The 118,935-nt window shown below is 39.5% G+C and overlaps 1 protein-coding gene and 2 pseudogenes across 5 annotated transcripts; all 3 read left to right on the forward strand.

Annotated features, from left to right (window-relative positions):
- The first annotated feature begins 24,923 nt into the window (after positions 1-24,923).
- Positions 24,924-110,136, forward strand: LHFPL2 (LHFPL tetraspan subfamily member 2). Of its 5 annotated transcripts, XM_026067788.1 has the most exons (7): positions 27,718-27,732; positions 28,545-28,663; positions 29,667-29,861; positions 30,109-30,200; positions 45,619-45,678; positions 93,373-94,154; positions 109,496-110,136. In XM_026067788.1, the coding sequence occupies exons 6-7, from the start codon at positions 93,725-93,727 to the stop codon at positions 109,750-109,752; spliced, it is 687 nt and encodes a 228-aa protein (XP_025923573.1). In that variant the 5' UTR covers positions 27,718-27,732; positions 28,545-28,663; positions 29,667-29,861; positions 30,109-30,200; positions 45,619-45,678; positions 93,373-93,724; the 3' UTR covers positions 109,753-110,136. The 5 variants fall into 5 exon arrangements, with proteins under 5 accessions (XP_025923572.1, XP_025923571.1, XP_025923573.1 ...); XM_026067787.1 differs by lacking the exons at positions 27,718-27,732; positions 28,545-28,663; positions 29,667-29,861; positions 30,109-30,200 and adding exons at positions 24,924-25,098; positions 76,936-77,080; XM_026067786.1 differs by lacking the exons at positions 27,718-27,732; positions 28,545-28,663; positions 29,667-29,861; positions 30,109-30,200 and adding an exon at positions 24,924-25,098.
- Positions 109,803-110,469, forward strand: LOC112967041 (annotated as a pseudogene).
- Positions 110,470-110,488: 19 nt separating this feature from the next.
- Positions 110,489-111,104, forward strand: LOC112967042 (annotated as a pseudogene).
- Positions 111,105-118,935: the final 7,831 nt, after the last annotated feature.

Genomic DNA, 118,935 nt, shown 5'->3' on the forward strand with positions numbered 1-118,935 from the left:
GCCCCAAACATTTAATGGCTGCTTCCCTACCACACTGGGTAGTCATGTTGCATATGTTGAATTTGCTTTTAAACTCAGAATGGCCAAGGGAAAAGATAACTCTCATCTTTTGGATGTTGCTTTAAGCCTCTTCCTTTTTTTTTTTCTGAGCTGCCCTGCCTTTCAACTCATTATGGAGAGTAGTGAAGGAAACCACCAGACACAGCTTGGGAAATGTTTGCTTTTGCTCAAAAGAGGCTGAAACTGAACCTAGTTGAGGTTAGGCTCTCTGAGTATTTGGGGAACAGGAATTTTCATCTGTAAAACTGAGTTGAAAAATAACATTTCAGTTACTTACAGAAGTCTGATTTTATATATAATATATTATATATGTGTGTGTATATATATATATGTAAATCTAGAACTAAAGACACATTCTGATTTTTAAAGCAGGGGAAGTGTAGATAATAGTTACACTGTGCATTGCCTGTGATAGCTAACAGTGCTTTCAGGTGAACTATAGTTGCTGGAGTAAGAGGAAACTTTATAGGAAAATATCAACATCAATTATGACATGAACTGATGCTGGGAACTTTAATCAATTTATGAATAGTTGTAGAAAGGCTTTATCTAGGAGATAGTTGTAAGTTTGTATGAATCTTTTCATCTCTAAAATGAAAGAAAATAACTTTTCTTAATAGTATTGAAAGACAACATATCCCTTTGGCAGTGATAGTTTTACCAGTGCCTGTGGAGATCTGACTTTTGTTTGCAGAGGTATTATGCAGAGTAATAGGAAATGAAATGAAATGTATGGTTTCCACCCATCAAGATTATAACTGATATATATACTTAGGATTTGTGTATATATGTATATGAGAAGAAATCAGTTCTGCCTGTGCAGAAATTCAAAATGTAAACTATAATGTTAATTAAAAAACCCAAACCAGCAAACCAGTCACTGGTCCTTTTCAGCAATAACCACACCATCCTTATTTTCAGTTGTCATAAAATTCTAAAGACAATTCCAGCCAATTTCTTTCTGAATTACTTAAGAACACAGAATTGCCAGCGGGTCTCTGGGTCACTGAGTCTGGTACCCAGCTGTTGAATGCAGCTGTATAGTAGATTTCTAGTTTTAAAAGAATCATAGAATAGCTCTTCACACAGCACCACCCACAATTCAGAATGCTTCCCAATGCCATCTATTAAACTCTAGATGTGTGTTCATTTGCTATATCTATGTATCTTCACAGTATATCTGTATTAGGTTCTAAACATATAAAAATCACTTTTATTTTTTACATTAATCCTTTTTGTTTTAGTTTATTAGGATTGGATAATAATTAGCATTCTCAGAACTTCAGTCTCTTTCTATTTCACCTCACAAGTGCCTTGGATCTTTAGAAACTTGGATCTTTAGACACTGATGGCAATGGCTGTTGGTATTTTATTGTTGTATTATGGAAATATGTATCCCATACAGCAGTGCACTGAAACTTTTGAAAAAAAGTAATTGGAACAGTAATTGGAAAAGTAATTGGAGCAAACTGGAACATTTTAGATCATTGTGATAGATCACTGTCTGTACAAAGAGGAACCAGCTATAGTTCTTGTTTAAAAGAAACAAGATTCTCCCCATGGGTGTGATTGTCATGATCACTGTGTTAAGGACTGTAGAAGTTGAGATTTTTGTATCAGAAACAGATAGAACTGCAGCACTGCAGTTGGTCCATTACTAGATAGGAATAGTATAACTGTAAATGAGATTGTAAAACCAGCAAGTATTTTAATTAGATAGCCTTGCCCAGTAGCTGGAAGAGACAATGTAGCTCTTTTCACAGGTTTAGAATGAAACAGATCCCCATCCAGTAACTCAGGACATTGATCAGCAACCATTAAAGTCACCAGGGCCAAATAAAGTGCATCCAGAACGCTTGAAAAAGCTGACCAGAGAGTTCTGTGTTCTGCTAATGCTGCTTATGCCTCCCCCCCGTGATTTTACTTCTGGGGAACTCTCAGAGACTAGAAAATGACGCCAGTGTTATGCCTCTATTTTATTAGATTATATGTGATGACTTAATATTGTACAGCACAGGCTTATGGGCTGGATCCAGCTTTTGTTTCGGACTGCTCCGGGTGAGATGTTAGGCAGCCAGCTGGATCTGCAGCTGGAGGGAGGGTGGACTAGGCTGCCAGTCCTAAAGCATTGGATTGCTGCTGCTGCCGGAGGAGGTAAGAGCAAACTGATGTTGCTGGGCAGTGGTACACCAGAAACAGTCTTTGGCTCCTCTCCCATCTACATCTTCAGCAGCAGCAGTCTGACCCTCTGTAGCAGGTTGCAATATGCAGAAATATTCAGCTCCTTGAGCAGCAGGTGCTACCTGAAAACTACACTCTGCCTCCTCCAGGGAAAAGACGGTGGGCTGACTGGAAATACTGGGAAAGCCAGGCATTAGCATAGGAGTTGCATCATGCTGTCCAAGGTAGGAATATATTAATATACACAGAAAGGGGTGTAAAATTAATACTAACTAGTATGAGTTTGTGGAAAATTTATCTGATCAAATGAACTTGCTAAGTTTTTTTAGATGAAGCTACAAGTTCAGCTGATAGATAACAATGTAATAGACTTAGGTTAAGTATTTAACTTTTCAACACCCATTTTTGTTCTAGAACAAAGCAAAATCAGCAATGAATGGATTAAGAACTGGTTAAATGACAGGAGTCTAATGTAACTCTATATATGGAATTGTCATTATTTAACTGGGTTTCTAGATAAGGTCCTGGTTCTTCATTAACCTTTTGTTGGTGACATAAAAGAAAACATCAAATTACGTCTGTCAAATTTTAAACAGTCAAAGAACCAAAGATTGCAAAGCCTGAAAGGACCATTTGGTCAGGCAGCCTGACTGCCTGGGTGATGGAGCCATTAGGACATTTCTGAATTAATTCCTCTTTGAGCTACAACATAAAAAGAACATTCCATATAGTTTAAAAATCACTAGTGATGAAAAATCATCCCTTTCTGTGCAAATGACATAAAATAATTAGTGGAATGATAGATAATAAACAGGGATGTCAATGTGGTTGATAAGCTGAGTTCTGGCTAATGGCAATTCTAAAGTCAAAGTCATCCAGCTAGGAACTAAGAATAAAGGTAATGGCTACAGGCACGTTCTGCGTAAAATGTGGCAACTCTGAATAGAGGGTCACAGTGGATAATCTGCTAAACATGAGCTCTTAATGTAGCAGCTTGGCCAGAAAGGGCTAACGTGATTCTGCATGTAAAAAAATGAGGCACTCCGAGTAGGAGTAGACAATACAGAGGTTGTATCATTTATTTGGCACTGGTACAACTGCTACTGGAATTCCATACTACTGCCCATGAATTGACGAAGATGTTAACTGTGACCAGAGAAGAGCCAGCAAAATCTATAAAAGACTGAGAATTATGCCCTAGTATACTTACTCAGTTTGGTGTGTCAGTGAGAAAGTTATAGGCAATATGAGAATCAAGATTTCCCCTAGAAAAAAACCCTGTAATTCAACACAGAATTATTTGAGGGAAGTCATATGGCTTGAGTTACATAGCAGACCTTTCTAGCTCCATAAGGTATGAATCTATTTCATTTGCTGATCAGAAGATAGCTTATATTTATTAGCTGTATCTTTAGCTGTGTGCATTTGCATAGAGGCCATCTGGCAAAACTCTGGCTTTCATCTGACAGATTCTGGACTAATCTGTGCAATATACAATACTCATTAATACTGAAGTCCTTTAGGGTGTTGCGCTTGGAGAGTTCTAGAATAAAGTCCATACCAAAACAAAAAAAAAGTCCATTAGCAGTGATTGAAATTGGCTGAGCTTCAGAACTACTTTCATGTCAGTCAGGATAACCAGTGTGCCTCTGGGTGTGCTTTCTGCCCTGCTGAGCTTGTTTTGGGGTAGTCCCTCCTGCAGCTTAGTCACCTGCACACAGGTGCAGTATAACCATTTTTAACTGGTCTGAACAACCACTAGTGGTTATCTTGGAAGCAATCTGTGGCCTAAAATTTTTTCCCCTCACAAGCCTAAATAAATGCGTTTTTGGAGACTGCTCTTGAATGAAATAATACATTCTTGAAGACCTGAATGTAATTGAGAAAGTCTATAAATCCAAATAATTCCTCCAGATATATTGCTCAACAATAATAAACTGTGGCAGCTGGGGACTGCTTTATACATGACCTGCCATGTCTTATTTCCAGTCTCAATTGCCAACACGTGTATTTGATTTCTTAAAAAAAAAAAAGAAAGGAAGAAAAAAAAAGGAGTTACCTTCACAGCTGCAATACATGACCTTTTAGTCCAGAAGGAAAGATGTCTTTTGGGGAGATTTTGTCATTGTTGTTCCATTGTATGTCCATAATGGGTGCTGGTTTTGTCATGGTCTCTTCTGCAGCGTGCTTGCCCTGACACAAAGACTGTTTGATGTTGAATCTTTTCTTTCCAGCATGACTTCTGCTGTTTCACCAAAAAAAAAGGCAATTAAAATTGCTATCTTTTCTGGCCCTCCCTGCCAAATTAGCTTTGTTTGACATCCCCTACGGTATAGTAAAATAAAAACAAACCCTGATCTGATGGAGTGTTTTGAAGAAAATCCTGTGTACTGAGTTATGCTGTGTAATAAAGCCTCTATAATATTTTGATCTAAATTTAAACTTCTAGAGACCCATCTAGATAATTTGCTTAAAAAAACAGATAGTACAGTGCTTTATTTCCTGACATAACAGATTTCAGATGTTAAAAAAAAATGGAATACATGCCTGAGTAATGCAGAATTACCATTATTTTGCAAATATAATAGTTTCAAAATAGCAAGGCAAAATAAAAATGCTAGAAATATCAAACAAGGCCTGTTTTTAGTTTGTGTTAAGATTTTTGATCTGAATGTGTAAAGATTTTTACCTAGTAAGAAAAGGAGTGAATAATCACTTGTTTTTAGCAATAAACTGATCTCTYTGCAAGATGATAATTATAACGAGTTATACATGTAAAAGGAAACTGAATCTTTTCCCCCTCAACTCATTTTTCTTCCATAAATTGGTTTTTAAAATGACGTACTTAAAAATTATGCCATAGATTGATATACCAGTAAATTAAGTCATAAAAACACTGGGTACAATTTCAAAGCAACTCCTCGTACAAATCCCGTTAAAATCACAAAAGACATAGAGCCTAAAACTTAGGCACCTGATTCAAGTTACCTGAGCTTAGTGCCTGCTGTGTTTGTACAGCCGGCGAGAACCAGTGCTCTCCGAAGGAGGCTTGGCAAGCTAGCCCACAGAGTGGCTGTCGGAAGCCCTAGCTCCCTTGGGACCGCAGGCGTCGAGCTCGGGGCATTGGCCATCTCTGCCAGCATGGGACCCCCTCCTGCAGGCAGAGACGTTGAGGTCGGGACTCATGCTGTCCCCCCGCTCTCCTACAGCACATCACTCGAAAAGGTGGTGCCATCACCTACCTTTGCCAGCATGTCAGGGTACTTGCAGGGCAAATGGGAGCCTGGCTTTCCTGTCCCACCACGGGCTGAGGGGTTTGGGACCGTGCTCACCACCTCTTGGTGGGGGTCTCCTCACCACGAGGGCACAGAAGTGTCTGAGGGAGAGGAGAAGGAGGATCTGCTCCTCTTACTGAAGCTGAACTGCTATAACTGAGAATAACAGAGCTGGGAGGCTAAGGAGAAAGAAGAAACTGCTTGAGGGAGCCTGCTTCTGTACCTTTTTAGCTAGTGACTGCAGTTGGGAGTGGGGAGTTGCAGTTTCTGGTCCCCATGCTTAGGATCATGGCTGTTTTTAGGTGACTTTTTAATATATGACCAATATAAAATGCCCAAAGAGTTTGGGGAATGCAAAGTATTAGACCGCCCTCATGATTTAAGCAGTATTTCAATGCCTCTCCACTGGATTATTGTATGGGATTTGTGACGAAGGCAGGAGTTGGGCTTCTTGTGCAGATCTGCATGTGAAGAGCATCCATGTTTTAGCACTGGTGGAAGAGACTTTCAAGCAAAAGGGCCTGGTGCTGAGTTTTCAGCACCCGTGGGGCTGGCTGGATGCTGGGGTGTTGTCCTCCTGAGACTTGTATTTCAGAAGCTCRCTTCCTCCTAATTGTAATTTTAAGTGCCACCATAGGCAATCTGATGTTCACTTTACATACCTAATTACCAGCAGAGTTTGGAAATTTTGCTTGTCATCAGAAAAAAAGAATTACGCAGTATTTGCTAGTACGTCTTGAAAGTGTGTGATGGGAAGTATCCTTTGTTCATCGCTATGATACATTCCAGAGTGCTCAGGGTTTGATTGTTTTTGAGGAGCTGAAAACCAATGGCTACAGTAAAAATCAGTGAAAGATGTACTGCTTGCTATCCCTGACTGCTTTTTTCATAAATCAGCGGAAAGTAATCTTGGTTTACTTGAATATGCTAGTATTAAAGGTAAAATTGATCTGTTATCTGGTATATCTTTTGCTGATTGCTTAAGACTTTACTTGGAGCTATGCTAATATACATCAGCTTTTGCAAAGAGATTGTCCTAAATGGGTAAAAAAAGGTGGGTTTTTTTGTTTTTTAAAATTGGTAATCATATCCTGAGGAAATGTAAGAAGAACCTGAGCTATTTGAGAAGCTGAGATTTATCCATTGATTGAGTTTGAATGTTTCACTGGGTAAATATTTCAGGAATTTTTTGTTAGGTAAGATCATAAAGATTTTAACCAAAAAAATTGGTTTAAATTAGTTACTGGGATCATAAAGAGTCAAAAATAGCATTCAGACCACCAGGTTCCTACTTGATAATTAAAATAAACCTTAAAAATTACTTCATGTGTAAACATTGCTATTTGCTAGTGCCTATTTTAGTTATTTCTACATCAAAGGAAATGGGCTGCAAATAGGTTTGGGGGGGGTTGTCTTCTGTGTGTGTGTGTGTGTGTGTCTTTTTTGTTTTTTAAGGCTATCTGGCTTATACTTTTTGCAGACTGAAAATGTTAATGTTTAAACATATGGAATCAAGGATTTAAGTTCTCTTTAAGTGATTATTCAGACTGCTTAAATATTTTGCCAATTAAGAAGCAATAGAGAGATTTTATCTTGCCCCATAGAGCAGAGGGAGTTGTTAGAGCTTGATCATTTATAGGTTAACATTTGTGGTATGGGGCTAACATTTATTGACTGAATTCTTTGTTTTAAGAGAACTTTTTGTGAAACACAGTGGAATCTAATTTTATTTCACATCGTTGATGAAGAAGATTTTTTAACAAAATGTTGAAAGTACTTTAAATTATTGATACAATTTATTAAAGGTCCATGAAGCTTTGCTTGTTAGAGATACGGATACAGAGACCCAGAAATATGTATGTGTTGGAAGTGAATTAATTTGATTTAAGACCTGCACTTTTTGTGGATGGGTTTAAAATCTAGAGTAACTTGGAGGCTCTTTGGATTTCTTCTGTATTAACTGAGGGCTGAGTTTCACTGCTTTTAATGTGTAAGCAATATACTGGCCACATGAGGCTTAATTAAAACTATGAGCCCCATCAGACGTTCTCTGCAACACCTGTAATAGGAATTTGACGTGGCAAGAAGAGCTAGAAAGAAAAGGAGTAGGTTAATTTGACATCTGATCAGCAAAAGGAGGAGGTTTTTCTTCTTTTGTGAGACGAAGGCTGGTTATATCCAGAAAACAGGGAGAGATGTTTTTCTGGGAAGGTAAGTCCTGCTGTGGGTGGGCAGGAACAAAATAGTGGGGCTCTGCTAAAGGCACACAAGATGGCCTTTCCTTGAGTATTTTTTTCCCTTTTATTTTGGGATGCTGATCATCTCAAAAGAGCCTAACTGAAGAATATCTTGTGACCCTGTGAACTGAAACATTCTTCATTTCTGGTGGGAATCCAATGCAGGGAAGGTATGGGAAGCCGGAAGTAATCAATAGAGTGCCGTTGGGCTACACCTTGATGAGTTGTGGCCGGTAGTTCTATCATGGCATGTGTACTGCTAGACTGAATGCCATTATCCTGCTTAAAAGAAAATATTTTTGTTATACACCTGTTGTTCTGTTTTTGTGCAGTATGGCTTCATGCATTTCTTTTGCTCCCAGAATTACAGGAATCTGTGTTATTATCTCATCTGATACAAAAACTATTGTATTCATATTACCATCTCTTGGTAAATTTCTGATAAATAAGCGTTTTGCTTGAAATTCTAGAAATACTTTATATAAAAAAAAGGTGGCATTTTTTTTGGTAAAATTTCTGCCCTCCTAGAAAAAGAGATCGCCAATTCTCTCACTTGTGGAGAAGGATGCAAATGAAGTCTGAAGAAAAATTTCTCTGTCTAGATTGAAATAGGAGATTCCTCCAGTGTCAAAATTTACTTTGTTATTACTTACAGAGATAAAGGTCTGTTTTCCATGATGGTGAGGTCTTGCTGTTTCTTATCTGGAGAGAATTTAACTTCAGAGGGTAGCCACCCATGCAGTACTGAATCATGGGTATCAAGTTTAGCCTGACATCATCTTGGCTTTCTCCTTAAGTAGGAATATTCAGATGGCAAATAATGTAATTTTTCTTTTCCCATTTGACTGTTGAAGAGTTTCCACTGATGTTCACAACAGTGGTAAATGGGCAGATTTTTTTAAGTGTGGCCCTTCTTGATGTAAAAATCACATAACAGAAGTGCTTTATCCCTTGAAATATATTTCAAGTGATCAGATAAATTACTTTGCTAACTGGTTGATAAGTTTAGGCAGTTTAAATTCCTGTTCTTTAATTAAACTTGTCATTCTGAACAGCTATATAAAATGCATATGGTATTCTAGGAGATCCTGTATGCTTGCACAGTAGAAATGAAAGATGCAGGTTTAACTTTTTTGGTAATGTTAAATGTTTTTAAAAAAAGGCAAGTCAGTAAGTCAATACCAGCTATTATTGTACTCTTAAAACCTCTCTTAGACACTAGGTATAATATTCCATGGGAACATCTTATTTTCCAGCTAAGCTGTGAAACGTGTTTGTCCCTAAATTGAGATAATTTTAGGCACACATTTGTAAGCATCCATTTGTTGGATGCTTCACAATATACTGTGAATACATCTATGTTAAAATATTTAGAAGGACACATAATGCTAGCATGTCTCATTGCCTAGTTTACAGATGTTTTAGTTTAATGAAATAATGTGCTACAAACTTAATTGTGTTTGTGTTACTCAATAAGAAAGAGTGTGTGGTTTTGCTTAAGTCATTTTAGAAAGCCCACAAACAAGCCAATAACATTTTTAGGTAGGTCTCTTCATAATCTGAAGGAGTTTCTGTTTATGTTCTGCCATAACCATTTTTGCAGAAAGCCTCAGCTTGGGCAATTACCAAGACTATGCATTTGTTCACTTCTGCAATCTTAACGGTAAGCAGAGATGTCTGGAGTTGTCAGAAAAAAATCAGTGTTTGGGCCTGAGACTTGTCAAATGATACAAGAAAAAAATTACAAATGGGGCAAATTAGAGATGTTCTTGTAATCCCCTAGTTGAAGGAATTTTTTGCAAGGATACTTGAAGAAGTGCAGTCTTGAGAGCTGTGTAGGTCCCTGAGACCCAGGGTACGCTTCCCACTGCTCAGACAGGGAAGGTCCTGTTTCCCTTTCTCCGCTTATATCACTTAATTCAGTCACTGGAGCTTATCAGACCCTAGTGTTGATTGCTTATTATTAACCCTGTCCTTCTCCCCTTCCTCTCTCCCTAACTCTGAAGAAAAACATCCAGCCTTTTAAATGTAGTGTATTATTAGGAGGGTCTGTCAAGTGCTGGCATGAAGGGAAGAGACAGAATGGGACGGGATGGGACTAAGCAGCCAGGTGCACGGGAGTGGAAAGGGCAGGAGGGGGAGGAAAAAGCAGCCAAGGGGGGAGAAAGCCTCTTATTTCCTTTCGGATGGCAAGAAACCTTCAAAGTAGTTCAGCTGCTCCTGAAACCGCAGCCTTGGGCTTATTTGCAGGCCTTCAAGCCAGCCCCCTTTCTTCTACCAGATCCTTTCATTTTGGGTGCAAAATGGCTACTCATCATTTTGATCAAAGGAGGTCAGTGGGCACAGGAGACTACAAGATGCATGAGAGTTTTAGGAACAGATCTGTCTTGGCTGCTTGTAAAGGCCGTGACATGACTGAAATCATGAAACCATCCATTCTTTGCTTCAGATCAAAGCGTTGCAATCTGCTCCCCATCTTATTTCTACTTCCAGATAATTGGGGACAAGCACAGCAGAGCACTGTCTGTCTGAAACATCTAAATAAATTCTTAATGTGCAGATTCCTCTTCAAAGCATTCCCCCTTTACCATCCTGCAGCAGCTATGGTTTGCACATGGAAGGCAGCCATTTTGTTTTCACAACTTTTGTTGTTAACATTTGATTCTACTTGGGATCCCCCAGGGTACTTCTTTTTCCAGAATTACAGAAGCAAAAATATTAGTTTTGGAAAGAAGAAAATACACGAGTCTGTTCCTGGAAATCTAAGTAGTGCTTTATGCAAAAAGGAGTAGTAGTATTCTGTAGTAGCCTGTAGTATTCTGGTTTGAGAAATAACACAAATGTGGCACTGAACGTGCTAAGACAGGCATTTCCAGGTACAAGGCTATACCCTAGAAAAGCATTAAGAGAAGTTGTAGCTGYCTGCCATGAAGAGTGAGTGATATCACAGAATCAAAGCCCAGTTCCTCCCGAGACCGAAATATTTGCTGCCTTGCAGAGACATATTCAGTGATCAAGAGATGCATATCCAACGACTGTGGATGTCTCTCTTCTGTGTTCCCATCTATTGTGGAAATCTTTCACTTCTGCATCTGCTGACTGCAGAGAGTAGCTTTTGTTTGAGGGGTTCTTTGTGATTCGGTTCAGGTGAAGGGCAGTAGTGGGTCCCCTCCACTTACGAGCTGGAACGCAAGGGGTCACTGAGGTGGTGCGCCGCTCCTTCCGACACGACCAGCAAGTGCGCTCTGCTGAATGTGCTCCTATTTGTTATGAAAACTGCTGTTATTCCTATCCTACAGAGAGATACCCCTGTACGAGGTGAATCAAAGTTTCCAATTTCTTTATGAACTCTCCACACACTTTTTGCATTGATAAGAAGGAAGATGAAGCAATCCTTGTGTGACAGAACTGCAGCAGGCAGAGTGGCTCCTGCAGCTGCAACTACATAATACAGCAGAAAGTCATTCGGATGAGTTTGTGATCAATCTCTTTGCATGTGGAAACTGTAATGCCAGTGTGGTAGGTGGGAGCCATTTGTGTGCATTTGTGCCTTTTTTAAGGTTGTGTTTGCATAAGATTCTTTTCTGTATTTTTTCCTCATCTTTTCAATGGTCTCCCAGAATGGAACAAAAGATAGGAACGAGAGAGTGGCCCTGGTACTGTTTATGCTTTCTTAGGTTTGTTGAAGGAAACAGTAAAGCTTTGCAAATGTACCTTGGCAAAAGAGTGTAATCGTGAATAGCAGGCTTCCATTTGGGTTCATGTGGATTTAAAATGACTATTTGGATCCTGTGGTACGTTGCTGAGCTAGGCTCCAGGAAGAAGTCAACAATTGGTGTGCTAGCCGATGTAAAGTCCAGCGGTTAAATATATCTTAAACAGGTGAAACTTAATGACTCTTTATGAGAGTTTCAGCAAAAGTATGATGATATCGTGCTGATGATATTAGCACATGCAAGAAAAGTAAGTTTTGCAAGGATTCCGGCATTAAATGTTTCCTTAAGACACAAATTTTATTCCAGCTCTGCAGTTTATAGAGTGTGATTTTTTTTTTTCCTCCCAATACTATATTAAAATGTCTTGCTGTATGTAGAGATCTACTCCATCTCTATTCAGAGATTTTTTTTTTTTTTTTTTTTGGAATGTGGACACTTTTCTAGGGTAAATAAATGCTTCTAAATCATAAAACCATTACTTGTAACTGTCACACCCATTCACTCTCTTTATTAACTCCAAAACTGTTCCTCCTTCACTTTAATATCAAGTCCTTAGGAACTTTCTGCTCAGAATAGTTGTACCACTTGAATAAGGAGCTGGTTGTCTGTCAAATGCTAGTTCAGTGTTATGCACTTCTCATTAAATTTTTGTTCCTGATTTATGGTAGAAGTTATCAGTATACTGAATTTCTGGGGAAGCATGGGAGAGGGAGGAAAGCGGAGGGGAGAAGAGCAGGAAAAGGAGGACACTGCTAGTTTATCTTATTTTGTATGTCTGCATCTGAAGTCTAATTCTGCTTTCTCTCCTCTGCTTCCTGGAGACACATGTCCCATTCTAATGGATTTGTGGAGCTTTACATAAAGAAAAAAGGAAAACTTTAAGGTTTACCTGAAACTTAATTTCTTTGAAGTGTAAGTTGCATAGACTCACCTTAGTTTTGATACAAATGTATCATGCTAAACAGAGGTAGAAATTCACATTCTGGAGCTGGAATTTGTTAGTAGGTAGAACGCGCCCTGCTTTAGAGAAAGAGAAATGAAGTATGTTTAATGTAACCTGTTGTTTAGGAAAGTACCTTTTATCGGATAATATAGGGCTGCATGATATGGCTTTCCATAAAACAGTGAGTTACGAGGAAACTGAACAAGCATATTAATGGTGAGGAATTGGATTTGCTGTTGCCTTTTGACTTCCCCAGCTGGGCTCTTGCTTCAGCTCAGCCTGTGCTACCTCTGACATTCCAGGCACCTTCAACACAAAGCAAAAGCAAACAGCCCCTGCCAAAACCAAATGAAAACACAAAGCCACTCTACAAGTGTTTTCCTTGTCTTTTTTTCCCCCCTTGCTCTGAGATACACTCAGGACTTGAGATACTCTTTATTCATCAAGTTTTATATACTGTCCCCATCCAGCAAACTTTAAAGGACTAGCAGTTAATGCCTGATGAATCGTCTTTGCTGGTTAGGTGGAACTGAACTAAATCTTTGTGGGATGTTGGAAGAAAATGAGTTTGCTTTGTAGTTTCAGAAAAGGTGTGATTCTTGTAAGGAGAACTTTACATCCAGTGCCTGGAAATTTTTCAAAAAGATTTGAGAGGGAGAGACAAATTGTTAAAATTAAACCTTAGAATTGAAAGGTTGTATAAAGCATACTTTCTATTAATAAACTGCATATACTTCTTTTCTGTCTTTGTCTTTTGAAGGTTTTATTCTTGCTTTTTCCCCAAGCTTCCTTGTTTTCTTTCTTTTCCTGGACCGTCACAATCCTCAGTCTTTGTCTTTGTCATCCTTGAAAAGAGGAAGTGCAGGTGGCAGCATTTCTGAGCAAAAGCTGGTGAGATTTTACAGGGTAATGTGTTAGCTTTCATCTTGAGGAGTTTAGTCATATCTGAGATTTTTTTTGTTTAGTTTTGGTGTTTGTTTAATTTTAAATCCCAATTCTGACTTGTGAAGTCACTCTAAGCCGTATGTTTTCAGTGTCTCCTCAGTTACTAGCAGTCAGATTTTGTTTAGAGGCTTATTCTCAATGAGGAAAACTTTACAGTAGGGCACATGACACCATCACTATCCTGTTGTTTAAAAAGAGCTGCCTGTTTACTTCTGAAAAGTGTGGGAACTGTGAAAGAGCCAGACTTGCAAATCTGCTGTAATCAAAACTCCATGAGACTGACTGTCAAGAAATAAAAATAAACACATACTACTGAAACAAAGGTTTTACAGATGGGCTTAGGGAGATTATTTTTAAATATGTAAATTGGTTGAGTGTTATCAGTAATGCTCTCTCTCTCTCTCTCTCTCTCTCTCTTTTTTTTTTTTAATAAAAAACACTAAACTCCCACCAAGTGCTTAGCCAATTATTCTGTTTAGCCATTTAAAGATTAAATTAGAGTGTTTACAAATATGTGATGCAGAAAATAAAATTCAGTTCCTGATTAGAACTTTTATTCTGGAGATCTACAGGTATATTACTGAATAAATTGTTTAAAAAAAATCAAAGTTGATTTTCAGCAGTGGAGAAGCAATATAAAATGTCATCTGTTAAACAGATTTAGGGAGAAAATTATTGAAGGCTGCTGAGCATAGCTCTAGAAAACCGTAGGAATACAAGCAGACTCTTTGTCAAACTTGGTGAATCATCTACTTTTACATAGGCCCCAACAGTAGAAAATGTCAGATTAAGAAATAGTATAGTACTCTGTGCTTCTGTATTTTGAGTTCTGTTGCTTCTGAGATCTGATTTTCACAAAGCTCTGTGAAGATTATAAGTGGTAAACTGACAGTATTTTGGTTGCTATGAACAGATGAGGAATTTGAAAATACAGGAACAAGAAAGAAGAAATTGATCCTGGTATTACACAGAAACATCTGTCTGGGTTTTCAAAGGCAGCTAGTTATCAGTTAAGGCAGATTTTCTGTCTGGCTGTATAAGGAGTGTGTGAGCTTGTTGTGTCTATATTGACGCTGCTATTGTTCTCCTGCTGTGGAATGACAGATGGACGTGTCTATTCCGAGAGATTTGCAACTTTTGGCTGACTTGTGCTTTTAGAATTCATGCATAATAGAGCTCGCTCTAGTACTTAAAGAGGGAAGAAAAACAAAAATTGAAAAAAACCTCCCCAGTGAAACATATGGTCCCAATCTGTATTGTGAAATCGTCAAATGTAGATTCCTTTCTCCTTTTTGAAGAAGGATAGGTTATTTTTCTGAAGGGGAGCTATCAGCTTTTGGTTTATTTTTTAAGGATGTTACATATACACTTCACATGTATGTATATAGTGTCCTTTGACTTAGATAAAACAAGTTATGGTACTATTCTAAAGTATTCAAATAGCCAACCAATATTGAAAATGAGCATCCTAAAAAAAAAAATGTGATGACTCTGATGAATTGAGAAGGTAAGGTGTGTAATTCAGAAATATGTGTTTTGGTTTTATTAACTATTTTTTTCATGATAAGAGTTTACTTCATATGTGGCATAAATATATGTTAACTGGGGTAGTCAGTCTGTGTATGAAAATAGGGTTTGTCTGGCAAAATCTTATTAAAAACACTCATCTGTATTCAGCCAGGATAAATGAGTTTTTTCTTGAGCTAAATGATCCTAGCATTAAAAAAGGAGAGGGAATTAGCACTACTCTTGGAACATGTAGAGGAAAAGTACTGCTGAAGTTGACAAGAGGCTTGTCTCTGATTCATTGGATCTTGTCCTGGTATAAATTATTGGGATAATTGTTACAAAGTAAAACTGGAGGCTGGTGCTTACTCCTTGGTTTGCGGTTGTTTAGTTCAAACATTGACATTTTTGCTTCTATAATGCTGCTGTTAGCATTTTCCTCTGCAAGTTTGTCCTTGTTAAGGTCTGCTAAGGCAATCCATTGATCAAGTAGGCACCATTAGCTTAAACTGGGAGCTCTAAACCATCCTTCTAGAGTGAAGGATCTATTTAAACAAAGTGCTTAATTAGGGCCTGTACAAAACAAATACATAATGAAGAACTATATATTTTAGAAGGGGAAAACATGAAATGGGGTGTGTCAAGGCATCATCTTGCTTTCTTGGGGTTTGTTGTCATGTGTTATCCATATTATTGATTGATTGGGTAGGCAACTATTACTTTAGTTATATATTTGTCTTGTCTCTCCTCATGGTATGTTTGAGACAGGTGTGTTCCAGCTCATCCCTGTGTTACCTTTAGCTCTGTACAGAACAGGTGAGGGAGGCAGTGCGAAGGGTTCCCCTGGCATGCAGGGAGGTATGGAGAGGAGCCTGGCACTCCACGAACAGAGAGTCAGTTTGAGTCAGCCAGTCAGTTCATGTCTCTGGCTCTTAATCTAAGAGTCTGTCAAACCTAATACCTTCAACTGCCACATCTACCCTATTCTATGAAAAGTGGTTTCTCTCAGCTAATACATAATTTAAAAAATCAAAAATAATTTGTTCAATTCAGCCCAATGCATATGAGGGCCAATACAAGTGTTATAACCTTGATCCTGTTCAGAAGAGTTTTGATCTGAATCCTAATGAAAGGATTCCTGCTTACCTAAATTGATGTTTGCTAATGTGGATCAGCAGTCCTTGCCAGCTATGTTTCTGAATGACTCCAAGATGTCATGGTAAAAGCAGGGATGATTTCAGGGAATTCTTTGTTGAACAACAATTTATAAATGGCAAAACAGCCCCATGCTACTCCTGTCAAAAATAATTTCCAAATCTGAATTTAAAAAATGAAACGTGGACGTTTGTTAGGAGTAAAGAACGAGAAATGTGCTGATCCAATCCTTCTTCATCTTTTTCCAGTCTGTATATGTTATTGTGGTTATCTCCAATATGCTAATGTTCAGATCCCTTCTTCTATTTGGGTTTTGGATAAGTCTCTTAATTGCTCTAGCTCTCTACTGTCTGATGAAGATAATCACTGTATATTGCCAGCATACAGAAGACATGGGAACTTGTACTTGCTTGAGTCCCACGTATGCATCAAACACAACAAAATGGAACTATGCAGTAATAACTGCGCACAAGTAAACTTGGAGGCCCCAGGCTGATGAAGCTAAAAGAATAAGTATGGATATTTTAATACTGAGTGGGTACTAATAAAGGAAATGACTCTACTGGTATACTTTCTGGGCTGTGTGTGAGTTTGAAGCTACAGTGTTTCTGTTAACCTAACTCGGCATCTGTAATGGCAGCTAGCACTGATGGAGGAATGAACCAGAGTGCATAAATGCCGGTAACTATCTGTGTTGAGTAAACTGGAAAAATACTTCTTGACTTCTGATCTCTGCCTTCTGCTTTTGGTTTTCTTTCTCTTTAGAAATTTTCTTCTATTAAGAAAAAAGAGAGAAAGAAGCACCTTTTGATCTTTTTCCTGTGCCTTGAAGGCTAAATAGGTTAGTGTGACAAGTATTTAAATCAGTGCACTATGATAGGGTTGTTACTAGCAGTTCTGGCAGACTGCTTTAGCTGATTAGTGCATAACAGTACGTATTAGTGGAGTGATGTCTTTTTCATGTGCTGAATCCAGTGTTCAGCCTGCCTTCTAGGTATCCTGCCATTTCCATTTACTTCAAGCAAATACACAAAAAAATACCTTCTTGCTGTTCCTGCTGCTTTCTCTATTTCCTGGCAAGCTGTCCGGGTGCCTTTTGTGTCTCCTGTCCCTGACAGGGTGAGCTGCCTCTCAGTCTCTTGGAGAATTTCTTAACTACAGGCCATTATAGACACTTATGTTTTGGGTAAACGTGGCAGGAAAGAGACAGTTCTGACTGAAGCTGAGAGCCAACGGGGGATTTCCATGAGCACGATAGCCTCCCACTCGAGCAAGGAGGAGAGCCGCAGACCGGAACGCTCGAGAGCCCCTGGCTTCCTGTGCTCGCCCAGCCGCGCGCCACCAGGCAGTACCCGATCAGGCCCCTACTTCCTCCGTCTAGCCGACGGACTTTGCAAAGCAGTTCGGAAGTGCATTGCAAAACATCTGTTTAACCAGTCTGTTTTATTGCCCCTCAATATGCTTCTCAAGTTAAGCAGTAAGGTTAGCAGCTTAGCTTGTTTTTTCCCACTGTCCTTAAATTTTTGAAGATGTTTGACCCACTGATATCCCCTCAGGTGGCAAACTAGTGAAATTTTTCTATCTAGATGGCCGGGGCAACCCTGAGTAGAGTCCAGTCTCTCATTACTTTCCTCTGTCCTCTCCAGGGACCTCAGCATACTCTTTAAACTCCTGTTTGATTGACTTATCTTGCTTCTTCACTGATGTTAATAGCTTATTGTGCTAAAGTTGCTAAACCAAAAAGTCAGCATTATTCTCTCCTCTTTGTCAGGGACCCTGTAGTTTGAATCTTTAGAGAGTCTTTGCGAGAACCCTAGGAGGACAGCAGGAAATCATAGAGAACTGAAGAAGGGCAAATGTAGTAATTCTCTCCCTACTTCTTTGTTTTGTTTTTAAAGGCACTGGGGGGAATGAAAGGAATTTTAAGCCCATCAGTGAAACCTTAATTCCAGAACACTTTTTTAACAAGTTATTAAACAGTTGCTTTATAAGCGTGTATAGGATAATAAAAATGATGAGCAGCCAATACAGATTTACCAAGAACAAACTCTGTCAGACAATTTTAATTTCCTTCCTTGGCAGTATAGCTAGACTAGTGGATTAAAGATAAGCAGTAGATGGATGAGATGTCTTGACTTCATTATTTTTTTCATGCCGTGACTGCATGTGATATTCTTGACACCGTCTCACATGTCGTTCTTAGAAAATGACAAGGGAGCTCTACATGAAATCACTATAAACTGAACACACAAGTAGTTGAAGAAAGGTCTCCAAGCGTAGTTCTTAATGGCTCACTGACAACTAAGAGGGCCTTTTGGATAGGTCCAGTCTTGGGGTTTTTTTTGTTCTGTATTTTTAATAGGCACTTGGCTAGCAAAGTAGAGAGAATTTGTTTGTGGACAGCAAGCTGGGATGCCTCATAAGCATGTTGCAAATCAAGACAAGAATTCAGAATGATGGTGATAAATGATTTTCAAGCTGTAGCCTGCAGACCTAGTGAATCCACTGATTGCTTATAAGGAGTCCATGAGCGGTAGCTAACAAAAGCAAGCCTGTTATCAGTAAGTCCTAATTTGCTACACAAGGTCCTATGCTTCCACTGGAACACTTATAGGGGTTCACACATGGGAAAGGTTGAAAAGCAATTTTCTTAACAACTTGGAGAGATTGTCCAAAGACAATGAGTTGAAATTCCAAAAGGTGAGCACAATTTGCTATGTTTTACACAAATGCTGAAGGAGGAATAAAAGGTTAAGCAGTTTAGCAAAATAAAACCTGGGGTTTATAGTGGAAAGGCAAATATCTGAGATGTGTGAACAACGAATCTCATATGTAAAAGGGCAAGCAGTTGTTATTCTCTGCTTAGCACTGCCGAGGTCTCAGTGTACTGTATCCAATTCAGAGTTACTAGCTTTTTCTTTTAAAGGACACAGACATCTTGGAGTGTCTTAAGAAAGCAAGTGTAATAAAGTCCTTTGAAAATATGGCCTATGAGAAAAATTTGAAGAAAATGTATTATTTGTTTCATGTCATAGGAAAAAAACAAGGACTGTGGGAGAGACATCTCTCAGGAAGCGAAAAGCTTTGTAGAGGATACTATCTTCTGCTAGGGGAGGGCAGAAAAAAAGTTACATTTGCTGTAGTATGACTTTGGATGGATAATAGGAAAATAAGAACTGTCTTAGGTATGCAAAAAAGTTTCTGTGGCAGATGTCTGATATCCTGCAGCTATTATGTGATTTAGCCCTCTTAGTGTCAATAACTTGTTTGTGTGCATAGTTAAGCATTGAAATAGAAGACTTAAAGATATTGTGGAATATTCGTTGAGCTTAGAGGTTTCCAAAAACAGGTTAGATGCAAAAAAGTCTTGAGGATGATTTAACTATCCTTGATTGCATCTCACAGTAGGAATTAGATAAGATGATCTTTTGAAGTCTCTTTTAGCTCTTCCTCTGGTTTTACAAGTATATAAGCCATCTGAGTCAAGGGGAGGCAAACTAACTGGCTCACAAAACAAGATCTAGCCCCACAGGAATGAGCATTCATGCAGAAAATCTTATGCCAGAGAGCAGTAAGGTGGTATATTTCTTTAGTGGGCTTGCTTGTGACCAGAACCAACAGGAAAGAATTGGTAATCGTAGGAGCAGAATTACCTTTGTCTAAAGAAGATAGAGGCATTCTCAGTCATTTGGACCAATCTGTAAGATTTGTCTTCCCACATCTTTCCCTAATAATTAAAGTAGTTGGGTCAAATCTTTTCTCATCTTGATTTTATTTTGGTGAGCTACAAAGAACAGGTTCTCATATGGTACTTAACTGACAATCAGGAATTTCAGTCACTAGGGGCATCCAAGTCCTCCTAGTTTTCCAGGCTGAAGTTTGCTATTGAGCACAGTAATGAATACAATTTGGGCAGCAAATTCTGTCCAAAAGCACCAAATCCTACTTCATTATGAAAAGGTCATGACGAAATTAAATCTTGTTTGATTCGTTTCTTCTTTAGAAAGGATGCCAGAGTTGACATCTTCCTCCTTTTAAATTAAAAAAAAAAGTTGTAAAAAAAGATTCTTCTGTACCTTAAGTATGGTAAGAGCTCAAAACCACAGAAGAAACCTAATCCTTGATTGTGTTACAGAGATAGTGCAAGAAGAACCGTAACACATAAAAAAACCAATCCTGTATAGTTGGATTTAATTGGCCAGCTTACAGATGTGTAGATCAGTCTCAAATAACTCTAGATCTTGACAGAAATTTAACCGTTAGCCAGAGGAATTATAATGTTTAAGACAAGAAGGGAACAGTAACCTTCATAATTAAACTGAGCTTTTCCATGGTTTTAATGACCTTTCCTACTCTGTGTTGAGTAGGATCTATGTGCTATGCTGGGGACACCTTAGATATGGGATCTGCCTGTCCAGTCTTGACTTCAATTGAATTTAAAAAAGCTTTCTAAAAGTGAACCAATACTTAACCTCTTTGTAGAATACAGTTTCAGCCTTTAAATCTGGTCGTACCTAATTTGTTTTCCTGTTTAAGTGTTGGCTGTGGATCATGGCTTGTTTCCCAGCAGTGAATGAAATCATACATATGAGAGAGGTAAAATCATTTTTCTCATTTGTAATTTTTGTTTCTCACAATAATTATACATGGCTCTGTCCAAATCTGTCATATCTTACATTATATCATGCTGTTTGCAGAAATGGTGATTGATGCTGTTTGTGGATTGGGAGGGGAATAACAGTCGAAGGTCTGCATACATTTTGTGCCTGTTGCTTTGTCTGCCTTCATCTGGTATTTGGCATGTCTTCTAATTTCCTGAGAACAGAAGAATTGACATGTTCTGGTCAGGCCAAGCATCCATTTAGCTCAATGCTCTCTCTAAAGGCCTCCAGTAAAGATGCTTGGGGAGAAATATGTAAGAAATGCATGTAGTATATATAGTGATTCTTTCCCATGGTTGGATCCCCTAATTAGTGGCTTAGGAAGCTTCTTAGCTAAAGGTTGTATCCAAGTAATTGTTAGCAGTGGGTCTGTCATTCAAGAACTCAGTTCCTTTTTGCATCCCTTTATGCTTTTTGTGCGTCCAAATGTCTTGCTACAACGATTCCATAACTTCAGTATACATTGTGGAGAAATAGCATTTCCTTGTTTGTTTCAAATCTGCCATTTCGTTGGTTGCCCCCCTAGCTTTTCTTGTGAGGAATGGTGCATACTTGTTCGTTGTTCACTTTTTCTGCTGGTTAGTCATTCTGCTGGCCCCTGTGCTGTTCTCCATAATTTTTCTTCTATGTTGAAGACTTCAAATCTGTTTGGTCTTGGAAGGTTCAACAGTGCTCCAATAGAAGTTACAGTCTTGCAAYGCTGTGAAAACACTGCCATTTACTTTGTGGCTAAGGCTCTGAATTTTTAGTTTCCCACCAGTAAAACTGGGATAAAATTTCTTCAATTCAGGGAGGTTCTGTGAAGGTTGATTAATGCCTGTGTTCAGATATTCTGGGTTAGATGATGTATATAAATTAAAGAGGAACCAAAGTGTAGTTCCAGATATGATGATAACTCTGCAAGTAGAATATTACTGAAGTTTCTCCCTTTGTATGCTGTACAAAGTCACCAATGGTAACTACCATTATTTGATGAAAGATATTTCCTCAGGCATTTCTGCTGCTAAAAGAGCACTTGTAATTAGCTATATTTTTATATTAAAAAAAAAAAGAGAATAATGAATGCAATCTTATTATGGCATCTTATTTTGTTTAAGAAACATGTTGATGAACAGTTGTTGTGCCAGAGAAACAGCATGTTATGTAAAACTTCAGTTAAGTGTGAACAAAATTACTTGAGAATTTAAATACTTGTTTTTGGTTCCAAAGAAAATCATCCATGTATCTGATAGTGAATTGAATCTGAACGTGGACCTGCATTTGCTGAGCCCATATGCAGATTCTCTCCAAGGGCCCTGGCAGGTCCAGCTGTGCCTCTCTCTTGCCTATCCACCAACCACTGGTGCCTGTCTCCAGCTTATCAAGCGCTCTGTTACTCCCCTTTTGCCTATGCTGCACCTTCATGCCCTCGCACAAAAAAGCGAGGGTGTAACTGCCAGACAGTAGTGGAAAGGACGATATTGGGATAGGGATGTGGCAGGTTTATAGGAGCACTATGCAGAGGGGAGGATTAGGAAGCTCTGAATACTGTGAAGAGCTGGACCCGGCAGTGCAGCTCAGTGCGAATGTGTTGAGCGTGAGGCGGTGGGTGGTGGGAGGAGGGAGCAGAGAGGCTGATGGGCCGTGCTTCATGTGGCCTGGCAGAATAATGTCCAAGCCCCGTCCTGTTGTTCACTCCTGTGTTAGGAGAAGCCGCATCACTCTGTGGTATTAGCGAGTAAGGAGTGATATGTTTAGCGCATAGCTCTTATGTGTCTTTAGTGTAGTCACGCTACAACGCATTGTTCTCCCTGGGCTTTCAGTTAAGTTTACTTGACTGAGATCTCTCTGTGCTACCCCTTCTTTCTCTGTATAATTTTTCATTTAGTGAATTGATTTCATTTGTTGACGGAAAGGCAGACTGCTCAAAGCTAAGAGGATACCTTTGTATTTTACAAAAATAGGTGGCCAGGTGGAGGAAGGACTCTGAAACATCCTGTCAGATCTCTCAATCAACTGCGAAGCCCAAATCTGACAAAAATGGGATTCATTATGTGCAGAGTTCATGAAACTACTTGCTTTAATTACTGTTTTCCATAGCTCAGGAATTCTTTACCATATAAGGTTTTATTTTAAATGCTTGTTTTCCATTAGCAGCCAAACACACTATAAATTTTAACTAAAATAATTCAGACTTCACTCCTCCAAAAGTTGATGAAATATCTCTGTTTTATTTGATTTCTTTATATAGTGTGTCAGAAGCCTGTCTAGCAGTAAGGATCCAGTGGATGACTCATTTGTTCTTTCTGCTTGCTAGGCTGCATAGAGAATATTGTGTATGTGCCATTTGCAGCTCCACACTAGAAGCTGCAGTTTTGCACTAGACCATGTCACTATCTATTAAATGTGATTTGGAGCTGTTTGCCTTACAGAATTTGAAATGGAGACAGGAAAAGCTCTGCCGGAGAGCAGAATAAAGGCCAGGTGAAAGGAGGGGCCAATATGTGACCTGCTATGAAATATTGAGCTTAAAATTCAGGAAAAATGTTTTATGTCTCTCTCCTCTGCACATTTGTCAATGCTGTTTTGAGTTATGGAAGTCGAAAGCAAACTTTAAGTTTTGTCAGGTAGGCTAACGCTTTCTAGCACAGTGATTATAAATGGTGACTTTAAACATGGTTTTCAAAAGGAATGGCTTGTACTATTATCTAATAACTCACGCTATGTTTAAGCTAGATTATTACAATCCTTTTGTTCTTCTGTATTTAAAAGTTGTAGAATGTCCCTGCTCTTTAGAAACAAAGAATTCTGACAGTCAAGGTTTTTAAGACCAGTAGATCAAGTTTAGTGTACTGTTAAAATTGTAACCAAGTACTTTTAGTGCTTAGAAATTGAATTGTTCTGTGGTAGCCAGTAATAGCTAAATTTATTCCCATTGATAGCAGCAGGAACACTTGAATTAAGCCAGTGTTTAGCACTTTTAAAATGTTTACTTTGAATATATACTATTTTTTTGTTCTTTTAGTGTGTGTTTTTTTGTTTGTTTGTTTTTTTGCCAAGTTATAATTTTACATTTGCTTTGCTGTTGTAAAATACTGGCCAAAGAACAGTGGATTTGGGGGGAGGGTTCTTTGTAGTCTTGTTTCTAGGCATTATTCCAAAGTACACAATTAAAATGCCTTTATAGCTTTTGTTTAGAGCTGATTTTTTCAATGCAAAGATCAGCACTGAGTCTTTCTGATACAATTTTACAAATACTTAATTCGTGAACTTTCCTTCAAACTCACCATTAAAGTTTAGTGGAGTGTGTCTGTTAGAAAATATGTGATTATCCTGCATACTGTGTTTTACAGAAGAACAAAGAACACAATTTTTTTCTGTACAGACGATTTTGGAGAAGCCTAGTAATGAGAGGAGAGGACACTAGAATTAATTGTTCAGAGGGCACGGGAGATCATCCTGCTGCAATGCATGTTTAGCAAAGAGCTTCTGTTGGACTGTTCGGATAAATTTATACTGTGATTCACTCCTTGGTGCCCATGACAGAAGCTTATGGTGTATGGTAGATGCCTTTAGGCAGAGAATGAGCAGCCAACTTTTCATTAATTTGTAACAGAGAGACTGGTGGGAACGTTGTTCCATGTTGTGGAGAACTTGCAGTGAATTCCTTCAGCGTTAAGCTAGCTAAAAATAATACTCTAGAAAATGTATGTTTTAGCCAGGCCCTTTGTTTTCTGAACATACATTTGAAAAGAGGTTAAAGCAGCTTTATAGAAGTAAAAAGAGCCAGAAGTACCTTCTGTCTTTTTATTTTAATCTTGAAACTATTAAGCTGTTGAACAGATTTAAGAAAAGATTTTAAAATTTTCAGTAATGTTTATATATGCAATACAGCTGGAATGATTTGGGGAATTTGTCTATGCACAATTAATAGGTTCTATTATAAACCTCATATGGTTTTGTAAGCTATCTATATCCTTTTGTCTTATAGCTGTTTTTATGTTCCCTTCCTTCATGTTCGCTCTGCTAGGGAACTGGGCTCATCTGGCCCATCTGTGCACGCTGAAACCAGCAGCTCCTAGGAGGCAGAACTGAGGAAGAATTGTGCTCTAGATAAAACGCGTTTTCCTCAGCCTGTTTGCTGAGGGGTAAAGATGGAAGAAATTTTAATTTCCACAGGAAAAGGAACAAAGATAAAAGACCCTGGTGCAGCCCTTTGAAAGCACAGTGGTGGCGTGGCTCACGGAGGAAGAGCTGCCCGGACGAGGAGACGGGAACACAGCAATGCGCTGTTGAAGCGTGTGGAGGCTCTACAACCCGGGGGCCAAGTGAGGCCGAAGGAAGCTGGCTGCAGGGGAGGGGGGAGGCTTCCAAAAAGAAAGCGGTGGCTTGTGAGCACGGCGTCCTGGTTACATACGGATTTCTTGATCAGGTCCCCAGGTACGTTCAAGCATGGGGAAGAAACGGAGGCGGGAAACGGCCCATATGGGCTTTAATATTGCTGTAAAAATATAATACATTTATTTATATTATTTTAAAGTAAATTTTAGAAATGTGGCTCTGAATCTCTCTTTGTTCTCTGCTTCAGAGAGCAAAGACTTAAAAATGCCGACAAAGTTGTGTTTGTGTGTTTCGAGTACTGCGAGTCCCCAAGGAGCAAACTGTAAGCGGCAGGGATGTTGCGCCGGGGAGGAAACCCACCCCTCCGGCAGAGCTTCACACCTCACTCAGCTCCAGAGGGAGGCCCCGACCACAACCCTTTCCTGCAGATAAATGACCATGCTCTTTTTTGCAAAAGACCTTAGAAAAGGAATTACTGGAGTATTAAGACGTTATTCTGTTTCCCTCTGCGTAATAGTCAACTTGTTAGAGCACTTGGCCATAAAGTGAAAACCAGGTGTGTTTCTGGCCTTGCTCTCAGGTGGTTAAAATTGTGGCACCCAGAGAGGGCCCTGAGCACCCGGCTGGCAGGTCACTGGCCCAGGGCCACCCTTTCTCTGCCCTGCTGAAGCTGTGCCACCGCCAGCAAAGGGTGCAGCCATCTCTGTGCTCGAAAGAGAGGGGGAGGCTGGTCCTGACCTAGTCATTTAGTTCACTGTGCTCAAGGAGAAGAGTGTGGAGTTCTCCATCTCTGCTCTGGAGACCGTTCTTTTGGTGTTAAACAGTAGATTAAACTTTAAATAGCTGCAAACCTCTCCATGGATCTCATGTTGATTTAACATTGTTGTGTATAGGTTCTGCTTAGTTTGGGAAAAAAAAAATAGCTGCAAGCTAACCTAGTATCATTAATTTAAACTGGTATGCATGTGTCCCAGAAAGGATATGCATTAACTGTAAGTTATTCTGCTTTTAAACCAATTTTACTTCACTAGCATAGCTCCTTAGGGCAAACAAAGAGTACTTTTGAAATCACCTGTATTGGTGATTGGTGATTGGTTTTGGTGGCTGTGGTGGAAATTTATCTAGTTTGCATGTCTCTGAAGTTGCGAGAAGAAGAAAGAATATGAGAACATCACGCGTTAAGTTAGACTGTGTAACTCATGTATGCAGATCAGTGCATCTCAGCCACATGCATTTTCATGGCATGTAAGTCCATGACTAGAGCTCCTGTCACTCACTCAGATGATGGTCTGACAAACATAATTCCTTTTTTTTGTAATAGTCAGAAATAACAAGGATGCATTTATGAGAAAAACCCTTCCTTAAAATTCAAACAAGAAACAAATGGAAATCCCATTAACATTGTGTTGAACCAGGAAAATACTCTTAATTTACAGATATCCTTCTGACTGAATGCAGGAATGTGTTTGCTTTGTAAAACTGGGTAGAATTATTAAACTGAAAAAGCTGTTTGGGGCAGTGTAAACATATTACTTACCAAAACACTTAAGCTAAGGAAGTGTGCCCTTTATGCTTTCCCTTAGGATTTAATGCTTTGCTTTAAGTGGTAAGAATTTACACAACCTATAAATTGAATAAGTAATGTAAACTATGAGGGATTAAAGGTATTTTTTTCCTTCCTCCTCTTTTTTAAGGAGTGTCCTTGATCTCTTTACTGTACGTAGCCTCATTAGGAAAGAGTTATATTCAACTATATTCAAAGGCACTAGTAGGAATTTCTTGTTTTCTTGCACCTGGGCGATAGCCCTACATATCAATTTCTACTCTATTATTGTTTGTTAATGCTGACTTTAAAAATCTACTTGATCGCAGCATAAATGTGATGTTGAAAGTTGCCAGAAAAGCTTTTCTTTCATAGGAATATTTAGAACTTATTTAGGCCTCATGGACAACTTTTCTGTGCAAATCTCAAAGGTTTTTCTGCTGAGTGCACCAAGAATAAACATCATCCTATGCCGAATTTTATAATACAGGCTTTTGTTTTATAATGTAGACAAAAGCATTCAATTTCTTTTATACAGGCATTAACAAAAATTTAAACTGGGTTGGCTAAAACTGGGAAAAGGATGGTTGGTCCTTTACTGTCTTCATGAGTAATTCAATTTTAGTTTTTATATCAATTTGTCTAAACGTTAACTTTTGACGTGCTTTCACTTTAGATAATCTGTGCCACAAATGCAAAAATGTCAGTCAAAAGTTAATGTTTAAAAAGAAGACTTGAAGAAGGTTGTCTTTCCATGCAGGCAGAAAAATGGGAGTTGCATCACTAGTAGTCTAAGACAATTATCTTAAACAAGCGTAAAGCTTTTCAGAAAACTGAAAGGAAAAAAAAGTACTGTCTGTGGCCAGACAGTCGATCTGAAAAGGAGGAATTTATAGGCCACAGGCTCTTTAGTACTACAGTTTAGATTTCTCCTGACTGAAAGGTCTTTTCCTTTCACCTCTAAACAGTTCTTTGCTTCCTCCCTGTCATGAAGTTCTCTGGCTTCTCTCCTCTTCCTTGCAGTGCTGGATCGCTGTCCTGGTGTGATGATCCAGAACAGCTTCTGGGTTACATGTGCTGTTTTGTGGTTACAGAGGACACACTTCACTGTACATTCATCTTTGAACAGTGCCTATTGGGCTGTTCATTTTTTCAGTCTTCAACAATTTATTGTCTCAGCATTTATTTCCGTGAGTATGAGTGGATGTTAAACAAAACTATGAAATGTTCTCTGTAAACAAGACTTTTCCTTTCAAATAGTAAAACTCTGGTGCTGATTTGACCAAAAAAGCAGATCTAGAGTAGCAGGATTCTTGAATGTTAATCATTTAATTATACCACGGTATGTAGGTAGTAAGATTAGATAAAAGCAATTTACTATTAAGAATTTTGCTACTGCAGTACTATGATAAACCATAAAGTCATGCATACCAATTTTAATGAACATACTTTTTGTAGCATAACATGCAACTTTGTTTTTAAGTAAAGCTAAATTTTTCAAAAGCTCTGCAGTTTTTGATTTTGAAGATGCAGAAATAGAAAGTTTCTATTTTCTTTATTCTACAACAGCAGCTTGCTCTGAATTTCATTCTTGCTAGCTGATTATTGTTCTGGCTGCTGCTTGTTTATGTAGGGAACACATTTTAACAAGCAAAATGTGATATGCATTTTAATGTTACTCAATAACAACGTGGAAAAAAAATATCCAGTGTGACTGAAGGCTATGTGAAATTAGGTCCCTTGGCCCTGTGGGTTCCTGATCCTCTGGTGCATATAATTCTTAATATTGTCAAAAGCAATCATTAAGGTAACCAAACTGACCAGTAAAAAGCTTCCCTGATCAGGCTTTTTAAACCATCTATGCATATTTTTGAAGTTTGGTTGTAGTGTGATTATGAAAATACTATATATGGGAGTTAGGAAAATAGCACTGATCAGAAAAACCTGAAGTAGTGTTTAGTATTGATCTTTGATTCTAGTCATAAACAAATATTTGTTTCAGGAGTAAGATGCTTATGACTGACTTTGCAGGAAACCGTTATTTTCAGCATGAAGCTTCGAGTGCCAAGCTTAATGTGAATGTATACCATCATCCAAAACTGTTTGTCTTTCCAAATGGCAGTAAGTACTTAGAAACTGGATGTATATTTTAGTAAGCTTTTGTCCTTACAAATAAGGCTGGAAATATTTTTCCAGTATAAGTTTAGATTCTAATTAAAGAAAAAAAGAAAAGCTTGTTAAGAATTAAATGTTGTGACATCTAAAAATGATATCTGCTGTGTAAAATTTGTAGAAATATTTAAGTTCTTAAATTTACCAAAGAGTTTGAAGTCATTACAATAAGGTGTTTCATAATTAGTTCATACAAAATAGTCAGAAGCTCCTCAAAAACAAAATGCAGGCTAGGAATGTTCAGCCTTGTAGATACGTGTATTGTCTACTCAGAAGCATTTTTTTACTCATGTATGGATGTTGAGAGCCAGATATTTATTTCCTGAGGGGCTGGACTCAGCCACTGCTAGTGGAATTTGAGCTGTTACCCCAAGATAGGGAAAATATAGGTTACAGTAGTACAAGCCACACACAGTTCCCACCCTGCTAGACTCAGTGGACCTAGCAAGCAGTACACGGACAATGAAAGAGCATTTCTGAACCCACATATATGCCTGAGACTCTTAAACTATCACTGTCCTGTCTGGACCACTTGAACTATTTTCCCAGATAGGATTTATCACTGACACGTCTTTCTGTGCAGCTACATGGCTATGTGTGGTTAGTTGATATCAATTTCTAATCTATAAAAATGCAGCCATGTGCACATCAATGACTGTCACCAGATGCCTAGGGAAGAGTACGACAGGGCAGGGATATACAGTACTACCTCAGAATTTGTGTTCAGTTTGGCTGTGTTTGAAAAATCATGGAGAAAAATAAAGAAAAATCAGAGGCTATATGACTAACTAATTTTGAGCACACAGTACGTCTTACTATGTAGTGTCAATAACTAAAGATTTTGTTTCAGTATGCTGGGATGTCATAAAGGTGGGCTCCAAAAGTACTGTTAGAAACTGGCAGCTTGAAGGCAAGTACCAGAAGTGCTGAGAATACTATCTTTGAAGTGCAGGCAGAGGTGTCTCTTCAAATATGTGAAACGTTGGGACCCTGGCAACTTATACTGCATGAGCATCGTATATGGAATCAACCCTATGCCCAAGTACAGATTAGCTTTCCAGAAAAGGAATGGAAGAGCTGACTTTAAACAAGTTTGTTGGATGTACCACAGGGACTTTGCCATTATGACGGCTTCAGCTGTGACTCAGTGAGTAATGATTAAGCCAATATCTGATTCACCATTTCAAATGTTTGGTCATTTAGTATTTAAAACAAAGTGAAGGAAAAGTCAAAAACATGCAAATGATCAGGAAGTTAAGTTCTAGAAAGGGCAGTCTGTGCTTTCGTGATTAAGACAAGATGGCGTTTAAACTTTTGTAGCTCGTTAGTGCCAGAGTTGCTTTTGAACAGCATTAACAAAAAGTTAAAATAAGTTGCATCTTTTTATCTTGCAGTATCTACAGCACTGTTAAGCGTGATGTAGAGAAAAGACTAACCTTCTTATATTATGGAACTGTGTGTGAGTTAAGGAACCCTTTTTGCAAAGGTATCTTGTCTGTCAATTTGTATGAACAGTTTGTTAGCAACCTGCTGATCTGCTGGTGTGTGTGGTTGTTTTTTGTGTCCCCAGGGTTAACCCTGGGTGCAATGGCCTGTGACTGCAGGGGGCTGGGTTTTACCAGGCAGTGTGTTCTAGCCAAGTGTTCATTGGGTATACAGATTTAATAGATACAAAAGAAAAACAGAAGTTCACATTTTTACCATTGGGTAACTGGAATTGAACACCTAAAAAATTTGAAATTGTTATACCTTTTTGAAATGGTTTAAATGGCACGTATAATTTCTAATGCTTTTTTGTTTGTAGCAGAAACAAGAAAATAGGAGCTAATTCAGTAGAACCAAATTGTTTAGATGTATGAATAGAAAAAATGAACTATTATGCTAACCATATGGGCTTTTTGAAGTATTTCTAAACTTGAGAACATGCTTTATAGAATACTCTAACATGTAATCTGATATAAAAGAAATTAATTCACATTTATATGTGAGAGGAATATTGCAGATGCCTGGAATATACTCCCCAAAATTAACAGTATTTAATATTAATTACTGTGGCTCTTTTTTTTAAGTTCAATTTTAGTTAATCTTTGGGAATCTTTCATTAATTTATGAGTATACTCCCCCCCCCAAAAAAATTTCTCAGCATGTGAAGTATTTTAAACAAGAATATACCATATTCAGAAGACAAACAAAATACGGGTATAGTTACTTGAAACATAATTGGTTGGGGTTTTTTTCTTTCTTTTTTTTTTTAATTGGATATCCTATTGATGACTTGCCATTTGTGAATCTGGAGTACCTTTATGCACAATCCTGAATGTGCTTTGCTGGCTGAAATTTGTTTCAGAAGACTGGAAAAAGTTGCAGAAGCTTTAGCCTTTAGTATTTATTCTAGTGTATGAGTTTCCTTGCTGGGCATTTAGTGAAGGTGAAATCTTTTAGTCGACCTGGGGCTGACAGAGCCCCATGAAGATGCATACCTTTTGGTAATTATTGTGGAAGTTGCCTTCCTGCTATGTGCAGGGTCATGTTTCTAATGTCTGCCTTTAATGCGTGATTATGTGTAAACCGAGGGATTCATTGTATGATGAATTTATTTGCTGCTGTGCTTCTGCATTACTCTATATAGCTTGATTCTTGCCCACTTCAAATGCTTCCAATGAATCTAAGACTGAGATTGACAGATGCTGGATCTCAGAGATACTTGTGAAACCTGTCTTTTTTTTGTTGTTGACTTTGATTCAGAATTTAGAAGATGAAGGCAAATTTTAGGTTCTTAATAGTAGGTGCCCTCAGATTTAAAAGGATGTTTGGGAATAGGATTATTTGGGTGTTTTGTTCATTTTCTAACAGAATTATATATAAATTTTATTATTTAAGACATATAAAAAGAGCAGTTCTGTCTGATTTCTGGTGGCTAAAAAGAAGCACTAAAGAAGTAAAATAAATGCCTTTACTCCATCTTTTTTCCTTTTTTTTTTCACTACTTCTTTCACTTCCTTTCATCTTCCATAAAGCTGTCTTTTTCTCTTACAGTTATATAACTGGAAGAAAGCCCATTATAAACTTCCGATCTTTTAGAAAAATGCTGGATGCTTTTTTATTTAATTTAAATAATATTTATGTTTATACACCTGGATCTTATGTGTGATGTCATGTGTGGCTGATGCGTACGTGGAGGACATTTCAAGTTTCAGAGGAACTAAGAAAAGAGAAGATGCTATTTTGCGCAAGCAAGCTGTATCATTCCTACACAAGTAAAAATTAATTTTAAAAGGCAGAATGGTGGCAAAAGTGCAAAATAGTCCATTCTCAAAAGGCCAAACTCATAATAATTAGCCTTGCTGATTTTTATTATACTGTTTGGTATAATAAAAGGGGAAGTTTGACAAATTCCTCTGTATATATGTCAGAATATGTCTTCCTTCTGTGTTAAGTACCTAGCTTGTTGTTTAGGTATAGAAAGGGAAACCTGTTCAGCTTTGCACATGAACACTCCTCTGATCCAAATCCTCCTTTGATTCTTCCTTGTTATCCAGGGGTGTTGATGTGGAGTAAGATTTGGTTTCAAGCCACTTTCCTCTTGTAAAGTAAAAAAGAGTCTCATGATGATACTTGGTTCCCATTTTGTTTTGATTTTCTGCTTAATTTGCTGTTGTGTTGATTGCTGTTCATCCTGGTTTCATAGGAGGTGTTGAATAGCTGCTGTGATATTTTTAAGAAGGCATGAAGTGACTCTGACTTGGATTTCTTTTCTGTCTCACTATGTTAAAGTCAATTCAGTGGTTGCATGTTATAGTGCTCTTCCTTCTTCCCCTTCTATTGGAAACATGAGTTGATTAATCTGGTCCGAAACTGCTATATGGAATCCCTTTGCTCTAAGTCAGAAAGGTCAGTGCAAGTCTGTGAATCATTTTATGAAAATACTGGATTGAGTTTCAGACTTCAAGTCCCTGCTGATGCATTAAATCCTTCATGGTATTGGCAGGGGAGAAGCAGTGGACCTTTCTTTAGCTGGATAAATACAAGAAGTGTCAACTCCAGAGGCTTTAAGAGAGAGACTCCAGACAAGCTTTTAGTACAATTACAGAAGGACAAAGTGGAAGAGACCCATGGGACTCCTATGTGTATTGAATTTCATTTAACCTTTTGGTCACACTAGCAGAGAAAAAAGCTATAGGAATCTTCAAAGTGTGTATGTTCATATTCTTTCAGATAAAAATATGTGGGGGTTATATTTTTTTATATGTGTGTGTGTGTGTGTGTATGCATGCTGTGTTTTTTAGGAAATGGTATTGGCAGAGGATACTCAAACTAAAAGAATGAAAGGTACGTGTCTTCCAGTGCCCATAGCACATGGAAGACAAGTTGGGAAACATCCGTGCCGGGAGAGCCCTGGTGTTCAAAGCACTCTGAGAAGTGAGGGGACCAGCGTGGGGACATGCGCCTCAGTGCTGTCCTGCCATGAGTGGGATGGAGGTGGGGGAGAGAATTTCATTTTTTCACCTGATCTTTTTCTGCAGACCGTTAATGACTGTAGATGTGTCCAATCTTCCTTTACCAACAGGAAGCCTTCAGTAATTCTTTACAACATTAAATCATTTCAAATGAAAGAATAAAAGTCAAAGTTATTGTTTACAGTAAACTGATGGATATGATAGTCGCACTTGCACAACTTGACTACTTTTTATGTGTAAATAAGGGTATTTGGTGTATTTTAATCCTTAGTCAAACAATATTGTTTATCCTTTCAGTGTTTCAGTGCTTTAATACAGATTTGTTAGGAATGTTTCTTCCAAAGCAAAATGCTGTCTGATTGCATCTTCTGCATTATTAATCTTTTCTTTGTACCATTCTTTGAGTTACATAATGAAACTGAATATATATATAATAGCCATAGACAGCAGGACATTTTGTGCCTTCTGACTTATGCACTCAGTTATCCTATGCATTTTAAATTGAAGTCCTAATTAATTAATGTCAGATAACAATTTTGCTTAGCAGAAAACTTTTAAAACCCAACTGTGTCATTTGCTGTGGAAGACAGACTTTTTTTCTTTCCTTTTATAGCTTCCATTTATGTAACTTATAAGGATTCTATTAGTTGACCTTGCTTTCTTCTGCTCCTGTTCTCCTTTTTCTCTTCAGGAAGCCTGGTGGGTTCCTATTCAAGTCCATCATCTGTCCCATCCAAGGTGACTCAGGGTTTCAGCACACTTGAGACTGTTTGGCCACATAGGAGAATTCTGAGTTGTAATTTTGTTTCCACTGTTGCCAATACCAGTAAACTTAAAAAAAAAAAAAAAAAAAAGGGGAGGGGGTTCAGAACCAAAAATAATGACATAAAAACTCTCCTCATTTTACAAAGAAAGTGGCTTAAATTCTGTATTTGTATTTGTTGGGCTTGCAGGTTTTATTGTGGATGACTTTTTTTTTTTTCTTGGTTGTGTTTCTGTTGTCATCCATGTTTCTAGTTGTAATGACTGTGGAGAAAAGCTTGAAAACACCTTCTTTTATTATGTGAAGTAATCACTTAAGTCTGACATTTGTGGTTATAAGAAAACACCAAGTTTTGGGAAGTTCACAGTAAAGGTGTAGGAGTTGGCAGTAGTGTCTGGTTTCTTTTAACTAACTCATCAGTTTGCTGTAACTGAACTAAAATTTTGGCCGTTCCTTCACTTGTCCTCATAGATGACTAATTGTTACTTTAAGCTCAGCATTAAGTTTAAAAAAAAAAAAAAAAAGCTCAAAATATTCCTTTCAGTTACCCTGAGCCCTCAATACCTTCCTCCGTCACTGTAGATAAGGTTGCTCCTGCACTTGTTATACATATATGTCAGAGGTCTAAGCTAAGGTCATAAGGTCACAAATACTAACGTAGTGCAGAGGTTCATTAAGCCCAGTGACTGATGGCCAGTGGCCTTGAGTACAGAGCAAGCTTAGGCTGATGCTTTCGTAGCCTCCACTGCTCTGCATTTTGAGGACTTACTCAGTCCTCAATGGACGGTTTTGTGTTTAATAGTATTCGGTGGATCTTTCCACCATTAACATGTCCAGTAGTTTCCTGGGCAAATGTGAAATTTCATGTTCACGACAAACTACAGCAGATTTCCTCAGCGTGACTGCACCTTGCATGAGGAAGTGCTTTCTTGAAGCTTGCGTTCCCCAGTATCCTTTGATGTTGTCGGTGCTTGCATTATAAAATAAGTGAAGTTTCCTCTTCTTTTCTGTGCTTACCAGTATTTTATAGATGGAGATTTCAGGAAAATATATCTTTATCACTTAAGCGTCCATCCATTCAAAACAGGCTGACTCTTGTAACTAATAGCATTGAAAGTTGTGTCATAACTGTAGAGGTCTATGAAAACATGTATTTTCTGTGTTGTAGTTCTGTGAGCTTTTATCACTTCTGCATGATTTTTAAAAGTTACCTGACAGACCATAAAATGGATTTTGGCTGTATGGGTAAACTACTGAGACATGAAACAAAGAGTTTCAGGAAGGAGAGCTGGATTTTACTTGTTTTGAGTTACAGTGGATGGCTTCTCAAGCAATTATTAATGATTTCCATCTGAGAACTTTTTTTTAAATCTTACTTAGTAAGGAAACAAAAATATTCAGCAGAAAAGCTTCTTGGATTCATGGTGTTTTCCTCTTGCACTTTAGGATACCATTACAGATGCTTGTGATTATACTCTCTGCAAATAATTGTCAGAAAAATTCATCTGTTTTCCAAGTCCTGCAGAACAACAGATGTGGAGTTAAGTTTCAAACAATGTATTCTTAATCACTTGCATGTGGACACAAAAAGAACTAGAACTCAGTGGGAACTGATTGGATACTCTGTTAGGGGAGCATAGTGGAGACTCTTTATTTTTCTTGTGCTTCATTCTCAGAACAAGCCTTTGAAAACAGTGCTAATAAATGAACAAGAAAAGGGTCTGTTTCTGTTTCATATGTTTAACTGCTCTTCAAAAGCTAAAACCTCTGGAAACCACCTGAATTGAGCTGGGGAATATTACATATATGTGTATGTGCAATATAAATGAATATGAGAGAGATTGTGTGTATATGTATAATTTTCTTCCTTTATTTGAAAAGTTTTCAATGCTATAAAGGATACTGGGGAGTAAAGTAGCTCCATATCATCTCTGCACTTTCAAAGGCAATGATTTAAACCAGCCAACTGTTCCTATAAGAGATTTTGAGTCAGTGTTCAGTTGCTGGAATACTATAAGAAAGCAATTATCTAAGAAAATTTATTCATGTTACATTCTAAAACTCAACCTTCCTTGGAAAAATCCTTTAAAAATATAGTCAGTACAAATACATCAGAAAATTGTAGGTGTCGCAGAGAAAAAGTTAGTACTTAGGGACTCTGGAACTTACAGCTTCAAACTTTACAGAATTATGGTTTTGAATCAGTGCACTGAACAGTCAGTGAGACCTAAGGAGTTATCTGATTCTTGTCCTTGGGATGAATTTGTTCATAACTGATAAGAAAGCTCATAGAAACCAGGCCATTCATCATTTTTCCCAGTATGATTGCCTTCTCTCCTATCTGTATAGGTCTTGAAAAATAGTGACTATTGGTAGGAATCTGCATTTTCAGTTGATGCAGAACTGGAACTGTTATTAAAACATGTAGCTTATACTTAGAAGATTATTTGCAAATATTTGATTACATGTAACCTGGAAATAATTTGCCTTCTTCAACCTGAAAAAAGGGGGAAAAAATAACAAATTTGTTRCTTCTTAAATTTTGACAAAGAGAAACTTGATGAAACAGATAAGATTATACCTTGTTTCAGGTTCAGYAGTGAAATCCAGAGGCTCCCTTGGAAATTTTAAAATTACCATTATCATATTATGTTGAAGGCTTAAGAGAGCTGTGAATTCAGCTGCAGATAGTTTTTCTTGGGAATACAATAGAGTTGGCCCAAGAACCTGAAGTGGGGCATAAGAAGAGTGGTTGTGATACATCTTTCCAGCCTTCCAAGGAGCAGGAATGGTGGGAGTATTTATACCCTCCGTCTCACTGCCTTGTTGGCTGTCCCTTAACTGTTCACATTGCACATGCATTATTGCATGTATTCTGTTAGCAAGGAAATGGCCAATGTCTGTTAAAATGTTCATTGCTAATAAAATAGCACAAAACAATGATCCAAGAGATTCAGAGAACAAAAGGAACTTTCAGAAGTAGTTGTTATATGTTCGAAAGAAGTGTTGCCTCTTAGTTTGTTACAGAGGCCAGTTTTCTGGGAGGGTTATAGTAAAGTTCCTATGTTCTTACAGAATCTTTTATATGGATTCTCTAAGGCTTGTGCTCTGTGAAGTGACCATTTTTTCCCCTTTCATCTTTGTTTGTAGGGAGGTCTGTTTAACTTTCATTTTTCATGTTTTGTTTCAAAATAAATTTTTGCATGGGTATTACTTTGTTTATACAGTTCACAAAAAAGAAGAGCTAATAATATTCAGAATAAACAGTTTTATACCACCCTGTCTTGTTTTTTAGGCTCTGTCTAGAATGCTTTAAATGGCTATTTCATGTTCTTTAAAAATGACTTTATGAATGTAGTTGGTGTAGATACGTTGTGCATGGTCAAGATTTTTAATAAATGCAGTTGTCTGCTGCTTTTAGTGAGCAAAGTCATGGGATACATCTAGTAGTTCTGCAACCTAATGGGTTTTGTAATGCTCAGATGAGAAACTGCATTTTTGATGCTTAATGCTTTGATACAGTTTTGAATGGATTTACAACATTGTGTCTTTTTTTTAATGGCAGGGTTTGGGGTGGCTTCACAGTATGAAATACATACTTTGAGAGCTGACTGAAGGAAACATGAGCATATTCTCATAAATACAAAGAACTTTGGATGAGAAAGGCCTTGTTAGTGAGTTTGTTCCCTTGGTATTACAGGCAATCAGGTTGTATGTAATTCCTTTCATGATGTTGTCAACCTCTAACTTAAAACTAGTTAGGTTTCCTGCCTAACTTTTCTTGTTCAAAGGCTGTTGCAGAATCTTGGTCTTTCAGAACGTTTTGGAAATCATCTTTTAACCTGAAACTTAAACTTATTCACAATCAGTTTACGTCTATTTGTTCCTGTGCCAGTACTGGCTTTTAAGTTAAGTATCTCTTCTTTCTCCTTGCTGTTTCTTCATCTACAGTAACTGTAGGAAACAATTGTATCTCCTTTTTATCATCATCATTTTGTTAGGCTAAAGGGGCCAAAATCTCTTATGTTTTCTCAGCCCTCCTTTCCCTTGATCAGGCCAGTGGTCCTTCTCTGTGTCTAATCCAATTTAAATGTCCCCCCACACCAGATAAGGAGAATAATTCTATGCAGTGTTCAAGGTAAGACTTCACAAGAGCCTTTAAGCAACTGATTAATACTTCCCTCTGGGCTGGTGATAGCTTTTTTGCTATATTCTAACATTACGCTGACCTTCTTCACCCCCATATCTTCAGGATTTAGCAGATGCGAGATCAGCCATGAGATGTTTCTGAAGGTCTTCCTCTTCTCAAAACAATGTATGCATATTAGATAGGCATTCTCCAGGAGTTTGAATTACCAGTAAACTTAAAAAATGTCTGAATCTGGTGGAGAATATGACCTGAACTGTAAGTAACATTTTTTTCTAATTCATTGCTTTCATCAAAACCTCTTCAACTAAAAGATTATTCATTGAGAAAGTACCATGGGCTTTTTATAATTTATAATATACAGCAAATACAAGTTAAATGAACTGATTCCTACCTCAGTCTCTCAATTGGAAAACACTAGGAAAGCAAAGAATCTTCATTCACTCCCACGGGTATTGATAAAAGTGAAAGGAGAAGACATCAAAGATCTTACAATTATCATAAACTTTCTTGCACATTCAATACCTACCTACCTTTGGGAATGTAAAGGTCAATCAGTGAAAGAAAACATGCAAGCTAGGAAGGCCAAGCATCCATATTCAAGGAAAACATATCCGCATATGATTTATGTTCAGTTATTTGTAGTTAGAATCATAGAATAATGCAAGTTAGAAGGGACTGCTGCAGATCATCTGGCCCTGTGCCCTGCTCAGAGCAGGGCCAGCTTGGAGCTGGTTGATCAGTGTCTTGTCCAGCTGAGTTATGAATATTTCCCGGGACGAAGGCTCCTGGGCAACCTGTAAACTTTAAAAGTTTCTGTGGTCTGTCAACTTAACCCCAGTTGGGAAAGAGGGGTAAAAAGGTTGGGTAACCCTCCCTGCTGCCCCACGTGAATGGAGTCCTTGTTGGAGTATTCTGCAAGCCTGTGATTTGAGTCCAAAACTGGCCTATGACATTCCAGTTCAGCCTTTCAGGTGCCTTTTACAGGAAATGGTAAAGGTAGCAATCAATGTCTTTTTTTAAGAATTAATTTATAATAACCTTGAAAAGGAAAGGAAAAGCAGAGACAGATATCTTCCCCCCCCCCTCCCCGAATCCGGGACAATTCTCCTGTTCTTGTGCATGTGTGTACTGTACATAGAGACAGTCTGTCACAATAGAGCATCTTCTTCTAGGCAGTAAAAAGAATAGTAGAAACCTAGGGAAATAGAATGTTGACACTAGGAGCTTGTAACTTGTAAACAAGTTATTTCTCAGTTATACAGAACTTAACCAGATGAAATACTCTAGTAAATGTACTTTAAAGAATAAGTAGAGCTTCTTACAAAGTGGGCTGTGACAGTCTTCAAACAGGACTATCAGCTTCAGGAAAGGCTAATGAGTAAGAACCAATAAAACCCAAAGGTGCTATTTGTTGTATGACCAGGACAGACTGATTTTCTGAAAAGAAGATAGTCTATAGCAGTGTTTAAACAAATTGGTTGCAGAGTAAGCCTAAAATGACAAAAATTAAAAAGGCAAAGAAAAGCTTCTTTGTGGTGAATAAAACCACAGTTAATGTATGTCTTAGCTGCTGTTGAATTCCTGGTGTCCCCGGGGCTAGCTCTTTCTTCCATCTGCAAACGGAGTGTAAGTTTTAACTCTTACTGAACAGTGGTTCCCTCATTTCCCCTTCCTGGTGTTAGCATCAAAGGTTCTCTCTTGCTCGGCTTGTGACCTCCCTTTGGAAGAGCCGGCTGGAGGGACTGAAGTGGCTTAGGGCTTTTTGCAGAGTGCTGTACAAACCGCAAGCTGTTCTCCAGAGCTGGAAAATTGGGCGGATAACACTTGAGCAAGGGTTTTTATTTCCATGACAACATTTACATATACACTCAAGGAAGGAGGGCACATGAAATTTTGTTCAGAACATCTTTTTTATTTACTCTTATTTGTGTTTTGCTCAGGGTTTTTTTTACAAGACTGAAAATCAGGTCTGAGACACAAGCTGGAGAACAGTTGAAAATAAACATGCTGATGTGTTCTAAGGGCGTTTTTTAGCTTTGAATTAAGGTCTGAGCACATGATAAAGCTGCTCATAGGACTGTTCATCTACACAAGATTTTGTAGAAGGAACTGTGCTTTTTTGTCACATTGAATGGCCTAAATACTAGATTTTGTGACTAGCAAAATCATTATATGAATCACAAAAGAGCTTCACGTTTAAAAGGAAGATTTCGTTGGTGGAAGGCTTATAAGAACTGTGCTAACCAGTAGTATCTATTGTTGCTTTAATTTTATAAGCTACTTTTTATGTATATTTATCACAGTATCTGTGGAGATGAAAGCTGTGAGGAAGGCATGGGAATTAGTCCAAAATAGAATATATGCTTATGACAAACAGTGTTGTTTGTCCTGACACCACAGAGGAGTTTGAAACTGTATTTTAAGGAATGTAACAGCTTGTTCATGGCTTAGTAAGTTGGTCCCTAATTGTATGTTTGGTTGCTTTGTTAGATGTCTTAAACGTATAGGAAGTTGAATGTTAAAATTACTTTGCATTTCTTTGCTGGTGGGGGGGAAGATTGTGCTTAATTAAGGGAGCCTCTTCTTTAGGTTCAAACCACAAATGAAACAGGTTCCTGGTCAGATTGGAAGAATTCTTTGTGGGGCAGGAGTACTGAAAAACATGGGAATTTTCTAAGGGAAGTTGGGAACTTTAATGATTGTTTCATTGATTTATAGTAGTTGGAGCTTGCATCACTATGACAATATTCTGAATAAAACTTTGGCCTGAAAAACAGGTGTTGGACTGGAAAAAAAAAAAAAGCAGTTGTTGATTAAAGAGTGTGTGTGTGTGCGTGTGTGTGTGATACAACGTGCCTTGTTTCAGAGCATCAGGGCAGGGCGGCCGTGCAGCGGTCTAAGACACTCTCAGACTATCTACCATTTAAATAAAATGGTATGTTATTTGCTAACAACTTAACAAAAGTCTATGGTTTTGCTCTCTCTTCAGACTTCATGAGGCGGTAACTCAGCTGTCTCGCTTTGAGACAGCCTGTTCCCCCTCTTTCAGCAGAGTACTGTTTTTGTAAACTTACTGTTTTGTGTGCCACAGTGTGTGGTAATCTGGGGACAATAATTTGGATGCTAATAATACTCTTCAGAAGCTGTTATTTTTAAGCCACTTGACATTTGGAGGTAAGAATAGCCGAAGCCTGCCAAGTGATCCTAGCCAGTCACCGACGAAGCGGCTACTCGTAAGAGTGCTCCACGAGCAGCCGAATGGCAGGCGAGGGCCCGGCCTCCCCGCGCCCGCCGCGGGCCCCGCTTCCGCCCGGCCCTTGTCCCCACCGCGCTGCAGGTCCCGGCCCCGCGGGGCGCTGCCGGGAGGCCGCTCCGCGACGCCGGGGCGGCGGCTGCAGCACGGAGCCGCTCGCTAGGCTGCGGCTCGGCGGCGGCCGCCTGGAGCAGTTCTATGGCCAGAGCTGGCTGTAGTTTGGCGGCGTGGGCGCGCTCTCGCGGGGGAGCGGCGGGCGCGGGGTCCGTCCTCGCAGGCCGCGCCGCCGTGGCGAGGCCCCGGGTGCCGTGCTCCCGGCCGCGGCGGGCTCCACGGAGCGAGGCCGAAGGGCCGGCCGTGGCGTAAGGCGCCGGGCTGCCCCTCGTGGGAGGTGACTTGCCTCGGCTGTGCTGTCCCTGTCTGCGAAGTGGGCATGCGGCTTAAGAAGCAAGTTATAGAAGTGAACTTGTTCGATATTTTTACACCGCCTTGAAAATGACCAATGCGTCTCCTTTTATCCTCCCTTTTAACTCTAATGGCGAAAGTTCCCACTGATTTCAGTGAGTGTGGGACTGGACTCGTTAATGTTACATATTCTTAATTTCCAATAAAGTTTTAAACATATATAAAATAAACACTGTAAGATAATATTAATTTAGAGAATAACTTTGCTAAAAATATATTTGTGTATCTCTTACCTTAGTTAGTATTGGCTTATTTGTTAAAGAAATGCAGTAATTTGATTCACTGATCAGTCAGGTGCTTGCTGAGTTAGGTAACAGGCTAAGGGATCTTTCTCATTCACAGTGTGGGTCTGTTAATGCCTCTGTATTTATTCTGTTTAGTTTTGTGGGAATTGCTAGGATTATAAAAATGTAATATTTGGTTTAAACATTTTAATGATGTGTAAAACTAGGCTGCGCTGCTTTCTTGGGCAAGGTGATGTGGTGGGAAAAAAGGAATTAAGAATGTGGATCAGCAGTGTATTAGAAGTACATCTGGTTTTTATTAGGTGTGAACTTCAGATCAGGTGCATTTGGGTGAAATATTTTCAGCAGTATAAAAAGTGAGAACTTTTTTATTTTCTCATTGAAACAGCTTGCAAGTTGTAATGTTGCTCTATGTAGTATGCCAATTTGAATTTGCTTTAAATTGCATAGATAGATAGGTAGTATGATCTTCTAGATTGAGTAAATGAGGTAGATAGTAATGGAGAAAACAAAAACTGAACCTTTTCTTTTCGTCTGTGTGTGAAAGAGAAAAATTAGCTTGGGAAGAAATGTTAAAAATTCTATCATCCATCTTGAGCTGTTAGTGTTTTCTGTGTTGTTTAGCATTGTAATTAATTTATAATTTTTTTTTTAACCTGCTAGCAGCATGTCCCTTAAGAAAATACCTTCCCCTTCTTGTTTTGCTGTTATTTCTGAAGCTAGCCTTAATGATGCCTATTAAATAGTAGGTTTTTTTAATTTTATACTGTTCTGCATTGATAGCAAAAGACAAAGAACCCATTGACTGAATTATTTCTATTCATAGTGACATAATTGGTCATACAAACTTTCCTGAAGTAAGTAAATATTTCTTTGATTTAGATACTTACTGTTGTATAATGCATGGAAGTATTGCACAGTAGTATGTCTGAAGAAAAAGCTACTTGAAAGAGATGTTTTAAGATACAGCAGGTATATCTTTATTCTTTTTTCGTTTTTTGCTTAGGAGCCTAAGTATACATGGTTCCCATTGTGTAAATAGTCAGTATATGTGACAAAGGGATATTATCAAAATGTCTGTGTTGTGTTAATAGTGCCTAGCTTATTTGTTTCTCCTGTTGACTGTAAATAAAAATATTAAATCCACAATTCTGCTTGGTATAGAATATAGAAGACTCTCCCTGAATTATACTAAATATTTCCTTTTCGCAAATGAGGAAGTACCTAAAAATTAAGAATGTCATGTTTTCTTTGGAGGGAGGGAGAGAGAGACTGCCACAGCAAAATTTACAACTGGTTTAGTAGAAAGGAAGAAATGGAATTTTCTTTTTCTTTCTTTTTTTTTTTGCCAACTGTTGTAAAAATCAGTATGAGTTATTGTGAAATCTGTAAGAAAGAGCTCTTGAGAGAAAAAGCGACCATACACTTTTTTTTTTAAATTCTGATGTGCTTGGGAGTATTTAGGTTTAGTTTTAGCCATCTGGGATATAGAGGAAAGTGCACTGCCTGTGTGGTTATGGGGGGAGTGGAAGACACATGAGGTTTCTTGTTAGCTTTGTCACAAATGTATTAGACAAAAAACTGTCTTTAATACAGTGCTTGCTCTCCTTCTTTTCTTGGTATTTGTTGTGTTTGGGTGAGGAGAATCATGGCTGTGCTTTTGGCAGGTGGATAGGTGTATGACAAAAGGTTCTTTTGCATTTATAGGCTGATCCTATCTTATCCTGTCCTTATCACTTTATTTTCCTTAGGAGCCAGGACTCCATGCAAAAAAACTTGTCTAAAAGCACCACTTAATTCTAAACATCTGAGCAATCCATTGATTTTTGCATATTTAAAATTGATCTTGTAGTTAGATGCTTCAGCAGGTCAGGGTTTAAAAAAAAAAATGATTCGACCTTTTTTAATTTTGACATGTAGTTCGTCTCTGCCTCTCCGAGCATTGCTGTATTTTCATTGTCATGTATGTTAACTGCTTTAGAAACAGAAGGGAGAAGTTGGATCAAAGCTGCTTGATCCAGTGCCCTTGATTTCTTCTGGTGGAATATGCTACGTGTCTGGAATTCAAAGGCAATTTGAAGCCTTGCTTGACTTTCCAGTACCCTCAGTATGTTTTCCTCCATCTGTTCTCAGCAGCACGCTTTGATAAGAGTCCCACGCAGATTTTCCTTTGTGAAACCGTGCTCTCAAAAATCAATTCATACCTCTTCATTAGATCCTACTGACTTGCTGGCTCATTTTATCCTTGCAGATAAAGGAGGGTTCTCTATATGTTCTGTCCTGATCTATGGATAAAAATGAAGTTTTTCTTACTGTAGGAAAACCTCTAGTTCAGAAACACAGAATCATTCTGGTTGGAAGGGACCTCAGGAGGTGTCTAGTCCAACCTCCTGTTCAAAGCGGGGTCAGTCTGAAATCAAACCAGCTTGCTCAGCCCTTCGGCTGTTTGGGTCTTCAAAACATATAAGATTTCACAGCTTTTCTGGGCAAGCTGCTACAATGCTTAATTATTCTTACAGTAAAAAAAATTTTCCTTATATCCAGTATGAACTTCCCCTGCTCACATTTATGACTATTGCCTCTCTTTCTCTCACTGTGCACCTCAGAAGATGGACCCAGGCTCTTTTCTTGGTAGCGTCCTCTTAGGTGTTTGATGGCTGCTATTAGGTTTCCTTCCCCCAAGTCTTCCCTTCTCCAGGCCAAATGAGTCCATCCTCATAGGGTATGTCCTCCAGCTCTCTGACCATCTTGATGGCCCTCCACTGGACTCGCTCAATTTTATCAACACTTCTCTTGTACTGGGGGCAAAACTGGACGTGGTATTCCAGATGCAGTGTAAGGACTGTTGGATGAAGGGGAACAATCAGATATCCAAAGGCAAAGCTCCTGTTAATGTAGCCCAGGATATTCTTGGCCTTCCTTGCTGCCACAGCACGCTGCTGACTCGTGTTTATCCCGCTGTCCATCAGGATCCCCAGCTCCATTTCAGCAGAGCTACTCCCCAGGTAGTCAGTTCCCAGCCTGTAAAAGGAGTTAGTCCATCCCAGGTACAGGACTTTGTGTTTGTCCTTGCTGAATTTCGGGAAAAGTGTGTGTGCGGAGAAAAGGTTTGGGAGGTGTATTCCATAAGCTTGTGGAGTTGAACATGCTATCATAGTCTTGTTTCTTTATTCCACCTTTTTAGAAACTTCTTCCTGAATTACATCAAAATTAAAAATACTGTTATAATTTGGAATGGAATATACAAATCACTTTAAATATAGTTTCAAATTTTGACATACGTTATTAATAGAATAGAGGAAAAGATACAATTTTGAGCATGCTTAGTGGTTTATGCATTACTCTTTCACACATGCTTATTTTTCTTAGTTCCTTGGTGGTTTGGAGTGATGTCCAGAATGTTGCATTTCTAACAAAGCAGAAGTGTCATGATAGTGAAATGTTACCCATGTGCATATAACCTTTTACAAGCAGAGTTCTAGTATTCCAGCCACTAGTACTTATCATAAATAGTGTTTTAATGTTTTTGGCTCTGTACACTTCTTACATTTTACATTAATTATTTTTCTAGGTATTGCCAGACTTCTGAAGTGGTTGACCTAAGTGGTTGATCTAAAGACTTGGAACACAGGTGAGTAAAACAAATTCAGATTCCTTTAGCTGGTGTTTCTGCATGCTGTCTGACTCTGAAGTTTGACTGCTGTTTGAGAGATGGAAGATGTGCAGGAGATTATTCCTCTTAAATATTTTTTTTCTTAGCCTAATTTTCTGTCCAGAGCATTCATCTAATTTTAAAGCAGAAATTTTAAGAAGGTGAAGAGGATATGGTCTCAGCAATTGCTTTTGATAAATGGAACTTCTTTTCCCTCACCCTTGAGTTAGAAAATACTGAACTTGAATGACTGAATTTGAAATATTTTAAGCAGAATAACTTAATCTATACTTATTAAAGTATAACATGCACCATGACCTGTTGTATTTAATAAGTGGTACCTGAATATAGACTTCTCAGAACTGTGACAGTACATACGTTCAACAATTATAAAATCAGATATGATTCTAGAATACATGGAAATCTAGGGTGAGTTAATAAATTACTGAAAGCTGAATTTTTTTCTTTCTTTAAATCCCCAAGCTTATTTCTGTGGTTCTTAGTTCTCTCTGCAAATCATGGTGTCCTTTGTAAAGACAGATCATCTTGTTGATCCCCTATGCTCTACTCATTGCTGTTCCTTTGCATCCTACATGCCAATTATGTACCTACTGTGACTAGAGAAGCATGCAGGGAGGGGGTAAGGAAGAACTTTTAAAATATCAAATGTCAAATACTTTTTCAAGTGAATTTTCTGTAGTGGTATGGTTTCTGATATTTACATTAGTTCAGGTAGCACTCTAGAATAAATGTTACAGGTTCTTGACAACTTTGAATGTATTCATTTATCAAGGATATTTTTGGTCACGGGGACAGATCCAGACAGATCCAAACAACATTCAAGTTTCCATTGAAAAATCTGTGGTTTGCTCTTGCCTGAAGTGATAGACTTAAGAGGAGCCACATTTAAACTTCAGGATCATGAAGGATTATGCTAGAAAGAATTCAAACCGCACTGTATCTCATCAGCTAGTCTCATTCTCACTTAAGTACCCATGTCTGTATGGATCTATGTGGCTTTCTTTACCTATGTGATAGTGTCACACACTTCTTCATGCTCTGTGCAAGTGTTCCACATCACACGAGTGCTCCACCACGTTGAAATCGATGTGTTAATCCAAAAGGTACCACTCCACTATGTTGATTATGTGGCCCCACAAAAAGCTCTAACAATTAGAAAGATTCTTTACAAGTGGACAAGGGAGAATTCTGGTCTGTGCCTCTTTATGCATAGACTCTGATGATATTTGGCCAGGTGACCATAGACCCAGTATTCAAAAGTTACCTGTCCTAAAATTCTGAAAATAAAAACTACCCTTCTGTCATGCTAAACATATCTATATTTTCAGGGAAATTTAAAGAAAATGTACATAGTGTTTTAAAAATAACTCCAAGAAACTTGCTTATGACTGCTGTTTGTTGGTGACTCAAATGTGTTTAGAAGTAATCTTATAAACAACTTACTAGCTCATATGAAGCAACTTCTAATACTTTACTGACATTTAATTGCATGATTTTGAACTGAAATAATTTCCTCCTTTACAGAGTGCTGATACTTGTTATTTTATGGTTAATATGGTGACCCTTCCGATGGGACGCTTTGACATGGGGTTCTGGTTCATCAGAGAATTTGAGGATATGCTTAAGGGCTGTTGAAATACAGTTAAAATGCTATTTGTATAGAAACTAAGGAAGTGCTTAAAAGTTTTGTTGAATAAGGGAAAAGCTGAAGCACCACCTTTTGTTAAATTGGAACCTTGCTCATGTTATGGGTCACCAAGATGCCATACAACACTTTCACAGCYCTTGTTAGGAATGAAAACTGAGCTGTATACTTTATGGTACTCTGGCCATGATACATCATAGGCAATTTATACAGCTTTATACAACAATGAATATAAGGATTCATTCATTTGATGCTCTTTAAGGAGCTGCTAGTTGCGAATTAAAGAGAGTTCTTAATAATTTAAACTTAAACTTTAAACTTAATTAAACTTCTTGAATACTGTTACAGATTAAGTATGAGTTATTTTACAGTAACGTGCCTTTGACCAGTTAACCCTGTAATGCTTAGCAACATAACAAAAATACTAGCACATGCATAAAGAACATGAAGCTAACTTAAACAAAGACTTGAGCGACTGTCAGCAGATTGCACAGCTAATAAGGTTAGCTCTGTGCAGATCTAGCATGTTGAAAGAAATCTGAAATTGTAACTTTTTTCATAACTAAATATGTAAATAGCATAGTTTCCAGATCTGTTACTGAGCGTAGCTGTCTGGATTTTCTTCACAGACATTATGAAAGTTGTCTTGAGGACATATTTTAAAATAGGAAAACACTTAAAAACAAAGATTTTCACTTCAGTTGCAATTCTTTGAAAGTATTCTTGATAAAATTTTAACTGGAAGCAAGAAATAAACAACAGAGATGAAAATTTAAAGGATAAAGTTACTTTCTGATAAGCTTTTAATTATCTTGGATATTTTGCTTACTCTTTCCTTTTCTCCCCAAGTTTTCTATTTAATTGTAATAGCATTCGTATACTTGTGAATGAATAGCATTCACCAACTTGTATGTAAGCTGTGTTGTGTTGCAATACGAGTAAGACACAGGCTAATATGCCTTTTTAATATATGTTTTATTTGGAAGAGGTTGGCCTAAGCTGAGTTGGGCATGGATGAGCCAAAACTTTGACTTAATGTTGTTCTTTTTGATATGCTGTTGTTAACTGTGACTTTTGGAACAAGTATTCTGCTTCTCTGGGAATATTTTCAGCAATGAATTATAAGATCAGCAACTTTCATCCAGCAAGAAATGATTATTTAATTATCTGTTGGTAATAAATTAATGCAGTCTTGTAGGAAGTCTTTTCTATACAGTGACAGAAAGGTACCTCAGGACTTTCTTTCACTTCTGGGAAAACTGATGGGAAATTCTTTTCTTGATACCAGTGGTGACAGATCATACTATTTGGGAGTAACTGTGAAAATGACAAACAAATGCATGAAAGACAGACCCTGTAATTGGAATAGGCAACAATCACCAGTACTTATTTGTAAAATTAAAATAATATTCATCAAGCATTAATCAGTGTAGGGGTATTAAGCTCCTTCCTGGTCCCTCACATCACAACTGACAGTAATCCACACTCCAGTCTGATGCCTCAGGAAAAGCTGGATGCTGCTCTAGACATTGGTCTTAACCATCTCTGGAAGGCAGCAGGCTCAACTGTAGTTGAGGAATGTCAGCCTGGGAACTCTGATGGATAATAAGGAGTCTGGTCCCTGAAGATTTGGAGGTCTGATTCCCTCTTCTCATAGCTGAAGTTTCACCAGCCACTCGCCAATATTTTTGCCATAGGCTGATGCATGGCTGTAGTTCTTGGACCACAGGCTTTTCACAGCTCAGCTACTCTGAAACCAGCCAGTTGATGTGACGTACTCTGCTAAGTTGCGTGCGACAATAACCATGGAAGGAGATTCTGCCCAGCCAGTCTGGTGGTTCTTCAGGTGAAAATACATACCTCCCTTTCCTGCTTATGATATCAGTAGGGATTGGAGGATGAGGGTTGTACTTCTGGCCTTGGAAACAACTGGGAGAAACCAAGGTGAAGGAAAGCAAGTGAAGTGTCTTTCTAAAGCTCTTTGCTTATGTCCTGACAGCCATTAGAGAAAGGACAGCCATGGCCTCCTCAAGGTGTTCCAGCTGCCATCTTATCCCTGTACTGAACCATATAATTCATTTGTCTGTCTCATGGCAGCGTTTGGCTTCAAGAATTATGTTTTAGGGTTCTGATGAAGCTCTGCCATATCTTAAGCCCAAAATAGAAAAATTCTTAATAGGTTTGATGTAACTAAGAAGTCACTGTGTGTTAATCCTGCTCAGTTCACAATGGAAGGATACAGATGGGGCAGGAGATTGTTTTTGTATTTTTGTTTGGTTTGGGGTTTTTGGTTTTGTATGTAATAGTATGGAGATAAGGGATTTTTTTCTCCCATGGAAGCCAAAAATGGAGCTGTAGCCAGTGTTGCTGGTTTTACTTTTTTTTTAAGCAACCAGAATAAATAGCAAGTTATACATTTGTACTACTTTTTCTGTGTGAGCTGTAATATGTGAAGCTAGTAACAGCAACCTCTCCACTGTGTGTGTGTGTCTGTGTGTGTGTTTTAATTTCAGACAGTTTATCTTTGTTCCTTCTTATGAGAATTTTGAAGTATTTTAAAATCACTGACCTAAAATAGTGCCCCACTTCTGTTTAACAGAGACAGAAACAGCAATGGATCTTTTTTTCATAACACTTTCTTTGCTTTTGTGTATCATTAGAGGGGAGAGGATGAGCTACTGAGTGAAGAAAACATTAAGGTTAGTAGGTCTTTCCTTGGGAAAGCATCGGGAGCTTTCAGATGCTGTAAACCAGGCTGAACTGATAATTTGCTTATGGAACAACAAATGATTTTTATTTCTAGAAGCTTGTGCAGTTCTTGACATGGGGGTGCCGTGCTGCAAGCAGTGAGTAAATAGCAATTGCAGCTGCAGGAAGAAGTGTGGCTTAGTGGCTTAGGGCTGCCTGTAATGACCCTTGCATTCTATTCCTACCTCTGTTGTTAACCTGCTAAGTGACGTTAGGAAAGTTATTTCATTTCTTACTTGTTTTGTCTGTTTAGATTTCAAGTCCTTTGGTCCAGATACTGTCTCTTAATGTGTCTTGCTATGCTTTGGTGTCTGTGGATGCCTTCAGTTGTTGTTGTGTGACTATTTTCACTTACAGAATTTCTTACATGCTGTGACATTAAATCTCAGGGGCTCATTGTGTGACATGGCATCTTGAAGACACTTGATTATTTATTCTGAAAGAAGAAAGCTAGTCATAGTATCCAGAGCACAGTTTAGTGTTGCAGCTGGTCTTATGCAACAGCAGGCTGATGCCAAAAGGGGCAGTACTACTTCAGCCTGTTCTTTCCCTCTCTTGCATCAGCCCCTAGCCCCAAGGCAAGTTCAAGGTAAGTAGCTGATTCAACAAAAAAACTAGCTTCCTGGCAAGGAAAGCTGCATCAGCTAACTCTGCTGGGCAAGCTTGTCTTGTGGCTGTGAAATTTCTAGATGCAACACAAGGGACAGACAGGGAATCAGCAGCTGGAAGTAGGTGGTGAGAGTGGTACTGTTTCTTTCAGCAACAGGTAGTAGCTACGCCAGATGAGATGTAGCATGAAAATGAATGCTCCCTAAGAGCTGCATTTTACAACCATATATGAACATATTGGAACAAAGGCTTGCAATGGGTGTGATAGCCCAACTCCGTTTCTGCTGGTGTTAGTTGCTGCTGTTACCTGTTCTTCACTGACAGTATTTCTTTTTCTACCATTGCTTTATAACTGGCTTTTCTGAAGTAGCAATCATCTTTGTGATCCACATTGCACTTTCTAGACATATTTCTGATGCCTAAATATAACTTCTGTTTTATTTGATATTACTTTAAATTGAAGTCTACTTAATCTTGCAAATTGCAGCTGACAGAAGCTGCCCTTGATGTGATATATTCTACAGTTCTTATAGTCATGATTTCCCCTTTGAACCCTGAAGAAACTTCTTTCTTCTTTGAAAATGATTTCTGTAATTCAAGTTGACTCTGAAGGGCATTTTTCATCCACTGCCCTTTCTCTTAAAAAGGTATACACCAGATTAGATTGGTTTCTTTGATCTTATTTTCTTTGCGAGTCTTATGTAATAAGATCTTGTGTTGAGGGAACTGTCTTTCTTCCTTGCTCCCCCTAACTATCTGTGAAATAAAAGGGAAGAGAGGGGGAAAGAGGAAGAGAAGTGAAATGTYAAAATGATTTTGGAAAATTAGTGACTAACTAATCAAAGATCTTTTACAAACAGCCCACAGGTGTTTGCAAGGATATGAATATTTCCTGTCAGTTACATGCACTGCTGAGGTCACCGAGTAAATCCAGTTAACCAAAAGGCAGCGCTCAGCCCCTCAAAAGGCAAGCAGGCCCCTGAGAGCCCTGCCGCCCAAGGGGAGCTCCGGCTTGGAAGCTTTCTGTGAGACTGAGCTAGCCAACGAGGCTGTCGAAACTTCACATCTGTTACTTCTTACTGCCCACTTTTCTGGCAACAGCCAGTCTTCATTTTTTCCATTATAGGCAGCTGCTGGAACTAAAAAAGAGCTTGATCTCATTTTCAGATGTGCTAGGCAGAAGGGGAGGAAAAGGTAAAACACAGTTTTCTGCCATATACTACAGCACACTGACTTATTTCAAAAGCACGGGATCTGTGTGTTGTGCTCTCTAGATCTGCCTAAAGATGTGTTAGCCTATGCAGGAAAATAATTTGTTACAGTTAGGGCCATCATAAAGTCCAGGAAAACAGATTTCTTAAAAATAAGCTGTCAATGAAAGAATCAGAAGAAATCTGTATAGATTGAGAAGGACTGTTTGTCAGGAATTGCCAAAACTTTCATTGAATCTTGCTTTCTACCCTAGGTGTGAGGAGGGCTTACACACAAAGCAGAGCCATGCACAAAGCTCCAATATGGAGTCAACAACTTTATGTCCAAGTAGGCCTGTACCGCTTGAAGGAAATAGTTCTTATTTTATTTCTTGAGACAGACTTACCCTTTTTCTCAGTCCCTCAGAGGAATTCTTGTATATCCTTCTGGCCCTCTCTGTCTTAAGCTGTTGGGGCTCTTAGATTGATTCCCAAAGTTATTAAAAGGAAGGAGAGCATTAGGGCCTCCAAACAAGCATGCAGGTAGCCTCTTTATGTCTGTTGAAGTTTGTGTATCTAAATACATAGCGGAATTGAAGCAGAAGACAACAATTTCTTTTTTTTCCCAAAAATTTATGTGGGCAGACCGAGAAAAAAGTATTTAATGAGAATAATGAACTGAGTAGCCTGGGCTGCTAGGTGAGCGAATGTTATCAGATGAATTTTTTACAAATACTAGGTAAACACCAAAATGCCAATTTCATTGATTTTTAAAACAGCATGAGATCAATGGAGATGTGACTTAATCGAGGACACCTAGTGATGTATTGGCATGAATTCCTGACACCCAAGTCCTGGGCTCTGATCATGCTACCGCAGTCCCGTTTAGGGGCAGTGCTCGCCTTGGCACAGTAATCGGAGCACACGGCTATGTAACATGGAAGGACTTAGGAGGAAAGCATTAACAACAGGGAAAATATATGGTTTGCTTTCAGCAGAGTGGAATAATTGGGAGGAAATGAAGTAACATGTCTGACCAAAAGGTGGGATGTTTTCATATGGTATACATACCTCCTAAAATACTTAAAAGATGCCTATTATAATGTCTTTAAAATTAATATCTTAATATCTTATTGTCCTAAGATATTAGAATGGTATTCTGGTGGAATATAGCTAATATCCATGATAAAATCAAATATTGTTGTATGAAAAATATTTTAATAATACCAAGTGTAGGCTGATGAGGGTTTTTATACTCCTTTTTTAATTGTATCTTATGCAAAATAGAAATACAAAATGAGTGTTGTCCCTATTTTTGTATTCAAACACTTTTTGATTACAAACATACTGGTGTGGGTGTGGGTGAAGCATCTGGATAGTACTGTATTATAAATAGTAAATTAATACAAACTTTTATAAGTAAGCATCTTTTGCATCTGCTAGTGCTAACTGCTGCCCGGAGTTGCATATGTAACAGTGCAGAAAGCTGGAGAAAGAATATATACAATTAATACTGAAGTATCAGCACAAACTCTTCAGCCCGATTGTATCTTACTCCTTATTTATCTTTTTTTTTTCCACCATTCAAAAATATATTCGAAAACCCTATTTAATGGCCTTTAGTTTTGAGAATGTAATATTAACTAGCTTAGAGCATGAAGTGTACTTAAACCTCTGTCCTCTGCTGTTTTTGTCTAGTTGGTACAAGGTTGCAGTTGTCCTTTATTGGATCATTTTTAAATCCACCTCTTAGACAAATAATACAGGAAGAGAAAATATTTTCATAAAGATTCATTTGGGGGCAAAATTTAATGAAGCTGAAAATTAAAAAGTTGATAGTCTCTAAAGATTTTTTTAAATGAGGAAATTATCCTACCCTGCAGATAACTTTTTGTTGTTGTTGTTTATTGGAAAAGTTAATGCTGAGAAGAAGAAAAAGAAATTGTATGCTAGAGGTGTTGAAAATATCTGCTGAAATTCAGCCAGTTTTCCAGAACACATTGAGCCTATTTCTTTCTGGAAATTGGATACAGTTCATATCCCTTCCTGAAACTGTCCAATCTGTTGGGAGTATGATAATAAAGTACTGTTATGCATGTATGTCAAGACAACATTATTTTTAATGCAAACATTTCCTAGGTCTCCCTCCCTGGCATTCCCACCCATTCATCCTCTGATGTTTGGTTATCAGACAGGTTTGGTTGTTGCTGAGTTTTGGCTGATGAACGTTTTCCTGACAGCTTTAGTGACTCTACCTCAGGGACGTTCATGTCATACTAATACCTGTGAAGTACAGAGGGAGTGTCCTGCTTCGTTGTAGGTGGGATATCCAAGGCAATCAAATAGAATGGACAAGATGCCGTGACTCTTACTTGGAAAGGTGTCATCATCCCATTTATTTTTCCTTTTTTAAATCACCAATCTGTGTACACTTCCTTCTTATTAAATGAAATTGGTAATCAGTATTAGCACATTTTAATTTATGACATATTTCAACAAGTTATTTGAAAAACTCATCACTTCTTTTTTAGGATAGAACACTGCTAACAAAAGCATTTTTTGGATCACTTTTTCTTGAATCTGGAAATGACTGAGTAATGGAATTCATGATAAACAACAGTTTCCTGATGACAAGTCTCACACAGAGACTATAGGAAGTTCTATAGAAAGAAAAAAAAAAGTGTAGCAAAACTAGAAAAAACAAATCCATGTAAGGCAGCTGCTGTGGCAGTAATTTTTTGTTTTGTTTTGTTTTATGAAGAAAGTTTGTCTTTATATTCTCAATCTGTTTTCTTAATTATACACTGACAGTTTTTGCTCAGACATGTGGAGACTGCAGGCCTGAGTAGAACTTGGCCCATGGTTTCCTTGAATACTTATTTTAATATTTTTCTCTAGAGACTGTTGTCTGCTTCTAGTAGTTTCTCTTCTCAGTGGTCTTGTGAAATGCTGCTACCTTAAGATTTGATATTTTTGACACTGCCCATTCAAGAAATGTAATTTAACAAGGATATAATATTAGTATAGCGAATTTTTAAGTTATACATGGAATCTAAAAATAATAACTCAGTCCAGTACTAACAAGCACGCTAATAAATTATATGAAATTTACTGTGTTAGCAATTCTAGTATGCTGTGAAATGCAGTGTCATGCATTCTGGAATTATAGCATGATATTCGATTTATTAAAAATAATAATTCGACATCTAGGACTGATTAAAGGAGGGCCAGTCTGTTTTTTATGCTTAGAGTAATTTATTTAATTTTGTTTTTCTGTGCTCTGATTCCTGTGTCTCGTCTTGGCTTAATGACCATTTTATAGAAATGAGACTTGGAAAAATTTAGGTATGGGTGTGCATAAGCACAAATTGGAAAAACTTGTCTTTGGTTTTTGTTCTGTTTATTCATCTCAACTACAGTTCTGCCTGCTGAAACACATTCATAGGTACATGTTTTCTAGGCTAGATAATGGAAGAAATATCAGACTTGAGAAGCTCGAGAAGAGCCTCGTGATGATGACGTAAAATGGGGTTTGTTCTGTTTCTGTCTCCTTAATATAACAGTATGACATTTAGTAAGCCCTTTGCCTCTCTGCTTTGGCTTCCTATCTGCAGAAATGGTCGCATCATCATGACTTTTCTGTAAGCGATTCTCAAACATTTTAGAATGGACTCGGGTTTTTTTCCCTCCTCCTCCCTTCCCCCGGTAATTTTATACCCTGTCCATAAATGCACTCTGGACTGTCACAGACTGTTCTGTCTCCACCTCCTCCTGAATGTAATAATCAAAAACTTATTCTCCTGCAAATAATCTTTGTATCTCAAGCTCCAAGGACGTTACCCCTTGAAGGTGCAGTCTAATCTGTTCCTCTACCCTGCTGCCAAAATCCTGCCATCTGACTTTCATTGGGCTCACTGCATCCACCCCGCTGCCTGACTGGCTCTGTACACCACTAGCTAGGTGTACATTTCTTTTTGTGGCCTTGTTTTTACTCATTTGCTTGTGCAGAGATCTCTGGGGAGAGAAAGTGCCTCTTCCTCCCACAGCCCAGTTCCTTATAGCCAAGGCCCACAGCCACTGGCCTGGCCTGCCTAGCAGGGCTGGATGTCCTTAGGAGGAGAAGCGCTGCCCCGATTGTGGGGCTCATGTGTCTCAAGTCAGTTCATTATTGCATAGTGAAAGAGGAAAAGATAAGATGAGAATGAAGAGGCATCCCCAGCTCAACCAGTCATTACCATGTGCACAGAGAGGGCAGCCAGGATCCCCATGTTTGGCCCGGCTCATTTTCTATATTCTGTCCCTGCTGGTATGTCTTTTGCATGGCTGCGAGGAAGAGACGTGCTTCAGGGAGAGGATGAGCAGTGGCAGAGGCTGGATGGAATTTCCCCTTCCCCTACTTGAGATTCTCTGTTTTATATATCACTTTTAATAGCGAGATGGGTATTGGGACTGGAAGTGCAAAATCAGAGTTTTTAATGCGCTTTTTGTGGAGGTTTTCATTCATTTCTGTCCTACATTCTGACACTCTCCCAGTGGTTCTGCGTTCACTGCTGTGCCTGTTGCAGCTTTCCTGTCGCTCTTGGTAATGGACCAGTACAGAGATATATGCTGTGCCAGTGGGCAAGAATGTGTTCTTGATAAATCAAGATCTTTCTCTGTTCCATCTTGGTTGTGCTATGGAAGAGTTCACTCTAGGCAGAGCAGAAATGAAAATGAAATGAAAAAAAAGAAAGCTTAGATGAAATAGAGTAACTTCTTAAAAAACATTATAGGTACTTGAGACGATCGGCCTCATTAACCTGAAATGATGTGAAATGACATTTCATGAGATGAAGGTCTAGAAAGGCTATATAATTTAAAATCCATTTCTGAGCCCGAACATGCATATAGAACCTTAGTGCTATTTTGAAATGCACCTGGATGCGTAGCTCCAACTTTCATACTTACAGAAAGCCTGTCAGGAGTCTTTAGCATTTTCAGATATTTGAGGAGCCTTAAATTTGATTGAGTTGGAGCACTTTTAATAATCTTACCTGTTGCAGCATCAAATAGCACTACATAATTGGGAACAATCTTCTAATGCTAACTGAGTCCGATTCAGAACAACTGTAAAGCGTAGTTGAGTTGTATTGGAAGTGTTTTGCAATCATTAGAGAAAAGGAGATATTTAACTGATAAATTCTTGGATGGTATTATGGAGAAAGTAATAGGAATCCATAACTGTGGTTGTCTAAGGAAATACACAGAGATAAAAGAACAGGATTTTAGATACATAGGCCTTCTTCAATGATACTCTGGAGAAGGGAAGAGTTTTTGCATTCACTTACAAATACCAAAAAGGTCTCAACTTACCTGTTAGAAATATTCCTGTTTTAAAAGTTGATTTTGTGGAATTCCACAAAGGTTGGTGAAAATCAGAAGAGCAGAGGAAGAGGTGATAAATAGCAAACAAAGCAATTATAAAAATAAATGCCACTAGATAGTTCTTATAGAAACAAAGGTGAARGCTATTAATTGCCTGGCTCCCACCAGGTAAATAACACTTGGGTTGTCCTCTCTCCCCGTCTCCCTGCCCCAGATGTGAGTTATTAAAGGTGTCCAACTGTGAGGCACATAATCTGATAGGGTGTCACAAGAGCTTCTGAGGACCTTCTAGTGGTAGTAGTATCATCTCAGTACAGTGTTGGGCCCAGTTACTTAGATGGCATAAAATTGTGGCAGAACATGCAGAAGAGGACAGGGAGCAAAATACTTTGAAAAGTGTTCCATGAAGTCATTTTAAAACTTGGTTAGAGAAAGGACGAGAAATTAGCTGTTAGTACCAGAGATGAATCTGATGGAGGCACTCTGGAAGAAAACTGCGGTGTTTGCTTTCTTGCTCAGGCTGTGAGAAGATGTTAGGGCTTAGAGATCTTTTACAAAACTTATGACGAACTGTTAGCTTCTCTTCTTATGCTGGATGCTGATGATATGGAAGACAATATAGCTCCTGGTCTGCAAACCCTTGTGCAGATAGTATTAGGCATATGAGAATTCCTCCTGAAATTAAAAATCATCTCTGAGTGTACAGAGACAGGCTCATGTGTAAGTGTTTGCAGAACTGGGGTCGATACAGAGCTGAGTATGAGTTTGTGAGTTTGTTCTATTTTCACTTTTTCTTTTGGAGGAAAATTTTTTTTTCTATTTCTGACATAAATTCAATGAAGTATTCTGCATCAGTGAAGAGCTGAATTTGCTTAAATGTTGCAATGCTTTGCTTTTTCTTTAAAATATTTTGAATCTAATCATGGACTTTGATTCCAAATTTTTTCTCTCTTAATACATACCAACTAAAAGCTGCCAATTCTGTCATGTATTGTAGAGAAATTCTATTTTTACTTTGAATGAGTGGTTCAGTCCGTATTTGGCACGGCTGTAGTCTTTCTTCCTTCTTCCAGGATTGTTAAATTTGCTGATGGGGGATTCTGAAGCCTTTGCACCCTGCCTATGGTTGTTGTTGTGACAGAGTAGCTGATGAGCAGTTTGAGCTCACTCCAATTGCTGAAGCAATCGGCTTCATTTATGGCTTGTTCTCACAGCTTCATAACTGGAATTCAGTGAGAGTCATCTATTCAGATGGGGTCCATTTGTTCTGTTAACTGCCCAGCTGTGGCTGTATAAAATCCTTTCCTTGTTGCTCCCTGCAACAACAGGTTTAATTGTTACAGGCTCATAGGAACCAATTAGATTAACAGATGTTAAAGGGAAACAGCTTCATGTCTTGGTGCAAAGTCATAATTTGAGGTGACTTGTGTAAGAGCTTGCTGACACCTGGTTGATGGGTGTCTGGCTTTGAGAGTGGAGGTGCCATGGAAATTGCATCACTCTTCTCCCCAGGGTGTCGAGGCCAGATGGGAATGTTTGTAGGAATAGCAGCCAATGCACAATCTTGCTTGTTTTAGCAAATAACAGCATACTCTAGAAGTTCATCCTTGGCTGTATGTTACTGCATTCAACTGTGTGGAACCCTGAAATTCATGTTTGCTAGAATCTGTTTTGTGGAGAGGGTTTATTTTGGGGTCTTTTTGGTTTTCGTTGTTAAATGACAAGTTATTTAGAATGTGGAACATCATCAAAATATGATGTGAGAGAGATTCATTAGTTCATCTACTTAGTCCTTTGCTGAAGCAGAATTGCTTCCTGCTGGGTACAACCCGAGAGTAAGTCTTAACATATTCAGTGTTGGCAATGGAGCCAGATGAAGCTTTTTTTTTCCCTTCTCATGTTCCTCTATTGAATTTAATTGTTTTGGTCATTGCTGGAACAGCAGTATACGCTCCGGGCAATGGTTAGGATTTATGGAGGTTTATATGAATATTGAAAAGCAATTTTGATTGTAGGAGTTGCTTTTCAAAAACTTGCAAGCAATTAAGTTCTTCTGGCAGAAACTTTATAGAAGGTAGATTTTAAAGTTCTGTGGGTATTCAAAGGAGCTAAATTTTAAAATATGTAATTATATTTGTATTGCAAGCACTTGTGTACTTTCCTTCTCCGCTTCCAATTTAGATAATAACAACTCTGATTCTTATGTGACCACTTGCATCTTGAGTAACATTTGAATGGACTTGAAGTCATGCAACACAATAACAGTTTTTAACAATAAAGGCCTGACCAATGTGGTTTTCTAACTGATGCTATTTATTAATTTTTTGTAAGTCATTTTAGCTTGATATGACTTTTTTTTTTCCTACCACTAGATTACTAATCAGGAGATTTTTCATAATTTTAAGACCAAAACCCACTTGTATTTAAACAGTAAGGGTAAGAAAAAAGAAGCTGACAAAAACAAGGAGTGTGGAGGTGAGAAGCTTTCAGAGACAGAAAAGGCATGGGTGCTCTGTGCTTTGCTGTTGCTTCTTAAGGCTATCAAGGTTGGTAAAGGAAAATATTCAGAAAATTTTGCTTCATCTATGTTATTCCAGTTGTTTGCCTTGTTCCCATTTGTGTGGGAGATTTGCTATCATTATCGTAAGCTGTTCAGTAGATAAAATGTAGTATTTGTTTTTCTGTTAAAGGAAGAACTGGGAGTTTTCTTAATAGTGAAAGTATGCAACCAAGAAGACATGTTGGACTTCATGTAAACAAATTTTATTGAACTGTTGCTAAGAAATTGTCAGTAAAAGATTAAAAACTTTTGTAATAATCTCTTGCTTTTTGTGCAATAAAATCTGATACCCAGTAATCTGGCATGTTACTTGGAGTGTCATGTTCGTGCTTTGTGTGTGGATGCATATATGTAAAAAGGCACACGCCCTCACCACAATAATGAAATTGTAAAATGTAATTATGAGCACCGCTACTGCAGTTCCCAAATGTATGACTCAAGGAAAAAGCAAAATATGACTCATGATAAAATCACAGGAGCTGGAAATCATTTGAACTCCCTTAGTTTCATTTGATATCAGCTATAGTTGCACATTTCTTTACAGGATCATGCTCGTAGATTCACCTAACTGTTTTGCATAAGCATATTTTTGTGTTGTTATTCATGCTAATAGAAAGGAAAGTAATATCACTGGGAACTGTGCAATAGAAAATGGAACTTTACTTTCTATGCCAGGTGAAGAAATTATAAGCATTGATTTAAGTAATTATACATCATCCTTCACTAAGGCACAATATTAGTTTGACTTCAAATCTATCAAATAATGTGACACAGAACTTTACAGTTTAGTTAGAAGCTAGTGTATTGTAAAATCTTATACATTTAAGAAGAGGACCACTTTCCAAAATATGTCTATAAAACTGGGCTTTCAGTATTCTTATGATTATTTCCATTCTTGTTCATGAGAAACAAGAGAGAGCTGGAATAACAGGCTCTTAGAGCAAGTGGAAAATGAGTCCGCTTTCCTCTTGAGTTTACTGTGTAGATTAATTCCATATTCTTAGCTGTTTGCGTGTGTTCTAATCCAGTTTCTTAACTGGCAAAGGATGCAATGATGCAGTGTCTGTTATAACACTCCAGCTATTTATAGCGTGCCTAAATCAACTAGAATTATATGAAGTTATATCTTTTGTCAGATTTTCCAACCAGGGTGGGCTAATCCACCCGGGTTTAGACATTTTTAATATGTTGGCGATGTTCAAATTTGGAATTATCAGCACAACTGTAAGAATTGTTACACGATCCACCTGGATCTAAGGCTTAAAGTGAGAAACAGCTGTGGTGTTTTCAAGAGCTATTCCAGTGATGTTGTTTGTGCACACGCAGTTATGTTTGAACAATAAATAAAAATACCTCTATCTTAAGTAATGTTGGTACAGTAGGCTGGGACTCTGTCCAGAGTCCATGGAAGGTAGGTGAAAAACTCCTGTTGGTTTTGATGAGCAGTGACTACACCCTTGAATTGGGGGAGAATATGTTGTAACAAATCTCATCCTAAAAGACTCACAGAACTTCAGAGTTTGGCATGTTATTTGAAAAAGCATTCAAAAGGCTGTTACTAGATCATTATTAAGTAGTTTTATTTCTTTCACTTCCTTATATTTGAGGTAGTTTTTCACCTGTAGAGTCTATAAATCATAGGGTTAAAATAGGCCCAGAGAGAAATGTAACAAATATTAGCCTCAGATGTTTTAGAAATGCTTAGATAAGAAAAGAGTAGAGATGGAAAACAGTAGATAAAAGGCTGGACCTTTTGTCATTGCCCTAATTATTTTTGGAACAAAAACAGTGTTTTCCTCCTTTAGATGTAAGTGTATTTAGATGGAAGAATCTGGTGAACAGTGAGCTGCTCCAGTTCTCCTGCTTTTTAGTTTTCACATAGTTTGGGGTAGCTTACAACTTTACAACTTCATTTCTTAAAATTGTGTTTTGAGGGAGAAGAAAAAAGAGCTGGTTAGGTTCTTAAATTTTATTTCTAAAAGTCATAACAGTCTGTTTCTATGACATGTTCTAGAACTACTAATTCTGTCAAAGTAAAACTTTTATCATTTGATCTAAAGTTATGATAACAATAGATTTTTGCCATGGAAAATTTATTTAAACAGTGATAGAATGGAGCTGGTTTGTTTGCCTAAGTGTGGTAAAGTACATTTAGTAGTAAAGAACAAACAATTTTAATTAAATGGATGTATAAGTCTTTGCAAATTTTTTTTATTATTGTTCTGATCATCTTCTGATAAAGATCTAGACTGAATGTTTTCCAGTTACTAAAGCATTTTGCAGACTTGCATATAATGGCCTACAGTTGCCCAATAGGGGTTGATTGCAGCTATGATGATAATGTGCTGCCTTCATAATTTTAGCAAAATAAGATGCGCTGTCCCAGATTAATGTGAACATTTGAGAATTACAGATGACATTAGTACTACCTAGTCCTATTGTTATCTGTTGCAGGACAGAATTGCGTGCTTGTTCTTTTTAAAGGGTGATTTGAATTGTGCCCCTTCATACCAAGGGGGAGCTCAGCTCTTAGAACCGGCTAGTCCTCTGCAGCTAACTTGTCTTTTTTAATGTATAAAGGCCTAAGAGGGTAGTGTGGTTTTGCAGAAGAAAAAAGAGCAATTTAGGATTCTAAATCACGCAGACATTTTGGGAGTTGTGTGTGTGGCATATTGAGTACTACTACATAAAGAATAGATTCCAGCCTTTTCTTTGCTGAGTGGAAAGCCTTCCTGCAGAGGTATTCAGACAAAACCATTCAATGTTGTTTAACTTTGGGTTTTTTTTTCCATACTACCAATATCCTCTGGAGTTTGCAGGGTTGTTGAAACTGTAAATTATGTAGCTTCTGACAGTACAGTATTCCAATCTGTATTATTTCAGGGTTTTGTTTACCCCTGGTTACTGCCTTTGAAGTTCAGAGTTACTTTGTGCAGTTCTTTGCTGTTCTAAGTTGACAGTTCCATGTTACAAAAAATAATTAGTACCTTAACCTTAATTTACGTCTGAGGGGCAATATTAAATTCTTTCTCTATAAAGAGGGTACTTATTGTGACCTTAGTGAAACTAACCACTTTTATTCTGTGGTAGCCTAGGAATAGAGAGGGAATCTGTAAATTAAGAGTGGTTCTTCCTGGAAGTGGGCAATTAGTTCTTTGGTTTTTTTCCATCTCTGGATTAATAAGAAAACCATAGCTCTTGCCAGTCTATTGTCTTAGCTTACAAATCTTACCATTATTCCATCTCAGATTTTAAAGATGATTTTAGCTCGTAAAGGGCAGGAAAATACAGAGATGGCAGAGAGATGGGAGGCTGATGGATACACTCATATAACAACAGCTTAGAAGTTGGCCAATATCAAGGACATGATGCTTATTCAGAGAAATATATTGGGCTAGAACAATTTTGAAATTTCTTTCATCAGATTTCTTTCTTACATGCATGAGGTATTGTCCAAAATAGTTTGTAATTTTTTCGACTTGTCATTCACCAGCTTATGCTGCTGATATTGAGCCAATGAAGAATTTTCCAATAACCTTTTTCAATTTGAAATTTTTCAAAATCTGTATTTTTCATGGATGTATGCTACCAACTTTGACAAGATGGAATTTCTGGTGCAAACAACAGACATTCATTTGTTCTAAAACAGCCAACAGGGAAGTAGCTGGTCCCCATTTCAGTTGAAAGCCCTGATTTATGGCCTTGCTCACCTGTACTAGATCAAGATCTTGAAGCTTTTTCTGTCTTCGAGGTGATTATCCTTAACTTCTGTGATGCTGGCTCTTGGAAGATGAGTTGTCTTTCTGTTTGGTTAAAACTTTGAATGATTTCCATTTCCCCTATAGACTCTGGCTTTTAGTTTTGGTGGGTAGGGTTTTTTGTTTTGTTTTGTCTTGTCTTGTTTTTTACAAAGACAAATTACAAAGTCTTTTTGTGGAAAGGGAGAAGAGTTGTCTGACTGATTCTATTCCTGACAGRTAAGTACATTGTATGCTAGTGCTAGAAATCCCTAGAAATGCTTCCATAGAATCTTTCTGCTGTGCTGGTTAGAAAACTGGGTCATCTGAGTGCTTCATTACTGTGGTTTGATTATATTACCTAATTGCGGCTAGATTTCCGGGGCTTTAGAAATGTTCATTCCATTAGGAAAAGCAGTAGCTCTTTGTTTAAAGAAGAAGAAAAGTTTCTGGCAGGAGGCAAGGAAGGTGATAAATACTGCCTGGATGGAACCTGTTTTATGTATGTATGTCTTCATAAAATTGTGACTAAAAAAAAATGCGTGTACGCATACTCGTACATAATTACATTAGCGGTCATGGTTGCAGGTTTCTCGCTGGAATCAATTCAAGTCCTTGAATGAAATACTGCAATCACTGAAACTGGGGTTCTCTGTGTACAATCTGTTTTGTTTGAATTTTAATAAGAATAGAGTATCTGCGTTCATTCTCCAAAAGAAATGAGAAAATATTTGATGCGTTTGATAATGTGAAAACCTGCCAAGTTCTTTTATAATAAAATATGATTTGAAAGTTTGGATGTGTGAATCATACATCTTAGTTTCTCTTCCCTTTGTCCAGAGGGGTTTTTTGGAAAGTAAAGTAGATGCAATTGCTTGAGGGCAGCATAGGATAGAATGGCCAGAAAAATGTCGGTCTGTGTTAGAGTGAATTTTCATTAAATTCAAGTACATTGAGTTCTATATCTCATTTCGTGTTGTCAGACTTTATGGATAATGTCTTTGATGTGATGGGCATTAATGTCAGACTGTAAGCTCACTGTTTTGGCATACTAAGAGCATATGAACAGAATGCTTGACAGTAGGAAGAGACAAATGCAGCCTGGTGGCTTAAGCACTGCTGGTGAATATAAAGGAGTGTCTCTTTCACATAGAAGTGGTGGTATATGGTATGGGGTCTTCTGTGATGCTTTTGTTTTGGTATGCTGTAGTTGTTCATGTTTATGTTAAGGCAGAAAATCTATATTTTGCACAGTTCCTCTGTGGATATTGGAGCTGCTTGAGATGTTGGGAAAGAATTGTGCGATGTAATTAGGAAATAAGAATTTTTAGATTGTCTCACTCCTGTAAACTTTCCGGTTGTTCGTATTAATTTTGGAGGAGACATCTGGAGACCCTGGCTCCAAGAATGTTAAAACTCACCAGGCAACTATTAGTAAACGTACAGAGGGAAACATCTGCAGCAACCACCAGATCGCTTTCTGTGTCGCTCTTCAAGATCTAGGTTCTATGACAATTTCACTTACTAACTATCTATTACAACTTTGATATAGAAGAGAAGCAGATGTAAGATATGATCCTCTGAGTTATTAGGGGGTATTACAAAGCAATGGAGATGCAAGTGGCTTAGCAGCTGTTTCCAGTTAGCCATGACTTTTTGTGTAATTTGGTGGTGATGCTTTAATCCAGGGAGGGAAGAGTATGGGTTACTCTTACACTAATAAAAATGTCATTATTTGGGCAGAAGAAAAATGACTATGCAGAACATTATTCTGTGAATGTAGTTCCAAACACAGAATCATGATGATTTTTTTTTTTTAATGAAGTTGTTTTTGTAAGGTTAGGTCTCACAAATACATGAGCTATCTACATTATCTTTTCCATAATAATATGGAAATATCTTTTTGCTTCATTATTTCATCCACTTGCATGCTTTTCCATTCCATGCTCTCTCCCATCTCCAAATAAAGCGTAGGACATTTCCTCCATTTCTGTTGTTTTCCTCATGCTCTTCACTTTGTGTTAAAAACAGCATGTCCATTAGCTGAAATTTTTCCACAGTTATTACACCAGAGAACAAATTCAAAGTACTGTAAATTTTTTTCCTAATTTACTTTTTTTTTTGATTCTGTGAGATTAGAGAGGTTATATTCTCTATATATGTTAACGAAAGTGTGGAAGTATGCAGTAACTCTTGACTGAATTTGATACATTCTTTGAATATTCTTTTCAGTTTTATTTCAAATATGTTTCTCAGCACTAGCTGATCATTGCAGTCAAAGAATAACAGGTCATTTTTAGCTTTGTGAATGGTCTTTTTCAGACTGCAGACAGATTGGATGCAATGAATTTCAACTTGCCAGGACTCTTCAGAACAAGAAGAATTCTATGAAAAGGATTTTTTAAAGTAGCCCACTCTAATCTTTGGTCCCACAAAACACATATATACAGCTATAGACACAAAACCCAGGCATCTTTGTATCCTTATTATGGAATCAGGAGATTAAAAAAAGAAGTATAGACTTATAGGCTAACTGTTATGTGAAGGATGTTGGCATTACGAAAAAGAAAGCAGGGAAAAACTATTGTAGAGTGCTGCTCCTCCTGTTGCTGCCGGAGGTCTGTGTTGAGAAGAATGAGTCAAATTGTTGATCAAATATCCCAAATACACTGCATAGAACTTCGCTTTCACATAGGATCTTAGTCTCTTTAGGCATACTAACCTATTAACCCTGGACTTTCCACATTCAATGGCAGTTTAATCCAACCCAGAGCAATTCTTGCATTGTCATGTACCAAAAGCAAAGATCATTTGTTGCCAACAAGTGGTATCTGGCATGAATCTCTTCATTGCTTTCAAGGCTTTTTGTAAACTTGATTCTTCAGCCTCTATTACATTGTGAAAGGCCTTGAGGGACTGACTTCTGTCTTTTGCTTGGGTAACCAAGCCAGGATTTGTTTTAAAAGACTTCTTAAGATGTGACCTAAGTAAGAGAATAGTCCATCATAATTGTGCTTTTTCCCATGTCAGCATTCTTCTTTCAGTCTCTGTTTCACTAAATCAGTGATAAAAGCTCTCACTAAATCTGTCCAGAAATATAATTTATGATTAGACATGAGAGGTGAAGGCTAACTCAGCAGTGTGTTTCACATATACAAGCATTCTGATTAAGAGCCTGAATGCAGCTTCCTGGGCAGAGGCAGTTTATGACATTCTAAAAGACTGGAGAAACTGAGACGACACAAAAAATCAAAGGCTGAAAATATTTTGTGCTCTGATTTGTAATTCTAATTGTTTTTTGGTTTCTGTTCTTCTTACAAGCAGAGTTAGCTGCAGCCTTTCTTTTAGATATGCTTTGAGTTAATTTGATGATCTTTTGTAATGCCTCTAAATAAAACTTCCTGAAAAGAAATGCTTGGTTTTAGACTGTTTGAACTCTTCTAGGAACAGAAGTGACTTTTTAATCTCAGAGGCATGATTCAATAAGGGGATCAAATTCAAGTCCAGCTAGATTTTCTCTTACAGCTGTAGAGTGTAAAAAATGGCTGTGATCTTCTCTATAAAGTATAGTAAGTGGGTTGAACAGGTTAAATCCTGCCTCTGCTGGAATCAATAGTAAACTCTTCTGTGTCTTCCAAGTGATTATTCGGAATTGTTAGATTAGGTCTGAAACCTTGCATCCAGTTGTCTTCAACAAATATATCCTTCCTGCAGTCTCCTAGGGAGCCCATCAGTTGCTTGGGTCCTTTAAGTTCACAAGGGATGCAAAGGAGAAAGAAGTTTAGAGAGCATTTGATGATTCTCCCAAGAGTTTGCCTCGGAAGAGCCAGGAGGGCAAGCTGGGGAGGCTCGATGGAGTTAACCTCTGAACCTGGCAGCTCCCCTCAGCCCTGCGCCTGCCTGCTCTTGGATGTACCTACGTCCTGTCCCCTTTGCTTTGCTTAGGTTGTGGTGCTTTATGGTTTGCAGTGCTTGGCAGACCAGTCATTGTCACTACTCATATAACAAAACATTCAATGTAACTTGTAGGTAAGCTGTCTTCTCTCGTGTTTTAAGAAATTTTTAAGTTTCTTACGAGGGGAAATCAGTGGACCGTCTTTTGCCGGTAGAGAAGGGTATGTTCAGGTTCCTGTGAAGCTTATGAATAGAGCTGGTTGTTTGGTGGTCCTGAGCAGTCTTTCTGGAAAAATATAGACTTTGGACTATGAGAAATGTTCTGCTAGATTTCTGTGTTCTTCCCTCTCTGTCCCCCAATTTCTGTGTTGGAATACATTGTTAGAGGATTAATTTATTAGTACTCTGATTTTGAATTGACATTCTAGGTTTCTGGCTTAGAATATAGTAGGGCTTCCAAACTATTCAGAATATATTTTAATGTAAGCAAAATCTTGTTATGATGACATGTGTGTGCTAGAGAGTAATTAGTGCTGAAAATAAATGGTAGTTAAATTGAATAGGTCATTAAATGAATTGGAACCATGTGACAAACACATCTGTAACATGTATTTTGGCCGAGCAGGCAATGAAATGCCTATTTCAGACTCCTAGACTGAAATAATTTTGCTCCTCCCTTTACCTCCCCATGTAACACCTTCACTAGACTTTTGTGTATTTCTCAATTAGCTCACAATAAAACAACATTTTTATGTTGAAAATAATTGGGAGACTGATTTCAGATATTTTACCAAGAGGTTAATGAGAAATAGCTTTGTTTCACATAGGTTTTTGTTTTCTATTTCACAGCAGAGTCCATAAATAAACTTGCACAATCTGCAATTTAATCAAGCTTAATCTTTCCCCCAGCACCCTCAGGAACTGTCAGTGATGCAAACATGTGAGAATTCTAATTGTGTATATATAGTGTTACCTACATCCTTTTATCTGTCTCTTGGAGAAATTCTTTCCTCTCTGTTATCTGAAAACCAAAACACTTCCATTAGCATCAGCTCTTCCTGAAGGGAAAAAGGAAAAGGTGATTTTTTTTAAAATGCAAAATTGCTAATGTTCTTATTATTTTGCTGTAAGTTGAGTCCCTTTGCTTTCTTTCTGTTGTGCACATATAGAAAAAAAAGTACATTGGTTTATTTAGTTTACACTTGCAACATTTATTAATTTTTTTTTAATTACATTTTTACTGCTGTGGCAACTTTTAGATATGTCTATTCCCATTGATTCTTTAAACTGAGGGGATGTATTTTGCATTTAGAGTTAGTATATCCAAGTCATATGATTGAGAGTAAATGTATTTTAAATTATGTAGTAAGAAAAAGCACTTGGCACTTGACAGGCCAGACAGAGATGGAGATTCTGAACAAGTACATTTTACCTTCAGAGAGCCCAGAGAAGATCCTCTTGCTCTTGGGAAATTCCAGTGGATTAGTTTGTTTTTGATTTTTGTTTGTTTGCTCTCCAATAGAGGCCTCTCATTGATCCCACGATCCCATTTAGTGTCTGATGTTCTGATCTCAGAAGTACTCTGCCCCAGAAAGCATCTTGCAGTAAAATTGATGTCTTGCAAATAAGAACAACAGGGTGAAACAGAACAGATTGCTGGAACTGGATGACTAAACCAACTGGAAGCTTATTTTTTGAGAGCTTGCTTGGAGAGTCTGTATATGTTTCTTAAAACTTTTTTTTTTTTTTTTTGCATGTGTAGCTGCGTAGCTGCAATTTCCAACTGTTGAGCTCCCTTGAGAAAATGGGTTTAGAGAAAGAACTTGAAGCGTAGTCATGGTAGATGAGGTCATGAAGAGAGTTCAGGCCAAAAAGGCCCTGACTCCGGCATAAGAAGAAGAATGTGGTGCAAGAATCTTTCCTTCTTGCTGCAGCCCCTTCGGCTGTGCGGTAGTGCCCCCCCCCGCCCCCAGCGCACAAGTCTAGTCTGTTCACTGATGTGATGAATGGTGCTAGTCTATAGCCAGAGAATGTGCTGCTTTGGTGGCTCCTTTTATCACAGTCCTTACTTGATGGCAAGCCACCAGCTTCAGCATAATTTTGCAATTCCTTCCCCATCCCTCCAGGACCCTTCACACCACAAATCTGTGCTGTAGACACAGCCCTGGCCTGGAGGAGCCTAGAGGGGAATGAAGCTGCAGTAAGATTTGTAAATCTGTGAAATAAAGACTTAACTGGAGGGAACCATTAGGGAAAGTTGTGCAGGTCATTCTGTATGTTCTGAGGTGGTCAGTAGATCCACATTTATAATTAACATCCTTCCACTTTAATATTACATCCAAGGATCTCAAAGCAGTTTGCAAACAAATTGTCTTAACCCCCCTTTGCAATATCCAGACAGGAGTGAACATACTGCATGCAGCTAGTCTGCAGCTTGACTGATGTAAACATTTAGCAGGGCTCATCCAAGAGCAGGATTTGACGTCAGCAAGTATCTTTTGGCCAACTTCAGTGAGCTGGGACCAAGCCGACAGTGCAAATGTGCCCTCGCCGGATCTCCCTGAAATTTAGGAAGTTCTCACCCAGCCATGGGTTTCTCAGCCACCCAGACCCGGGTGGTTTGTGTCTTTGGGCTCATGGGCCTACGAGGTTGTGGTACGCCGATACGGGGGCCACCAGCACCGGTCACAGCTGCCCTCCTGCTCTGTGTTGTAGCTGAACGAATATTAGGCTATTTCTTCCAGCACTGGAGGTGCTATTCCTCTGACCCTCTGAGTGCCTTTATTTTCCAGTGCAAGTGTTACAAGTGGATGCTGGATCACTGGCCCTTTTTTGAGCTGGTATAAAAGTGTATTTTTGTGAGAATTTCCAGGGTTGAGGGGTGGGGTTGGTAAGCTAGTGTTTAGGGGGAAAAATTGGTATAAAAGACTCTTCAAAACTTTGTCAGGAATGCAATGTCTGAATACAAATTGAGTTGTAACATGGATATAGGAGGAATTTTTTTTTTTTTTTAATAACAGAAGGATTTTTTTTCAATTTTAATCTCTCAGTGGGTGGGGTGTCCGCTGGGTACAATTTGGCCACTGTGACTGCACTACAGAAAAATAAGAGAGACTAAATAAAACTATATTGTTTTTAAACAGCATAGATATGAGATAAACAATAAAGCTGAGTTCTTTGTAGGGAATATACTGCACACTAGCCCGAGTCATTGTAACATTGCTGAAGTGAAATAATTTCACTGGGTGACTCTGGAGTTGTGACAACGAACAAAGAAATATTGATAGTCTTGTCAGATTTTCTGGTAAAAGCTTCTGTTCCTAGGGGCCATAATCTGTGGGGAGGTTTAAGTGATTTCTGTTAAATGTTGCTTGTCTATAAACAGAGATAATAGCTTTGCTTTAGGTAAGCCAAAAGCGTTTTCTCTTCTGAGGCTTTGATATGTCATGCCATAATTTTTGTAATAAATATCCTTCAACTTGTGATGCTGAAGGCCATTATCCGAAATGAAGGGGGAGGTCTTGCTCCCCCCAGTCCCTGCTGTGTGGTCCTGCCCCTTCCTCCTGCCAGCTGGGCTGCTTCTCTCCTCTGGGAGCCTGTTCAACTYGATCACTTAGAAAGATGCGTGTGGTGGTTTTGTGGGGATTTTTTCCTCCTCCTCTCTCTGAGTTAATTTTTTGCTGGGTTAGTGAGTTGAATCACCCTGTGGAGGGATCTGATGACCACCAGAACCATCAAGGAAACTGGAGAGAACATTTAGCCAGGAATGGAGAGAAGGGGGTCAGCAGTGGCCTGCAGGGCTTCTCCGCTAGACTGGCTCAGTATAGCATCTGATTTCATTCTTTGCTTCACAATTGCACTTGTGAATATTTTTAAGTAATGTTGCAGATGCAGAAAGGGAACTTTGAAACTCTCTATGACAGCATCCTTAAAATGTAAGGAAAGGTCAGATTTGAGGTTGCTTGGGCAAAATAAATTCCATGTCCTCTTAGGTGTTTTTCACCTTTTATCATTAACACCTTGTTGTTGTTCTTTTAGTTTGCTCATATGTCCTCTGGACAGTCCCCATCTGTCCCTTGATCTAGCATTTCTTCCCAGTGAGTACAGTTCCCCATCTTTTCCCACCTCAACTAATTTGTTAGGTGCCAGTTCTGCTATCCCTCTGTTTCCTTCCACCCACCCAATCTCCAAACAGATTTTTTTGGGCCGTTTTTTTTTTTTAAAGGATCTTTGACTATTTCCTTCCAAAACAGTCCCCCAGTCTAGCCCTTCTCTGCATTAGCCTAGGCACTAGCAACAGTGTTGCGGAGTGGTGAGAACATACACAGGGGACAACACTCTGTCTACAGCTCTGGTTGCATCTCTGTTACATCCTGGTGCACAGCTGATCAAAATTACCTGTTTTTCTGTGGGGGTGGTGACTCTGTGTTCTGGTGAGTATTCGGCCATGAGGGGATGGTGTGCAAAGTGAGGATTCAGTCTTTGAAGGTTTGAGTTGCTGAACTCCACCCTCTGAAAGGCTTAGAACTGCTGAAGCAGGATAGATGTGTGCCCTTCTGTGTTATTTGTCTGCTGATCTAACAGAAAGTGTCATCTCTTACTACAGATCTTGCTTCCTTTCAAACTAATGCACATTTGAAATTTGACAGGAATGACTTCTCCCAAGCACCATCTCTGACCTCCTTGAAGAAAAGGTCACCAGAATGTTTTAATGCTGCAAAATGTAGTCTCATTCTCTGAAACATCTGAAATGTTGGCTGAAACTTGTGCAAGAAAATTCAGCCTTAGGCAAGCATCTGGCATGGAAAGTTTCAGCCCAAACTGCTGTTTTGGTAAAGTTGTAAGCAATGAAAACATATTTTAAGAGTGGAAAATGTTGAACAATCTCTATGCTAGACAGAACTTACATTTTGATAGATAAAGGGAATTTGTGCTGCAGTTTAAGGCTGAACTGCAACTTTCATCCCCCTTCCCTATAAGGGGGAGCCCTTCCCCCTGCTTGAAATTTTTCAGCAAAGAACTGTGTCAGTTAATTTTTTTTTTAACACTTTAGTTATTTTCTGCAGCCTTAATTATTAGAGAGTGAGAAGTGAAGACGTTCTATGTTAATGTAACTAAAACTTCAAGGAAAACATCCGTGAGCTGTGATGGTGTACAAAGCCCTTGTTTCTGATTCCCACTCTGCACTGCGAGTGCCTCGGGAAGCCAAGCCGCAGATTGCGTTATGAAGTTCAGCTTTATCATCCGCTCTGGAGCACTCTGAGCGGTGCATCACCTGGGCTGGCAGTGCAGTGCAGTGCCGTGCCCTGGAGCACCTTGCAGCTGAACCTCAGCGGAGGTGCGCTACAAACGCACTGACTGCCAGTTTGGTTTGGTTGGTGTGTCATCCTGTAGTTTGTAGGCTGGCTGTGTGAAGGGTGTGAATCTAGAGTTTGACTGATTGCACTGTGAAAGAAAACTCTTTTCAAATCACCCTGAAATTCTTGCTGCACTTCTGTCTAGGAATGTGGGCTTAATCCAGCTACAGCTGATTTTGTAGCTCTTGCTGAAATTTGAAACTGGGAGGAAGGTAGAGAAAATCAATATATTGATTTTGAATTTACTCTTTACATTAACCCTCCCTCCCTCCCCATTTTTTCCCCAATTCTGTTTGCATATGGCTGCTTTAGTTTTGAGAGGACTCTAACTAGCTAGTGCCTCATATTTAAGGACAAAATTGTTTGTTGGGTAAAATACCTTTCTGTTAGGCCATTGGTTTATGCATTGTTTCTAGGAATGCACTAGATTCTAGGAATCTAGTGTATTAGTTACCTCAGTTAATACCCTATTATAGATCTACTCTTTCATATGAATTGATGCTCCTTAGATCTTCTTTCATGGGTCACTTTTTTTATGTATTTGGACATTCTTGTTGCTGACCTCTGACCTCTCGAGTTTGTCTACATCTTTTTCTAAAGTGTAGAGCAAAACACTGGAAGTGAGTGGAATCATTGCCTTCTGTGTCCTGTATTAATAAATCCTTGAATTAGAAGTTTTTAGTTTAGTTTTATTTTTTTTCCACATCTTGTCAGGCTTTTGACTCCTACTCAGTTATGACCCATTTTACACTTGAATCCTTTTCTGTAGTACTGCTAGCTGTTCTTCACTCTGTACTTAAATATTTGATTTTTTTTTCTTGCAGGTTGCCCTTGCCTTTATTGAATGTTGTCTTTTTGATTTCATGCTATTTTATGTTGTTCTTTCAACAAATAACTGAATAATGTGCTGTGTTACCACCATTTCTGGATTCTTCAAGTACTTTTTTAAAATAAAAACAAAAACTCATTTATCCTCTCCTGACTGGGAATGGGAGAATGCGACAATTTTGAGGTAGGGGTTGTTTTGTTCTCTTGCCCTTTTTTCTTCACCCAGACACATTCCAGATCTGTTTGTCTTCAATTTCCTGAATATCTGAGCAAATGCATACATTCTTGATATACAGCAAAGGATGTCTCCTCCTCATATACCATTCCTGGCTGAGAAAGTAGGGAAGCTATTCCAAATTGCATCAGTATTCTGTTACTGCTCTCCTCTTTTTTCTAATTCAGTCTTACTGGTGGCAGTTAAGTCCTAGTTCTTGATATGTGTCAAGACTTCAAGTTCATTGTGTTTATGATGTGTAATTCCTATAAGCATGTCTAATTACTGCCTTCTCTTTCTGTAAGGAGACCTCTTTTGTTCCTCTGCTTAAGAACATGTCTCCCGTACAGTGAGAGCTCATGAGGGTTACCTTTTATTTAATCAGTTTTGGCCAAAACATGCTTTTTATTGTCTTTGCAGGTATGTCTATTTCTCTTGGGAATGGGGTCTCTGAAATCTCCTAATTGTTGGTACTTTCTCATTAAGGAAACAACTGTCTCATCTCAGAATATCTTAGTACAACGCAAGAGGTAGTCCTCTAGTGTTATATATGCGCAATGTTAATATAGTGTAAACATCTGCTTAAACTGTGAAACGAAAAACAAGCGTTCCTGTTTTTTAGAGAGGAGTGGTGCTCAGTCTTTTGTGCTGTTCCGGACATTAAAATCAGGATGTGACTGGCACATAGTGAAACATTCACCCGAACTAAATTTCTCCATTACCTGTTTTCTTTAAGAAGCTGTGTTCCAGTGACTTCATGTTATGTGTTTATTCTTCTGCACTTTTAAAAGGTCACTCATCATTTCAAGGGCTTTCTCAATGGTTACTAATCAGAGCCTAGCTTCCTGAATACCAGACCATCTAAGTGAAAACATAGTAACTGAGTCAGTTTGTTGTTTTGTTTCTAAGATTACATTTGTAGATGCATGTTAATTCTCAAAAGAAGCTTGTATTCCTGTGATCAAATAACAAGGCAAGCCTCCTGGAAATGATGAGTTCATAAAATGCTGGCTATGAAGTTAAATTTTTTTTCAAGTTATGCTGAGCATTTCTAAATGTATTCTATGAAATCTTTCTGCTCAGGAAAAATCTGTGCAAATTTATTTACAGTTTTAAAAGTTTTGCTTTTAGTTGAGAAGTCTGATATATCTGCAGCCTTTATATTGTGTATTAATTTCTTCTGGGTAACAAAATCAAACAATGTTGCTAACAAAAGGGAATTGTCTTAATATTGTAGTGGGTACATGGAAACATTTTATCAGTTGAAAGATCATCATCATAGTTGGTATTAGTTTTGTGCTTTAAGCTACAATTATATTTCCCTGGGAGCTAAATAATGTTATTCAATACAAGTTACTGCAGCATATATCTGGCAAACCTTTCTAAAATAAAGCCAAACAAACAGAAAATGCCAGTGAGTATTGCTTGGATTTTGCTGCTGAAATCAGATGGGGTTTAATTTTTTGCTTTCGTGCCTGAAAAAAAAGAGGATCTGTGTGGGGGGGTCCTTCTCTATTTTCTCTCTGTTTGTTTTTTACAGTGTATTTATTAGACAGCATGTGCAACACGATCAGCATTGGAATAACTTTTGCCTCCTTGACATACTATGTTGGAGCATAACTTTGAATTAAATTAGATGACTGTGTAGTATTACTGTCTAACATAAAAATTTGCTCTACACTAATGCTTTGCTCTCCTGAGCAAAATATAGGCAATAGTTTTTAAAAGGTATGTTCTTTATATGCTAACTTACACAAGGAACTAAGTATGTTTTTAAAGTCAGCACAGGTGCTTTTAAGAAGTGGTGCAGTAGGTGAAGTATTATAATGTCCCCTGTTGTCCTGGTATCAATGCAAATATGACTTCTGTCTACAGAGGGAGAGGAGGGGGCAAAGGCGAGGAAAGGTTTTCTTTGTTAATTGTTCCCATGCCTTGTCTTGCAAAGACATCACTTGTTCTTGAGGGATTAACTACCACTTTAGTGCAGTACAGCAGTGCAGTACCAACAAATCTGAAGTAATGCTTGACCTTTTCCTTTGCTGTCTCAGAAAGCAGAAGAGAAATGTAGAAGTCATCCTTGTTTTTCTCAGTATTGTGCTACTAAACAGTTATTTTTGAACTGTTTCAGAATCAAGTTTAGGATCATTTTCAGCTTCTAAGCAATATTTATATTTGCTCACGTAATGATCATAAGGACATGACTGCAGTATTAGGTAAAACTCCTATGAATCATAACAACTGTATTGAACGCCTGAATGCTTCTTCCCTCAGTTATGAGTGTTTAAATGGTAGTCTGCCCTCTGGAAACGGGATTGTTTGGGGTTTGATAATGGCATGTAGCAAGTTAAGTCTAACACAAGTTGTATTTAGCAGTGGTCTTCGGTGCACTTGTATTTTCTGAAGACAAAATACAGTTTAAAATGCATGGAGGGATAACTAGAAATAATAAATAAAGAAAAGAAATATTAGTTTAAGCTCTGGATTTTAGCCTGTCATTCTGAGGGAACACGCTATGGGAAGATCAGACTTGTTTCCATAATCTCATGTTCTTCATAGGTTGAAGAGGTTTTTTTGTAGGAATTTTTTTCACCTTGAATTTCTCTGCAAAAGTTCATAGGTGTCCTATTTCTTGGTCTTAGCTGGGGCTGGACTGATTTTTTTTTTTTCCCCCCCAGCCTTACATTCTTCCATGTTCAAAGGTTAGTGCTATGTTTGATAAGTTCCAGTCCTCTATACTATTGTTTTTTTAAACAAATCCCTCAAGAGTTTTCAAAGTTCAAGCCATTGCTGACCATTCTTTTGAATACGTTTCAGTCATCTGCTGTTTGTCTACGGCTTCCTGTAAAATCCAGTGTCACTCTCCTGGATCATCATTTAACATTTGTGTCGTGGAACTTCTACTTTTTTCATATTTTGTACTGATTAGTGGCATAAAGCACTTAGGTATGGTGGGGGTTTTTTGTAACTTTTCATGCCTTTTTGACTCTTCTCTGTCCTCAGCAACTGCTCATTTATTCTGCCACTTACGTGCGAGTTTCTCCCTGCAAACCTTATGTCTTATATTCTTAGGTTATTATTAAGACTTAACCCCCCAGTCCACCACATCTCTGCTTTAATGGTCAAATCCTTGTGGCTTGAGGATGACTGGCCTCTGTATGCTGAGGGACAAGATCAGCGTGTCGGACAGCAGGCTCGTTTCAACTCTTGGAAAACGGTGAGAAACTCTGGGCAATGCCGAAACTGCTAATGCGCCTACGGGGGACGGACTGAGGAACAGGCAGGGACACGGGCGCCATGCAGTTGTCTGTAGCCCAGAAAGAGCCCTTTAGGGCCAGAGCAGAGCCCTCCAGAGCTATGGGAGTGTCTGTCTCCGTTCGCGCTTTGGGAAGCCTTCTCCTGGGCGCAGTCCAGCACCACCGCACGTGCTGCCAGCCCAGCTGCTTCCCTGCGCCAAAGCTGACAAGGAGCCGGTGCGGGGACACCTGATCTCGTCAGAGCTGCCGCAGGTCAGGCAGAGCTTATTTTTCCTCTGGGTAGTCACGGAGGGGTGGTGGTGCGGCGCTGCCCTGCTGTGGTGCCCTCGGAGAGCGGCACAGGCTCTCTGCGCTGGTGCTCAGCAGCCAGGCCCTTGGAGCCCGCCCGAATGAGCCAGTCGTCACAGGTGCAGCTGAATGGGCTTCACTTTGGCCTTCCTCTTCGCCTTACCACACTCTTGTTTTCTTTGCATATAGTAGTAGTGCTTTGACCTTCTCTCGTGTCTCCAGCTTTCCTGCACAGGTTATCGTAGCAGTTTGTGTTTGCCTTCCAGGAGTGAGCTTTGTTCCACTGCTCTCTTCCTCTCACCAGCTGATTCCTATTTCTTTTTTATATTCTTTTTTTAACCATATTTGCATAAAGACTTGGATGTTTTACTGTTACTTTCCTTCCTCACCACGCTTGCAACTGCTCCAGATTTATTTTTAGCATTTCACCTTATCTCTTCCTTGCATTCGCTTGTGGTTTAAGTACTTTCTGCTTATTGTTTCTTTTTATGGCTTCCTGTAAAAAAACCCAAAAAACTTAAACATAAATATTGGTTTGAAAACAAGGGAGAGGATTGTTTTTACTAGGTGTAAGTGTGACCACCATGTTACTTTTACATTTCAGACACACATGCCTAATCTAACCTAACCTGTCATGTTTTTTGCTTTTTCTACAAACAAACCAACCAGCTTCCCAAGTACCTTTTCATATAGTCTTACGGTAACTGCTCATAAAGAAAACAAAATCTGGTACACAAAAGGTTTTCCACATATGAGGAAAGGAGTTAAATAAAAGTTCTTCTTGCAACATATTTCATTCCATTTTCAACTGCTATTAAACCTTCACACACACAGTGTCTGTGGAATAACAAGCAAAATGAGGGCTACATGTGTGCTGTAAGCAGTATCTGGCTCCAGCACATGGATGTCAAGAGAAACATTGCTGCAACACTCTGCAGCTCCTTATTCTAAACTGCAGTTAGAAGTCAAAATTTGGGGAGTGTCCTAGATCAATAGAATCTTCCCAAACTCTACAAAATGCTTTACAGTTTTTCTGATAATTTTATGTTAACCTACCTGGAGTTAATACTGATATATATAGTTCCTTCTGCCAGTTATATGGCCTTCCCTGTATAGGGCAGCAGATTTTAGTTCCAGTGAAAAAAGGATAAACCCCTACAGTAAACAGATGTGGGTGTTCTTGTGGTCGGTGATACACACTGTGAACACCGGGGAGCACAATTGCAATTCATCTCCTTCTGCAGTCTGTGGAGATGTCTTTCAGTCCAAAGGAGGCAAGCATGCGAATTTTGGTGAAAGACAAGCTGTCTTCTCTGGTGCTCTCTGAGAGCTCCAGAGCTGTTCAGGCAGCGTTTTGAAGTATTGCTATGAAAAGACTCAATACCAAAGCAGGCACCACTAGCAGTAGAGATGCCAGCAATGAAGCCAGTGACAATAGCTTTGCTATCAAAGCCTGGTCATCAGAGCGTTGCTCCAAATACACAGGCAAGGAATTGAGGTGGATCTCAGCCCCGCAAGGGCAGAGTACTTCAGTGCTTCCTGGGAGGACCAATAAGGGGTGTGGGGCATGAAGAGCAGCTGAAAGAAGATGGCCTGCTGCAGAGGGACCCCTGCAGTGCTGATGACAGCTCTGACCTAGCTGCCTGCTTGCACCAGGCCAGGGGTCTGGGTGCATCACCAGGAGTATCTACTTTACGAGTCTCATCTCTGTCATCCAGCAAAGGCCTCTTTCTAGGAGAGCTGCAAAATAATTTTGCAACAGTCATCTCAAGTCACTTGATATTTTCACAGCTTCAGTTCAGATGAGATCATTATCCAAAGGAGTGAGTCAGTCCAGTTAGATCTTGTAGCATATTCTGGCAGTGCTGCAAAACAGACCAGGCTCCTCAGACAAGCTTTGAGAGCTTCTGCTCTTACTCCTGGGTCATATTGACAGCCTAGAGGATACACAGGCAAAAGAGATTCCAAGAGCAAAGACCCAAAAGGGTTGGTTCAACTTGTTTGGTTTTTTTTTCTTTTTAATTTTCCAGTGAAAAGGCACTTGTATTTTACTTATCCCTTTGGGGGGTTTTTTGTTTTGTTTTGTTTTTTACTTCAAAACTTCTATCTTGCCCCAAAGCAGAAAGTGAAATGATTGCAAAACTAGCTCTAAACAAAATATAGTCAACCAGGGTATTTTTAGAATCTATTCTGTGTAAAACACAAAACTTATCTGTCAACTTTTATTGTAGACAATGAATTAAAGTTCTTTTAAAAAAACCACACACACACACACACACACACACACACACACACAGACGCGCACACACAGACGCGCACACACAGACGCACACATATAAAAATAACCCCTTACCTTTTATTTACCTAAGATAACATTCACTGAACACAGATTAATACATTTTCTCTACACTTCTATGGAGAATTGAATATCTTTTGATATGAATGAGAAAGAGGAGCCTGCTGTGCTGTTTTGGCCCAAGAGTTTCAAACTTGTTGCTTTTCTGGTGTATTGCAAAAGCTATTTATCCCACAGTGCTTGGAGCCTGGGAGGGTAGTTGACAGCATAGTCTTGATGTGCATGAAAGCTGCTTTGTTTCCATTTTGATTTATTGAGTGGTTGGTAGAATTTGAAACCCTTTTTGAAACCCTTTTTTTTTTTCCCCCCCCCCCCTTAGTGCTTTGAGGTGATGATCATCGTGTTGAAGTTCAACTGTTAGGAAGCTTAGATCTTTTATATAACTACTTTTAGTATTAATCTCTACATAAAGTAAGATCTTCAGTGTTTCCTGGTTTTTTTCCTCTGTTTTAATGAAAAATAAATAAATCTCCTGATTCAACTTTTATGTTGGAAGAATAGAAAGATATTTTATAGGGAAAAAATGTTTCCAAGCTTTTTGTAGTTATAGTTTTGTATTACATATACTACGTGTCACACAGCCAGAGTTCACACAGTATCAAAGTTGTGAAGCTCAGGAAAGGGTGGCAGTTAGCAGCCATTGGAAAGCATTTCAGCGTGTTAAGCAATGTTTCGTTCAAAACAAAACCCTGCTGGCAAAGGAAGCTGGCTGCTGACCTGATAGTGTTGACCTTTTGCTCTCTACCTGCCTATCTGTGTCCTCTGCACATTTAGGTAGTCTGTTTCATTTTGTTTTGCTTTTTTCTCTTCTACCTCTTTGGACCAGTCTCATAACTTTATTACTCAACAGTGAGGGAACATAGGGCTAAACATTTTGTTAAAAAAAAAAAAAAAAGGAATTTACAGAGCAAATCACTTTTTAGGCTGATTTCATATATATTTATATATATACATTTCATATATATATACACACACACATACACACGTGTGTGTGTGTATACATACATATTGGTATATATGTATACATATGTGTGTATACATACACACACACATATATATATATACGAGAGTACTAATGCTGCCTGGGTCTGATAATAATTTTGCCTGTACCTTTTGAAATGTTGTCTGATTTCAGTCACATTTGATGAGAATAGAGGATAGGGGCCTCAAAAATACTAATTTTCTTAGATTTTGGGAGACATGGTTCTTCTTTTGCCCAGATATCTCATACCTTCCCTGAGGAAACAGTTCTTATCTCAACTCAACCTGTATTTCTCCCTAAAAGGTCTGCACAAGCACTGAAGTTGGAGTTATAAGTCAAGCAGCAATGGTTTTGCTGCTCACAGAATTACACATTTATCCCATGACAAGTGGCAGCCCCTGAGAAGCACTGATGTTGTAAAGAAGGAAAAGCAAAGAGAAGAGAATTGGTTTGAATGTGCAGGAAGGTGACGTGACATCTGCAGCAGGCAAGCGCTAAGGTTACTCGTGTGGTCCCCTCTTCCTTCTTGCCCCAGCTGGCTGAGGTAGGGGTAGCGGTGCATGCCCCAGCTGCTCTCGGCTGGTGTAGTTCCTTGCGTTTCCACAGAAGGATGCCAGTTCACATCACCAGAACTGACTTAGTATTGTAACTTTACACTATTCGTGTACTATACTATTAAGTATTATAGAAAACTAAATGCTCAAATATCAAAACCAATCAATTTGGCTCTTGTACAAAAAATTTGGTGGAGGACTTTCCAAAAAAAGTATTTTAAAGCAATAACAAACTATTAATTTTAAAATTCACAAATTAGCCATTTTTAGCCATTTGATAGAATGATCTCATCTTTAGAGCTAAGATTTTTAGGAACTGCACCTTAACACTGTTGAATTTTTAGAGATGGGAGAGCTTGTTATGAGAACTGAAAACAAAGTTTTTATCAAATAAAGATTCATGGTCATTAGATGCTAGGTGAAGTTATCCAAGTAGGAAGCAGATAGTTTTCTTTAACCTTTTGAATACCTGAGTTAAGCTCCTTTCACGGGTCAGAGTAAATGGTCACATTCCTGTTACCAGCGAATGTTTGTCCCAAATTCCCAATGTAATACTGCACTCCCCAAATCTGTAGTAGGATCAACCCTTTGTGCGTGCATCGTGAGACACAAAGTCTGTTGTAGGAGAATCATAAATCTTGTAGCAGCTGAGTCCAGTCTCAAATTCAGATCTACTAAAAAGTGGAAATTGCCTGTGCTTCCCCAAAATTGGAAGGCCTGTCTGGGAAAGAACGTGGTCAGAAGCCTCTCCTCTCTCTGAGGTATTCTTTGAAACTGTTGCTCAGCCTCGAGCTGTCCTGTCGTAGCAGAACAACCGGACATAGAGCAGCCCACGGGAAACCCCTGCTTTAATTGGGCAGCTTTCCCCGCTGCGTGTGAGCTGGTGAATGCCGGGGAGGTGCTGCGCACCAGTGCGTACTGGTGAGCCGTGCTGCTCTGGGAGGCTGGACAAGCGCTAGCAAGGGGTTGGAAGAGACGGGTGCTCTGGAGAGGGCTTGTTTTACTGTCTTGTTTTAAATACCCAGTTTTGAAAACATGGTTGCTATAAATTTCAGGCTGGCAACCTGGTCCGTATCAGTGACCTACAAAGTGTCTTGTAAACTTACAAAAAAAGTCTCTACGATGATGTGAAATGAACTGAGTATGAACCTGCTGACACAGGTTTTAGCTAATTTAATCTTCAGTCTTTCTAATGGGAGAGGAGGGCTGGTTGGAGGGACTAGCTAGGTTAGGTGGTTGGGTGTTTTTTTTTTTTTTTTTTATGTTATTCATTACAACTCTTTCTTTCACTGTATACTTGCTTTGAAGCTTTGCTTTGAATTATCCTTTTTGGATAATTTCTCAAATGGTCTTTTTGAGGGCTTTATCTGAACCATAAATTCAAGGGTCCTGACATACCCAAATGGGCAAAGGCTGGCAGAAGAGCATGCTCTGCCAGACTTTGAGGCCAGTATTGCAGCGGCAATGATCAACATCAAGCATTGTGGTTTTCCAGTGCAGAGCCTTACAGTCTAAATCAAAGCAACAGTGCTGAAAAGCCCACCTGAAGAATCTGATGAACTTTCTTAAAGACAAATGTGCAGCTACATGAACTAGGTAGTTTGTATCAGAACATAACTGAGTTATGTATTGTGTAAAAACTGTGAGCAGCAACGTATACAAATGTTAGCACAGTGCACAGCTGAAGCTGGGATGTGGAAAGACCTTTGTGGATTAGCAATGTAAGATTATGAGTAGATTTCTGATGTTTAAATAAACGTCTGGTCTATATGATCTTATTTTCTCTTTGTTCATAACTGCTATTACTGGTTTAGTCAGATCTATTTAATTTTGTCCATAATGAAATGAATTGGTTTTCTAGGAGGGCATTTAGGAAATGGAAGATAAATTATGTAATTTGTACCTACGTATTTTAGAGAAGCAGCTAACACTATTAGGTGAGTTTGTTTCTTTGCAGGTGAATCTGTGTTTCCTGATGCGATGGACAAGCTGCCATGGACTGTTGCTGTGGGAGTTGTCTATTTCAACAGTGGAAAATTGTAGGGAAAAAAATCACAGGTTAATAATAGAACTATTTCTCACTGATCAAGCAGATTAAAGTCACTGCTGGAGATGTGATCATTCCCTTTGGTATCATTTGTCCTTGGTCATAATTAATAGAGAATCAGGGATACTCTTGTAGGCAGTGAGTCAAGGCTCAAGATTCAAAGTGACAGAGAAACTAGAGAAGATTGTCTTCCAAAGGTGACAAGGAAAGCTGTTGGCATGCTGCATGACAGTGAGAAGCTTATCAAAACCCTAAAGGTGAAGAGTCCGTAATAGCGGTATTCAGGTTCAGTTCCCAGCATTGCTGCACACTTCTTTGTATGACTGAGGAACACCTCATCTGGGAAATTAGGACAGTGATAATGCCTTCCTCCTTTTATTTTTTATGTATCTAGATGGCATGAAGGTGCAGCAGTTCCTTGCTGTATGTGCATAACCCCACGCAGATCCAATTTTAATTTGGAACGACACTTGCATTAAGTGTGCATTAAGAGCAACTGTGATACAAATAGTAGAACATCATCAGCAAAGAGATGACAGAGCATTTTCAGAGAATAAAAGTTGAGAAAGATGGAACTGTTGATTTCTTTTTTCCTTTAACCCTTTTCAGCTTTTAATTAATTATATTAGTTTTTAATTGTAACAGTTGTATACATTTAACAACAGAAAAGGACTGTTGTGATTACCTAGTCTCTAACAAGTCAAAAGGCATAAGACAAGCCACAGAATTTTGTACATGGCTCAGCTTAGCTTCTGGCAAAGTTGATTTTAGAACTGAATCCATTTGCTAAAATAAGCAGTCTATTTCTTTTAATCTCTTGCTCTAAAATGGGTTTTCCAGAATTTGACTTATTATTTTAGATTTTCCCAAGCTTTTTGCAGTGAGCTTCCTTTTTAAGTTTGAGACCAGAACTAAACATAGCATTCCCGTCATTATTAATTAATGAAATATACAGTATTGGACACATTTCTATTGTTCTTTCTCAGCTATGGTTAAGTGGTTAGCCATTACCAATGCTTAAAATACATGTTCAGTAGATATTTGCAGATATGTATTGCCTTTTTTCAGAATAAAGAAATGGATTTTCATAAGCTTTTTTCAGGTTATGTGATGTAGGTAGTGTCCAGATATTTCAGATGTCTACACACATTTTTTTGTATGGAAATATGACAGTTCTGATCTTTTATGACATATTTAAGTTATCTTGAGTCATTGCTGATTCCCCTTTGCTCTAGGTCCAAAGAAATGATAGTATTTGTTCAAGAGGGATGTTCCTGTGACGTACGCCAGTTTGTACAGGTTACTGTGCTGAGTCACTAGTCTGTATTGATTTTTTTTGAAGGATGTTTCATTTTCAGTTTGAATTAAGAGAAAATTAAATGAATATATGCATTTTGAAACATGACAGGTTCTCCATCTCCCGGGCTCATCTGTAATTGATCTTCTAGGTGGGCAGTTCGCTGAGCTGTGTTGTTCTGACCCACAGTTCCTTCAGCATCATGGGGACGTTAAGCGGTGCGACCAGGAGAGTGGTGGATACCTGTGATGTGACTTGTTAACTAGAGGCTGTCTGCAGGGACTGACATAAAAGATTGTTTACAGGTATATGCAATGAGTAATAGTTGGTGGAAAATATGATTACAGGATTGCTGCACTTTGAGACCTCCTTGGTCCTTAGCTCTTGTGGTAGTAAAAGAGTGACCCACCTGCACATGTTAGGCCAGGCTGAAGGCTAACTGTTGTGTTTGCTGTGCTAACACAGCCACAACTGTAAAGGAGAAGTGGCACCAGTTTCCCTTTGATAATTTTTAAAATTAATGTGGTGTTTGCTTAAGAATAGGAGCAAAGGCTGTTTTCAGGTGTGTCTGTCTTGTCTAAAGACATAAGGGCCCAAGATGGTGATCCAAGCAGGCCAATCTTAACAGGTGCCTTCAGCAGGCACCTATTTCTTAAGCTTGTTTGTCCAAAACAACTTCTCTTCCCTTCCATTTGAGAGACTGTTCCTTCCTAAACAGCCATAGTGTCTTTGATCTCTTGCATTCACGAGGTCTTTCCTGTCTTAGTATTGTCTTTTCAGCAAGCAGTGTTTCTCCAGTGTTTGCTAAGAAGTGGCATAATTGAGTCATTCTTTCCTTTCCTGATTGTTTTTTTCACCAGCCTCTTATTAAACAATAACCAGTATATTTGTATAATAAATAACTTAATACAATATTCATAAATAATTAAAAGCAGTTCCAAATCTGTCACAATGAACTCATGGAGTAAATTGCTTTACACAAGAACAGATTCCAAGTTTTTCTGGGCTGATGCTCTAGCTCATGTACACACTATTAACTATTTAAACAGCAAAAGCCTAGCTTCCTTTTAAGGTAAAAACCCTTAGTACAAAAATAGCAAGGATTTCTTTGCTACCAAATATTAGCAGTACTTTCCTCCTGACTTCCCATTTTCCTTCTAGCCACCCATTCTCCCTCCTCTCTCCAAAAATCCTTTAGAAGTTGTAATTAGGGTTGTTATAAGAACTAATTACAACACAGTGAATAATCTGGGTCTGCTTGACAGATGTAATACTGTAGGTAACCGAGAAAGGGGGCTTAAGATGAGACTCTTTGAATATTGTGACTTCAGTGACCTAGTGAGGAATGAAGCAAAGCAAACTCACTGGTCCGCTCCCCGTTGGTAAATTCCTGAAGAGTTAGGCTATCAGGAATTGTAGCCAAGATTGCTCCCTTAGTGATGATTTTTTATGTGATGTGTAATTTTCTCTTGAGATACCAACAATAGAAATACTACACATTAGCTTTTCTTTGCCTTGTAAGTTTTAATAAATTTTGGAATTACAGCAGATCTCAGATAAGTTTTCAAAACATAGTGTAATGGCTGTAGGTTTAAGGAATTTTGTAAGTCAATAAATAAGGAGCAATGGAACAAATCTCCTGCTTGAGAATTTGCAGTTCAGACTTGGAGATGCTGAAAATCCAAGTTAGTTGATCTCTCAGTGGGGGGGCAATATGCAAAGTTTTGTCTGGATGAGGAAAGAAGGAAACGAATCCTGTGTTTAAACCTCCCCTTCAGTTGGTCTGAAAATTTGGAAACTCTCGTTCTCTCATTCCCACCTGTAATTAGATGGCATTTTTCATAGCTCAGTAGTAAAAAGCCTGCTAGCAAGATGGGATGAAGTAACCTACTCGCACTGCCTCAGGAGAACATTCACTGTCAGCTTTTTCTCTTTACCTGTTGGCATACATAGAATTTGGGCACATGAGGGCTAGAGAGATTAATTTAAGATTTCACATCCACAAGCGCTGTCTTTGATAAGAAAAGGCTGAAATAAACAGGGCATAATTCAAATAAAAGGAAAGGAAATATGGAACCGATTATGGTACTTCAGTGAGTTTTAACAATTTTGCAAAATATTTTAGTTACATTTCACATCTTATATCATGCCGACAGGATTAAGACATGATGTATTGTAAGTCTACATTCCTTCTATTACCAGCGAACTGCATCTGTCTGAGCAGAATATGGCATCTTTTCAACAGGCTGTCACAATAATGCACACATTAGTGTGCCTTTGCAGCTTTATAACAGTTAAATATTTATGATATATGCAAATTTTTGCTCTCTGTTTTTTTTTTTAACTTCACAAGTGAAGTCTAATCAACAGTTTGCTTTCTGTTCTCCACGTAACAAGTTCTGTTCTTCATATGGAATGTTATTTTAGTAGGGAATAATTTGGTGAAAACAAGAAGGTGGATGGAGGGGAAGGGAATCCTTTGCTTATGCTATGTGTTTGTCTGGGGCTGTGCAACCACTTCAGTTTTAAAGCACTTTCTCCTGTTTCGTTATGTGAGACTGAAGATTTCTGATGAACTCTATGAAAGGTGTTGAATTAAAAAAAAAAACAAAAACCCACACGCAAACCCATCACACTGAAGATGTCCGAGTGCCCTTCTCTCTTCTAGGTGCAGGTGCTTTCAGTGGTAGGTATGCACCACTTCCCACAGAGCAGCTAGCGCCAGCAGAGCCCTGCGTGGCCGGCAGAGGCGGCTTGTGCTGAGCTTTTGTGACAACTGCTCTTTCCTTAAGTTCAGTCCTGATCCTCTCCTCTGGTCTCCTGTGGCAGGGGAGTGTGATGAAGGTACGTCTTCTTACACTTGGAGTCACGTATAAGCATGTGGGGATAGAAATGTAGAGGTGCGCCACCGGCAAGAGGAGTTGGTGTTCATGGTGGCACCATCTGAGAAATCGCTTGTTGGTGCAGGCCTTCGAAGGCTGACCTGGAAGTTTGTTGGCAGGAACTTGACCTCTCCTCCCAGGCAGCCCTTCTGGAGGAACAGGCAGCACACTGCGAGGGGAATGAAACGGGAGAAGTGGCACCACCACTGATCCATCCTTTACCAAGTGCATATGGCAACTATTTTTTCCTCTTGCTTCCTTGCATTTTCTTTTTCCTCATCCCTCTCAGTTTGCGGCTGCTGTTTCTCAGTAAATGCTCTCCTCTTCCTTTTCAGTCCCTGGGATAATAAAGCTATTTTCCATTTATCACTCACCCAGAAAATGAATCATCGCTAATCCTCTTCCCACACTCTCCCTCACAAGTGTAGTCCCTCCTACCTCTGTGATCTGGTGGCTGACTTGCTCTCCCAGGCAGGGGGACCGATGGTGGCCGGCTCATCCGGCAGCACCGAGGGCCGGCAGCTGCATGGAGCGGGGCTCACACTGACCCGGGGGGCAACTTGAGGTAACTGAGTCTTAGCCTATGAGCCTCTCTGTGTTTGTTTTAAATAGTGGGTTTGCAGACATCATCATAACTAGCAGCTACTTCCACTCTCACAGTTCAAAGCATTCTCTCAATGTTTATCACTGCTAATGAACAGTGTTTCAGGGAAAGCAGGACCCAGGCTTGCAAGTTTTGCACATTTTAAGTTCTAAGATGCTCAAGCTTGTGTTTTGTAAACAAAGTTTAGAAATTCCTCTGCATAGTTGTTTTGGACTATACCAAACTTTAGAAGAAAAGGTCTAATTGTGCCAGCATTTATTTTATAAATTGGGACTGTTTCAGCAGTCTGTGTGGCCTTCCATTCAGCTATTTGTTTAAGCCAAGCCAAAAGCCACTTATCTAAAGATGATTTATTCTTGCTCTTGAACTGACAGAATCAGGCTGGGAAGGGGGAAAGCTGATTTCCAAGGTTTAGTGTGAACCCTCTGTCTCCAGTCAAAACCATATGGGGGATATAGAGAACTGGCCATAACATAGTGCAGAAAGGTACTTGCAGGTCTCTTGTACTTTGCTTGTAGGACACCTTTTTAAAATAAACAACAGCGGTATGTGGTTGACTCAGATTTAAACTTTGCAGCTGTTCCTTCCTATCTGCATGATATGCCAAAGCAAAACTCTGCAGCTCAATGTCTCTAAAATTTAAAATCAAGTCCTTAATTCAGATATTATAATTTGGCTCAGCTTCTAACTTTTTAGTTTTGGCAGTGTAAGCAAAATGGAGGCAAGTGTGTTTCTTCATCTAATTCAGAAAAATAGAAAGGTCTTACCTATTTACTTAACATATAGCAATATTATGTAGTAAAAGATGAGTAGAGTTTTCTCACTAAAAGGCAACAGTTGGATATTCTTAGCTAGAAATGTGTAATGTAACAGACAGAATATCTGGCAGTCAAAATTGTGTCTAAAAAGGAAGGCAGTTTTAGTGATATTTTAAGATAGTTTGCTTTGTGTGATTAAAATAACCCAAAGATGGTTAGTCCTTGCTTTCAAGAACTCGGTTTTATCCACTCTGAATGCCGTGAGGATCCTACGTACTCACTTATGTCTTTTAGCTCTAATAGAGTTCACTTAAGGCAGAGCTGTATTGCGAATATGGTTCAGGGAAGAGCGTGAGYGAGACTGAAGGTGTCGGGCTGTGGTGTTTTGGCTTTGGCAATGAGAACGGGTTGAGGGTCCTTTTGCCGCTTGTTCCTGCTGCAGCATCAGAGTTTGCTGCTGCCACAGTTTATTTCTTGGGGGCCATACTGTAAACTGGTTTGCTGAAATGACCTTATTTAAAAAAAAAAACCTTCTGTCTCCTCCGAAAAAAGAGTAACCTGGATAACTTTATCGGTGTGGCTTAGAGTGCCTCAGGGAGCTGTGCCAGGTTGTGTGGCAGAGTGGGCCAGGAGGGAGGCTGCGAAGAGCCCGGGCAGCCTGCGCCGCGGGGGCCCTTGTGCCGCCGAGCTGTGGCCTGGCTTGGCCCGTGGCTCACGCGAGCCCTCGCCGTACCGGGGCTGCCGCTTCCTCTGGCGCAGCCTGTTGCTCAGCACAGGTGGCTTCCTTCAGGCCCTGCCCAGCTGCATGCGATAGTAACAACAGTAACATGAGGAGAGGCCTAAATGTCTAAGGGGTGAACCTAAGAGAAGAAGGCTGCTTTCTTAGTGAGAATTTTTTTGAATGAGTTAATATAGAAGGGGTAATATAGAAGCCCTGGTATGTGTGTTGAATTTGGATTGTCAAAGCAAATATTTTGACAGTCATTCGGAAGTGGATATTGAGTGGCGTGCTGTGAAGAACATGCAGTTCTAGTATGGAGAAAACTTGCCAAGGGACAGAAAACTGAGAGGAGGAATAAACAGTTAATTTTCAGCCTCACGAGAACACAGCTTGAGTTTATCAAGCAAAGAGTGGGAGAAGAGGGGTGAGCAGGGTGCTGGCGGGAAGCTTCATGAAGTACAGCATTATGTAGTGACATCTATTGCTGAAAAGACTTGGAGGCACGACATAAAGTTTCTGATAGCAGCAATGTGAGAATTGGTTAACTTCATCTACGAACTGAAGGCAGTGTGCTTTGGAAGGAAAAGGTTAACTACACAAGCATGTCTGAACTGTAAATTATCTCCAGGGCTTTATCTACAACCTATATCTGGCAAGTCTCACCAATGAGCAATGCCCCTGCCGCTCCTCTGATCTGATATGCTGTGCAGGCTTCTGTCTGCTTGCTCCTAAAAGGAGTTGCAGGCGAGCGGTGTTCCCCTTCGAGGCATCACTTGCACAAGAATAAATTTATGCAGAAGCACTTCTGTGAATTCACACGTTCATGATATTTTGTTCTGGAAATATGTTTCATAATGGAATAAAGTACTGGTCATCTGGGAACAGCTGAATTGTGCAGGTTTAATTTGAAAGCTAAGTATATTTTCTTAAACTATAGTTAATGGTGACCTTTATTAACTTTCATGTGTTACATATAGAAGTTTTGGTATGTTGCTTTGGGAAGTGTATGTTCTAGTAAAGTATTAAGATTTGACACTACCTCCATATCATTTTTTGACTAGGCTATTTTTGCTAATGTATTGACTTTCCTGGAGATACTGTGTTTCAGAGTGTTACCAGTTCACTTGTTTTTAAAATGGGAAAGAACTCAATTGTGTGGACTTTCCCTTCTCATTCTAATACACATCGAACATTTCTTATCAGTGCCGTATGTTTTATGGCTCCCAATGTTCATCTGGAATTTCCACCTCTTTAAGTAAATAAGAACTTTGTTCTCATCTATAAACAGTATCTCATTCTAGAAACAGTATTTTATTATGTTTAGCAGGAACAGAGTAAGCTCAGCTAAGGAGGCCTTTTAACTGTTTTCTTCCCTTGCACCTGTAGTGAAAAAGGATAATTGCGAAGACAAGGGGTTTACATGGTTTTCTTGCACAGAAATACAGATTCTAGACCCTTTTGGAACTTCTCTTTAATCAAAACAAAAAAAAATCCCAAACGCCCAAAGAGATTTTCTGTTAATTTCTCTCTTAATAGTGCTGATGACATCAGAAGAATGTAGGATTGTAGTGGATTTTCCCTCCATTCCACTTGTTATTTAAAGTGGAAATACTGAGAGAATTAACTACTTTTGGCAGACTAACACGTCAGCTCTCTGTTATTACAAAGGGTGTATTGGAGTCATCAGCGTGTCAGGCTGATTGAAGACTTCATGTTCTTCTCAGCTACTCCAGAAAAATGGAAAGTGATCTGAACTATTGTCTTAGTGCAACTAAAAGCACAAATAAATATGTTATGCCTTTTTTAACATGCAACTTAGTAAACTTTAATAATTTACCTAATAAAGCCTATGAAATGAGTTGCCTCGTTGCCAGACATATGCACTGTAGACTAAGTTCTCTTTCAAGTACTTTGATATGTTTCTCAAGTTTACCGGTGGTAATAGAGAAGTTGAAAGTTGTGAAATCTACTCTAAGCCATGTCAAATGTAAAATATCAGGAAAATATGCAGGAGGATATATCAGAAAAAAACAGGCTATGAGGTAACATAGAAGTGAGGGAGACAAAATTCAGCTGGTGGCATGGCAGCTTAGCTCTGTACATGTGTCAGTACCAGAGAAGTCTACAGAGCTAGGTGAGGAAGAGAGAAGCAATGAGGACAGACTCTTGTGCATCATTCACTAATACTAGTATAGGAGAGAGCAAAATTCCTGGATGAAATTCTGGACCTGTTAAGTTGTGGGATGTTTTTGGTTTTGCATTCAGTGGGACTAGGGTTTGACCATTGGCCTCAGAACTCCTACAAAATTAAATAACAGCTCCATTACTCTTTAACAAAGCTGAAAGCTTTGAGACAAGAATGGGAATGCCTTTTTTTTTCTTTTTTTGGCATCCACTGAGCATTTCCTATTTGGCAACCATAGTAATAAGATGCTGTTTTGGTACTAGATTCTTTTGCCTTCAGAACCAGTTGAATGTTAGTATCTTTTTCTGTGAGTAAAACTTAAAAGTGCTATGTCCTCAGCACTGAATGGGTAACATGAGTACATTTCCTGCTTTCCCCCCCTTTTTTCAAGTGACACATTTCAAGTTCAAGCATGGAGGCATATGCAATGATCCATTTGTTATTTTAAGCATGCTATTTGGATACAATTTAGATGTGTAACAATCTCTGATTGCCTCTTGTACTAAGATAAGTATAACCCTGGGAATGTCATCAGCTACTGTTCAAAGGCAGCGTAGATGCTTAGGGAAACCTCTGGGGAATGTTTCTGCTGCAGTCCCAGCCTGCAGAAGGTTATGGAAGGAACAGATTTAGGGGAGTGAAAAATCTTGTAGCTCTCTAGCAACCTCTCTAACTGGAGCTATTGGTGGCTTGGCAGTGATCAGGACATTTTTCTGCAGATTCATATTTACGGTAGTGTAGGGTCACCCTAAGGCTGCCAGTGTCAGCATTAATTCAAGATGAGATGTTACATACCTGCAGGAGGATCACTTTTCTTAAACCCTGGCTTAAAGCTGAACAGAAGTTAAGAATATTATGAAAGACGAGTTCTGCAAAACTGTTTCCAAGCTCTGAAATGATGGGCTGCGTCACCATATAGTTGCTGCGTTCCAGTGGGTGGACTGTACCCAGCTGTAATCCTGTTTGTCTCCTCTTGAGACAGAGGCTAGATCAGCAACGATCAGCAGAAATCTAGTTACGGTAATTCTGGAAAGTGAGTAGAAATGAGGTTCATTCATTGAGCTTTGTGCCCTCGGTGACTGTAGCACGTAAGGACTGTGTCCTGCTTCCTCCCCAAAGGTGGGTACTGTGCCAGCCTTCTCATTAGAGTCCCAGGACCAAAGGCAGGACAGCAATTTAACTGAACTGCACATCTTTAAAACTGCTTAAACATGTACGAACACTTTGCTGGGTAACTGCCATCAACCTTAGTAATTTCAACCAGAGGAAGATGATGTGGGAGTGGTGGTAGAAGTGGGTGGGACCGTTTGGTGTTACTGAGACCTTTCTCACAAAGCGTTTGTCAAACAACTGCAAGTCAGATGGGACAGAGCAGATACTGTAAGTACAGCCAGGCAGCAGGAGAGTAATCGTTCCCTCGAGATGAAGCTGGGAGGTTTCCAGCAGACTCCCTTTGAGCGGCCGTTGTTGGAACCTCTGCGTGTGGCTTTGGATCTGCGCAGGACGTTGGCTTGTTCCTGGGATGTGTAGGGTGCAAATGAATCCTTTTTCTCACTGCTGATATATTCTTTCTTGTAGGTGTGTGATGTCAATCTAGTGGGCAGTCCTTGGGGCCATCCCCGCCAGCCTGGAGCATCATGTGCCAGTATGAATGTTAAGAAAGAAAAGCACACTTCAGAGCTCAGCATCCAGGAGAGAAGAAAGGAGGAACTAAGCAGAGAGAACAAATGACCATACTGCTCGCAAAACTTTGGGCAGTTAACTTTTTCTCCTGAGAAATTTTGTCTTGGCTGTTGTGAGAGAGCTGAAAAAGCAGAGCAGCAGCAGTGATTTTCTTAGAGGGTTTTTTTTCTTTTTTAATTTAATTTTTTCCCCTTGTGCCTGGATTTAAGACTGTCAACTGCACTGATCACAAGCACTGGACATCAATATGTGTCATGTCATTGTAACGTGTCGGTCAATGCTATGGACACTCCTGAGTATTGTTGTGGCTTTTGCAGAGCTCATAGCTTTCATGAGTGCAGACTGGCTCATTGGCAAAGCCAAGCCTTTGAGCTCTGAGGACATGGACAACAGAACAGGAGGGTCACAGGAACCCTACCACCCAACACTGGGCATCTACGGGCGTTGCACCAGGATCTCCCACATGCAGGTTTCTAGACGAGACACGCTTTGTGGTCCTTACGCCGAAAACTTCAGTGAGATTGCCAGTGGGTTCTGGCAGGCTACCGCTATTTTCCTAGCTGTGGGAATCATGATTCTCTGCGCTGTGGCGTTTGTGTCCATCTTTACTATGTGTGTGCAGAGTATTATGAAGAAAAGTATTTTTAATGTCTGTGGGCTGCTACAAGGGATTGCAGGTATGTATACTTTGAAAGCAACTGAAAAAAAATGGTTTGTGCGTGTGCCATTCAGCTGCAGAAATGTAGAGATTCTGTGCTGTCTACAGACTGACCGCATTAGATGGACCCGAGAGCAATTCTGTATGCTGGTGTTTATTTAAACACAGCTGAAATTTATAGCTACACGGCTTGTAATACATTGACATTGGCAGCAAGATTGCAGCCTGTTGTGTGCCAGAATGAACTGACCAATGTTTCTTTTGTTTGCTGTTCAGTTTTTTTCCTGTTTGAATGTATTTCAGTAACAAGAACTTCTCTCCTTTGTTACCAACAGAGAGCAAAGTTAATACTATTATGAACGCAGTCTATCTCCCTTCTGCTACTTCAGTAATTTTCTCGTAAACCAAAGGCAGTTCTCTGTGTCTCAGACTTCGTGACTGTGGTGAGGGCAAATACCAGCCCCGGGGATAAGAGCAGCCTGCAGAATCCCACACCCTCTTCTCCCAGGTTTCATGTGAAGTAGCCTCCTTAAGGGCACGAGTGTGACAAGTAATACTTTGTCATAAAACTTTCCTTTAGCCAGTTTATTGTTGAGGTGAGCTCAGTGAGTTTGTTTTTGCTATTCAAATGTTAGTTTTATTCTGCCTGAACAGATGAATTGGTTATAGGTATTTTATGTTTCTGTTTGTGTATTTTACAGAGATTAGGTGACTGCTACATAGATTGAGACTGGAAGATGTTAACTAGAGCAGTTCTCGGTGTTCTCTCTAGTGAGCAGTGGAGAGAACCTGTCCCATATGCAGGTTTTCACATTTTTTACTGTTTGCCTGTGATCGTCTAAAGGAAAAAAGTGATCTTGTGGTATAACTCTGGCAGCCCTCAGAGACCTGTGAGGAAGGAGGGAATGAGCAGGGCCACCTCCTCCTTCCCTCTTCATGGTGCTCTTAAATAGACATTTTCAAATCATAAAATGGTTTCATTAAAACAAACGTTAGAAATTTTAACTTGTTTGTTCCAAACAAGTATCCAGCTTCCCCAGTCCTCACCTGGCAGTGCAGTCAAGCACTGCTCTATTGGCTGTACCCTGACATGAGATGTAATAGTAGAAGTTTAAACCCTAATTAAGCTGGTTGGCTTCATTGGCTTAGTTGAGGACTAAGGTAATCTTATTCTAGATAAATGCAGGGATGTATGCAAATATGTCTATTTATGTTTGTGAGAGAACTTGGGAACTCTGTCAAGGCAGTGCCTACCGCAGCCCTCCGGGGAAAACAGCAATGGCCAGGGATCTGGCCGACGCCAGCCACTGAAGCAGCGACCTGGCAGCTCTTGTCGCCTTCTGCTTTATGCAGCTTCAGTATAAAAGTGTTCTGCTTATTTCATGACACCGACAATGTCAGGTTTGTGCTTTTGAGACACAATTAAATCCATAAATGGCTCAAGATGCATCTGTTTAGATGATGGCATATCACTGGCAGAAGAATGTCCTTTAAATAAAAATTACATGTTTTGATGTAACCCCTGCTGGTTTACAGAATTTGCCAGCCCCGGTGTGACAGATGAGCAGCTCGGCCGTGCACATCAGAACTAGTTGTAGGTTTTAGCTCCATGCTTTCTTATCTTACCACTTACTTCAGAAATAATCCAGGAAACCTGGTTTTCAAGAGATGATATTTCATCTTTTCTATTAGAAGTGTATTCGTATAAGAGAGAGGAGTGGTTATCAACATAAACAGATGTTAGGGCATGTCAGACTTGTGTGTCTATTGAAAAGCTAACCATACTTACGGTGCTGGTGCCATTTCAGGATATCTATAAACAGTAAAACATCAAAATTAGCAGGAAATTGATTCCTGTATCTTAGAAAACTGTTCTGGAGACCACTTATTTTTGAGAAGGTATGTGCAAAAACAGTTTTACGTTTTCTAATCAAACCAGTTGTGCTTGCAAAGGTAATCATGGGCTTAAGAACTGAACAATGCTGCAGACAAAACATTTCTCATATGTTGGGGGAGAGATCAGTTCTTTTTTGAGCTGTATTGAGAATGGAAGCCCTTCCCTTCTTATAATTCAGATAGATAGATGACACAGCGCGAAGTTGGGTAATTGAAAGGTCACGTTACTGAAACTGTTGCTCTGAGAAGTACGCCTGCCAATATTTGCAGCCAGGCGTCTTGTGGCTAGCAACTCGTTTTCTCAAGATTAATTTTACTGGGTCCACTGCTACTTTTGTGCCAGTAGCATTACAGCATCTGCTTACTTAGTTGAAAGTATTTTCCTTATGACTTACTGCAGCTTTTAATTTCATTTTTCTCAGTTCTTGAGTTTTGGAAAACACTTAAGCAAGTGCTTCCAGAAGGACAGTTGTCCACATGGTTAATCCATGCAAGGTTTATGATATCTAGACTCGTGTCCTGGCCAGAGAACAACTAGATACAGCCCTGCCTGATCGTCTTAAAAACGTTCTTTCAAATGTGACCTTTTTCTTTAACAAATATAGGAAAAGAATTCACAAGTCATTTTGTTCATCAGTGTATATCAGTCCAATATGTTCAAATATGTCAAATATCTCATTTTCAAAGATGAGATGCACCCACAGTAGAGTCATCTACAGAAACTCAGAATTTTGCAGACTTAATCTCATTTAAAATCTCTATATCTTTGCTGTGGAGATTTAATACAATTAAAAACATACAGCCAGTTAATTTATTCCTGGAATTCATCATGAGAAAGCAATAACAGGCACCGGATATATCATTTCTGTCTAGCAGCATTGGTTGTGACCTGGCTGATGCCTAAGGTGAAATTACAGAATACAAAGCTGCATCTCTTCTGTTATGGCATTTGTCCAACGCCTGCCCTTGGACAAACGTGCGAACTCTCATTTAGGTCAATGGGAGGGAGCCACACACATATCTGGTCCACAGGGTTTTGTTTGTTGCAGAAAGTTGGGAATACAAAGCTATAAAAGAAGAAAATATGGCTCTGTTTAAAATCCTGAAATTCCTTTGTAGTGGAGCAGGACTTTTACCACTTGTTTTTAGACAGCAGCATCTTTTGTTCTGCATATGTAGAAATGGTAATCAGCGGTCATGATTTTGGGAATGTTTGAGGATTGTTTCATCTACAAAAGAATCTTTTCTTTGCAATAGAGGGTGCAAAGAAAGGAGCCATATAATTAAATAGATAATTGCTACCTAGCAGCCAGAAGTCCAGGCATACATTCATTTGAATGTCTTTTTAGGGCAAGTATTCTATTTTTACAGCCTATGGATCATTTGAAATACAGAGGCTAGGAGAGGCAGTGTACTATTATATAATAGTTGATAAGAACTAATTCAAAGTAAATTTTCACAGTAATCATTTAGGAAGTAAATGATTGGTGATCCGTTATTGACATACTGTAGTACAAGTACATGGTAATCACATAGAGTGTTCACAAGCCTTGTTTGGTCTTTGGTACTTCGCTGTGCCCAGTTATATGATCTAAATGTGTCCCTGTCCTAGAAGAGCCGTACCATCCCAGGGTCCTGTATGCAGCGTCTGGTCATAGTTCCCATGTTCACCCCTTCTCATGGTTAAAAATATGATTTTGTTGATGGGGGGGAGCTTAGGACAGAGTCTAGGACAACTTCAGCCTCTGACACAATTTCATATATGAAATTAATCATAAAAACTTGTCTTGGCTTTTTGGAGCCTCCGAAGACGGCTGCTGCCAGTGCTGTGGTTGGCAGAGCAGGCGCCTTCTTAGTGATGGGCCACCAGCGGAGCCGATGGTCGGGGCCGCCAGACTCACGCGCAGGTGAGCTGCAACCTGCCAGCAACACCCCCCACTGCAAGTCACAAGGCAGAAACTAAATTAGCAGCACGTATGTTATCTCAACTTTGAAACTTCAACAGGCCAGTGTATCTCATTTCGGGGACCTGTGCTGTGTACTGGAAAAGGCTTTAGAAAGGGCAGAGGGGAGGTTTGTTAGGCTGCTGAGAAGGGAGGCTGCTCTGGGAATTTAGTTTCCATTTCTCCCGCTTTGCTGTGCTGGAACAAGGCTGTGTTACCAGGCAGGTTTACCAGTCTGGGCTGAAGTAGCTCCTGTTCCCTAAAGTCTTTTCAGAGTGTTGATAGCTTCATCTGGGAGACCTCTTTTGGGTTATCTCCCCCTCACACCATTTTCTGTCTTCACAATCCACTTTCCTGTAGTTCAAAGAGGGTTTTACTAAAGAATTTTCTGACAGAAGCATGTCAAGGTTACAGCCACCTTCGGAAGCTCCTACATTCAGGCAAAAAGTAAAGAAGTGCTCCAGAGAAACTAGCCGGAGACAGGCCTGATCAAACTGCGAACCCGGTTTGCCAGAACTGCTGTCAGCCTCTTCCCCCTTGCTCTCTCTTGCAAGGCCTCTGCATCTCATCTTCTGCCACACGAATGGCTGAAAGCGCCTGGTGTGGCCAAACGCAGCCGCCTTGTGTTACAAGACAAAAAGCACACCTGGACACGCCACGGTTGCACATGTTCGTCAGGTTTGTGCAACTGCAAATCACGTTGCCTCTGTGGTGAGGCCAGCTGCATGTCTGTCACATGCTGCGGGATGTCTGCGTTTGTTTGTGAGAAGCGTGACCGCATCTGCAGTCCTGTTCCTTAGCACTCTGACTGTACGGCTGGGACGTGGGCAGTCATGCCTTTAACGGGTGCATGTTTAGTCATATGGGGCAGAGGTTTGTCTTGAAAGGCTGCTAGAAGCAGCCCGGCAGAGCAAGGTTCCCTCCACCGTTCCTCAGGTCGTCTCTCCCATGACCAGATGACACCTGGCAGGTTTGGGGCCCCTGGTTCGGAGCAGTTTCTCCTGTGGGATCTGAGCTCTCCTTGAACATTGCCAGGGAGATGACTGAGCTTCTTCCCACATGAAACCTTTTCAGGGCCAGACTTCAGTATTCTCTTCTCATCACCGAGTGCTGAGGTTTCCTTAATGTTTCACCCTATTTTCTTCCTTTCCAGTGTTTCCTCTTGTACTTCTGCTTTTTCTACAAGGCGGGTTTCCCCTGGCACTTGTCCCGTTCAGTCCCAAACAGTGCAGTCTCTTTCCTCAATACTCTCCCTTTTCAGCTATCCACACAAGTTCTCCTCTGTTCACTCCTCTGTCCTTTCTATGCCCTCTTTTCTCTTTGTGTATTGCTATTCATGCCTTCCCCTGTTTCCCTTGCTGTGGTCACTTGGGGTCTTCTTTGATCTGGAGCCAATGCAATACCTGGGCAATAGTTCAGTTAAAGGAGTGCATTTTTACCCTCAAATGCAAGGAAACCTCTTTACAGTTTTCTAAAATATAGGGATGAAACTCCGTTTGAATTCAGCTGTGTCTATAGCAGTGTATTTGTGCTGCTGGAAGGGTTTGTTTTACATCTCTTGCACTAAGAAATAGTTTAGTGTGTTATATTTATTAGTCGTTGGGAGTTTGGGTGATTAGGAAGGTAATGGAAACTACCTGAAGGTGAAAGAGCGATCTGGGATTGCTCATGGGGGTGTATGAAGTAGACTGCAGATGCATTGAGGCCGGGGAGGGCGCTGGGGGCCCGGGTAATTCCTGGGGAATATGGAGGAGGAGGTGCAACCGAGGGCTTCTGGCTGCTGGGGTGGGTGGTGGGAACTGGGAGCTGCTGAGGAAGCCAGGGAGGAAACAGGAGCTTAGCCAGAAATTGCTGCTGAGAGGGGAGAAAAAGCAAAAGGAGAGTGAGCTACCGACACTTGCTGTGGAGGCTCCCTGGGGCTGCTGGAGCTCGCTGACGCTGAGAGCGCGAGCTGAAGGTCACTGCTCGTCACACAGTAGCTCAGCGTCCGCAGAAGCCGTAGGGAGCAGCACCCCTTGTCAGAGACAGGGGCGAGCTGGTGAGCTAGCGAGCAGGGAAGGAAATGCCTGGCGAGCTCCTGGTGCTGCCCGCCAGCTGTCGGAGGCCCTTGCTAGACGGCAGAGCCTGTCGCAACGCCTGGGCAGGAGGAGAGCAGGGGGAGAGCACTCCTGCCCTCCAAGGCAAGGAAGCTTCTTGTTTGTCTTTCTAAAATGTAGAGCGTGCATTTTTCAAAAAGCATATTTCCTCTTGGATTCAGCTTAGGATTTTTCTTTTCTGATGCCAGAATTGTGAATTCTTGGGGTGGGGAAAAAAGAAGGGTAAGGGGAGGGATTTATAATGGAAATCCTGACAGCCTGAAGTACTTTGGCTGTCTGAACAGGGTGGTATAGTGTGTCCTGTAATCTATATGGCCAAATGCCAGCACGGCATCTAATACACACTTGGCTGCGAAAGTTCATGCTAAGGGGACTGTTGTGTTGGAACAAGAGGGAGTATGCCAGGGAAGGAAAGTGAGTTCCAGTGCTAAATTGCTATTGAGCCTGAGGGACGGTATTAGTGCCCTTAAAGAAATAAAGTGAAGATTCCAGTGTTTGGTCACACCTGCCGGTCACTTCCTCTCGGACGCTACCAAGAGGGGCAAGTATGGATCAGTAGACACCCAGTGGATTGTAAATGTTCAGGTTTTCACTGACAAGTTTGGCAGTTGACGTCACAGCAACCATAAATCTCTAATCAAATGGAGTTATGAGTGGTCTCTCACACTGCCTCTTGAGCAATGCTTTACTGTGGCACGTACGCATACAATGGTCTATTACTTCTGCCAGTGTAGGCTAAGAGAGATATTGAGAAGTTCATAATTATCCCTCTTCTTGTTAATTTAAGGTAAAAGGATGCTGGCTGCCCCTCTGAGGAGAGGAGAAAAAATAACAGCAGAGTAATGGGGCTCTCTTTTGGTTGGATTTTGTTTCCAGGTCTCAGAGCCAAGACTGATGCTGCTGTTATCAATAGGTTGCAAACACTGTAGGAAAATATTTAAATTCAACAAAAGCTGTGTTTTCACTCAAACACAGCAAAAAAGATTGAAACAGCTCTTTCAACCCCTGGGACTAACTGATGGTTAGCTGCTCTGTTCAATGCACGCCGTGGGTTGTTAAAGGAAATAAGGTGGTTTTGAGCTGTACTTCCTTCCCCAGCACTGGCAATCTGCACTGCGCTGCCACATCGGCAGGGTGAGACCCGTGTCCACCTTCGCCTTTTCCTCCTCTCCAGCCCTTAGCTCTTGGTAGCTCCTTGTGCACCACGCGAGCCCTGTGGCCTCGGTGAAGCAAGGCAAGGGAGATCTCTTTTCAGACTGGATCAGTTCAGAGTAAATGCGGCTTAGTGAAGAGTTGTCCCAGAGCCCTTTTGCCTCTGTTTAAACTGAGGCAGGTTGTTGCTTTGTCCCTCTTCGTGCAGAGCAGTGCCTGTGAGCTGCTGTCTTCTTTTTGCAGCTGATTCATTGTAACTGATTCATGGTTTTGAGGGCACTGGCAGTGACCAGTTGGACAGCAGTGAGAAAGGCTACGGCAAGTGTTGTGAAACGGGCTTGGTCTTTCCCTTGGCTTCTTTCATGGTCGGTATAATTGACATGGCCTGGTATTTCCTTTCCTAACTAAGGAGCATCCTGAAGTTACCATCCACAGTTCAGTTACTCATTTAGCAGCTTCAAACCTCTTATTGGGCCAACTTAAATTAAAAACACTCGATGCTTCCTTGGCTTTTGAGGTAAGATGTGGGCGGTGAACGGCCTTGGTGGTCAGGCCGGAGCGGTGGCGCTGCCTGCACGGTGGTTTGCAGCAGTGCCTGTCGCCTCACGAGGGCCGGCAGGGAGAGGCGGCATGCGCAGCCCTGGCGCCCACCAGCCACCAGGCTGAGCAGGTCGCTTTGCAACGTGCTCCAGCAGCTCTGCTGTGGCAGGAGAATGTAACATTTATGTGCTTGGCACCTCAGAAAGGTGCTCTAGATTGAGCAGAAAGTCAAAACTAGTGGTTTTCTGTGACAGAGGGTTGGCACAAGTAAGCTGAGATGTGCTCTCCAGCGCCCTGTATGTGCGCAGTCTTTAGTTACTCTGCATTGCTGAAAACTCGTAAACATTTGGCTTTTCATGTATACAGTTCTTGATCTTTACTTAATTGCAGGGTTAGTGTCTGCCTTACAAGAGCCCTTGTGAAGTGCAGTGAAATCCCTCCACATCCCCATTTACTTGCTGAGCCAGCAAAGGGGTGGGAATGTTATTTCAAGGTTTGAAATTGGTCTTTTTTTTGGTTCTCCACATTTCTTCTCCTCCCTCCCAACTAATGGGGACACTTACTGTGTATATACATTTTGTTAAAAGCTAATGGGGAATTTGCACTCTGTTCTCCCAGAACAGAAGTCTGCAGGCTCACACTTTGCTAAAGAGAAGTCAGAGCAATAAGATTATACCAATATTAAAAACAACCAAAAAACAAACCAAAAAAAAACACCACACAGGAATCCTCCATATGCCAGAGCAACCCATGTCAAGGTTTATAACCTGACTTATTTTTGGCTTCTTCAGGGGGTATACTTGATAGCCATAGTAGGCACCGTATCCCATCAGTAGCCTTCCCTTCTACCTCCCTGTCACACAGGTCCCCTGTCCTGTTTTCCCATCCCTATTTCCAACACCTTTATATCAGTAATGTCATCAGAAGTATTATGTTTACATATGTTTGGTTATGAACAAGCATCTCTGATCTGCTTAGTAAATGGGGAAGTATCCCTGAGAAAATGGCTTAGTTAATTTACTGTTTATAAGAATAGGGGTCTTTTTGTTTTCCTCAATTTGAAGAAGGCAATAGTTAAGGAAAGGATTTTTCTTCTGATAATTGCTTCCCCTTATATGACCTCAAGACAACTTTAAAAGGCTTTGGAAAAAAATCTATGCAGGTTTTGAGAGAGATCACCTGGTTATTCTCCTGCCCTCAGCTCAGGGTATGCCAGCACGTAGAAATCTGCGTATGGTTGCACTCTCCTCCAGTGCCTGGACGGGTCTGGGTCTTGCCTCTTCTCATCCCTGCTGCTTGGGTAGATTCCAGTTTCTCAGCACATTGCCCATTGGCAACCTTCTCTGCCCTCAACAGCAGTGTTTGTTTCCAAATGATCCCAAATCCCCTCTGCTTATGTGAACCAGAATTAAGTGTAATGTCAGGCTAGGCTTTTTTAATCATTGATTTTTTTATTGTGAATTTTTCTCCTGTTTGTTTTGAAGTGGTTCTGAGTGGGCCAGAGGCTGGCTCCGGAGGCACTCAGGCTTCCTGAGTCTCCCCCTCTCCTTGTGCAAATACCTTCCTGCCTCTGGTCAGCTGGCAGTGTTTAATACGGCATAACAGCAGCTGCACAGGAGATGTCAGAACTAAATAGCATGCCTTCACTCATCCAAACAAACATCTGCGTAACTCCTTTCTTAAGGGCTGTTTCCAAGGATAAGATGAGAAAGCTTTTACTCAGCTCTGACCCCCAGCACTGACCAGCACATAATGTGACATACAAATGCCCACAGTGATAGAGCAGTTTGTTGGTTTTCCACGGTGTTGGCCTGGCAACACTACTGCAGTGTATTGAAAGCAGGAGGAACATCCTTGCTACCATTCCAGACCGTTAGAAGGGGAAACTTGGTGCACAAATACAAAAAAAAATTCTCTTACATAAAAAGCATTACTGAACTGTCTTCAGAAACTTCGTCTAACAGCAATGCATTCTGCTATATTCATATCGATATTTTGCAGTATGCTACTTTTTTTTTTTGCTTTAGTGTTTCAGGAGAAAGGAGTTGCTTTTACATCACTCAAATACAATAAAGCTAATGTTTAATAGGCTGTCTATGTTGTAGTGAGGAAGTATATTTTAGCCTAATAATCTAAATAAATTGGCCTTTTCTATTTCTTAAGGCTTCTTTTTAAAAGCAATTAATTGGGGACTGATAGTGAAATGTTACATGGAAAAATATTCTCCAGTGAAACATGGGAAAATGTTCTCTGCCAACAGACTAATATCAAACAGTTGTAGATGAGTTCCCTGGATAAAAAATGCATTTAAATAATTTTCTGCTCTTGTTCATAGGCAGGTGGCTGTATTGCATAGTGTTCTTGCAGACCTCTGTTTTATGGCATCCTCAGAGGAAAGGTGACTCAGAGCTAGCAACAACTAACTAGAAGGAAAAATAATTACCAAAAATTATCATAGCGATTAAGAAGGAGTAACAAGAGTATGTGTACAGCACAAGCTGCACCCAGAGCCGTGCAGCTGTGCTAAGATGGGTTAGATCTAGAACAGAGCTACCAGAGCTACCAGAGACTGTAGAGGAGCACAGTGGAAAACAGCCTCCCATAACGTCTTCAGAATGACTGTTCCTCCCACAGACACCAACAATTCCACAGGTTGATTGGGTGTGAATTAAAACTTTCATTTACTGTAAGTTAGCAAGAGGACCTGAAAGGATTCCTTGGTGAAAACTTCTCTTCAGATAGAGCACCAGACCTTTGGTCTCTGTTCTTTCTCTTGAAGAAGACTGGCTGCTGTTCAAATACACTGGGATGGGAGCAAAAACTGATTTATTAAGAAAAAGAAATCATTATCATTAATATTTGCTTCCCAACTGCCAGATGCGTCTTCTAGCAAACCGTTGACAGGAGATAATGGTTGCTTTATTAGATTATGCTGACATAAAATTAAACAACACAGAAATGAACTTTGTACTTCTATGACTAACAAAAGCCTAAATGCTTTAATCTTAACGTACAGCATTAAATGGTTTAGAAGCGGCATAATGCAGATAAAATACAGAATTAATATTTAATGAGTTAAGTTGAAGAATAGCTGAGTCAAATTCAAGAAATCTGAGGATTATAATAGTTAATCTTTCTAGAGAGAGCAACTTCTTACACGCTAATCAATAGGTTGTGGTAGGAACTAGTCGTGTGTTCCTGTGCACTGGGATTAAAAGTGAATGCCAAGGGTCAGCCAGCACCTTGGCCCCCATTGCCGGCCGCTCTGAGGTGCAGCTGCTGAGCTGCGATCTGACGTTCACGAGCGAGACACTTGGGCCGGGCTCCACACAGCCCCTCCAGTGCCCTCCTCCACCACCCGCCTGGTGACTCTGCAGAAGACCAAACCACACGTGCACATGCTGCCTTGTGCTCTCCCCAAACAACTGAAAACTTATGTGTCCTCCTTCATCATTTTTCTTAAGACTGTCTTGTTGCAATGGCTATAAAAGAAAAACTTAGTAACAGCTGAGCTATGGGTGTGATGAAACTATTGCCAGTTTGCTGGCCAGGGTTATCGCACTAGGTCCTTGCATGCTGCCTTTCTGTGGGGCTTGTCTGAAAAGGAGCTTCTCAGCTGTTGGGGGCAGAAACCGTGAGCAGAGCTGCCAGGCTCTGCAACAATACAAATAAATCACAAAAATGAGAGAGACACAGGCAGGCAAGCTCCAGGGAGCAAGCAGTGGCCACAGAAAGGCAGGGATATAGGCAATTAAGTGAGAAGTTCTCACAAACAAGCAGGGATGCAGGTGTCCTGGCCAGGCTGCCCATGGGGGCTGGTATGAGGAATCGTTGTTGAGAATTTACCATGTTGCTCTCCCTTGTGGATGGTCTGACCACACGCTAGCCTGTAACTGGTTTTTGCTCAGCTGCGGCTGCTTGCATTTGTCATAGATGTAGCTGAAGACTATGGTGTTAGGCATAGAAACACCCCCGTGGCTTCCCCGTGTTGCTTGGGATGGTTGTGCACTGTGACTTGGGTTAAAGGAGAAGGAACTGAGAGACTGTGGAGATGCTCACATTGCAGTTAACCATTGCACCCGGAAAAGCAGCCCTTGAATTTTCCAAGGCGTGTCACAACGCCTCCTGTGCTTGCTACCCTGATATGTCTTTTCTTGTTCTTTCCACATGGGCATTTTCCCTTCCTTTCCCTCTCCCGCACAGAAGTTGTTTTTTTGTGGTCTGGCTCACGAGAGCCAGAGCAGGGGTATGGCAGCTGCTGAAGCATTGCCCTGTAGGGCAGAGCTGATTGATTGGGCCCAGTAAGATCCTAAAATTTTCCACCTGCCACCTGTGTAGAAGCATTTACATGACTTCTTAGAAGTGTTGGTGTGACAGACATGGACACTATCAAGCTTAATATAATTAACAGGCAGCTGCTTCTCCCAGTCTCTGGGTTTCTGCTCTGGCTACGAGCAGTTGGGCAGTTAGTTAAGTGCTTTTGATTGCTGGCTTCTGCCTCAGCCCATGATTTGCTCTGTTGTTGGGTGGTAAAGAAGGACTCTGCTGTTTTGTTTAAACAGCAGGAGTCACTGAGCTGAGCTTGCTAGCCTGTCACTGTCTCCTACAGCTACTAGGAAGCAGCAGGCAAAGCTCCTTGTGCTTTTTTGTTTTGTTTTGTTTTTAATTCTTGAACACCCTTTTTGGGCAGTCTCCTCAGCAAGGGAGATTCAAGAAGGGCCCCCGAGCCCTGCCCAGCTCAGCCACATGCCAGGCCCTGCAGCCCCGAGCTAAGGGGTGACCGTGTGAGCGGGAGCTGTGCCGCTCCACTTGCTGCTGTTCAGCATGAAATCCAAGGAGTGCCATTTTGGTTGTGCATATGTGGAATTGGGTTAATTGAATAATCTTTATTAACTTTTCCAAACAAATAGAAAGCAGGTATTGCTGAAATTAGTAATGATGGTAAATATTAGTGATGATAGCAAGAAGAGGTGAAGCTCCTGAGAAGCTTTGTGTCTGCACTGAAATGGAGTATAAGGTAGGTTTGGTGGGGAAAAACACATTAATTTTTTATTATGTTAGACCAGTATAAAATTAACAAAGTTAGGAGGGGGGGAAAAAAAAAACACAGGAGAAAAACTGACCATATTCACAGGCCATAGTTAAGACTTCCCCAAATTTTCTTTTCAACCGTGAGGAAAATAGCTGTAGTTTATCAAATTTTGGTGTGTATTCACTATTTTTCCAGAAATTTTCTGTACTCTTAAAGACCATTTAAATTCAGTAAAGTCTGGCTGTAGATAGATACACCTGACAGCAGCACTGCAACCTTGGGCGGGGGGTAGGGGGAGGGGCTGAATTTTGGGGTAAGAGTCTCTCAGCTTGGCAGACATGTGCCAAGAAACAGGAGTTTTCAGGAGTTGTTCAATGCTGTATTTTTGATAAAAAGAGATGGATGTAACCTCTCAGTCCTGTTTGTGGCTCAGCCATAAGCCAAGTTTGCAGCATCGCTGGCTGCTGTAGTGTTGGGGTGGTAAACCTGAAAAACTTCCTGGGCAGCAGCAGTCACAGTGGTGTTTCAGGGCAGCGTTGTTAATTCAGTGATGGTGATTTTAATTACCAAAGGGCTTGTGATCATTAAGAGAAAATGGCAGTTGGAACATATTAATGCACAGTCAGAAAAATACATTGTTTAGTCGTGCTGGTTACACTGCCCAGGAAGCTAGTGATGAATAGAGGAGAGGAACCGCTGGTGTTTAGTCTGAGATGGCTGCTGGGCTCACCAGGATGAAAGCACGGCTTATCCAGGTCTGTCCAAGATAAAGCAATACTTTATACTTAATGTAGTTTAGCCATTCAGACAGGAAACACTGCATAAAATTTGTCATCAGTTCATAAATGTAAACAGTGATGAAATCCCTTCACAGAGAACAGATGTCATTCTCTGATGGATTTTGCTGCCCCAAAGAATGACATTTAGTTCATTCATGCACATGTTAGTCTGTCATCATCAGAAAAATGCTGGAGGAGGGACTTTCTTTTGTGACACATCTGGCACTTACAGACAATCTTAGACAGCTGGGGGATGTTTTTGCATTTTGTGGATGTTAACCAGTTAAGTTAGGACCAATCTTTTGTTCTTAGTGAGGAAATCTTATTGCATCCAGCTGAATTTCTTTCAACTATTAAGGAAATCTAATGTACTGCAGAACATACCACTCTCACTGAAATCACAAAGATGGGAACAAGTCTCTACAGCTCTTCCTAGTAATCTCTTAGTTTAAGGAAGAAACAAAGACTGCTTTTGATTTTATTACTTAGTAGAAATTTCAGGATTGGATGAAATCTAGGAATGAACTAGTGCCACATGTAAAAAGCACAACTTCTGGCCCACTTTCAGATTATAAAACCAGCTATCTTTTATAGTTACCAGCTATCTATCTTCTTCACATGGGGGTTGAATAAAGGACTTTATGGTGCAGAACAAACAAATCAGGTAATATTTAAAGGATCTGGAAGGCTGTATTCATTTTCTTGATAAATTAGTTGTGTTTAAGCAAAAATTATTCTGCATAATTCTTCTTGCTCTTCTAAGTAAAGTTTTAAAGAAACCAATGAAAAGCAGATTTTTGATACCTATGTGCAGTCCTGATGTTTAGCTACCTGCCTTGTAGGAAGATCTTTTTTCAAGTCATTGTGATTTTTAGCAAGGCTCATATGAGAGCATTGTAGCCACCAGCATATTAGGTATTTTGGTTAAATCTCTCATAGTGACATTTTCATTTTGGTACATAGACAAATTACATGTACAGGCACTCTAACGGGACTCTTCCATTTCCTTAATGAAAGCCTTCATGGCTTAGACAGAGATAAGTGCTCACAGAAGAGACACCTAGCAGTGAGACAGCAACAATCGGGTGGGCAACTAGTCTGAGCTTTCTCCTGCCTGCCTAGGCGCAGCAGGGTGCTCAAGCAGCTTAGTGAGACGAGGAGTTGAGGTTTCTGCTCCTGCCTCACTAAAAAGCACTTTCCTTCACAAGTTCTGCAGCAGTGGAGCAGCTGTTGAGAGGATCCCAGCGTTATCTGTGCACTGCCTGGGGACACTTAACCCCATTAGTGGCTGATTCCAGAATCCCTTCATTCTGGAAGTAGCTTATCAAACTTGCTGTATGATTTTTCTACTATGTCCTGACTGACGTGGACAAATAAGCAGATGCACTGTGAGATTTTTTTTTCCAGGCAAGAAAATCAATCTAGGAAAAATCTGAAGGAAAAAGTAAAAATGTTTACAATGAATGATTAAATAAAGCTGAATGTGGGTTAGCTAAATGAGGACTCAAAAGTGGATGCAAACATTCATAAGTATTTGAAAAGTGCAAGTGTAAACAGTAGGTAGAGATATGCAAATGTTTTGCAATCAGTGTATACCTAGCTAGCAATAATGCATAGAAACAAAGGATGTGCAATGAATACAAGGATTAAAATTGAGAACAAAGTTTTATGTGAAACATAAACCTTTCACAAGAAAAATGGTAGTATAGTGCAAAGTTTAGATAGACACTGCATGGTGTATACTAGGGAACGATCAGTAAAGGGTGGCTGGATTAGGAAGAATCTTCTTTCCCCAGTTTTATTATGTGGAGGGGACCTGTTATGAGTGAGTAGTGATCACTATAACCATTACTAAATGCATTGCATTTGGTGTTGAACTGATTGTTTGGTGTTAAACTGTCTTCTTTTGTTTTTATTTTTAGGCCTCTTCCTTATCTTAGGCTTGATACTTTACCCTGCAGGTTGGGGATGCCAGAAAGCAATAAGCTATTGTGGACATTATGCTTCTGCTTACAAACTAGGAGACTGCTCATTAGGCTGGGCTTTCTACACAGCTATTGGTGGCACTGTTCTGACATTCATCTGTGCAGTCTTCTCGGCACAAGCTGAAATTGCCACATCCAGTGACAAAGTACAAGAAGAAATAGAAGAAGGGAAAAACCTCATCTGCCTCCTCTAACTACGGTGGGAAAAATACCAGTGCCTGGATCTTAATCTGCTGTCCAGTGACTTGATAAGCAGATTCACATACCTGTTTCCACCACCTGTGTGATTGAGCCCCATGCATTCCAGCCCTGAACTACTGAAACAGTCTTTCTTCCTTGCTGGGCAATGAGGAGCAGAGAAAGGATCCCAAGAAAATAGAATGTAAACACTTGGGAATTTTTTAGTTTCATTATATTATCAGGACTAAGTGGAATATATTAATCAGATGGGGGGGGGATGAGGAAACATTTGTATATAGCAGGAATCTTGTTATATAACTGACAAATTCTGATTGATCCCATTGCCTTACCCACCTTGGTCACTCTGAAGAATTTGGATTTAAAATAATAAAAGCCAGCATATTTTTCTTATACAAAAAAGGAGAAGCCTATTTTAATTAGGTTTTGTTTCCAAGGGCTATCCTCACCTGTGAATATTTCACCATCACCTGCTTTGGTACCGTACTTTTCATTGAGGTGCTTTTTGATACTGAACTTCCTTAAAGTACAGTGCCTTCTTGAATAATAAGTATATAATGAAGAGAGAAAAGTTGACATGATGCAGTTTATACCTACCTTTAAGGAGGAGTTGAAGTTGAATCCCTGCCATATTTCTTTGTCTTGAACCTTACAATGCAAAATATGTGCCACTTGTTACTTAGCAGGTAAAATATTTTGGTTTCATTGAATAGGCAGAGAAGTTGTTGTTAGACTGCCTTACACCTGTGTCTGATAAAAACTAGTAGAATTATTCTTTTAGCACACATTGGGCAAAATATTTATACAGCAATTGTGCCTTTATTAGAAACTCCTGGAATCCCAGGCAGATAACTCCACAGCACAGCTGGGCATTATCTTATGAATGCCAACAGTGTGGGCTGGACTTCAGCCTCCTCTACAAATGTAGATCGCATGTTGGACTTTAACAGTATTATTCTTTCTCTTGCTAGTGAAACCTCATTCCTAGTCTACAGACCGATATGTCTAATGTCCCAGAGCCAGCTGAGTGTTTAATACATTTACATCTTTCAGGAAGCCATGCCAAATTCTAAATGGCTGGGAAGATCTTATCCCGTTTTTTTAACCACATGTAGTATGGACCGTTTTCCAACTAAATCAGCAGAAATAAAACAGAGCTGGCCACAACGACATTCCTTTTTCAAAGGCAAGCAGTTGCATTACTTGTGGTGTCTCATCATTTACTAGAACTACTTCTGAAAACAAATTTAAAAGGTATTAATAAAAGGAATGATGCAACTGTGGTATAGAAGCACAGGGGAGAATTCATCTGACAAGTAATTCTAATGAAATGTTAAGTGCATTTTAGATTATTCTTCTTAGTTGTCAGTAACATTTAACCCTACCCGATGACAGTGTTGCCTCTCCATCTGGTCACTGCATAATATGGAACATGTATTCTGGTTTATGCCTGGTAAGTCTGTTAATATGTGCCATAGCTATTTATAGATATTAAAATTGTTGTTATCATACAGGTAGATAGCTCACGTCTATCTACTTCTCTGTTCCCCCACCCCCAAGTTATTCATGATACAAGACTTGATCAGCAGTCGCTGCTGCAAGCTGAGGGCTGGGCTTGAGCCTGTGCACACACAAGCCGCCACTGCCCCACTGATGGCTGCTATGTGCGTGGATGCTGCCTCCGCCGGTGCTGCTCCCAGCCCGCGCACGCCCAGGCGCTCTCACGCCTGCTGCCAGAGGGATGCGTAGATGGTCTGTGAGCCGCTATTCAAAACCTAAGGTCAACCTCTGGTGATATTAAAAAGGTATTGTTTTAATCTCTTCTTGTATTAACCAGTTTCTCTAGCCCACTTTCACCGTATTCTAGATTTTAAAATGGGTAATTCACTTTTCTTTCAAATATTTAATTTAGAAAAAAAAAAACACCCCAAAGTTGTGGTCTGGACCCAATTATGCCAAACAGCTGCACAAAGCCAGAGTTATTTTAACAAACCAAAGCCACTAGCACAAAGTGGTGTCTGRGGGGAAAAACAAAYAAATAAATAAATAAATCACAGCCAGCATATCCTATCCATACTTGCGTTTTACTTACTGTTTTTTTTCATATACACAGAAACATACCTTTGGAAGGACATGCTGTTATTGTAAAGTTACATTAGTCATACATTAAGCCCAGTGCAGCTGCACGGGGACTGGACGCACCCTTGCGGCGTTGCTCCGGAGCCCCCTGCTGGAGCGCGCGGCCGCGGCCTGGCACGCCTTCGCCCGCGTGCCCACGCACTCGCATTGGAAAAAGCGGCTAGGAAGAGTAAGAGTAGCATGAAACTGGGTGAAAATTAATCGCCAATTAGATTTATTCTTTTAGCTTTTCTTAGGTGGGTAGCAATCCAATGTCAACGTTGCCACTGCCAACAAATTTTGACACTATATTAGTGTGACAAATGCTGCTTTGGCTTGACCACTTGATTAGTCAGAATAAAGTCAGTTTTTCCAGAAAGTATAGAGCGAATATACTGCTTTCGCTTAAACAATGAACAACTTTATATATATATATATATATATATATATATATATATATATATATATAATGAGCTGACCTCTGCTATGATCTCCAGAGAGCTTAAAAATTTTAATATTGGAGTTTTTAAGTACAAAGGAAATATTTTCAGTGGAATATTTTGCTTTTGTTTGCATTCCTAACCAAGAGGAACCAGCTTTTCTGCTTGTTGCTGGTGTACTATCACAGCTTGCTCTGCAACAGCATAATCAACCAACTTGCAAGAATATCCATGCTCATCACCTAGCACAGTTAGAAGACAGGCTGGGAAGAAATGCAGAAACAAATCAGAATTTCTTTTCTCAGGGTTCTGTTTTTCTAGCAAGTGATAAGATGATATATATATATTTTGCAGATTTTTATGGATGAGGTTTTCAGGTGTTTGGTGCACTCATTTAATCTGACATCTGTTCAAAGTTTTCCTGAAATTCACCTCAGCAGTAGCTTTCAAAGATGTTTTGCAAAAAAAAAAAAAAAGGGAAGAAAGAAAACTACATCAGCTTAAAGCTAATTTAATTAATGTCATGATGGGGCTGTGGAGTGTAACTGCTTCTTAATGTACATGCACTGCATAGGATCTAGAAAAATTTGCTGTGGATTCTTTAAAACCTGTGTGCCAATTAGTTCAGTTTTAACTTTGACTTTTTTTGTGGTATTGAAGAAGTCTTCAAACATCTGTGGTTTGATCTCCTCTGTAAACTTATATTCTGTAAAGTGCCATAGACCTTTTTTTTTTTTAAGTGTAGCATATTTAAATATATATATATATATAAAAATATATAAATACACAAACTTGTGTGAGATGTGCAATAACAGGATTTTTTTTGGTAGTTTTTGTTTTTAAACAAGATATTTGATAAAGAGACTTCCCAGGGAAGGAGTGGCTGGAGTTTTGGTGATGTGGACAAATTAAGCATAGAATAATGCAATAGAATCACTGGTTTAGAAGACGAATGCAACAACAGTGACAGTAGCTTAAAGATTTAACTAAACATCTCCTCTAGACTAATTTGAAATGCTCCTATCTATGTAATACAGACAATTCAAATGTGAAGCTGTATCCATCTTTGGCAATTTACAATCTAAAAGCTGAAAAGGCTCAGCAATGTTTCTTCATGTGCTTTATAGTAACGCGGCACTGCAAAAAAACATTGCCACCGAGCTATTTCTGGATAGTCTCCATCATCTCTGTATCTGTTTTACTCAATAAAATTAACATTCTCTGGATTCTGAGATTTTTCAGCTAAATCATTTCAATTTTGCATTATTATCCCACATCAGAATATCTCACTTCCTAGTGGTAAAGGGAGAATTCAGGTTTTCCTTGGAAGCAGTGGGCACTGAAGCCTCCTACCACAAGGAACCATCGTGGAAAGGACAGAGCCCAAGAAAAGTAGAGCGCAGCAGCAACGTGTACACCACAGCCACTCTGTGTAAAAGGAGCGGCTGCGGCAATCCAGCTGGACTAGATTTTGAGCCATGGTTTATTTGTGGTACTGCTGTTGTGTTCTTGAGTCACCACTATGTACATTTGTTAGCATGAATGATGTACCTAATGTTTTTTAATCAAAATTTCAATTAAAATGTGAGTTTGCAAACTTTAACAGAAGTCTGACTACCTTAATTCAAATATATTAGGTATGTTGAGCCTGAGCAAGGTGTTTACATTGTAGCATTATAGCATTTGGGAGCCCAGTGATTTTTGTTAGTCTGTTAGCTTTGCAACTGAGTTTAACAATTATTGCCACTTATTGATCGAAGTGTGTTATCATCTGAAATTGTAGCTATGCCTTCTACAATACAGTTGTTTTAAAAAAGACTTTCTCATTAAATATACATCTGACTCAAATGCTTTTCATTTTTAAATGAAGCACTGCAGCTCCTTTCTCATGAAAAGGCTACAGAAAGTTTTAAAACAAAAATTGCTTGATCACACAAACTTTTGAAATGGTATTTGTCACAGAACGTGTATTATTTTTCACCTACAACTTGAAAAACACTAGAGTGGTTAGATATTTTTTTTCTAAGCAAATCTATGGCAGAATGAGGAGCAGGGCTTTTAGTAGTTTAAAAAAGAAGTCAGGATGTCTGTCTTGTCTGATATGTTAACTCACTAAGGTTCACATCTACTAATTTTATTAATTCTATTAGTTTTACATATAATTAATTGCATTTAAATTTAATTCAGCTTGTGACAATTGCTAAAATTCCAAGAGTGAGATATTGGTCAAAAGCTGGAAGTTTCCTTGACTCTTAGAAAGGTACAATCCAGAACAAATTGTGGTACAGTTGCCTCTCAACAGGTCACTACATCAGTCATCATTATGGATTTCAAAGCAGGTATATTTACAGTAGTTATTCTACCAATTCAAAATACTGCTGAAAGAAATTACAAAATACTTGTTTGTATAAATAAAAATATTACCTCCCTTTTTCAAAAGGGCTAATGGAGATGGAAATTGAGAACTCAATACATGATTCTCTAAACATGTTAATTATTATAGATTTCTGTGTTCTAGTAACTTCTTCCCTCAGCTCCAGCTAGTTTTAGAATGGTGATGCAATAAGAAAGTTAATTATATTCATGCCCAAAGAGTAGGCATATAAAGATGTTTTCTTGCTCCTGCAATTCCCTGAAAGCTTGTTTTCAAACAGATGCTTTTTTTTTTTTCCAATTTTCAGTATCTTCAGAGAAGTGAAATTCAGAGACATCTCTGTACCAGGAGAGTAGAAAACAATGTCTTTTAACGAGTTTTAAGTATCACAGATGCAGCAAGATCAGTAATTTAGTCTAACTGAGAAAGGTAACAAATCAAAACTTAATCACATTGTTCTGACCACTTCCAGTTCCTTTCTTACCTTAGACAAAAGAAGGATCACTCACTACCCAATACAGCTTATCCATTTTTTTCCTCTAAAACATCAGAAATACAAGTATAGTAAAGACAACAGCCCTGCGCTGCTCTGAGAGCTTTGGCATGTGTGCAATGGCTAGAACTCAGACAATATATGCCCATTTCCTTTACACTATAAATGCATGTATCTGCAGTACTGCAAGCTGAAACAGCGGCAGGGTAACCAGTGCCTCAGGTGGTCAGAGGCAGCTCTTTTGCAAAATGGGCAAGGTTCTAGCCAGTAGCTACCCAGCTCTGACTGTACAGGTTTGCAAAGCAGAAAAGGGAGCAAACGGTCCCAGGTAACTGGACTCTAAACCAGGCTGTACTTTCCAGTCCRACATTAGCCCTATTCCAAGCACGCTGCCAGTTACTAATACAACCTCCAACATCAGCTTCGAAAAATTAAGTTTTAGAAATTTCCCATCTCAGCAGCTGAAAGCTTCCCTTCCTGAAACATGGGTACAAACAAGCACAGAGCTGGCCTTTCCAGCACTTTGTATAAGGACTCACGCGTGTTACGTTCTTTACCTGTTAATAACATAATGGCACTGAAGTAGCACAGTATATTTTATACACACACATTACTTCTTAGTCACATCCCCACACCAAGTGTATCAGGAAGGAAGCTAACACTAAAAGCACTGGTGTTTGGAGCAATAACTATAATTCTTATTAGGAAAAGCACATTTTAGATAAGCAGCATATGCTTCCATTAAATAGCTGGGCAATTCATTTTTTTCCCCCAGACCAAAATGAACAGCAGCATGATCCACAAGTTGCAATTCCATCAACACTTTTTTCTTCTTCAGTAGTGTGTGACACAGTTTATAGTTTAATCCCAGCATAAAGCTAAACTAGTATGATACTGCTGAGGTAAGAAATTTGCACCATTTCTTTTGTAAGTCTTTCTGATTTTTCTACAAATCAGAATAAAAGCTATCTGCAGACACAAAATTGGTTTGTTGAAAAAACTGCAAACTATTTCTAAACCTAAAACACATTTGGTTTAGTTATCTGATCCATTGTACTTTATTACTGATTCATAATCAGAATGCTCTAGGCACGTGTCTGTTTTGCTTAACAAAAGTATCTTTCCAGAAGTACCACTGAATATTTTAAACCACATTTATGTCCCCTGTACTTTTTCTATGTATCTTGTTTACTTTCTCAACTTAGTCTTTACAGCTTTTTGGGGTAAGCTATTCTCAGCAAACCAGTGGCAATATCTCCACAAAGCAGCACCTAAACTGGGTAGTAATGCTAACTGTAAGGCATGGAGGGGAAGTTCAGCCTGCTACCCAACTGTGCTTACCATTTACCACAAAGTTCAAGAACTGTTTCTTTAATCTGCTGCTCCTGCCACCCTGGATTTGTAAATCACAAAGAAACAGAGAAAGCTGATGAAGACTTTCATTACTAAATGATGGGTGAGCATGCGCAGATGTCTTCAAAAACTCGCTTCTGCTAGCTCCCCAAATAATCCTGACCACACAGCAGAGCAGTATTCTCTGTATCATGCACTTGCAAACATCACTACAGCACAGTGGTCTATATGAACTGTTAAATTACCCATTTCATCCTTCAAAGAAAACCTGGTAATGAATTCAGAACTAGACAGCAGGTGTTACAGTTGATATTATACGAAAAAAATCAACAGGCATTGACAGTGGCTAAACAGAAACAGCAAGACACAGAGGTGATACAGAAGTGTCAATTCAGTACACAGAAATGAGGAAAATAAACAGTACCAGACCAATGCTGTTTTCAGCAATTTCAGTTTACTTTGAATAATGTCTTAGGATTCACTTAATACCTGTAGAACTTCAGTAATGACAGAACACATTTAGATTTTGACCCTCTAACTTTACAGCACAAGAAGTGGGCTGCAGGTGCTTAAGGGTTTTCTTGCTAATATTTGGGTAAACTAATTCCCATTACCCTCATGTATGATTTTGATAATGGACATTTTACTTTCCCATTTCAGCAGCATTACAGAATTTATATACAGGATTATAAAAAACAAGTGAGACTTTTACATAGATCAGCCCTCCTGCACGTAATCCTGACCTTTAAAAAGTCCCTATATTGTTCAAAACTATACAGAGCAAACATCCAGGAAAAAAGTCTTTTTTTTATTCTATGACACTGTGTTAATACAATAAATATACAAAACTTCTGAACTACTCAGACATGCAACAGAGGGACAGAATAAGTGCATTTGTACAGAACCAGGACATTCACCAGGATGGCAGAGCATTGTTAGTAATTTACAAAATATACAAACATCCCTCAGATAAATAAAACCAACTCCTGAATTACAGATCAATGACTACTGACATTCCAGTGTTTAAACTTCATACTCTGTACTCAATTTGCCACAATACTACAAAATGACAACTTAAGTGGGCGCCACAGTCTGATTAACTAATAAGAGACTGTAAAATCTAGTTTTAGTTAAGTACAAAATATTTTAACAAACATCAGCCTTCTGAGCTAAACTCAAACTTCTCCCTCCCTCTTGAGCTGTAAGTGTCAGAGATTTTTCATTTAAACAAATTATGTAGTTAAATTTGAATTGCACTTCTGAGGTTTAAATCTGTACACTCAATCCATGATATTACAAATCAACACTCCCTATACATTGAACATTAAATATGCTTTCTCAACATGTAAACATTTGGGAAAAAAATCTACCTGTCAATGTCAGGTTTTATTTGTTAATGTTTTTTCCATATTATACTCTGGTAATGTATATTACTATGCAATCTTCAACTTGAATTTAATTGCAAGGATGATGTCCGTATACATCTTCATATCCAAGAGAGGAAAAGAGAGAGGGAAGCAAAGAGAGGGAGAGAGGGAAAGACACAGAGAGAGAGAGGGGGAAAGTGAGGAGGGGGGGAAGCGAGAGAGAGAGAAGGAGAAAGCGAGAGAGAGAGAAGGGGAGAGCGAGGGGGGGAAAGCAAGAGAGAGAGGGGGAAGCGAGAGAGAGAGAAGGGGAAAGCGAGAGAGAGAGAAGGGGAAAGCGAGAGAGAGAGAAGCGGAAAGTGAGAGAGGGGGGAAGGCGAGAGAGGGGGGAAGCGAGAGAGAGGGGAAAGCGAGAGGGGGAAAGAGAGAGAGAAGGCAAAAGCAAGAGAGAGGGGGAAGCGAGAGAGAGGGGGGAAGCAAGAGAGAGAGGGGGGAAGCAAGAGAGAGAGGGGGGAAGCAAGAGAGAGAGGGGGGAAGCAAGAGAGAGAGGGGGGAAGCAAGAGAGAGGGGGGAGTGAGAGAGAGGGGGAAGAGAGAGAAGGGGAAAGCAAGAGAGGGGGGAAAGCAAGAGAGAGGGGGAAAGTGAGAGAAGGGGAAAGAGGGGGAAAGTGAGAGAGAGAGAGGGGGAAGCGAGAGAGAGGGGGAAGCGAGAGAGGGGAAAAGCGAGAGAGAGGGAAAGTGATAGAGGAAAAGTGAGAGAAAGAGGGAAAGCAGGAAAGGAAGAGAAGGGGAGAGGGGGAGGGAAAGAGGAGGGGAAAGAGAGAGGGGGAAAAGGGGTGGGAGAGGGGGAGAGGGGTGGGAGAGAGGAGGGGGGAAATGGAGGGAGGGAGGGAGAGAAGGAGAGATGCTTAAATTTAGGTTCAGAAGTAATTCTTAGTAGGGTTCCTAGATGCAACACTCAAGTGAGATTTAAGATATTCAGAAAGAACAATACAGCTGCTAGAAGTGTGATGCCTGATCTCAGCAGAAAATTGTGAC

Source organism: Apteryx rowi, unplaced genomic scaffold, assembly GCF_003343035.1.
Source record: "Apteryx rowi isolate R43461 unplaced genomic scaffold, aptRow1 scaffold_262, whole genome shotgun sequence".
NCBI lineage: Eukaryota > Metazoa > Chordata > Aves > Apterygiformes > Apterygidae > Apteryx > Apteryx rowi.

Coding starts and splice junctions, on each gene's coding strand:
- LHFPL2 (XM_026067787.1), top strand. CDS start 93,725: ATGTGTCATGTCATTGTAACGTGTCGGTCAATGCTATGGACACTCCTG. Junction 94,155..109,495: donor GCTGCTACAAGGGATTGCAG/GTATGTATACTT, acceptor TTTTATTTTTAG/GCCTCTTCCTTATCTTAGGC.